Source organism: Megalobrama amblycephala, linkage group LG23 (genome assembly GCF_018812025.1).
Source record: "Megalobrama amblycephala isolate DHTTF-2021 linkage group LG23, ASM1881202v1, whole genome shotgun sequence".
NCBI lineage: Eukaryota > Metazoa > Chordata > Actinopteri > Cypriniformes > Xenocyprididae > Megalobrama > Megalobrama amblycephala.
The window spans coordinates 15,678,897-15,823,075 of NC_063066.1; the positions used below are offsets into that span (position 1 = coordinate 15,678,897).

At 37.7% G+C, this 144,179-nt stretch overlaps 1 protein-coding gene and 1 long non-coding RNA gene across 3 annotated transcripts; one reads left to right on the forward strand and one right to left on the reverse strand.

Annotated features, from left to right (window-relative positions):
* Positions 1 to 14,555: 14,555 nt before the first annotated feature.
* Positions 14,556 to 69,165, reverse strand: LOC125259163. Its single transcript, XR_007182737.1, has 4 exons — positions 69,039 to 69,165; positions 66,512 to 66,628; positions 60,121 to 60,157; positions 14,556 to 15,205 (listed from the first exon to the last, which is right to left on the reverse strand). It is a non-coding gene; the product is annotated as an uncharacterized LOC125259163 (long non-coding RNA).
* Positions 63,407 to 69,980, forward strand: pcdh18b (protocadherin 18b). Of its 2 annotated transcripts, none has more exons than XM_048176593.1 (4): positions 63,407 to 66,636; positions 66,961 to 67,049; positions 67,371 to 67,531; positions 68,637 to 69,980. In XM_048176593.1, the coding sequence occupies exons 1-4, from the start codon at positions 64,144 to 64,146 to the stop codon at positions 69,377 to 69,379; spliced, it is 3,486 nt and encodes a 1,161-aa protein (XP_048032550.1). In that variant the 5' UTR covers positions 63,407 to 64,143; the 3' UTR covers positions 69,380 to 69,980. The 2 variants fall into 2 exon arrangements, with proteins under 2 accessions (XP_048032550.1, XP_048032551.1); XM_048176594.1 differs by having other exon boundaries at positions 66,994 to 67,049.
* The last annotated feature ends 74,199 nt before the right edge of the window (positions 69,981 to 144,179 follow it).

Sequence of the window (144,179 nt, forward strand, 5' to 3'; positions counted from 1 at the left end):
TTTTGGAATAGTCGACTTGTGCCAGATCAGAGGGTTAGAGCAAGTTCATAATCATTAAAGACCACATGCATGCCCAAGAATATCCGCACACAGAGCATGGTTATTAAGGCCCTTTTTCTACAACAGCGGTAAAAATTTTTCTTCCCTTTATCTCTCCAAACACTTCATACCCTCATGGGACGCAACAGCACAGTTGCCTGTCTCACACTTTTCTCTGACCTTTAAAATGTCCTTCAGGCTCTGTAAATACTCTTTTCCTTTATATCCTTCATTCATAACACACTGAAAACTTACTTTCCCTACAGACCCATTTTTTAGTTTTAGATCCCAGACTTTGATAGATCTAAGAGCTAGACCTAATTCGAAATGCTAGCTTGTCATTTTCTATATTGCTATTTCTCAATTTTTCTTCTCACGTGCCCAAAGCCCCATCAGTATGCTCAAGTACCACTTTATCTGCACCAAAGCATAAATGTTTTCATTCAACTTGTTGCAGAAATCAAAATTTACCCAGCATCTTTATAGTCTCTATATGCACATATATTACACTATGAGAGTCATTCACACAAACACAACAACCCACATTGTTTTGTTTTCTTTCCGGAACTGAAAGAATAAGAAATTAAGGTTATTTTTGATGATTTTAATTTATTGAGTATTTTATATAATATTGATAAATACATATGAATAATTATTACAATTATTTATACATTATGTTAATATTACTAAATAATAACATTACCATTTATATTGACATTATTATAGAAATGTAGAATATTTACATATGTTAAAATTTAAGTATACGTTTCATGGTGATAACCTGTATCTAGGTCAAATTCTTTTAAAATAAATCATTAAAAGATCAGCAATTCAAATGGCTCTTTTTTTTTGCAAGGGAATTTCAGAGAAGGTTCTTGTAGAGTTCAAACTGACAAGCTTCAAGTAAATGTGACAGCAGGAAAATATTCCACTGGCAGCACTTTGTGGTTATAGCATCCCCCACTAATGTCTCAAATGTGCAATTATATCTTTCAGGAAAATCATTGAAGTATGCAAGACTTAGACCCCCTTACATTAGAGGTTAATGGCCCATGCAAGAAGGCGAGGGTAGGTGTGCATGGGAGTATGTATTTTAATTGGAATATAAAGTGACAGTTGCAGCAGAAACGTAAAGCCACCTTACACTGCTCTGGAGTGACTGAAGGTGCATCTCTCCGTTTAAAAGCAAAATAGAGTAAATACAGAGTGACAGAGAGCCTGAAGCCTGAGACCCTCTCATTAATTGGTGCATGAAATCAGAAACCTCTCTCATGAAAGGGAAAGTGTCAGTTCATAACATAACAAGAGACAGGTGGACAGGTCTGTCAATGAAGCATTGTATTTGCCTTTTCCTTTCCATTTGATTTATTTTATTTTTTCTTTTAACTTTCCATTTACTATTTCATGTTCCTTTCCTTGTCTGTTTTTAATTTCTCTTTTCCTCACCTCTCCCTTTTCCCATTTCCTCTTCCATTTTCACTTTCCTTTCCTTTTGCAGTTTAATTTGCTTTTCCAATTTCCTCTCAGTTTTCACATTTTCTCTTCTGTTTCCTTATTCTGTTCTCTTCATTTTTACATTTTCACTTCCTTTCCCCCTTTTCATATTTCCTTTTCCCTATTCAACTGGTGTGTTCAAGTCCTCAGGGAAGTTCATATTTACGAGTTGGGAAGTTGTGTTAATGTAACGTTTTGTTGGAGCAAGATGGCGGTGTACAATATAGCAAGGCTGTATATACACTACACTGTAAGAAATTGTTGATTTAACTTAAAAAAAAAAGTAAGTTATCTGGCTGCCTTAAAAGTTTGAGTTCATTAAAATTAAAAATTTGAATTAATACAACAAAGCCGATTACAGAAAAATATTATGTTATCTGAACCACATTCATTTTTGAAGTTGATTTGACAAAGGAAAAAAAAAGTTAAATAAATCATGAAAATAATTTTTTACAGTGTACTTCTAGAAAATGAGGAACAAAGAATGTGCATCAGGTATGTTTTATTTTATGAAGCCTCTATAATCTTTATCATTTATTATTATATTGTTATATTACAATTCTATTATATTTTTTTGCAGGAAATTAGCTTATTTTGTAGTAAGTAAAAAAAAAAGACTGACAATGTCACTTCTAAATACCTAAAAGTGGCATTACTGACACACCCTCAAATCGTTTTGTTTTTTTGTTTTTAAGGTACATTTACATAACAACGATAACAACGGAAAAGTTTTTCCTTTGCATTTTTTTTTTTTTGTGTACAGACGACAACATTTTAAAAACAATCCTCATTCACACGGATTTGCAAAAACAATTAAAAACGCTGTATTATGCATACCAAGCCAGTAGTTGGCGATGTCGCTTTATAAAGAAACACTACGCACCTTTAAGACTGAACACGTAATGCGCGTGCGCATTATATCACTGTTTTCGCGTTTTTGTAGTTTACACAGAGACAATAATGGTATAGTTTTCAAAAGCTTGCACTTGGAATTCCATTTTCAAAAGTTAGCAATTTAGGTCCCAAAAACGCAGTTGTCCTGCAAATGAACGCCAAAACGTATAACACCGTTTTCTGTTATTAACTGAAAATAATGTATTATAAACAGCCACCAAGTTCACGTTCTTTGGGAAAGTTTACATGACAACGATGTGCTAAAAACGGAAAAGTTTGTTCTTTGTACAGATGACAGCATTATCAAAACTATCCCTGTTCACACGGATCTGCAAAAATGACTTAAAATGTTGAATTACGCATGTCAGACAAGTAGTTGGCGATGTCACTTGATAAAGAAAGACTACGCACCTGCACATACGCATTCTTTCGAAGAGCACTCGCGGCAAACGCGCATGCCTATCCACCTTATTTTTACAGTTCACTGCACTTTGATATTCTTCTTGTTATTTCCCTATACATCTCACACATTCACAGCATGTGGAAATTTAAGGTGGACAGACTAAACATGTAATATGCATGTGCATGACGTCACCGTTTTGAGATGACACCGTTATCGTTTTCAAAAACTTGCACTTTGAAACACGTTTTCAAAAGTTTGTGTTTTCAGGCCACCAAAACGCTGTTGTAGTGTAAATTAATGGCCAAAACACTTAAGTTTTCTAGATGAAAACGGTCTTGTGTAAACAGCCCCTTATTTTGTTTCTAATTGAGTTACACACCTGTTCCTGTTCTGTTGATGATCATCCCCTGTGTATTTAAGCCATTAGTTTTACCCAGTTGGTGGATAACTAAACAAAAAACAAAAAAAAACAAACAACAATACCTTTGCTGGTCTGTATGCATGTAGCTTTCTGGGTCAGATTCATACAGAGCCAAATCTGTTCAGAGCTGCACAACATTTGCTTAATCCTGGAAACTCACATTATAGCTTGTTGTAGTTCACCCGTAATCTTCCTCTGTTCCCTACTTCCTTCTTCTTTGCCCTCACAATAGGGAATACAGCATGTTTGTAATGCTAATTTGTTGAAAATAAATATGCAAGAAAAATTCACAAAAGTGAAAAGATCTGCTAAAGCAGGAGGGAACAAATGAGCTTTAGAGATATTTGTGGAACAGTCCAACTTTAGTCACAGCATGAGTGTAGAATAGGAAAAACACCAACGACACCACACACAAAGCTAAGCCGCCCGTGTGGTCAACTTCACAGCAACAAGAACACAGCCAAGGTCAGAAACAAGCCATTATGGAATATTCATTGACTAGACAGTTATTATGTTGCCATATACAATGCCAGGGCTAAATCTGAAGGGACTGTGAATACATTAATTACATATATGATGAATTATTGAATCTTTGTACGTTTGCCTGACGCATCCCTGTAGGGCTGGATGCATGAGCTCGAGCGAAATCCAATAAAAACTGAAAAGCATCCCACAGGCTCTGGTCTTCTCCCTCAGCTAATGGCTCCAAGGCAGAGCTGTTCGTCTCTGACCCTCTGAAGGAACCACAGAGCAGATGACAAATGTGCTTCAACTCGAAAAGGCGGCAAAACCAACGAGTCTGAAATCTAATAAGTAAGCCAGATCTGAGGAGTGATGGAGTAGGTAGAGGCATGCTGCTATCATTCAGGGAAAGAAAGTGTGGGAAGAGGAAGGGGAGAGCTAGAGAGAAAGAGAGAGAGAAGGAAAGAGAGGGCAGGTTAAAGGAGCTTCCAAAAACTTGGCCCCATTAATGTTTAACAAAACGCAGTAATGAGGATAGAGCAGACCTCAAAGGCACACAGAGACATGAAGATGAAATATTTACTGAAGCCAGTGCAGTGTTTTCACTGCACTTTGAGTGATTGTCGGCCATGTTTTATTCATGTGCCATTGTTTATGTGGCTGTGACTGAGACTTCAGCAGAGAGGAAGATCACCACTCACAAACCGACAGCTAATTATCCTCACATCTCTCTCCCTCTCTCTCGAACACTCTCTCTCACTGGTGCACGCTGAGAGTGAGAGCAGTGTGCACATAAGTGGCAAGTGAGCTGCTTGTTGTGATTTGGAGATTTTTTATTATTATTTTGATCTTATTTATTTATTTGCATTAATTCATTCTAGTTTCTTTTCCTACACTAAAGCATTATTCAGACATTATCTGCTTTATAAAATAAAATTAAAAAAAGTACTGATTCGGAAGGGGATGTTTAGGATGTTTGTATTACCGTTGTTAGCATTACTGAAGATCATAGGCTCTGGAGCTATGTGAGTCCAAATCTGCTAAGGGGTAATTAAATGTAACAAATCATGTAAAAAACATTTTATCAAACTTTGATTATTTGCTTTAATCTTTTAAACAACTGAGAAGATAGTAAATCACCTGTCAAGTTTATAATATATATTACATCGGCATATGAGAGTCAAATTGGACGACTAGGGACTCATATCAAGATCACTCATTTAACAGTTCATGTACTACCAAAATTATGAAAAACTGATCAGTCAAGAATATAATAAATTACTAAAAATATTCAAATCAGGAATATTCAGAATCAGAATGCATAGTTCATGCATAAAACATGTCTGTCAAACCAATTCATTGAACGATGTTCACTAACCCAGCAAAGTTTATTCTCTTTAGCATGCAATGTGTTTCACTCAGTTCCTTGATTATCCTGGTTTAATTTCAGTGAGTGAAGAACAAATTTATATTATGTATGTTACCATCTCTGACAGACAGCATGTTGAAGCCCCTCAGACTGCCATTTTCTCCCTCTTCTCGGAAAGCGATGACGCATTCAAAACAAGCGCTAGTGTGAAATTTCAAAGTTTTCAAAGAAATGTGTGTACTTGCTGGACCTCTGCTTGTCATAATTACTATACCGTGCATTGTGCACATTATTTTTTGACAGACATAGATGTGGATTTGATAAAGATGGATCATAACATAATAATTATTTATTTCTTAGCTGGTAAGTATTCAGTGAATTAATTGATGCCAATGAGTGTGTTATGTTCACCCCTTATTTGCATAAAGGGTGAGCTATGTTTGATTTTTGGTACATTTTAAAATGTGCTGGAGACATTCAAAGTGCTTTTTGCATAGTTCATTATACTTATTTTACGGAATGAAGTTTATTTTGTGGCTTAAATAAATTACATGTTATGTAACCATGGTAACAAAGGAGTGGCAGGAAAGTCAAACAAAGGAACACATGAGAATAAATGAAAACAAACTAAAAGTCCATAAAAACTATGACAAACCGTGACTGTGACAGACATAAACAAGACTTGCAATATAAATATATAGGTCAATATGATTTTTTTAATGATTTTGAAAGACGTATCTTATGCTCACCAAAACCAAGACTGCATTTATTTGATCAAAAATATATATATATATATTTTTTTTTTGTCATTTTGTGAAATATTATTAAATGACAAAAAAGTGTCCTATTTTAATATATCTTAATATGTAATTTAGTCATTTGATGGCAAAGCTGTATTTTCAGCATCATTACTCCAGTCTTCAGTGTCAATAATCCATCAGAAATCATTATAACATACTGATTGGCAGCTCAAGAAACATTTCTTATTATCATCAATGTAGAAAACGGTGTGCTGTTTAAAGGAGCCCTCGAATTAAAAATTCAATTTATCTTGGCATAGTTAAATAACAAGAGTTCAGTACATGGAAATGACATACAGTGAGTCTCAAACTCCATTGATTCCTCCTTCTTATATAAATCTCATTTGTTTAAAAGACCTCCGAAGAACAGGCGAATCTCAACATAACACTGACTGTTACGTAACAGTCGGGGTGTACGCCCCCAATATTTGCATATGCCAGCCCATGTTCCCAACGTTATGAAAGGCATTAGACAAGGGCAGGCATTAACGTCTGGAGCAGCACAGCCGAATCATCAGACTAGGTAAGCAAGCAAGAACAATAGCGAAAAATGGCAGATGAAGCGATAATAACTGACACGATTCATGATATCATGATATTTTTAGTGATATTTGTAAACCGTCTTTCTAAATGTTTCGTTAGCATGTTGCTAGTGTACTGTTAAATGTGGTTAAAGTTACCATTGTTTCGTACTGTATTCACGGAGACAAGAGCCGTCGCTATTTTCATTTTTAAACACTTGCAGTCTGTATAATTCATAAACACAACTTTATAAATCTCTCCAACAGTGTAGCATTAGCCATTAGCCACGGAGCACAGCCTCAAATTCATTCAGAATCAAATGTAAACAATATAACAGTATACAATACTCACATAATCCGACGCATGCATGCCGCATGCATGACGAACACTTTGTAAAGATCCATTTGAGGGTTATATTAGCTGTGTAAACTTTGTTTATGCACTGTTTAAGGCAAGAGCGAGCTCTGTGGGCGGAGAGCATGAGAATTAAAGGGGCAGCAGCATAAATCGGCTCATATTTAATGATGCCCCAAAATAGGCAGTTAAAAAAATTAATTAAAAAAAATCTATGGGGTATTTTGAGCTGAAACTTCACAGACACATTCAGGGGACACCTTAGACTTATATTACATCTTGTAAAAAAACGTTCGATGGTGAAAACCATGATACATTTTCCCAGGATTCTTTAAATTACTTGAAAGAACATCCTTTATTTAAGTCTTTACTGTCACTTTTGCCCTATATGTAATGTGTCCTTGCTAAGTATAAGTTTTAAAGGGATAGTTCACCCAAAAATTAAAATCCTGTCATCATTTGCTCACCCCCAAGTAGTTCCAAACCTGTACAAATTAATTTGTTCTGCTGAAAACAAAGGAAGATATTTGGAAGAATGTCAGTAACCAGTAACAGATATTGCCCCTCCCCATCAGTATTTATTTTTCCTACTATGGTAGTAAATGGGGGGGCGAGATCTGTTTGGTTACTGATTTTATTCCAAATATCTTTCTTTGTGTTCAGCAGAACAAATTAATTTATACAGGTTTGGAACTACTTGAGGGTGAATAAATGATGACAAAATTTTCATTTTTGGGTGAACTATCCCTTCAATTATTTTAAATAAAAAAAAAAAATCTTACTGACTCCAAACTTACACATACAATTAAATATGTAATTTACTCATCCTCATGTTGTTTCAAAACTGTATGACTTTATTTCTGTGGAGTACAAAAGATATTTTAGGAAATGTGTTTTGTCCATCCATCCATCCAGGTTTGAGGACTGTGTATGCTTTTGTGAACATTTTATCATCCAAAGTTTATAAGTTCTGAACAGAACTCCAAGCCAAGTAAGTGCATTAAAGTAATGTATTTGTGTTCCATCTCTTGGCAACATCTGCTGCCATATTTTAGGCTACAGAGAAACATCATTACTAGAAGATGCTTGGGTGCTCAGCATTCATGCAGCCTCCAGAAAGACAAGGAAAACGAGGAGAGGAAATGAAAATGTTGCAAATTTTAATCCAAGTCTCCTTGATCCTCGCTAACCAGATCGACCTCACTGAAAATCGATTGGAGTACCACTAATAGGCTCTTAGAGATGCCCTGATATATCCTAATACATTAACATTTACACACGCAGGCGCTCTTGTGCGCACATACACCTGTCGGTACTCTTTTTGCCTCTCTCTGAGCTGTCTAATGTGCCTTTAATTGATTGAATAAATCTGACTGGATAATAAATCATAAACTTAAAGAAAGCTCTGCGTCTCTGACATCCGTTAGTGCACTAGAATATTGCTCCAACACTGTTAGCATTGATTTGACCTGTTTTAAATTGGCGGTAAAGCTCATCATGACATAGCTTTAATAACCCTGCACTCATATTCGCATCAGGCGACTGCTCCTCTCTAAAATGATTGCCTCTCAAATCAAATCAAGACAGAGATTTGTTCATACCTTTCCGGAATGTTTCGAGACAGGGGAGTCTCTCCCCTTACGCTCAGCTTTCATCATTAATCATTTGAAGATGCCTGTGCATATAATTATGTGTTTGATGATGCCGGTTGGTGTAGACAGAGCTTCGTAACCAGTGCTGTTCCACATGAGGGTCACGCAGTATCAGATCAGTGGTTTTTTAGCATGTTTAATCAAAAGGCCAGACAAGCTGCTTTTCCTAATGCAGTGTGAAGACTTCAGCACACATATACACAGAAGGTAAGTGTGTTGGATGGTGTGAGATGAGCTGAAGATAATGAGAGCAGATTCCATAGATGTGGAACATTAGAGGCAGAACATCAGAAATCTGCTGCTCACATGAACATCAAAGAAGAGTAATTGAAAATTACATGACTCCCTCTCTCCCTTTGCATTCTTCTTGAGCGTGAAGAAAGAAGATACTATACATGTATCTGTGTCTGTCGGGCCCCTGGGCCAGAAACTAAGCATGTCCACAGAGAGCTTTTAAAAAGCAGTGTGACTAAGTGTATGCGTGTGAGCCCTGCAGTGCTGTGTATGTTCCCAGTAGCAATACAGAGTGGGATGGGCATTTGAATGCAGGTGTGTGTAACAGCAGTCCCCTAGGTGTTCTCCCTGTGTTCTTAAAGTAAGGAGGGTTGGGTACTTAATAATTGCACCATAAAATATCACAATTTGAAAGGCTGTGCTCTTCTGTCGTCCTTTTCTCTCTCTCTCTCGCTCGCTTTTATCTCTAGTATGTGGAAAATAGTATTGGGGAAACGACTTTGAAACTTTACCTCACCAAGCTACAAGCAACTAGTAACTAAAGTAGTTATACTACAGTCAGGCAACTCCATTATATTTGCATTTCTCATACTTATACAACACCATTTTTTTTTTTTTTAATTAAAGTTAAATTAATTAAAACAAAAACAAAGATAAATGAAAAACATTTAAGTAATGTTAAAAATAAGTTTTTTAATTATTTTGAAGAGTAGCTAGCTTGCAGCGCTTACTAACGTACATGCAACTACATTAAAAAGGTACTTAAGGGGTGAAATCTTTTTAAATATACTGTTTTAACTATTGTATGATTTATAATTTAAAGGGTTAGTTCACCCAAAAAATTACTCACCCTCATGTCGTTCCACACTTGTAAGACCTTCGTTTATCTTTGGAACACAAATTAAGATATTTTTGATGAAATCCGAGAGGTATATGACTCGTCCATAGACAGCAATTTAACCGACACTTTTAAGGTCCAGAAAGGTACTAAAGACAGCGTTTAAATAGTCGACGTGACTGCAGTGGTTCAACATTAATTTTATAAAGTGATGAGAATACTTTTTGTGAACAAAAATAACTACTTTGTTCAACAATCTCTTCTCTTCCCTGTCATTATCCTTATGTAGTTGCCGCAGTAAGCACAGGGCTTACGTCAGAATGCCGGCTCAGTATTGGCCAAAGCTGATCACATGAGCAGCACGACACATGCGTGTGATGCTGACGCAAAAGCCGGCCAATAATGAGTCGCCGTTCTGATGTAGAACCTGGACGCGCTGGACGTAAACAATGTATGAGAATGACACAGAAGAGAAGATACTGTTTAATAAAGACATTATTTTTGTTTTGTTTTTGCTTCATACAATTAAGGTTGAACCACTGCAATCACGTCAACTGTTTTAACAATGTCTTTAGTACCTTTCTGGACCTTGAAAGTGTCGGTTAAATTGCTGTCTATGGACGAGTCATATATCTCTCGAATTTCATCAAAAATATCTTAATATGTGTTTCGAAGATGAATGGGTGTGGAACGACAAGAGGGTGAGTAATTAATGATAGAATTTTCATTTCTGGGTGAACTAACCCTTTACTTAAAGACACTTTTTTTTTTTTGTATTTGTAGAAACTTCCTTTAGAAAATTAATGTATTAATTGAAAGCTTAAAACAAACAATAATAGAGCCTTTTTTATACATCTGATTCGAATAACTTAATACAGCAATAGAAGAGCAGAATTGAACTCATCTTCATTTATCAGTGAAGACCTAAAAAGCCATGCAGACTTTCTGCATATGAGAAAGAGCGAGGGCGTTCAGAAGAGTGTTAGATGATTGCCTCAGCTCACTCAGACTGAGTGTGCAATACATTGTGGCATTAAAACAGCAATGTTTTGGTCACACAACAAAGGCACTTGTTGGAAACAGTAGCTTGGTACTGAACAAGCTACATTATTTTAAAAACATCTTAACTACCGTCACACTACTTTGTATACTTGAGTCTCACTGTAGGAATTTCATTGTATTACATAAAATATCAAACCAAGTGCAAATAAATGATGCAAGAACTTTTTCAACTGTGCTTCTTTGGGGCATTTTTGTTAGCAAATTGTATTTTGTCTTTTTTTTTTTTAACAATATATTTATTGCTAAACCTACCAAACTATTTGTTGTGAAATACTTCATTTGAAAAGTGTACCTCTAATAAATGTCACTTTTTATGTAACAATACCATTCACACATTTGTATGTGTGGATTAGAGTCCATATACTTTTTGGAGCCAGTATAATTCCATGGTGCACTTCTTTCCTTCACTTTCTTTTCACTCAGCGTCTTCATTCCTCTACCAGTGACCCCAATTATTCGAGGTGCAAAAACTGAACGTTTGGAGGTCTTTGAAGCAGCCCCTCTGCTCATTGAAGGCAAACAGCACAATGTACGAGCAAATGATGAGGTGGCATCACTGTAGTTTAAAAGCAGCCAGAAGCGGCCCGCTCAGAGTATACCAGCATAAGATGAGCATTACAATAGCCTGGAGACGACAGGCTTTGCATTATTCAACAGTACAGGAAATACGCTTCAGGTTTACAGCAACAGCAAGAGACACTGATAATACAAAAACACACACACAAACAGATTCACACGAGGATCTCTAAAACAATGAAGTCTGATGGCTGTAAGTCTAGACGCTTGGAGTATAATGGATGGTAAAACACAGTCCTTGAACAGAAACCTTGAAAATGGACAAGGCCTCAGGCTCCGAGCGTTTGCACAGAACTCCCCCCTTCCTTTAGCATAATGTTGTTTCGATGGGACGGCATACATTTTGAAATCTGACCTCTCTCAGTGACTTTCACTCACCCAGAGAGAGAATGAACAATGATAGACCTGTGGGCGCCCATGTGATCTCTTTATAAAGCCTTCAATTCATCCTTTAACCCTGTATGTGAGCACTCAAGGTGAAAGAGAGAGGTCCTAGCACTAAGATCGGCCCTTTCATGTAACCCTTGTGATCATTTCGGTAATGATAAAAGAGTTCTTCCTCCAAGCGATCTTTCAACTTATCATTGTATACACATAAGCATCCCCCTGAGAACAGCGAGAATGAGTGAGAAATAGACACAGAGCGGTAAAGATCAAACAGAAAAATAGCACTGCTTTAATGTCTAGCCTTTAATGGATGAACCAAGATGCACTACTAAAATCACCAGCAAGATTCTATATGAACATTGTGGAGGGAATTCACTAAGAATGGGTGGAACCATTTACTACTTGCATGCTCTTTCTTACTGCCAGGTACACTAAAGGAATTATGCAAATCAAATCACCCTCAAATGTGCCGACAAAATATGGGCTGGATGCAATGCTTATTTTACAAGGACTGTACAGCATGAATCAGCTCTTTAAAATGCAGAAAGTCTACACTGGATATATGCTCTTCAGTTATAACGCTCTTCTTTACAAACACTTAATGAATAACTGATCTCATGATTGATTTAAAAAGTACACAGCCCCTCCTGGAATGCAATTTCAACTGAGGAGGGCCCACAGCAACAACCTGCACCGGGGCCCCGGATACCCTAGCTATGGCAAAATTTGCATGTGTATTTTGAAAAGTGAATATTTAGGAAAGTGCTGCGGCAATTTTTTGTGCTATCTAGTGGTTTAGAGAAAAATAAAATCAAAGGCACCTTTTTCCCTGCGGCGTCTTTAGCCCCACTGTACACTACAGTATATACAATGGCATGCGAAAGTTTGGGAACCCCTTGCAGAATCTGTGAAAATGTGAATAATTCTATCAAAATAAGAGAGATCATACAAAACGCATGTGTTTTTTTATTTAGTACTGTCCTGAGTAAGATATTTAACAAAAAATATGATTATATATAGTCCACAAGACAAAAAAAAAAAATATTGAATTTATTAAAATGACCCCGTTCAAAAGTTTGGGAACCATTGGTTCTTAATACTGTGTGTGGTTACCTGGATGATCTACGACTGCTTTTTTGTTTTGTGATGGTTCTTCATGAGTCTCTTGTTTGTCCTGAGCAGTTAAACTGAGCTCTGTTCTTCAGAAAAATCCTCCGGGTTCACCAGATTCGTCAGATTTCCAGCATCTTTTGCATATTTGAACCCTTTCCAGCAGTGACTGTATGATTTTGAGATCCATCTTTTCACACTTAAGACAACTGAGGGACTCAAACACAACTATTAAAAAAGGTTCAAACATTCACTGAAGCTACAGAAAGAAACACGATGCATTAAGATCCGGGGGGTGAAAACTTTTGAACAAGATAAAGATGTCCAATATTTTCTTATTTTGTTAAAAAAAACAAAAAACAAAAAACAAACAAACAACCCCCCCCCCCCCCCCCAAAAAAATAAAAAAAATAAATAAATAAATTATAAATTAAATATATATATATATATATATATTTTTTTTTTTTTTCCCCTCATTTAGTACTGCCCTTCAGAAGCAACATAAGACACTTAAATGTTTGCCAGAAGACAAATTAAGTACAATTTACTTTGATCTTCAAATTCAAAAAGTTTTCACCCCCCGGCTCTTAATGCATCGTGTTTCCTTTTGGAGCATCAGTGAATGTTTGAACCTTTTTTAATAGTTGTGTTTGAGTCCCTCAGTTGTCTTAAGTGAGAAAAGATGAATCTCAAAATCATTCAGTCACTGCTGGAAAGGGTTCAAATACGCAAAAGATGCTAAAAAACTGAAGAATCTGCAGGACCTGGAGGATTTTTCTGAAGAACATATATACATATGATACATATGATATATCACAGACACGCCAGGCTCTTCACTCAACCAATCACATCGCACTCCCTCTCCTGAGTATTAACCAGCAACACCTGACACTCATCATCACTCATAACCACCGCAGCAATAAAGACACTTCAGAGCACTGAGTCACTGTCCAGTCTCGTTAAGACATACTTCCTGTTATGCTTACCGTAAAGACTACTTACCTGTCTCCATTTTCTTCCAAGATCCCTCGTGTTCTCTGTGTCTTCAGTGAGTTGTCTCCGTGTGTCATCTACAAATCCTGGAGAGAAGATCAAGACAAGTATCACCGCCTTGATAGCCATCTGCTAAGAACTTTATCTGCATTCACTTACCTACACTCTGCTATAACTCTCTGGTTGTTCAATAAACATCATATACGTTTTACCTGTGTCTCCGTCCCCTTCTGTGTGTAACAATATATTATATATATATACACACATACACTGAAGGTGAAGGTTTGCCACTGTAGTATTGAGGCATTAGGGCTGCTGTAACTATGGAAACGCATTAGGAGATCATTTAATGTGAGCGAGACAAGCCAAACAGGCCAAGGAAATTGAAAACAGATGAACTGTTGTCATGAGCAAAATTCCTCCATGCAAACATCACACAAACGTGCACTCTGACACACTTAGCACATAGCCTCACATGTGCATTTTCCTCTAATGAGGAAGTTCATACAGAACTTACACATGGAGTATTTCGGCATATTGCACATGCTCTGCTTTCCTTTCTCATGCGGCTATTGTCTGTCTGGACTACAGTGACCATTTTGAATTATGGATGGTATCTCACTTTTAGTGACAGTGACAAAAACAACCATTCCACTCTGCTTTTACATCTCCCTCAAGCGTATAATACGTCTTTCCCTTGGCTTATTGTTGTCCCACTTTCCCTCCTGCTCTCTCTCTCTCTCTTTTTCCTTCACTTACCTTGTCTACCTGATTCAGTGTAAGAGCACCATAATATATAAAAAGAAACACTTAACATGACCTTAAAGAAGAGTTCACTTCTGAAATGAAAATTCTTTCATCAGTTTTGAATTCTGTGAAACACCAAAGGCATGAATGGATAATGTTATGGACACTATTTTTCCACATATAATGAATGGGGATTTGGGATGTCAAGCTACAAAACAACACCATAAAATATAACTGGTTAATATGAAAAGTAACATAATGAAATTCAGGCAGGTTTTTTTTTTTTTTTAAACTTGTGTTTAATTAAATAATGGCATATTTTTATTTTTGGGGTAAAATATCCCTTTAATAAACTAACCTCTACACAAAAATGGGAGCAAATGTCATAATATATTTAATGTCGCTCAGACTTTAACTATTTATTTTTAATATTTTATAATTTGTATTTGTAAACAAAACAGCATTAATCTTAAATTACCTCAAAATTTCCTTCTAGTTAAAAACAAGCTGCCATTATTGTGTGACTGTTTTTGTTGCAGATATTACCCGAACAAAGCTGCTTTACAAGCTCATTGTTTAGCCTGTAACTTCAGTATGCTAACAGACATTTTATGCACTGCAACCTGTTTTGTTTTTGTTCGCCTTTCCTCCTGTTTTCCTTTTTGGAGAGCTCAAAATTAGGAACTTCCACACACACAAACATAATGTAGGCACATTTGTGTGCAATTAAGCCTTGCTTTGTCTTTGTGAAAGTTTAGACACAAGAGCAGATCAGGCTTTTGTCTTCAGCACTGTCCAGGCGAACTCCAACAGGGACAAACTGCCTTTTGTTGCGCTTTGACATTCAGCTGGAGAGAGACAGAGAGACAAAAGAAGCTTGGAGTGGGCTGTACCCCTCCTTCACGCAAACACACACACACACTTATACATGGATGACTTAAAGAAGAATTCACATTTATTTGTATAGCGCTTTTCACAATACATATTGTTTCAAAGCAGCTTTACAGAAAATGCATATTTCTACATTATGTCTATCTATCTATGTAAATGATGACAGATTTTTCATTTTGGGGTGAACTATCCCTTTAAATGCAAATATAATACATTTAAACCACATTTCACAGCCGTCAGTTTGTAACGGGCATGCGAGCAAATATTTGGCGTATACTGTAATGGCACGTCTGGCTAGTAAAGCTACCTAAATGGGTGGAATGTAGCGCTGGACAACATAACAGCCATATCATGAGGCCTAAAGAAGCTCTTCACAGTGCTGTTGTAAAATAAGAACAGTTTCAGTCAAGTGCCGGCCCATTGCATTAAATTCATGTCATGAAATCAGGGTCGGCATTGCCTGGTCATTTATAGTACTTACTCTTTGTGCTTGTCTTGGTGTGAATTCATGAGCGCAGGCACTCAAGCAAGCGTACTCGCTTGTGTTTGTGTGTGTGTTTGTGTGTGAGTGTCAGGCCTGCGAGGCTGAGTGTGACAGAGTTGTCAAGTAACAGAAGAGAGGGTGGCAAAGCTGCTCTCAGCAACGCTAGAAGAGCAAAGAACAGCATGTCATTTCATCTTTTCATTTTTTCTCTCCTTCTTTCATTTCAACCCTTGTTTTTCTCCACTTGTGTGGCTGTTAGGCAGAAAAATGCGCCCGCTGAAGGCTTTAGGAAGTGATTGTGTGTGCCAGTGTGGAGTGTGGGTTGGTGCAGATGTATATACTTATGAGAAGAAATGAAATATTTGCCTGGAGTTTCTCGCTAATCACCATTCTTATAACCCTGACACCCCCACCATCATTATCATCTTCAGCGGCGCCACAACCATTAGCGACCGAACTTAGGATATCAACTTTAATTTATCAAGAACAAACAAATATCTGGCCTCTGGTATTGTTTGTGGTTTTCTACCCCTTTTCACCCTTCAGACATGTTAATACATCCAACATGTGATAACCCCTCCCTCATCGAGTCTTTTTGCGAGATAAGCATCATGTGGCTGGGAGGGAAACATTGCATCTCTGTTCAACTCATTGTCCTTTTTTTTTTTTTTTTTTTTTTTTGTATTCTAATGAGCGACTGTATCTTAACGCAGATATGGGCCGACGAAGACGCCGAGTGCAAACCGAAGCTTGCGCTACAAGAGGCAAAACAAAAGCTGGAACGGAAATGTAGGGCAGCCCTCAGTCGAACCACACCACGCCGCGTCTGACCCTGGACTCTGAGGCTCCTTACTGCAAGCAAATTTTACACAGTCCAATCAACCCTTTAGCCCTATGCATACATTAGCATTTCAACGAGGCTCGTCTGTCCTTCCCTCCTTTAAGGAAATGACTAACCTCTACACGCTTTCATTAAGATGAAACTCTGTGCTTGACTTTTTTTCTTTTCATAATGCAGTTTGGAAATTCCTTATTTAGGAGACAATACAACAAATCCTTTGCAATGCAAATATCTGTAAAATTTTAGCATACAGTCTTTTTTCATGTAACATTAACTCAATATTATATGTATACTTCTGTATGTGTGTGTGTGTGTGTGTGTGTGTGTCCTCATAAACCAAATGGCTTAAAAAACATACTAAACAGTGTTTTATATACACTTTTAAAGTATAAAAAGTATGAAATTGTATTACTTATAATAAGTCAAGGCTGCATTTATTTGATCAAAAATACAGTAAAAAAAAAAAAAAAAAAAAAACAGTAATACTGTTACATTTTATGACAATTTGAAAGTGCATTTAAACATTTTAAATTTTACAATGTAATTTATTCCTGTGATGGCAAAGCTGAATTTTCAGCAGCCAGTCTTCAGTGTCACATGTCTTCAGTGTCACATGATCCTTCAGAAATATAAATTTAATATGCTAATTTGATGCTCAAGAAACATTTCTTATTATAATCATTATCATCAATGTTGAATAAAGTTGTGCTGGCTAACATTTTTTAGGATTCTTTGATGAATAGGAAAGTCAAAACAACAGCATTTATTTGAAATATAATTTTTGTAACAATGGAAATGTCACGTTTGATCATTTTAATGCATCCTTGCTAAATAAAAGAAAAAAAAGGGGGAAAAAATCTTACTGACCCCAACTTTTGAACGGTAGTATATATATATATATATATATATATATATATATATATATATATATATATATATATATACATACACACATATAAACACAAGACTGCTATATATGTTCTGATGATAGTATGTCTAAATGCTTCATATGTTGCATATGGCAGATTTATAAGGCATCCAAAACTTCATAAACCCTTCAGGAAAAGTCTTTTAACAGTTGCTTATAATTTTACCTGACATTCCACAAGGACATCGGCCAGACATTGTCAATTCTTAATATATTCACCATGTCCGAGAAGGCTGTAAATCAGTGAGAGTCTTCCCTAAAGCATAATAACACTCACCAGAGTGATTTACACATTTGCCTGACTATATGCATTATCAACACATACTAAAACAGCCATGCCAATGGCATCAATACTCCGAGCTCTACGGTGAGTGACATATAGTATAAATAAATCTAAAAATAGTGTAGTAGAAAATAAAAGGAAAGTAAATACAAACTTCTTGAGGTCCATAACTCAGGGAGATTGATTAGTGTGTCATGCTAGGCAGTTTTCCAACTTCACTGATCCGGCCAAAGTCAACAGAGACCAGGACTGACCCACACACACACACTGATCGCTTCACACCGTGCTTACCTTACATGCACTGTATACTGGGTCACAAACATCCATACCTAAGCTGGATTTGAAACTCAGCTGGCCAAGTACAACAAATTCAGCTCCAGACTGACCCCAAAACCTAAAACCCACACGTGCACCATGAGCTCACCTCAGAAAACACATCTACATGCTCTGAAAGCCAAACATAACACAATTTAATCACACACACACACACACTGTGGGGGTCTCAAAACTAAATAAAAACAATTTGTATGATATATGAACTACATATGAACAAACATTTACTGTAGATATGAAATAAACATATTTGATATGATTAAAATTATATTCTGGAAACTCTTGGAAAATCAATAATGTATTAAAGCACTTTTTGGATAAGAGTGTCTGCTAAAAGCCTTAAATGCAAAAGTAATAAATTGAAACCACATTTCACAGTTGTCAGTTTGTAATGAATAACTCTAGAGAGTTAAATGTGAGCTGGGTATCTGAGCAAATATTATATTTGCCATTTAAATGGAACGTCTGGCTAGGAAAGGTACCTGAATGGGTAAAGTGCAGGTCAACAGCCATATCATAAAGTCTAAAGTAGCTCTTCATAGTTATGCAGTAAAATAAGAACAACATTGCATTACATACTGCATATGGTATGCCATTGCCTGGTCATTTATAGTCCTTCACATGTTTCACACATCCTCTCATTGTGATATTTTTTGTGAGATACAAAGCAGAGACAAAAAAGACAAAGCTCAAAATGTACTATATTATTTCAAAAACACAATGTTTTCAACTTAATGTATATTAGCATAGGGCTGGGCGATATATCGCATTCGACTGTCACGCGCATTTCGTCAGTAAAGCCGGTTCCCCGATTACCGCAAAATCGCCATCACCTGCTTTTAAATGGAGCGGCATTTAATAGACAGAGCCGTAGATCACTGACAAGCCACGCAATATCGCGTTCATATCGCAGATGAATAGCTTATATTCATAGCTTATCAGTGAACTACGGCTCTGTTTATTAAATGCCGCTCCATTTGAAAGCAGGTGATGGCGATTTATATTAGCATACTTAAAAAAAGGTAAATTTACCAGAGAAGAACTTGTTTTCAGCACTGTAAACCCGAGTAAGTTGGGCTTACTCAAAAAATTTGAGGTAATCAGTTACATCAATTTTTTGGAGTTATGATGCTTCCAATTCCCTTGATGGCAGAACCATCAAGTTTGTAGTACTCATGCATGTTAATTTCTCCTAACTTGAAGTACTGAGTTAGCTAACTCATACATTTTGATAGCAATTAACATAAAATATTTAGTTTACTTTTTTTATTTTGAGTTCTTGCAAATCAAACGAGTTATTTACTTTACTATAAACCCTAAAAAAATACAGAAAATGCCAACTTGTTAATCTGCTAACATGTTAACAACAGCATGGTATAGCACTTACTAAATAAGTACAGCATCTTAAAACATGTAACTTACCTGCTCTCAAACAAAGCCACATGCGCAACTTGTTACCATGATGGTAACTCTCTAAAAACCCACATTAACAGAAACTCTTCTAAATTAGCATAATAAAACATTAATCACTACTAAATCTCCCTTACCATTAATCGTGCACAAAAAACATTATATAGCACTTAATTTGAGCATTTATTCTCACTTTCGAGTGCCAGGGGCAAAGCATGCTGGGAAATAGAAATCTCAGCCCAGTTTCAGTTAAACTTAAGTTAGTCTAAATTAAAAGAAATGAGTTCATACAACTCAAAACAATGAAACAGTTCCGTTTATTAAAATATGTCTGTGCTGTGAACTCAAAAGAAAAAGAAAGTTCTAAATACTCATAGCAGTTAATTTAACTGAACTAATTTGTTCAATTTAAGTTTGTCCTACTCAAACCAATTAAGTATTTTCATATATCAACATATTTACTAAAAACATCTGCATATATCTTATACAGTTTTGCCTCTCTGATTCATTTACCTCCTCTTAGGAACCTTTTTACAAGTTCATGTCCATATGGAGCAACAACACTCAATTTTAAAAGACAAAAATACAGATTATGAATAATTTGCAGTGATGTAGCTTTAAACAATCAGAGCTTGCATTTCAATGCCACAGACAGACATCAGAACATTAAAAACAAAACTCAGCTACACCCACAGCAAAGAAAAATCTCAAATAAGATCTCTTCAATGTCTCAAATGTTTTTAGACAGCAGTGCTTCCCAAGGAAACTCACATGTGTCCTGTACAGTTTTGAAAGAAATGTCACAAACTGTGCTTAGGGGACACCAATGTCATCAAAGATTTCAGTAAGGACTCAAGATATTTCTGTTCAGTTAAATTCACATTTATTTCACTATTCTCTTACTGCATGCCAAAAAATGGTCTCAAATGTATTTCTCTTGTAGAAGAAATATATGAGAAAAAAGTTGATACTTGAATAAGTCCTAACTGAGAACTCCATTAAGTCTCCAGAGCGATGACAGGGCATCCTCTGAGCTAAAAAAAAAGGTCCTTAGCACAACCTTGTTTGCTTGACCAGTGTCTCTTGCCATTTTTTGTTAAGAAACAAGGCCAAAAACTCCTGAAGTTTATCTTCCGTGGGCTGGTGATTCCAACATTCTCTGCTTGCCTGAAGCTTTTGTTCGATTTCTTAATTTCCTTAATGTAAGGAACGCTGATGCAATTACAAGAAAGCATCTTCATTTTCTTATCCCCTGTGTGCAATGTCTGACCAATCAGCAAGCACGACATGGGTGAGAAGGATGATGGGACACTAGCCTGTGGTCGTTAGGCAGAATTCCCTTTGAAACAGTTTAAAAACAGACCTCTATTATTCATGGACCAAAAGATTTCAAAGACTTATAGTTTATTGTTCTTACAGCCCCAAATAATGCATTTAAATAAGTGACATTCATATTCTCACTTGCTTCATTTTGCTTCTCTCTCCTCCCTTTTTTCGGAACGCATGATAAAATTCTGTTTGTTTATTTTGCTCTGTTGAGGAATTGCCTATGCTCAAAGACTGTAGGCATGTTTAATCAGCCCACACACTTCTTGGATTAAGATATACATAATTATTCAGATCATACATATGCATGAGGCAGTGCTGTTGCATTCAAACTGGGAGTCTGAATGCATGGTGTCTATAATGTCATTGTGGTTCATTAACAATGGGGGGAGAGAGAGAGAGCGAGAAAGTGAGCAATATAAGTAGGCAATAAAGAATTGGATGGAGGAATGGAGATATATAAAGAGAATTGTGACCCCTGCCCGAGGCATTGCTTCCTTTACAGTAATCCAACAGGCAGATAATTAGAGAGAAAAACTTGTTAAAAGGGCTGAGAGAACACACACATACGGACACACACTTGTTCAGCCCTAACCAGCCCAACCAGCTGTCTGTTTCTATGTCTTCCAACACTGGAAGGCAAGCCATATGGGACCAGACAAAAAAATAAAAAAATAAATCTGTTTATTAAAGCAATATCACACCAGAAAAACTGCTGTGTGAAAACTGCAATACAACAACAGTTTAAAGGACAAGTATGTACATAATTAAGGAAAATGTCCCAAAGATCCTCTGTGTGAAAATACTTTTTAAGGCTGGAATACACTGCACAAATGTTGCCCAGATTTTATTTTAATAGACGCTAACTGGCAAAAGTTAATCTTTGGGAAGTCACAGTGACAGATTTTACAGAAAAATCGCATAATGTATGGTAGTATGAGACTTTCTTTTCTTTTCTTTTTTTTTTAGCTCCAGACTATGATTCCATCCAGTCGGACATATAAAAATGTTAGACATTGAGCCGATTTTCAAACATTTTTGAGCTGATTTTTGAGTTTTCATTTGTTGCACGTCTAGCAATGAGGCACGTTTCTGCATGAGTGTGTTGTGTTCAAAATGATTTGTAATTTAGTATATGATGTCCAATTTTTCTCTATTACCATTAACAAAGTTTGCAATCGTATGATGCCTAGTGTTTCAGATTTTACAAGTCGTGTCTTGTATTCCAGCTTTAAACACCACAGATTCATGATCTGTTGCTAGATTGTATACATGTGTCCAAACAATAATTCGAAAAGGTTAAGTTAGAACTAGCAACAAAGGTAGCATTATTGAATGATGTAGCTTTTATGCAATTGTTTAATAAACAAGAAGTTAATACTGAGTAACTCACATTTCTGACACAATATTGCCAGTTATCCTTGGATTCACAAGGAATCCATAGAAATCAATATTATACTTTTCTGACAAACTGTTCAAAAGTTATTTCACATTTTTTAGATCTCATGACCGATTGCTCAAAGTTTGGCCGAGATGCAGCCTCTGAACCAATATTGGGTCCACTTCGTTAAGTTTGCGACATCACAACTTTTTTGTTCACCAATAGGTCATAAAATTCTGTTCGGTCATTTCTGTTCGTCTCAGTCCAAAGATTATCTTTGCCAATTTTCGTAAGAATTGGCCAGTTACGTTGTTATTGCCAGTTACGTTGTCATACTCCGCTAACACAAATAGTTCCAACTTCCAATTGACGTCAAAGCAGAACCGTCACTTATCTGAGAAACACACAATAATGGTGTTTTGTTCATGAACGATTCAGGTGTTTTTGAAAAAAAATCGGTTAAGTAAATTATTCAATGACTCATTCATAAAGAGTCAACTTGATTTGTTCCTGAATGAATCAGTTGAGTGAATGAACAAATGATTTAATGGTTCACTTGTCGCCACCTACTGGCGTAATCATGTAAACTGTGGAAAGACTCCAAACCTTCACCACTAATACACAAACTGACAATGTGTTTGTATCACACAAACACAGACAAGATGTGATACAAGACTGATACAAACAGGGATTTTTTTTTTTTTTTTGCTTTATTAAAAAAACAAAACAAAACAAAAAAACAATTCAGACAAAATTAGAAACTTTCTACAGTGTCATAAAACTTCATGATAACCTTCACAGTATTTTCCGAGGCGCATATGTTCAGCTGAATTGCACATATATCTGAGTTTAACAAGACTCTAACACACAGCACAAGCAATGACAGGAAATGACACATCATTAACCGAGTGCCTGAGCTGAAAGTTGTAAGAAATAGAGTAGGAGAGAGAGAAAGAGAGATATAGAGAGGGAGGCCAAGATGGTTAGAATGGCCCGGCTGGAGCTCCAATAAAAACATGGCAGCCATAGCTAATGTGATTCCTCTAGCATGAGTCAGTGGTGTATAAATATCCAGGAAGGACCCCACTCTCTCTCTTACACACACACACACACACACACACACACACACACACACACACACACACACACACACACACACACACACACACACACACACACTCTCTCTCTTTTTCTGTTTTCCCTCTCAGTCTTTTGGGTATCGCAGATTCACCAGATTCACAAATCACCAAAAGGGCTTGTGTTCGAATTTTATGGATATTTATTTGACGCTTTCATTTCCTCAGATTTGCCGGCAAAGAGATGGAAGAGAGTATGTGATGTACACTGGGAAAATTCCTCACCGGCTTTATTGAGTCCAAATAAATTGTGTGAGTGCATTTCCCAAAGCACTACATTTTCAAAGGGACTCCCCAGAGGCTATGCAGAGTTGTTGATAGCCTGCAGATCTCTTCTCTGTTAACAGCCCTTTCTCTCACACTCACAAGTATGCACACCATGCAGCCTACACAAGCTACTAGTAAGTGCATTTGAATAGGAATAGTTCACCTAGAAATGAAAATGTAATTTTTATTTCTCCTCAAGAGTTTGTTTCTTTCTTTTTTCTTTCTTTCTTTCTTTCTTTCTTTCTTTCTTTCTTTCTTTCTTTCTTTCTTTCTTTCTTTGATGGTCTTTTCCATGCAGGTACATTGCATAGCGGATCTCTTAAATATGATATATTGTGTATACGTTAAAGGTACTTTTTTATGGTGCTTTTATGCATTTTTTGAGGTTTAAAAGCCTCAGTGCTAATTCATTGTAACTACATGGAAAAATAGCAACTAGTACAGTTCTTCAAAAATATCTCCCTTTATGTTCCATGGAAGAAAGTCTTACTGGTTTGGAACAACATGAGGGGAGTAAATGATGACAGAATTCTCATTTTTGGATGATTTATTCCTTTAACAGCCTTCTCTTTCTGTATTTCTCTCTCTCTCTATTTAATGCATTCAAGCACACAAACTACTGGTGAGGGTGTTTGTTAAAGATGCAGCAACATGATCGTGCTTTGTTTTCAAATGGTCCTCTCTCTTCTGCTGTTGCAGCAAGTCGTTCTACAGTTTCCTCATGCCAAGCCATTATTTCTTCTCTCCCCTGTGTTTTACTGACCTTCAGACCGACTCACCAAAGTTTCCCCCCTCCTCTCTGATCAGACAGCTGCCAGCACTCACAGCTCTGAGCCTAAGCTTATACTACACTCATGCATAGCCTGTGTTTGTTAAGCACTCATACTTTTAGCCTTGTTTTATTGAAGTTTCTTTATATCCTTTTTGCAGAAATTTACGAATGACTGTACTGCCTCAAACTTTCTTGGACACACGTTTCTTTGGCTCTGTTCTGTCTCTCGGTTCCTTGGACGGCCGGATTGAATTTAGTCCAGAGGCCAGTTGAAGGATCTTCAAGTCTTTCTTATTCAACACAGAGCTCTCCGCACCCTCAAACACACACACACACGCACGCACACACACACACACACTCCTTCATCTCCATCCTTACTTCAAACAAAGAGCTGCCTCATCACATTCTGTTGCTTTCAAACCACACACACTCGCCTAACCGCACATACACACAGAAACGCACAGCCTTGGTGTGCCTCCAAAGAAAGATGGAAACATGGAAAGCAAGAGGTGGGGCAATGGAGGAAAGCCAGAGGTTAAAAGAGAATGTGTTTTTCTTTTAAGTCATGCTTTTCAGAAAACTTGGATAGGCATTCTTTATATATTTTTCCTTCTGTTTTTCTTTTTCCTTTTACCAATCCACCCGCTCTGGCTTAGGCTCTAGATGTGCTGCCCATGGTTTGATCTTTGTGTGTGTGTGTGTGTGTGTGTGTGTGTGTGTGTGTGAGTGTGAGAGAGAGAGAGAGAGAGAGAGAGAGAGAGAGAGAGAGAGAGAGAGAGAGTGCAAAATTTAGCAATTGTATTTTTTTTTTCCCTTTTGCAAACCATTCTATGGGGGATTCACTAAGAATGTATTTGCTTTTATAAACAGTACAATAAAGAAAGAAGTTAATTGTTTTGAGTAGGCCTAACTTACCTTTTAAGCCTAACTTACTTTTTCTAATTTTGCTAATGAAACGCAAGTAGTTCTGTTGAATCAAATTCAAATTCAAATTCAAATTCAATTTGCTTTATTGGCATGACATATTTAGGTACATATTGCCAAAGCATTGCATAAAGCAAAACAAAATCAAACAATCAAACAAACATACAAACAAGAACATATATAAAATGCATTCATATATATATATATATATATATATATATATATACACATATATATACATATATATCTATACACATATTGATAGTAGTATAATATGGATGTGTTCACTCAGTACCTCTTAGTTTGTGGCAATTATAAATATGGTGTGCTACTAAAGCGGAAGAAGGTCCTTCACCAAGTAATATTTTCAGTTTGTCAGTTTCGTGGAGTGACTGGAACTCTGGGATAATATTCTGTATTTGACAGTACAGTGACTCTCTCTTAAGGTTGTGTATTTATCACAGTGGATGAGGAAGTGTGCCTCCGTCTCAACTGCCCCAGATCTACATTCATTACAGACTCGATCTTCTTTGGGTAACCATGTCTTCTTGTGTCGCCCTCTTTCTATGGCCAGCTGGTGGTCACTAAGTCTGTACTTGGTTAACAAATTCCTGTGTGTTGTATTTCTGACAGAGGTGAGATATTCAGCCAGACTGTACTCTCTGTTTAGATTAAGGTAACACTGGAGACGACTTTGCTCTTTCGTTTGCTCTTTCTTTGAATCTATGATACAGTCAATCACTCATAAAGATCGTCACTTGATTCATTCCTGATTGAATCTGTTTTTGAATGAATTGTTTAAATAAATGATTCATTGACTCACTCATAAAGAGAGTGGCTCTATTCGAAATTGCATATTTCCATACTACATAGTAGCCAAAAAACACTATGGGAAAAGAGAAGTATGTCTGAATGTACAGTTGGCGAAAAGTACGGCATGGATGACTTACGACTTCTTGCACAATACTGAAGTGAAGCATTTGATAGACATTTTACTATCCCATGAAGCCACAGGAGAGGATTTGTGAATGGCAGTGAATTGGCAAAAATTATGCTGGTAGGTCACATGATAATGACAACATGTACTACACATTATGTACAGTACTATGTATGTTATATAGTACACACATTTATACTATATAGAACACAGGCACAAGGTTACTCTCAAAAGAAGTACCTACTCAGAGAGCATGTAATTTCGGACACAGCCGGTCACTTGATTTGGTCTTGAATGAATTAGTGTTTTTAAAAGAATTAGTTGAATAAACATTTCCCTGACTTACTCATAAACAGACACTCGATTTGTTTGTGAATGAATCAGCATTTTTGAGAGAATTGGTTGATTCAGTGACTCACTCATTAAGTCTACTGACATAACAATGTAACCTGCAGAGAGAAAAAAATCTCCAACTCTAATGCACAAACTTAATTAAAAAAACATCAATTGCACCAATTAAATAGTACTGGATTTTGTGAAAAAATTCATGTTTTTTCACTGAAAAGAATTACAATGACAAAATTAAAATACTCTGTGCATTTAGCACCTGGATAGTGGCAAATAAGACGCTGATTTTTGTGTTTAAATACCACACTCAAAAGTGCCACAACTGTTTGATGAATCCACCCCAGTGTGATTAATTTGCTTTTCTGTGTGTGTGCACAGCTGACAGACTGAAGCTTTTACAGACAGAGGATTCTCAGAAGCTTGTCAGTCCCTGACATTGCTTCTAGGGATAAACATGACAAGAGCAGATGTACATTCATGAACTGGCTTCTGCGCTTTATCTCTTCCATGTTCTCCGTTTCTCTCTTTCGTCTTCATGTCCCTTTCGTGCATTCCTTCTACAATTCTTTATTTCCATCCAAATGAATATAAGTCTCTGTACAGCCCATGTCAGAGTCTGTTAACACACTTGGCCCTGGATCTGTATGACTGACTGTCTTGTTTATCTCTATACCTGTCTCTTTGTCTGTTTCTCTTTCTCTCTTGGGTGGCAAGGCCATGCTGACTCTGTCCAGTCCAGGCATTAGAAACACAGTCTAACAGCTGCTTTCAATTAATTTTCTTTCCCCTGATCCGGCAGCCCTGACCAGCTCTCCTCTCTCCCACGTTCAGCCCTCACTCTAACACTCACAGCTAATCTAATCACTGCTGGACAATACCGCTCATCTTCTGTATCCTCCACGTCAACTACTACATATTCTCTCTCTGTCTGATCTGACTAAAACTAAAGGCAATTGTAAAGAATTTAACAGTTCCTATTCCTCTTAACGATTTTGGTTCTTTAATGGATCTAATAAATAATTGCAAAAAAACAATTTAATCTCTAAATGACAATGATGCGATCATTTCAAACAATAACAAAGATTTTTAATATCAACATAAAATATATATTCTCTTGAGACTCCCTGCTTCAGAGCAGTCATAGTTAATGATATGCTAAAGTACGTTGACGTGATTGGTTACAAGGTAGTTTGTGACGTCACAAACATCAGCGATTTCAAAACACGTCTTTAGATCACTGCAGTTTTAAACAGAAAATACTCAACAATGGTGTTTGACTTATGAATTTGCATATGGTTTGTCTTAAAGCATATTAAAAACAGTCATATAAACAACATTAAAAACTTGATTTTCACCACAGGGAGTCTTTAAAACATTAACTAACATTAACAAATTAACCTTATTGTAAAGTTTTACTCAATTATTTCGTGTTTACACAGACATTTCAATTACGTTTTCACAATATTTTCTGAGAAAATAATTGGTCTATCTATATTAAAAAAGAGGCTACTACAATGATTATTAGACAACCGGATCATAAGAGTCATTTATTCAGGAGTCAGAATAGCTTGGTTGCACTGTATGCATGTTGCATTGGTAGTACTGGGAACTATGAGTATTTTATTACAGGATTCCGTACTAAAATACGCGCATCAAATAAGAATGCACATGCGAGAACCATTAATGAAACTGACCATCATTACACTCTGGTCTTATTTAATGGAACTAGTTCTGAATAACAGTTCAGTGCAATCCCATAGAAATACAAACCAAATGACTGACAAAGGTTACGTTCACACTGTCAATTTTTGGGATTGACAACCGCATTTACTTACAGCTGTGAGTCTTCAAATTTCCTGATCACACAGCAACTTACAGCAGCATCTCGAATACTCTCTGTATGAACGTGCAACGAGAGTCAAACCCGTATTCTCTTACCAGTAACCATAGCGACAGTGACCAAAGTAATATCAAAGATGGCGACATCCATAAAACAGAAAAGTCTTATCACTTTTGACAGAGTCCATTTGAGCAGCGAGTTCATCCATCAAATCTTCACTAACCGTCAGCGGCTTCAATGTAAACATGCGCTAGCCAGATAGCTTTAAAGTGGAACTCAGTAAGATTTGCGAAGCTCCCCCTACAGGTTCCTTCAGTGAATCACACTGTCGTAAATACTCCAAGCGCAGCTCTGGACTACAACAACTACAACGCTCACAGGCAGTAGTTTTGCAAATACAGTACAAGAAATCTCGATGGAGGTGGGTAATTTTCGAAAATTGTCTCATAAAGTCATAATATATACATTGTTTTTGAATTACCGTAAAGCATTTTGTCACTCTCACGTGAACATGAACATGAGGCGAGATTGTGTCGGGTCGGCGCAGCTCAACTTGCAAGTGTTGTTTTTTGGCGTAGACGTGCCAGAGGGGGTTAGTGCACGCCTCAAACACACCACTACAAGTCAATTAACCATCGTAAGGACTTAGAAAACTATTTATAAAGGTAAAAAAAAGTTACTTAGTTCTGCTTTAACTGTTGCACTTATCAACAAAAAACAAAAAAACAAAAACAAACAAAACAAAACAAAAAATTACAGGTGTGAGTTTGGTTAAAGATTTGGTTATATTATTTGGTTGTCACTCCCGTAAATAACCGCACTGTGTGTGGACGTAACCGTATACAGGATTGACAACCATATTCTGCTGCTGTGTGAACGTGGCCAAAATGTCCTGTTGTTCATTTAACCCTCTCTTCCTCTCTTCCTTTCCTTACTTTCCTAATTTAGACCATTAAAGCACCAAAACATGTCTTTCCTATTTTATCTCATGGTGTTGGCATGTCTTTCCTGTTAATATTGTAATTCTAATGTTCTGTCAGTGAATACAAGTTAAACTGGTTATTATCAGCCTCAAGAAGAAATTATTGTGAAAGCTCTGCATATTTGAAACAACCATCCATTCTTTATACATACATGTTTGTTTATTGAATATTTTGGCTTATAACACGTACGCATACTAGTGCTGGGCGGTATACCGGTTCATACCGAATACCGGCATTTATTTTTGTTATGATATGAATTTTGATGATACTGCAATACCGGTATGTGTCGCTTAACCAACGTTCGGAACGCGGCGCAGCGTCACTGTTTGAGAGGGTCCCGTTTCACTGTTGCACTGCTGTTGCAGCCTATGGTAAGTCTGAAATCAACCCCTAAAGCCTCATTCACTATTCCCTACCTTATCCACTTATATTGTTCACTTGAAAGAGTGAATGAAAACGAGTGAGTGAATTCGGACAGCCGTTGTGTGTGCATCGGCTGTACACTCGTTATTGTGGTGCAATGTGAGATTGAATGAGTGCACTCAATAACGTCCACTATGGTTTCGGACACCACTACAAATGGCTGTCGCCTCAAATAATGCCCTATTTGAGGTTATAGGGGGCGATTTCGGATTCAGCCCTTGATTACAGCGGAGAATTCAAACTACACGCGGCGCGTGAGAGAGCGGTTTCTGCGCGGAGCGCCGTGATGAGGTTAACAACTTTCTCCACATGGATCACATTATATAGACCGGAGCGAGTGTGTTTAAGTTTTTTATGGGACCTATTTCATATACTCTAGTGCTCTAAACATGAACCAGCAGCGTGTATGCGCACATATTTCATCACGTCTTCTTCAAAATTAAATGTAACGTTATGCAAAGGACACCGAACTGTACGTCTGATCACGACCGCGATGACATGATGGGTTATTCTGCTACACAGAAGACGATGTAAGTTAATAAATAGACTGACAATTCAAAGAAGAATGGGCAAAAATGTAACTGCTTGATTCTTTCTGTGTTAAACTTACATATGTCGTATGTTCAGAGACTGTAGAGCTCTTAAATGTACTGAAAATATCCTTAGACAGTTTAAATGTTCTTCCGCGTTTCTCCCTCGTTTTGGCAGTTTGTTGTTATATAGGGTTAGATTTTTAAAATGCTTAAGGTGCCCTCAACTCTTTTTTTATTAAGAGTGTTGCAGGTCTGTGTTTTAATGGAAAAAAAAAACCCCGTCATATACTGTGAAACCGATATAATTTTGAAAAATACCGTGATATAAATTTTTGATCATACCGCCCAGCACTAACGCATACTATATACTTCCACAGATTTCCATTCAAGATCAGCAGAGATTCCCTCTGGGTCTGGTCACCCATGCAGTGTCAGTTTTGAGATTTCATATTCAACCAAATACATCAAGCAGCTATGTGTAGTGTTAAATGATTAACCTGCAGAATAATAAAGTTTGGTTCCTCCAATAGCGTGATTTACACAATGGAATACTTTCTCGATGGTCTGGAAACCTGGTAAACCACAGAGCTTTGGCAGATGAAGAGATACAAGACAGTCTCTCAATAATTCAACATTGTGAAGGTCATCAGTGATTGTGCAGTAGAGGTGAAAATGCATAGCAGTCCAACGACAAAAATCAAGACCTATTCTATATGTGTATCTCCAAACTCATACTGGCAGTTTACAACAAACAAGCACAGCTCCTCATGTTTGTTGTAAGTGTTTCAAAACTGTGTGGAGCCTTTTGGCTTAAACTGTATTTTTTGTAGTGGAAATACTCAATCTCTGGCACCAGCAGCAGTCAGTCGGTGGAAAACTGGCTTGAGTTTAAGGCCATTCATCCCAAGGACAATAACTATAATGATAATGATGAAAATATAGTTCTTAAAATAGTTCTAAATATTAGAGTATAGCAGAGTTCACACCACAACTATAATGATAATGGCAAAGAGAATTTATATTGTTGGAATCACGTTCAGAATCATTTTTTTTTTCCAGCTGATGTAATATAAAAACATTGACAGCCAATCAGAATCCATTCTGCTTTGAAGAGCTCGAACATGTGAAGTGGCAGATAACAGACCTGCAGCGCTCGCTTAGAACAAACAGAATATTTTCGTTCATTAGTGTGGATGCTAGTTATTGTTATGGTTATCTTTATAGTTATCGTTCTTGGAGTGAACAGGCCTTTAATTTGGTTTTCTGATTTTGGCTTGTACTTATACAAAGGGTACACACCACGTCTAATGAATAAGGAAATCCAGACAAATGCATATCATTCAAATTCATACAAATTTACTTTGATAGGTCACTATAGAAATATTACCAATGCTAGTTCATCAGGGAATCCTTTACTTGCATTTTGTTGATTTTCTTTAAGCCAAAATATCACCCAACCCTCATAAAAAAGGGCTCACATAACAAAGTTTTTTTTGTAGCACTTTGGTACAGTGCTCTACATGAAAGCATAACTTTCTGCAATCCACACACTTCTACTTTTGGTTTTAATCAAGTTCTGAGAGGATACATGGTGCTCTGGGGGTCGTCTTCCATCTACAAAGAGATTTTGATGCACAGGCCTAAATCCCCCTCCCACAATCACCCTCGGTTTCTCTGACCACCTTTCCTCTCCACATTCCTCTACCGCCTACATTCTGCCTCTTTTCGCTCCAGTTGCACATTATCTTCAGGTCATTAAAAAGCAGCTATCAATTATTCAGATCCTGCCTCTTAAACATGAAAAAAATATCAAACATATTAGCAGGATGTTCTTTTGGCTAGCTAAAGGCATTTGAATATTTCAGTGCCAAGGAGTTTTTAATATCTATATTTTAGCTCGAGCTCAAAAAGGTATCTCTGTGAGGAAACTTTGCGGGAGCTCATGCAAGCTTTTCTCTTGTAACGCCGCATAACTTCTAAGATTTCTGCAGGCAAAATATGGGTTTAAACTCTCCAAGTGCAAATCTGTTTTTCTCTCACAAATATACCTCATTATTTCTCTCATTTTTGTGAAGATGGTGTATAGTGAGTCAACATGATGACAGTGAATGTAGAATTGATTCTTGAAGAGGAATAATCCACACGCTCACCCTTTCAAGACAAAGTGTGGAGGGAAAAAAGGAGGAAGAAAAAAAAAAAAAATCAACTACCAGGTGAAACTAAATCTAGTTTCCATTTTGAAAAAGAGAACATTTTGGTCCAAAACTTGGGGAGAATTTAAGCTGACCTTGCACAAGTCATTTTTTTTTTCTTTTCCGACTGTAAAAATGTGCACACCGACGGTTCTCAATCGCACTGGTGTGGAAATGTGCTGTAACTGTGTACAGATGTGCTTGGAAGCATCACATGCCCTTAGTTAGATGTGATCGGCCCCTGGGTAGTGCTTTCCGAGCATGGACGTGCACAATCATGTGTGTGTAGTCTCTGAATTTAGTGCCGTTTCTAATACAATACTTGGCTGCAGTCTCTGCCACGGTAATTAGCCACATTATCTATGCTAGTGGTATTAATATTCCATCTTTCCATCTATCTCTCTCTGTCTCTCTCATTCATGCTGGAAGCAGTTTTTCTCATCTTTCCAAGACCATTTGAGCAAAAGCTGCATCTCATATGGTTGAATTCATTAATCAAAAGAGAGAAACACAGCACAAAGCAATGCTTTGTTTAACTGTGCTTTTAATTTAACATTTGGTTTTGCCCGACACAACTCTGAGTTAGATTAAAAGACGAGAACCAATACTTGTCATTTCAGTAAGTTTTTCGCTATTTTACATTGATTGGTTACAAATACTTTGCCATTATTTGCATGTTAAGCTACTCATGTGTTGATCTCTTGAGAAAAGAGAGGAGACAAAGGTATGGAGAGGCGATCAATGTGCACGTGTTGTTGTAAGAGAGACACGGGAAAGCAATAACACATGTTCCTCAGCTTGGCTTCCTGTGGTGGTTGAATGAGAAACAGACATGTAAATAGGCCCAGCTGAATTGCTCTCTGTATAAGTGAATGATTTGATACAGCACATTTACACTGAACTTTTCCTTTAGGATCTCTAATGTATGTAAATAAATCAGTCAATCAGCAATTATTCATCCCTTCATTCTTTTTTGTATGTTCATTCTATCTTTTATTCACACACAACATAATAAATAAATAAACTGATATGCTACAGCTTATCATGGTACTATTTGTTGTATTGTTTTGATGAATCTAATGATTCAGAATCAGCACTGAGGAAGAAACTAACATGAAAATGTGTAACAGTAATGAGAATTGGGAGGGGAATGCACTTTTCTATTTAAAACATGTCAAATATTCATAAAAAAACTTATTTATGCATTATATTTGTGTGAGGTTCATCTACACACACAATCACATTTACCAAACATAACCTGCACAATGACACAACCACCATCATGAGTCTGATAAATTCCTAACAATAGTCATGAAAAAATATCTATGCTTACTTAAACTTGTTGGCTGGAGAACTGTTACTGTATGCCCACCAAGTATAGTTATATTGAATTAAGCCTAAAGGGTTAGTTCACCCAAAAATGAAAATTCTGTCATTAATTACTCACTCTCATTTGTTCATCTTTGGAACACAAATTAAGATATTTTTGATGAAATCCAAGAGCTCTCTGACTCCTCAATAGACAGCAATTTAACCACCACAGTCAAGGTCCAGAAAGGTACTAAAGACATTGTTAAAATAGTCCACGTGACTACAATGGTTCAACCTTAATTTTATGAAGCGAGTTCAAGTGATGAGAAAACTTTGTGCGCAAAAATAAAACAAAAATAACGAATAATTGTTGAATAATCTCTTCTCTTCCATGTCAGTCTCCTACGCAGTTGGTGCAGTAAGCACCATTTCATAAAATTAAGGTTGAACCACTAAAGTCACATGGATTTTAACGATGGCTTTAGTAGACCTTCACAGTGGTAGTTAAATTGCTGTCTTTTGAGGAGTCAGAGAGCTCTTGGATTTCATCAAAAATATCTTAATTTGTGTTCTTACGGGTCTTATGGGTGCGGAACGACATGACAGTTGAGGGTGAGTAATCAATGACAGAATTTTCATTTTTGGGTGAACTAACCTCTTAAAGTAACTTATCTTAAAGCCCAAAAGAATGTAGATTATCAAAAGTTGAGTAGAACGGAGTAGCCTGTTAGACTGCACTGGTAGATTAGCATGAGCTACGAGTTATGGCTGTTCCTCTGAGAAATTTGTGTTTGTTGGAACGCATGTCCTAATTAAACAATTGAATCAGATGGCTAATGCTGAGTTGTGTTTTGCTTGTTTGTTTGCTACCCTCAAGCCAATTACGCTTGGGCTGTGTTACTTGAACATGATGTTAGCCAGGCGGACTAATTAAATTGGTGAGCTGGTGTCCCTGCGAGCACAGTGGTGTTAAGAGTAATGCAAGTATGCAACCATTTCTTTAGTCACTGCATCTGGGCAGTGTATGAACATAAATAACAAAACAGACAGAGTGTTTGATCTGCTTTTAGTTTATACTTTGCTTGCAAAAGAAAAAAAAAAAATAAAAAAGGAAAAAAAAAAAGTTACTTTATCAGTTTCAAGCTATTCTGATTTTTGGACCCAGATGGTTACTTACAGCATCTACCAGCAGGGTTTTGAAGAGAGGGTGAGTTGTTGAAGTTAGCAAAATGGCTTTCTTAATTTCAAAGAGGCAAAATTAGAAAAGTGTTATTCACATCTATTCCAAGATCATTATATTATTTTTCTAGATGTTCTAGCTCATTGTACTTGAGACCTCTAAAGTGTGAACAAACAAGCTATGTGCAAAAATTCTTAATTATTAATTAGCGAGTCTTGTTGCTGTGGAACAATCTTGTACAAAAGTTTAATTGCCATCTGTGACATCTGAGCTCTGTATATCATTGCACACAAACAAAAAGATAGGTCACGCAGAAATACAAGAACAGATGACAGCAGTGTGCCTGAAATAGTTTATCGCGGAATTTAATGTGATCTTAATTGAATTAATAGATTTTTCCTTTCATCTCTATTTTTGTAGAGTCTGTTCAATAAACATGTTATCTTTTGAAAAAAAAAAAAACTACTTGAAAACAAAGGATATTTTGTGATTTGAAGCTAAAAAACATAGGCCTTCATCTTTGAAATGTGACCTTTTTTTTGATTATCAAATGTGAAATGTTTATCACTGCATAATGCATACTTTCACATTTTATTTTTTTATAAAATAGTAAGCAGATAAGGATAGTTCACACACACAAAAAAATAAACTCACTCTTGTTGTTCCAAATGCAGATTTTAGTTAATCTTTGAAACACAAATTAAGATATTTTTAACGAAATCTGAGAGATTTCTGTCCCTCCATTGAAAGTCTGTTCATCCAAATCTCTGACGATCCAAAATGTTCAGAGATTGTAAAATAAATATGAATGAAGTGGTTTATTCAGATTCTTCTTTAGAGACACAATTGCTTTATATAACCTTGTACTCCAGTTATATCAAATCAAATGTACATGATTATCTTTTGCTTGAAATGTTATGAACAGTTGCTACACTAATTATTCTCCATTTGCTTTTCTGTTTCTAACTCAGGAAGCTCAACAGTGTTGGCGTGATGTGAGAATGAACCTCACTGGTTTTTGTGCGTCAAGCAATTCTTGAGTGTATGTTTACCAAATTTGACTGCTCTACTTGCTGACAGCATTGGGTAAGTTACTTCAAAAAAGTAATTAATTACTAATTAAATCATCAATATTGTATTTAAAATACTTTTCTAATTTCCCTGTCTGAAAAGTAATTTAATTACTCAATAAGTAATTTAACTCATTGCTAATTAATTCTTAAAATCCCTATAAACCTTAACCAGATAGACAATAGAAAGGAAACTCTTTTAATAATTTAAATATGAGTCAAACATTTTAGCTTTAGACATACTATAATACTTTATTTTTTAGTAACAAATAGGGATGTCACAATACCAAAAATCTAATAGTCAGCACCGATACCACCAAAAGTGCACAATACTCGATACCAAAGTCAATACCACGGTAAAAATATTTAAAGATACAAATAAAACAATGCTGTAGGCCTACATTTTTTCAGATAGGTCTAATAGTAGTAAGTAAAAATACCACAGAAATTGAATAATCAAATATAAAATAAATCTGCATAGTCAGATTAGATTAATCCTTATTAAAGCTTTTCTTTTGTTGTTTGATTATCATTTATAATACAGACAGCCAATAGTAGACAGTAGCATGTTTTAAAGACTGCTGTCACTAGGACCTAATGGACGGAGACAATATGCTGTTACACATGCTGTTCACATTCACATAACCAACTCGAATATACGCCAAGACTGGCATTTTGACATAACTGTGTGTGTATTTGAACGTTTACGTGTTATAAACCGAAAATCTGACAATATGACACTCGCAAAAGGCGGCTATGTTCGTGCGCTTTGGTCGAGAGCACACTTACCCCCTTTCCACCAGCACGAACCAGGTGCTAGTTCTGAGCTAGTGCTAGTGCCAGTTCAGAGTTGGTTCAACTGACGAGCCTTCTAAGAACCAGTTTGCCTTTACACAGGCTAGAGAGCCACCACAGAGCCAGGTCTTGCGTCACTGCAGCGCCAAACACAAATACACCAAGCTTGTTCGAGATGCATCGGCTTCTCGCAAAGCGATCGGCGCATGACATCAAAGCTCCGCGAGAACGATCCGAAAGCACAAGGAGTCGTATGCTCTAGTCTACAAACGCTCCCGCGGATCCGCGGCACCCGCCGAATCGGTCCGCGCTGCTCCGTTGCATCTCGAACGATTCTTCTATCAACATTCACGGATGTTTCACTACTGTTGATGCTCATGGCTTTGCGACCCTACATCGGCATACGAACACGGCTCACCGTAATTTGTATATAGAGAATACGATTCTGACGTCACGCCGCGTTGAGTTCTGGGTAACTTCTTTGTTTATACGCCATCTTGACAGGATCGTGCAGCCTTTCCGTCATTGAGTTTAGTTCAGTAATTTGTTTTCTGTCATTATTGTGAAAAATTTCACCATTGTATGTCATTAATGCTGCATCGATAATGGCGATAGTAACTCTGATAATCGTTCTGAGAGAGAACTGGACAAAGAGCAACGTTTTTTGCCTTTTCTACGTGTAAAAACAGCAAGGGAAGCAGGTCGAGGAGATGACGAGAAGACGCCGGATGGCAAATCTTTTAGTAATGGCACTGATTAAACCCACTGCATATCACTCAATAAAAGAATCACATTGCTGAGTGTTTTTTGAAATTTTTGGTTTAATAATTAACATTACCTTTTGCGAGTCTGACTCTCACTCCGCTCGTGAATTAGTAGAACTTGAACGGGGACATACAAACACTTAATGCACCGAGACAAACACAAAATTCTGTACATATCTGTTAAAGCATACTGTGTGGAGAACGCGTTGCGTTCATATTCAGGGCTCGTCTGCACATCTTTTAATATAATGTCATCATAATACACTAAGCCAGCATTTTTAAAAGGTGCCCTTGCAAGGACTCACTACTAAACTGTTGACAAGCTCCTAGGGTTTTGATTTTGTTTGTCATCTGTTGAAATAAATATAAAAATACAGTGTGTTCGTGTCCGTCTGTCTGCTGACTGACCCATAATCTCTGATTCTCTGGGATCGTGGAAAGGAATATTTACAATGACAACAGTTGTAGGCCTACTCAATATACTCGTTTAAGCATCATTTAAACGTTTCCAACAAATAAATGAATCGATTTTTCTCAGCGTGTTGAACACATACTTTTATTTGGATATCCATATGATGGCTGAAGCAGCAGCGAGCGTCCAGTGTGCGACACGGTAAACAGATGAACATTGTAAACGAAATTCTACAAAACTTCAGTGAAAAAATAAATAAAATGATCATGCGATGCTATAAAATAGCTTCTGTTCCCTGCAAACGATAACGTTACCCTTAAAAATGTGAATGTTCCACTTAATGGCAGAAACAAAACAAAAGGTAAGCAAGTATCTGTATTCATTTCAGTGCACGTAGTAGGGGGCGATCCTGTCAAAATGGCGGCGCCGCCCCGGCATGCAACACAGCATGACGTCGGTTCGTATTCTCTATAGACGGGGATTACAAGGGAGCTGCTATTAGCTCGATTAGCTGCTATTTCAAAAATGGCGGTCACAAGTTTCTTGTTGGTCACGGTAACCCCGCCCCCAGCCCCTGACGCAAGCAGTTCTTACTTCTAGCCCAGCAACGTTTTGGTGCTACTTACAAACCACTTTTCATGGTTCGGAGCTGGTGCTTTGTGTGTCGAAAGACAAAGAACTGATTTGAAACTAGGCTTTGGCTCCGAACCAGCACTCAAACTGCCTAGGTGGAAAAGGGGTAACAGAGCGCGTGCACAGTTTTTTCTCCCTAGGACATATATAGCTTACATTTTTTTACCGTAATGTTCTTGCCTACCTGTGTCAAAAAGTGAAGTGATTGGAATATTTCCATTCTGAAAACAGCCATTCGCTTCTACCGAACTCTTCAGACAGAGACTACGCAGCCAACTGGTGCGAAGTTGAGAACTCACGCGCTACTGCACTACAGCTAACGATTTTAAAGAGGCAGTGTTCACTTTTACCTTTAGACGACAAATTTAGATTTTAAATTCAATATTGATTTATACAGAACTGTTGAACTAATTTACAGTATGTAACACAAGTACATTATAAGTAACTGTAATTAAATTACCTAAAAATGAACAGTAATCCCTTACTTTACTTTTTCAGTGGATAAGTAATTTAATTACAGTAACGCGTTACACCCAACACTGCTTGCTGCTCAATGTTTTTATGTGAATAAAAGCCTAAATCAAATCTGTTCATCATATACAGTTATCATGTCTCCTCAGAAGACTTGGATTAAAGGTGGTACAGAGGATGTTTTGTTTTATACATTTTTGCAATATTACTTGAAACTGTCTTTACTAACTGATGAAAGGCTATTTATTAGGTGCACTGAAAGTAAAAATATTAATATACATCATCTGTGCACGAGGTAGGGCCTTAAAAACATCAGCCATCATCGCGTAAACGATTGGCCCTCTGGCTTGTCAATCACTGCCATTGTGAGAGACGTGCGCGGATTGGCCCTCTGGCTTGTCAATCACTGCCGTGACGTTCCTTGTGAGAGACGCGCGGCTGCGCGCTCTAGTAACTTTCCACACTCCGCATGCAATGTTTTTGTCAGGAGACAGGAGTAACAACTGCAGATTATGAGTCACCTGCGGTGAGTCCGACATAATGAATCCACGGCTTTAGGTCGCGCACACACTTAACGATTGTAAGGCCGATTATGAATGTAAATTGATACTTATGACTGATCGCGCTCAAACGCGTCCAGTCAGAGCCAGTTGCGTTCAGTCTGCGATTACAGTCGGTGTTCAAATTCCTTGTGAAAGTCTATAAATCTGCTTCAGGAGCAGGAAACAATCGCTGTATGTTGAGCATAGTCAGAATGTTTTAGCTAGTCGTTAAATGTGTGCCCGGCTTAATAACACAGCGAATGCCAGTGGTAAACAAACACTGAAGGAGGGGGGTTGTTCTTCCGCATGCGCTCATTTCAAAAACGCAGTCGACAAAACATCCCCTGTACCACCTTTAAGTGTAAACTTCACAGTATGAAGTAAGCAGCAATATGCATAGTTTATGTATAGGCATATGGCTTTCTGTATCAGTTGGTCGTTTATTTCTGTTTCTTTCATTTGTTGTCTTGTACCTCGTTCTTTCTCCTTTTTCGTTCCTCCCTTTCATGTGTCTTGCAGATGTCCTGTAGTGTGACACTCTTTGAACAAAGCTTCATAAACCCGGGTGAGATGTTGCTGGGGAAAGTGACACACTGCAAGACTCCACTCAGTGGAGAGCACAGGTACATTTGACAGCAGCAGATTTTCCCAGTCTTTTTCTCTCATTTCATTCTGCACAGCAAAAGCGAGACAGGCTGAGAGGCAGAAAGAGACAGAAATGACTCATTGACAGAACTGGAACTTTTAACCACAGACTCTACAATGTGTGCGCACGCACACAAACACTCACTCACTCACTCACTCACTCACACACTCACACACACACACACACACACACACACACACACACACACACGCACGCACGCACGCGCACACACACACACACACACAGGTTTGTTTTGCTATCAAAGTGAGGACATTCCATAGGCATAATGGTTTTTATACTGTACAAATTGTACATTCTATCCCCCTATACTAACCCTACCCCTAAACCTACCCATCACAGAAAACATTCTGAATTTTTACATTTTTAATAAAACATTGTTTAGTATGTTTTTGAAGCTATTTTAAATATAAGGACTCATGAAATGTCATCATATTTCATGTTTACGTTGTAATACCAGTGTAATGTGTCCTCATAAATCACAAAAACGCACACCATACACACACAGAGAGAGAGAGAGAGAGAGAGAGAGAGGTTTTTCAGCTTTGGGCACTTTTGGCTTTGTGGACCTTTAGAATATAAACTCATTTAAAACACTTTTAGTGTTTCAGCACTTTAAATAATTTAATTTATACACTAACAGTGTCCAACAAGAATATATATGTATCACTGGAAAATTATGATGTCGGCTGTCATTTTTTATTTTATTTTATTTATTTATTTTTTTTTTTTTGAAATTCATGAACATTTCCAGCAGTGTCATTTTCACCTCATTAAAAATCACAATTTATTCTGTGGTGGAAATGACAATGAAATTTTTAGAATAAAAACTCTTGTTAAAGCTAACAGTTTTAGTTGGCTCATAGTTAGTATTTTATATATCCTAAATACACACAGTTAGATAATATTTCCACACTTTCTGCATTGACAAAATATATATTGATTGGAAATGACACAAAATAAAAAAAAAAAAAATCTGTTTACAAGTGATGTTTACCTTGATTTTACTTTGCTTTCTTTACACATCATATTTAATTTGAAGCATGCTCTACAATGGCACTGTTGTCTCTGTGGCAACCACTTTTGATAAAACTTTATTAGAGGAAAAATGTGGTCATTGTGTAAATGACGCAAAACTAAATAAGGAACATTGGCAATTTGAGTAAAAAATAAAATAAAATAAATAAATAATATAATATAATAAATGTTGAAATGATGATTAATGCATCTGTTCAGATTATCAGTTTTTGCTAACATTTTTATTTATGATGGATTTGCAATAGTTTAGATTAAAAGATTGCTTGGGTCTAAAACAAGGTTAAATAATAAAGGCCATTTGAAAAGTAATAATAATGGATGAAGGCACGGTTAAAAAGTTTAGTTGGTTAAAAAGTAAGGATAGTTCACCTAATAATGAAAATTCTATCATCATTACTCGCTCTCATGTTGATCCAATTAAATAAGATTTTAGTTCATCTTTGAAACACAAATGAAGATATTTTTAATGAAATCTGAGAGATTTCGGTCCCTCCATTGAAAATCTGTTCACCCAAAAACTCTGACAGTTCAAAATGTTCAGAGATTGTAAAATAAATTTATATGAATAAAGCCGTTTAATCCAAAGTCTTCTGAAGAGACATGATTGCTTTATATAACCTATAACCTTGTGCTTCTTCATGATGTATTTTCAATAGTTCAGATTAAAAGATTACAAGGGTAAATAATAATGGGCATTTGAAAAGTAATAATAAAGGATGAAGGCATGGTTAAAAAGTTTCGTACAGTTTTATTGTGACCTTCACATAGATAACTCAGTTTGGTTTCATTAAAAATCAACATCTGACACATAAAACATTAAAGAAACACCCACAAAAGTAGCTGACTTCAGACAAGAACTTGCTCTGCTGTATGTTTAGATTGTGGTTGGAAGGTTAGCGCTGTGGTTAAGAGTCAAGTTATGTTAATAAGAGACTAATGCTCCAGCGGACAACATCTGAACAACATATAAACAAAGAGAGCTCTTTTTAGTCAAAACAATTCCACTGTAACAGATCTAAGAACATGATATTCCAGTCACGAGGTCTTTCGCATGCAATTTAATATCTGTGTGATGAAGAAACATACAGTCTCACAGATTCATGATTATTGTTATTGCATCCACAGTAGAGCAGCAGATGTGTATTTCTGCTCAGACAGGCAAAGGCAATGGCAGAGAGGTATTTTTAGATGGCATGTTATAATAGCCACTACTGGTAAAAAATGACATTTCCTGACCACTCCACTGCCATGGTACAGAGTGTTCCACACACACACACATACACGTACACATACACACACTGGGTTTCCATGTTTTATGGGGACATCATGATTTTTATATTGTACAAACTGTATATTCTATCCCCTCATCCTCCATCACAGGAAACTTGCTGCATTTTTATATTTTCAAAAAATATCATTCTGTATGGTTTATAAGCATTTTTCCGATGGGGACCAAAAATTTGGCACACACATACATACTTGTATATGTGGTTTACAGGGAAGTGTCCTCATAAACCATGTTTACGTTGTAATACCCATGTCATTATACACGTGTGTCCTCATAAACCATGTATACATGAACACACACACAGGTTTGTTTTGTTGTCAAAGTGAGGACATTCCATAGACGTAATGGTTTTTATACTGTACAAACTATACATTCTATCCCCCTATACTACTCCTACCCATCACAGAAAACATTTTTACATTTTTAATAAAACGTTGTTTAGTAAACGTTTTTAAAGCTATTTTAAATATCATGAAATGTCCTAATATTTCACGTTTAAGTCGTAATACCAGTGTCATACCCATGACATTATACAAATTTGTGTCTTCATAAATTACAAAAATGCCACACCCACACAGCCTTGTAAGGAGTATCTAACTAAAAATGTATGTATGCAAGTAAGTAAGTAAAAAATAAAATAAAAGGACTATAAGTGATTAATTCGGAACTCTCTACACAGGCAGCAATTGCACTCCTGCAATATGCAATCTCAAAACGCCTGTCAGCAATAAAAATAAAAACCTATTATGAATCTAATATTTGAAAACTGCCCCATAATAGCAAAATTACAGAAATAACACTCTTTTGTGAATTAACTCCAAAGACAATTTTGTTTTTGAAATGAAACTAATTTAACCCAATTTAATAAATGAAGGCTGGCAGCAAAAATATCTTTGGTAATTATATAAGATTAACTCCATTAAGTGCTAAGGAAAGTTGCTATATTATTTAATTAAAGCAGGTTTTGTATCGAGTTCATTTCCCATGTGAATGATGAGAAATAATTTTGTTTTTTTGAGCATAATCAATTAACAATTACCCTCGCACACCTGCAAGTAATGGATAGATGAGTAGGAAAAACCAGAATAAAGTAAGTCCAAAAACAGAAAAACTCAAAAATCCTGCACACTCTCAGACTTGCAAAAGAATCAAAAACTTTATTAACAACGTTTCGGTCCTGAGACCTTACAAACCTTACAGACCCTACAGACCTTACACATATTATGAAGGTCTCAGGTCCGAAATGTTGTTAATAAAGTTTTTGATTCTTTTGCAAGTCTAATATTGTGTGCGATTTTTGAGGTTTTATCCGTTTTTTTGTTTTTTAGCATGAAAGTAAAAGATGCCTCGTGACTTTCTAGTAATGCACAATAAATATCATTAGCTGACTTTCAAAAGAAACCATTAACCTGAAAATCTCTTAGTCTATTAAATTTCATTTAAAAAAAAATCAATAATAATCCATTTTTTATATTCACTGTCACAACAAACATTTGCAACAAATACACGCTGGACACGAATGGTTCTTTATTCTTCGCTATCGCTCTCTCATATGTACACATGCCCTTTAATATTCCCGCTTTTTATTTTAGTCATGAGACAACCACATAAAATGCAGCCAATAGCCTCCAGTGGACTCGAAACACAAATCAGTAAGATTCAGATTGATGATAAATGCTTCCTGAACTCCCCTCCACTACCAGATCAGTGATTTGCGATCCCTCAGTCGCCCCACAGATCCTGTGATCTCCCGAAGAGGAATAACTTCCCTCTTGGCGTCCATTTGGCCAGTTCCCCCCTCCCACTCCAACCATCATGTGCTCGGGATGCCTGACCCATCTTGCTCCTGACAGAGAGGAGGCAGGGGAAAAAATCCCTAATTAAAAGATTAAGGGAGTACATCCCTTCTACCATGCGGCCAATGGTCCACCTCTCACATGCTTTGCATTTTTGTCATTGGCAGTAAAGTTTTACTGTGCCCTTCTACTGCACTTTTACAAGATGTGTAAAGATTAGAAAACTGTTTGTATTCCTTGATTCATTCAGCCAAGTTTTTGTTAAGAAAAAAGGAAGACAAGGAATTTTCCACTGAGCTATTTTGATGCCAATGCAAGTCTTATGTTATGGCCTTATGCTGTTAAATAGTCGTGCTTATATTAAATTTAACCCAAACATCATTAACTACTCAGTCCTCAAGTGGAACTAATCAAATTTTATTAAGGCCCGAGGAATGCATTCCGTTGCTGAACCAAAACAGAAACCAAGTGGTGCAATGAGACCACAAAAATCATCCTAAAACCCCTGCAAACGTTATTTAAAGAAGATAAGCTGTGGTACCATGTCAGTACAAAAATATAACTGCACTAAAGCACAACAGCTGGCTTTGTTTGGACATATGCTCTTGGGTGCTCTACAAGAGCAAGCGATGGTCGCTCTGGAAAATAGGAATGTAGTGGCTGGTTGCTGGCTGTCAGAGCTGTGTCTCCCAGAAGTGTAGACGGATGGTATCACCATTCAGAATCCACAGATGTGCCATCAATTACTTTTGTTTGCTATTTCTTTCCCTCTATCTTTCATTGTATACACGCACAAGCACATGACCTCACGCACACACTGGCCCGCAGAAAGTAAACCTCTTTTTGTTGAGTTCAGCAGAAAAACCACAATATCCTTGTGGGCCCCTAACACAAGCCATTGAAAACCATGAGACAGAAAGTGAGAGAGAAAAAACGAGGGCATAATAAGCTTCACGCTTATTCAAGTTGCACATACACTGATTTTTGAGTCAAGAGATTTTTTTTTTATTGCAACCAAAATCATCATCATCATCATCATAATCACTATCATCATCTTTTGGAAATAGTTGCAAAATGATATTGTTGGTACATAGATACCCAACCAAGTCTTCTAGGGATAGATATTGTTAAAAGAAATAACAAGAAATAAATAAAAGAGAAATACAATTCTATTTCAATAAGAAAATGTAAAAAAACTTTGCAAAATGTGTTTATTTAACAACAATAATAAACAATGTGGTAAATTTTTTATTTATATTTTGTTTTATTTTAAAAAAATCATTCAAAAAGAACTTAAAAAGTCTGTTTTGCACTATAGATTCTATAGATTTTTTTTAAAACTCTAGTCTTCAGTCATGGTCCATGAGGGAATATTTGGGGAAAACCGATTTTGATTTTTATATATTTGTTGACTTATTATGATTATATATATATATATATATATATATATATATATATATATATATATATGAAAAGGACCTATTAATTGCCATTAGAATGAAATTACTGACCCTAAACATACAAGCTTGATAAAAATGCTATATATATATATATATATATACAGTGTCCTCCACAAATATTGGCACCCTTAGTAAATATGAGCAAAGGTGGCTGTGAAAACAAATCTGCATTGTTTATCTTTTTGATCTTTCATTCAAAAAATTCACAAAATTCTAACCTTTCATTTAAGTAAAACAATTGAAAATGGGTGGAAAAGCTCATTATGAAATAAATGTTTTTCTCTAGTTCATGTTGGCCACAATTATTGGCACCCAATTATTGCAATATCCTTTTCCCAAGATAACAGCTCTGAGTCTTCTTCTATAATGCCTGATGAGTTTGGAGAACACCTGAGGAGAGATCAGAGACCATTCCTCCATACAGAATCTCTCCAGATCCTTCAGATTCCCAGCTCCATGTCGGTGCTTCTTCTCTTCAGTTCACTCCACTCATTTTCTTTAGGTTTCAGGTCAGGGAACTGGGATGGCCATGGCAGAAGCTTCATTTTGTGCTCAGTGACACATTTTTGAGTTGGTTTTTATGTTTGTTTTGGATCACTGTCCTGATGGACGATCCAACCACAGCCCATTATTATTATTACAGGTTTTGATTTTTTATCTGTTAGTATTTGATAGAATCCATGATGCCATTTATCTGAACAAGATGTCTAGGACCTCCAGCAGAAAAATAGGCTCACAGCATTAAAGATCCAGCAGCATATTTAACCGTGGGCATGGGATACTTTTTATCCATGTGTGCACCAAACCCATCTGGTGGGTTTGCTGCCAGAAAGCTATTTTTTAAGTTTCATCTTACCACAGAAGCCGGTCCCATTTGAAGTTCCAGTCGTGTCTGACAACTGAATATGCTGGAGTTTGTTTTTGGATGAGCAAAGAAGGATTTTTCTTGAAACCCTCCCGAACAACTTGTGGTGATGTAGGTGCTGTTTGGTAATTTTTTTTAGGCTTTCTGAGACTCAAGACTCAACTAATCTCTGCAATTCTCCAGCTGTGATCCTTGAAGAGTCTTTGGCCACTCAAACTTTCCTCCTCACCGTGCATTAGGACGATTTAGACACACGTCCTCTTCCAGGCAGATTTGTAACATCTTTAGTTGATTGAAACTTCTTATTTATTTCCCTGATGGTGGAAATGGGGATTTTCAATGCGTTAGCTTTTTTCTTATACCCATTTTCTATTTTGTGAAGCTCAACGATCTTTTACTGCACATCAGAACTATATTATTTGTTTTTTTCTCATTGTGATGAATGATTAAGGGGATTTGGCCTTTGTGTTTACACATATTTGTTTGTGGAACAGGAAGTCATGGCTGCACAATTTCATGCTCCTAGTCACCCTGGTATGCTAAAAAAATGTAAATGTGAATGGGAATATACTTCAGAGATATTTTACTCAGAAGAATTTCTAGGGATGCCAATAATTGTGGCAAACGTGTATAGGAGAAAAACATTTATTTCATAATGAGCTTTTTCCACCATTTTCAATTCTTTTCCTTCAATGAAATGTTAGAATTTTGTGAATTTTTTGAATGAAAGATCAAAAAGATAAACAATGCAGATTTTTTTTCACAGCCACCTTTGCTCATATTTACTAAGGGTGCCAATATTTGTGGAGGGCACTGTACATATATATATATACCTACCTAATAGTAGATCAGCAACACTTTATAATGTCTCCGATAACAACGCTTGTCAATATAGGCCTAGTAATTGAAAGGGACGTATATTGCAGCGTCGTATACTATGAGCATCATAAACATTTATACATTAATGAAGAGCCCCATTCCATCTAACATCTACTCAACTGTCTGTAAAGAAACTCCATCCGTCATTCATTCATTATGGCAGATTTATATGATGATTAGCAAGTCACTAGTTTTTAAGCATATTGGCTTGAATCGTTACCGTCAGAGGATTTGTGAAATATGCGAAAAGAGGCAAATTTCATTTAAGACTTTTAGAATGAATTTTGGATTAAAGAATGATTATCATTTGCATATTCATTCTGATTGGTAAGTTAAGCCCCAGTTATACTTAATTTTGACAGCACAGTTGAGTGCGCGAGCCTTTCAAAGTATACTCCTTTGGCCATAAGCATGGAAAGACACATTCTAGTGGATTTTGTTTTTAAGCGTTCAAGTCAAGTATACTTCACTTTTTACATGTACGTGAGGGTCAGCGAACAGTGTGTGCAACGCGAATTCCGTCATCAGAAGAGTATGCGCATACTGTACGCGCACCACCAGATTGTTGTAACCAGACCTTCATTTTCAGGTTGCACAAGCGCATTTAATTTTGTTTGCAGTAATTATTTTATCCACAAGGTGGCAACCATGCCCTGGGGGCATCTACCTTTGTCACAAGGTAGACAAAGAAAACCTGCATAAACAGAACAGACCACAACGCATGCAAGCTACTGTGACAATCAAGGCCTATATAGACGACAGATTGTGCAAAGAGGTTAGAAAGTACCCTCATTTGTACAACTCTAGCATGAAAGAATACAAGTATATTTACATGGGTTGTAACTCGTGGCAAGAGATTGCTAAAAACTGCGCATCCATCGAACGCCTGTGTACACGTACGAGTCAAGTGAAGTATACTTTGCAAGGCTGTGCGTTCAACTGTGCTGTGTAAAAAAAAAAAAAAAAAAACAAAGTATACCCAGGGCTTAACTTGCACATGCTCTGTTCTATATTCACCATCCGCGCAGTCTCAAAACTTGGGATCCATTTGGATGGGGTGTGTGGACGTCCGCGGATCCTTCTGATAACAAAAATTATGTCATGTGTACGGTGCGCGGACGAGGAAGGCCGAAGAATACTTTGGGCTTTAGGGCCTGGGTATACTTCCATATCCGCATCTGGACACATCTCGAGCGCAGTCATGTCCACACAGCTTTCAAAGAATACTCAAATGCGGATGAGCGTGGATGGCCGAGTTCTACACATGCGCAGTACTATAGTTGTGACTCTTCTGTCTTTCTTGTGCATGTGCTGTTGTACGAGCACCGTCCATGCAGTCTCAAAAATTGGGCTGCAATCAGACGGGGTGTGCGGACGTCCGAAGTATACTTTGGGCTTAATGCTGTCAGCCTCCTCTAACATTTGTGCAGTGTCTGGGCTACCATTATAGAATGAAAATAAAAAAAAACAAAAAAAAAAACAAAATAGCCTATATAGGTCTATTATTCTATAGGCTATACTGTTTTATACTCACATAAAGAACTATATATATATATATATAAACTACTGAGTTTTTCATGCCTTGTGTGGCCTGGTTCACCAAGAGTGCCTGACACCCCTGTATGGATGAGTCTGTTTTGGTTTATAGACATCATAAAGTTTGAGTTTTTTCACCCTGTTTAGTTATCACCAATAACTCCGCCTTGAGCATAGCATCATCACCATCTTAATTACTAACAGAGCCCTTTAAAAACATTCACCAGCTATTCTTTCTTTTATTGTGACAAACACAGAAATACACAGCTTTGTTTCATTACAGCAGTCACAGCAGCCACATCAGCAAAAGCAAAGAGCAGATAAACACACACAGAAAGGAATGTAGGACAAAAAATAAGCACTTGAACATGAACTTAATGAAAGGGTGGCTTCTATTATTCGACAATAAACAGAGAAATCACATCTCTGGATTCTGGTTCTCTTAATCCAATATAAATTCATGTTCCAGTTGCATCTGAAGTTTCAAAAAGTTAAAGGAATATGGAACACATTTTTGTACACTAGAGACTATAAACACACAAATACTATATTATTTTTTAATATAATTTATATTAACATCCTATTTATTTTAAATGTCACATCTAAGCCTGTTTTAAATACTTCAAAAAGAAACAGATGAATAAGCCAAAAAGACAATGAAAAAAGAAATTGTATTAAACAGAAAGAGAGTTGAAATGATAAAGATAATATTAATATCTTAATATTAAAATCCTCTGGGGGTGGGGTATAATTTCAGCTCATTTTGTTTCAGATTTGATCAAAAGAATTGTATCTTCCATGTGTTTTGCGAACCAGTAATGAACATGATAGGCATGGGTATTCAGCCAATCGCAGTTATATTGAGGCACTGCCTCCTCTCACATATATTTTGCATGCATTTTGCCATTACCTCCATCCCACACCCCCACTTCATGCCACACTTTGGTATCTCAACGAGAACACAATGAGTTCAAGGGAGACAAAAGAGACCCTGCCTTCTTCCCTTGACAAAAAAAAAAATAAAAAATTGCCCTTTGTATTATTTATGTTCTAGCAATTATTTTCTCATTTACTCTTCCAATAAAACACACCTGGTAGAACTGAATGTTTATAGGAACAAATTAAGTGATGAGAAGGAAGAAAAGAGGAAAGGAGTGAAAGAGTTCATTGTTCTCCATCAAATGGAGGAGAGCTTGGATTTGTTTAGAGTAGAGTGGAATGGTCCGCTCATGGTTTAAGGAAAAGATGGTGGGGAATACTGGCAGATGAGATACAGCTTCCAGAAAATGTTCATCTTCAAACACTCCTATGAAAATATCCCCCTCTGACCCACCACTACCCCACTATGCATCCAGATGTGAGCAAGAAAGAAAAACAACGAATGGCAGAGAAATGTAAACCGCTGGAGAGAGTGAGAGGCAAGAAAAAGAGCCAAGATGCCGTCTGAAGACATTTGGGTTTGCAGTTTCCAGCTGAGCGTTCAGACAGCAGATTCTCTGGGTGTTCTTTATATGTGTTCAGAGAGACCTCACTATGGATGCCCTGAGACTGGAATGGAGGAGAGTAGAGAGTTGTAATTATGCCTCCCCCTAAACAGCTTGTAGGCTGCGAGCCAGAGTGCCTTCTGTGAATTGCAATTGTGTGTGTGTGTGTGTGTGTGTGTGTGTGTGTGTGTGTGAGAAAGTGTGTATACCAGTGGGTCCGCCAGCTGGACAGATGATTCAAGGGCTTTTAATATCCTGTGGAGACCCTGTTAACACATAAGCACGTGTGCTCACATTCAGACACAGACATATGTGTGTGTACTCCAATAACTGCAACCGGTGCAAATCCTGTTACAAAAAAATCATCCTTTTTTTTTCATGATAAATCGAGTGCAGAAAAAATGGAGACGTTTGAGACAAACTAAGGAACTTAAAGTAATATTCTGAGTTCAATAAAACTTAAGCTCAATTAATTTTGTCTTGTCCCACTCTTTTCTTTTTTCCCTAAAAACAACAACAACAACAACAAAGACTGGGTTACATTGGGGCACTTTCAATGTAAGTGAATAGGGCCAATCTGTAAATGCTAAAATACTCAGTGTTTCAATAGTACAGCCACTTCTTTGAAAAGTTACATCCTTTTTTACAACTTTCTGCCATGGCAGCAATGCCTAAAACCCTAAAATTGATGTAAAAAGGATGAGAATAACTTTACAGCCTAAATAATACAAATATTTTAACCAAGGAACTGAGTGCTTTCATAAAAACGTATGCTTCAATCCCCCCCAAAAAAACTGGTCCAACCACTTCCATTGTAAGTGAAAATGAGGGATGAGTCAAAATTATCGGTTATTCTTTTTCAATGGTCCAGTTTAGACATTAAGTATAAGTAACTTTGCAATTACACGTCAACTAACAATCATTAGAGTATTAACAGACTCTTAGACACAAATGCGAACAAAGAGCCTCCCAGCATAGTAACAAATACAACAAAAACAAGCGATGAACTTCAAAATAACACCTCTAAGACTGTAGTGATCCAGATTGTTGAGCATTTGTTAGCCGGTTTGTGTGAGCCTGTGGGTGTGTATATACATATATATGTATTCATAGACCTACTTTGTTAGCCACAGAAATCTGGAACTGTGCAACCCTCTCTCAGTTTTCCACCATATGGCAAGCATGGGACTTTGGTGCATTGCAAGGGCCACAGGAGACAAGAAGAGGGAGACAGAGAGAGATTGGTAGAGTTTACTTTGTGCAGTGTGTGTGTCTGTGTGTGATTGTGTGCCTGAGTGAGTGATTGAGTGAGCTGGAGACAAGGAGGGCGTTCTGGAATTGATTTATCACCGCTTGGAACGGGAGGGGTGTGTGTGCGTGAATGTGTGAAGGGACTGGGCTTTTCTGAACTTACGGCATGCCAGACTGACAGGATACTTACTATGCTGTACACTAGAGAAAGAAAGAGATAAAATGTAAAACAAGCCTTTAGATATGCACACAACTAAAATGATGCAACTCCATTCAGAGCATTATTCCTGCAGTATACATTACTAATATACTATATTTCACTAACCTAGATTCCAAGCCTGTATGCCTGTGGAACACAAAAGAAGGTATTTCAAACCTAAAGGGGTCCAAACAACCGTGGACCCAATTGACATAAATAAAACGCTTCACCTTTTTTTTTTTTTTTTTTTTTTTAGATTTTAGATAGATTTTTCAAAATATCTTCTTTTGGGTTCCATAGAAGGAGGTTTGGAATATAATGAAAGCAAGTAAATGATTCCATGTCTTCTTCTATTTTAATTTCTGGGTGAACTATTTATTTAATATTGAGTAACATTTATTTGCATTTACAGTTCCTGAAAGTTACCACTGCAACACGGATCAAACATGCAATAGTGTTTTGAACAAATCAGCTGATTTGCTAACATATTAGGTGAGCATTGTATTACAATTACAAGTGGTTTAAATATCCAATCTGAGTGAAAATGTGGCATGTTAACAATTTATGTAAATTTAAATTGGTTTGAGAGGAGTGGGATAAACTTTTCTAATCCGTAAACGCTTGATCGTATTGAAAACTGAAACTGGATACTGTATATATATAATTATTTCAAGTTAATCTTCTAAACGACTTGTATTCACTAAATAAATCAGTTATATAATTATAATATTATATATATATATATATATATATATATATATATATATATATATATATATATATATATATTTTTTTTTTTTTTTTTTTTTTTTTTTAATAAATCAACTGAATAAATGATTTGTTTTGTTGTTGAATCAATGAGTGTTTTTGGTGTATCTACATAACCAGCAGAAAGAGTCACTAAAAAATCCCACTACACTGTAAAAAAATAATTGTTGGTTTAACTTAAAAAAGTTAGTTACCTGGTTGCCTTAAAATTTTGAGTTCAATGAAATTAAAACTTTGAGTTAATGCAACAAAGGCGATTGGTTTAATCAACAGAAACTCAAAATATTTTGTTATCTGAGACACATTAATTAATAATAATAATAATAGTAATATATCATTAATGAACATAATTTTTTACAGTGTACTAATGCACAGACTGTAGAATGTGCAAACACGGACAAGTACAGTGCAACAAACAGTAAAAAAAAAAAAAGAAAAAAAAAAAAAAAAAGAAATGTCATTTATGCCCTTAGCACAAATGGTGCGGAACGAGTTACATGTCACAAGTTAAATAACAGTACCACAATTAATTGCTAAATAGCCCACTGATGCACGCTTTATGTCCTGTTTGCCCTACATGTCCGAGTTTACACTACATAGGTTTATGAAAGTGGATATATCTCAGCCCACACTACCATAATCTTCAATCTCTTCAACCTCAAGAGAGGTTACAAAGAGCCTCCCACTGCTCCCTCTCACATCATTACTGCGCTTTGAAAATAGAGAATCTAGAAAAAGCGTTTAATTCCAGACAAACTGATACATCATTGCACTTCTGTAGGCCACAAGGGCTCCATTGATCGGCTTGTTTTCAAGGCAGGGAAGGAAAAGTGAAAACTGAGCCACTCTGGGTTTTTTTTCTTGTTCCTTTTTCAGAATTCCTTTCATCTTCTTTAATCAACACTCTCCGATTTTGCTGAGCAATAACTGCAAATATTCATATTCTATTTTCTGTTATATCTCATTTATCATGCTTCATGTGCAATAGCTGTAAGTACTTTGAATGCTTTAGCAATTTTGTACATTTTCACAGCTTTTCCAATAAAGCTTGCCTCAGACATAGAAAGAGAGAGACGAAGCACATTATGCTGCACTATTTTTGGTTTTTCAGTATGTTCTCTGTATGCCACTCAAATCCAGCAATGCACATGCACGATTATTAGTCATGCCAATAAAGCGCATTAAAACTGATACAGATACGAATGGAGAGATTACAAAATGTCATCTTCTCATATTTATGAAGAGAAGCTTTTGTCCTTGTAATTCCACTACAACAAGTCAACCTCTAAAAATACGCTCATTAATTATTGAAAACTATAAAACTATTTGAGTAACATGACTAACGATGAGGGTAGAATTCTATTGATTTTCAAAGATGATGTTTCAGCATTGAGACTGCTAATTACGATCACCCATTTGACGAACAAAGACATGTAACATCCCTAACTTGGTATTTAAAAGTGCACAAGCTCATTAGTGGTGAACATTCAACCCCAAAAGCAGCAAAGAAATGAGATCTAGTAGCTCTCGCAGTTCAATTTAAACTGTACTCCTTGTTTTCTCCCTTACACTCACTGAGGAGAATAACAAAGGATAACAAGCTGTTTCAAAATCCTTCATGTTAACGACTAGAATTTCTCCCAGACAAAAAGCTAGCTTGACAAAAGAGATAGCGACCACGATGATGAAAAATCTCGTCAGAGCTGCGGTTCGTGTGCGTTTGCGATAAAGTGAATCAGCAGCTTTTGTTCCTCGCTCTTTCAGCCTGCTGTCCCCTCACTCTCAGGGTGTCTGATTGGCGGCTGAGTGGGAAGTCAAAGGTCATGTGAAGTCTGACAAAGGGCCCAGGCCAATACAAAAGTTACTAAGTGTGTCAGATTGGGAGGGGGTCCTGAAGGAGACCTCCTGCCTGGTGCCCTAACAAAGAACCATCAGCATGTGAACAGCCACGAGTGTCAGCACTCCGGTCCGGTGCTCCATCCCCCCACAGAGGGCCTCTCTCATGGCATGCCCTCTGTCGCTGCAGGGGGAGCTCGCTGGATAAGCGTTAAATCACTGGCTGGCATAAGGGATCATGTGTGTTTGGGCTGGGGGGTTGCTAAATGTGATGGCCGCTCTGCAACAAAGAACAAACCAAAGTGTGCCTCTTGTTTTCTTTTAAAAATACAAAAAAGAACTGGGGAGGGATGGGGAATGCAACACGAAATGTACAAGAGCACAGGGAATGCGAGTCAGTTAATTTGGCACTCAGATGGGAAGCCAGTGGAACGTTTCCAGCAAAGTTACAAATAAGGCTACTTAGCTGTGCTCCTCCATAAAAACATGTCTCGGACTATGAAAACTATGTTCCCTAGGCTGGTCATTGGTGGCCTTAAGTCACACTGTATTGAGAGCGGCCTTGTGCTGACCAGGGACAGAATGAATGAATGCCCTGAAGCCATTTAGTCTCTTAACAAATTTAGCACTTAAACAATGCCATCCCAGCCCATCAATCTTAAACTTGGCGTACAGAATTAACGACCTTGCTTAATGACTGATAGCCAGAGCCTACACGGCCCACTTATTAGCGCCACTGTTCACATCTTAAAGTATTCAAACAAAGAGACTCGACTTCTTTCTCTATTCTCTCATGTGTTTCCCCAGCTTCTTTAGTTACAGTGATGAGACTCGGGGGTTGTTTGGGTTTGAGTTGAACGTCAACAAAGCCTTAAAACTACAGAAACTGGAGATCATTAGCTGCCTTTCTGGAGATGTTCTTAATTATCAAGCCCACACTCTGATTCAAGCTAATTGCCCATTAGCCAAGCAATTAGCTATCATGCTAACACTGACTAGCGCTAAAAGGATTGTAAAGACCCCACATTCCACAGTAGGCTAATGTGATGTTCAGTTTCTTTTTCTCTTTGGGCAATTATTTTGGCTTATGAATGGGAAGTATACAGCAATCATAAATGAGATAAGGCTCTTAGGGTTTTAAGACTGTAATAAGCACTGAAATGCCTTGAAAGTGAATGCTGTTATACTGACACATTACACTAAAGCACTTCTGGATCTTTAGTACTGTGGACATTCATAAAAACCACATACTCAGTGCTGTTATTGTTAAATACATCTATTGAAATATCTTTGTTAAAGGTGCCCTAGATTCAACATTTGAATTTACCTTGGCATAGTTGAATAACAAGAGTTCAGTACATGGAAAAGACATACACTGAGTTTCAAACTCCATTGCTTTCTCTTTCTTATGTAAATCTCATTTGTTTAAAAGACTTCCGGAAAACACGCGGATCTCAACATAACACTGACTGTTACGTAACAGTCGGGGTGTACGCCCCAATATTTGCATATGCCAGCCCATGTTCCCAACATTATGAAAGGCATTAGACAAGGGCAGCCAGTAACGTCTGGATCTGCACAGGTGAATCAACAGACTAGGTAAGCAAGAACAACTGCGAAAATGGCAGATGGAGCAATAACAAACTGACATGATCCATGATAGCATGATATTTTTAGTGATATTTGTAAATTGTCTATGTTTCGTTAGCATGTTGCTAATGTACTGTTAAATGTGGTTAAAGTTACCATCGTTTCTTACTGTATTCACGGAGACAAGAGCCGTCACTATTTTCATTTTTAAACACTTGCAGTCTTTATAATTCATAAACACAACTTCATTCTTTATAAATCTCTCCAACAGTGTAGCATTAGCCGTTAGCCACAGAGCATAGCCTCAAACTCATAGAGAATCAAATATAAACATCAAAATAAATACTTTACTCACATAATTCGAAGCATGCATACAGCATGCATGACGAACATCTTGTAAAGATCCATTTGAGGGTTATATTAGCTGTGTGAACTTTGTAAATGTGCTGTAATATAATCGAGAGCTCGTGTGGCAGGGAGCACGCGAATTAAAGGGGCGGCGCGCTGAAAAAATCAGTGCATAGTTAATGATGCCCCAAAATAGGCAGTTAAAAAAATGTATTTAAAAAAATCTATGGGGTATTTTGAGCTGAAACTTCACAGACACATTCAGGGGACACCTTAGACTTATATTACATCTTGTGAAAAAGCATTCTTGGGCACCTTTAACTTAAAGATGAAATCAAATATAACTATTATATGAAAATCAAAATGAGAAATTTTTGCCATGCAACAAACTGAAAAATAAGTTGAAGTTGAAGTACTAAAATTACTAAAACACTGAAATAAAAATAAAAGCTAAATATATCTATATATATATAAAAAAATAGAAATCAAAAACTGAAAATATACAGTAAATGTCAAAGCTAATAGTAGTTCACCCAAAAATGAAAATTATCCCATGATTTACTCACCTTCAAGCCATCCTAGGTGTATATGACTGTATATCTTCTTTCAGATGAACACTATCAGAGATATATTTAAAAATATCCTTAGTCCTCCAAGGTTTATAATGGTTGTGAATGGGGGGCTGCATTTTGAAGCCAAAAATAATGCATCCATCCATAAGGTGGGGTTAATAAAGGCCTTCTGAAGCAAAGCAATGTGTTTTTTAAAGAAAAATATCCATATTCACAACTTTATAAATTCAAATAACTAGCTTCTGGTGGACCACCGTACACAGAAAGTCGACTTGCGGCAAGTGAGTAATCCTATGACGCAATGTATGACACAGGATGTTGGAGTATCGTAATCTTAGACGCCTCCTGCGGTTCAAACAAATAGGGCTGTGCAACAAACTCAAGCTCCTCTTCTTTTATATCAAAATCCTCCGACATTTCTCTTTAAAATTTATTGTTTTAGACTTATAATCCGTGACTGGTGATTTGTTTTGCTCTAGTTGTGCGTCAGGTCAAAGGATACTCTTCCGCCGCAAATCGACTTGCACATTCTGCGTATGGTCGTCAACCGGAAGCTAGTTATTTGAATTTATAAAGTTTTATATATGGATATTTTTCTTACAAAAACACATCGCTTCACTTCAGAAGATCTTTATTAACCCCCTGGAGTCATATGGATTACTTTTTTTATGGATGGATGCATTATTTTTGGCTTCAAAACGCGGCCCCCCACATTCACAACCATTATAAACCTTGGAGGACTAAGGATATTTTTAAATATATCTCTGATTGTGTTTGTCTAAAAGAAGTCATATACACCTAGGATGGCTTGAGGGTGAGTAAATCATGGGATGATATTTTTTATTTTTGGGTGAACTATCCCTTTAAATGCTTTGCCAATGATACTTTGAAAAGACTACATAAACACAAAGTGTTTCAAAAATCAAACAAAGAGCATTTGTTCTGGCCTAATACAGTTTCATAGCTGCCTTAAAAAAAACCCTCTAGACTCTAGCAACAGCAGGATCTATATGGTATTCAATGACACATATTTTCCTGGATTTTCAAGCCTTAAAGCAACAGACACTGATTTCCTTCTAAATCCACAGAATGCCTGGACAGATAGATGGAATAATGCATGAATGTTATAAATGGACAGACAGACGATGAAGGAGCGCTGAGGTCGGCACATATGCACTCTTAAGCTGACCCGAAGCCAAAAAGTGTTTGGATTAGACAGAATGGGCAGACGATCACTTCCTCTAGCTATAAAATTATCCTCTTTACCCTCCATTGGAACCAGAAAGATAAACACATTCACTGTTTTTATAGGTGTGTGTGTGTGTCTGGAGTTTTAATTGAACCCATTAGAGGGAGAGATAGAGTTACTTGGCTTAACTCAGAGGGGGTTCTGTCAATCTCTGGCTCTTACCATAAAAAAAAAACTTTTATACAGGAAGCCGTCACAGGCCATAAACTGGGATTTTTTATTTATTTTTATTTTGCAAGGCGTTACTTAAGAGTACATTAGTTTATTTCTTAGTTCGTTAAAGTATATATTTCTCATTCGTATTTGATAATACATTTTCTAAAGACCCATTTAGGGTAGAACAATATGTTCTTTCCCTTGTAAATCACATTTAAACCCGCAGCACAGAAGACATTCATTTGATACAAAGTGTAATCTGAGGGTGCAGATCTGCAGGCGAGAGTCTTAAACTGCTAAAAAATCCAAAAATAACATAAAGGGATTGCGAAGAAGAAACTGGAGAAACCGGAGAGTACGAAAAAGAGAGTCGGAAAGTAGCGGGGAGAGAAAGTGGCTCTGTTTCTTTGTGTAAGGTGATCCTTCGTTCATAAGAGTTTCCACAGAAATCAGGCTGACATTGTGAACACGTGGCGCGCTGCCGTCCCAGGCTCCCCAAAAAAGACCCCCACACATCTGCCAAACCAAGCAGACTGAGCGAAGGGAAGAGAGAAGGAGGGAGGCTTTAAATCTATTGCATACTGAATGAACCCCCTTCAGAAATATGTCACCTTTGAGCCCCCACATGCGCCGAAGTCACCAATGCCCCCAGAAGTGTGCGTCTTTGTGCTCTCCGAGAAAAGAAGTGTGTCGAGAAGAACGAACAATAGGTTGTTTTTCCCCCATCTCCAACACTGTCATGTTTTGTGAAGTCGTTCGCAGAAAAGCCTTTGAACTAAAAAGACAAGTTATTCCTCCATGTTGAACAAAAACACAAGAGGTTCCATTTGTCAATATGCAGCTCTCTGATCAGCTGAAGGAGCAAAAGAGAGTGAATTGTTTCTTCTTGAAATCAGATAACCATTTCAAGCTAACTGGGCTATGATGATCCAAAACAGAAGAGCGGTGTGTTGTGAACTCTAAAATAAAACAGAAAAGCATTTTCTGAAAGTGACATCAGATAGGCGCAGGTTAGTGGCATGCACTGAAGTAAGGTATCATTCGGCTACAAAAACAAGTGATCAGATGACAAAGCAACAGCTGCCAGACGGACTGGAATTGGCCTCTTACACACACTCTGTTGCGCAGACACACTCTTGGTCTGTCTTTTTAGGACAAAAATCTGAAAACAGAACATTCACGTCTTTGTGGCTTGTGAATGTGAGCCGAGTTAGACTGAATTTCAAACAGCTGCTTCTCTAAATGTTGGATTTCTGTGTCTTTTTGGTCAAGTGCCAATGTGAGACTCCTCTTTTCCTTGATTTATACTTTAATTCTGAGATATTAACAAAAAACGTTCACCCAAAACTGAAAATTCTGTCATCATGTACTCACCCCCATGATGTCCCAAATCTGTGTGATTTTCTACCTCCTGTGGAAAACAAAAGAAGATTATTGGTATTTTACACTGCCATCTCATGAGAAAACATAACTATTTGATGAATTAATATGAATTTGTACAATGTCATTCATACGGCAAGCATGAAGGTCCACCCCCAAACCTAACCATCAGTGGTGCGTAAACAGATTGTACCAAAACGTTCGTGTTAGCCACCAATTCACCAAAAACAAATTTACGAATTGCTATGAAAGTGTGTTAAACAAAATGCAAGAATGATGAGAGAGGAAAACTTATACTGCACATTTAAACAGCCAATGATATATAGCGCATTATCTGATGTTTGGTGTCAAGATTATTAATTGTAAGTGCAGATTGTTCCTGACATATCTCTGATGAGTTGATAAACCCATCCACGATTTAGGATTCCCTGACTATGAGATGCTGACAGTACACTTTTCCATAATAATTTCCAGAAATGCCACATATCATAGTGAAGAAAGCAGAGCAAGAGATTTCAAACTCTTTGGAATGCTTTGATTTGCAATCAATTAGATTAAAAGGGAATTGCATCCAACACCCTTTAAAAATAAGTTCAGCAAAGAACTATTTCATATAGTGTTAGTTTACACAATCATGAAAATGTCCAAACTGTATGACTCAGGTCTCAGTGGTTTTGTCTATACAATGAAAATCAGTGTGGTTCAACGTTGTTTTGAATCCCATTGACTTTCATTGCATGGACAAACACAGATAAAATATTTAAAATAGCAAATCACACAGATTTGGAACAACATGGAATATGGAATGATTCTTCCATGCACAAGTACAAAGAACTAGACAATATAAGGTTCCCTTTAAAACATGAGGGCTTTTCTATGACATCTCTTTGGTTTGCATTGAACCTTTTTAAGAGTGAACATGAAGTTTGTGGGAAGGCAGATTTCTCTCCATGACTCATGTGGAAGAAATAAATCTTGCTCAAGTATAAACAGAAATTGCATGATCGAAAACTAAACTATTTCTAAACAAACGCACGTGTGCGTACCTAATGTCTCGAGAATGTGTGTCCTTTTGCGTAAATCTCTAACTCTTCTTCGTACGCAACTCCCAAAATGTAAGACATGCGTTAATAAAGGTTTCATTAAGGGCACATGCCGAATGCTTGTGACCTGCCACGAGCCGAGAGAAAGACAGCGGGCAGAGGAAGTAAAAAAACGGGAGGGACGGTTTGCAGAGCAAAGAAAGAACGGTATGAGAAATAAGGAGGAGGGGAAAGAAGTTGCCACACAGGCGGCAGATGCTCGCGTGCCTTTACAAACACCCACGGTGCCCTCTCGACCCGCGGCGCCGGAGCATTCCGCCGTGATTCCCTCCTCCCTCCGCGCTCGGCTTCCCCGCCGGTTTCCACGGCCCCTCTGCGAATTGCGACGTCCCACCTGCCAGGCTCCATTGTGCGCGTGATCCTTTTTCATTTCAATGACAAAGTTCAGTCCCCCCATACCCCTCCCTCTCTTCCAGCCCGGGGTGACTTTACGACCACAGCTTGAAAATGCATCTCAAATACCCCTGTTCACACACACACACACACACACACACACACACACACACACACAAAGCCATCTGATGAGAACATATGACGCCGCCAGATTTCAACACCCGCTCATATTGTAGGCCATACATGCTTAATTGGGCCGCTGCTGTAAAACTATTTACTTGATTATAGCTTAAATACAGTCGGTCACTTTATGAACAAAGCAACACATGACGACTTTTAAAATGAAAAACGTGAAGACAATTGCTCAGTCAATAGTTTAAAATATGACTGTGTCATTTGGTTCTCATTTATGAGTGCACAGTACTGCAGAAAAATGCACAGAAAGAAAAAGAACATAAAAATAAATAAATATATAAGCCTATTCCTTTTTCAGAGCTAGCTATGCTATCTCATGCACTTAATTCTAGTATGTAAATAGCATGTGTGATTAGCACCACACGTTTCTTATGCGCATCTGCTTGGGCACATGCGCGTCTTCCCCTTTTATGGCGTGTGAATAAAACCACCCACTTGTTTAAAACGCACTGACTTGAAATTCTTTGAGCATGAAATGTGATTAGCAAGAAGTAATGAAATTACATTTCGAGGATGACTTTCAAACTAAAAGTTTCCCGAATGGATAAGAAACAGTAACTTGCATGAGTAAAACGTAACTTTAATTATGAGTGTGACAAACGCCTGCGGTTTAGATGGGAAGAATGTCCTGCGCTTTGGCTCTCTGGGAGCGACACATTCTTGACGACATACTGAAAACTCTAACTACAATATTACATTTGCTTACAAAAATCAGTGATTGATGGGCTGTAGTCAGGGTCACTGCTGTGTTGAGCAGATTCGAAGAGCACAGCTTCAGACTTCAGCTGGCCCACGACAGATGGACAGCCACAGGTCACAGGACCGAATTTCAATGCATTCTCACGGTGCATCTCCATACTGCACACGTCCTGTTTATCAGAACGACTCTAGTATAAACATTAAGTAGTATAGTCATTCAACTCTTACTGAATTTGTTGTAGTGTTTAAACATAGACTACTTTTATGTGCGTTGCAATTGTGCACTACATTTGTGCACTACAAATGCGTGACGCGCAAAGGATCAGATGCCTTATGGATAAAGTTCAAATGGGTTTATTTGATAAAAACATACAGTGAAATGCACAAATTCTCGCCGTGTGTCGTGAAAATGTGCTTTTTGCAAGACTGACTGATATAATTACTGGTTTGTGTTTTCTGGACGTTTGAACCAGATGGCCGTGAAACTGCAAGAAGCTCATGTTTGCTTTTTGTTTGTGGGTGAATGCGCATAATGATGCTAATGCGGCAGAATCAGAGATGGTGAGTCGTAAAGTGGCATTGTGCATGGGGGCCGAGTGTGACCTCTGTGAGAAATCACATTGACTGCGGGTTAAGGGAGGTTGGGGGAATCCCTTTCACAGCGCGCGATTCGCCACGCGCGCAAACTCCTCCAGCGAGACACAATAGCGCGCTGATGTGCTATCTGATATCCTCCAGTTACCCTTCATCCCAGAACTCTGTGGTTTAGAAATTTTATTTACAAAGTTCTCTGGAAACCATGTGTATACATTATAGGCTATAGTATAGATATAATGCACTATTATCATGGATAGCCCTTTTTCTTACTCAAGATTATAATATTGGTGCGATTTTAAATATCAGAACACTGTAAAAGTTTAATTGCTGCCTTTTTAAGTAAAATCAAAATTAAGCCAAAGTGACAAGGTGCAGGGATCAACCACTTGTTTAATTAAAGTTAAATGACAAACTAAACTAAAACTCTGAAGCATAAAATCGAGTAGAAATGACAGAAATGTTAAGTTATATAGATAGAAATAAATATGTTATGATGATGAAAACATTTCTACAGTGGGAAGTAACCCAAAGTGTGCCGGGGTGACTCGAGAAACGTTGTCTTGAATAAATGTGTCCTTTTTTCTATTGTTGTGGCACACTTCTGAAACTCTGTCCTCCTCATGGCGAGATCTGCTTGCCAGTTCCACCTCAATCACTGCTCTTTCTTTCCTTCATTCTGCCTTTTCTTTTCTTTTCTTTTCTTTTCAGGGATGTACAGCCGTGGGGCGAGGAGGGGAGGCTGGAGTTTGGAGAGGGTGGGGGCCACAGTCTGAGGTGGGCTGCAAGGGGCCAGTCAGTGTTCTCAGAGTCACAGACAGAGCACACACACACACAAGGAGCTGCGCCTCCCACACACCCGCGCACCAACTCACACACAGTCAGACGAAGAGGAAAGTGGATGTGTGCAGGAGCAATACCGCGTCTTGATGCTTTCTCCGAGGCGCTGAATACACACTGAGAGGGGAAGTGCTGGTTCCTCGACTCCACATGCATCTGATCTGAGGATTTATCATGCTTTAATTTACACCAAACAACCGAGCAGCCAGTTTTCTCCGTGTGCGGAATAAGTACTTTGCGCACGGCTTCAAAAATGGGAACAACTAAATATCCCAGCGACAGGAATGTACTGTTTTGCAAGATGCTTCTGAAACTTATACTTCTGGCGGTCGTGGCGCACAGTGCTTGGGGGAAGACTTTAAAATACAAAGTTTTGGAGGAGCAGAGAGTTGGCACGGTGATTGCCAGACTGAAAGAGGATGTAGCCAGTATATTATCTAAACTCCCGAGCTCGGTGTCCCCGCGCTTCCGCGCGATGCAGAGAGGCAGCACTCCTCTACTCTCTGTGCGCGAGGAGGACGGAGAGATCAGCATCGCCACCAAAATCGACCGCGAGAAGCTCTGCGAGAAAAACTTAAATTGCACTATCGAGTTCGACGTTATCACGCTTCCCACGGAATACCTCCAGCTGTTTCACATTCAAGTGGAAGTGTTGGACATCAACGACAACGCTCCGCAGTTCTCGCGCGCCATAATCCCCATAGACATATCAGAGAGCGCGTCTGTGGGCACGCGCTTCCCTTTGGATAGCGCGTTGGACCCGGATGTCGGCGAAAACGCGCTACACACCTACTCGCTCACTCGGAATAACTTTTTCAAAATCGATATCAGGACGAGAACGGATGGCGCAAAGTATGCAGACCTTGTTGTGATGAGAGAACTTGACAGGGAAACACAGTCCAGCTACCAACTACAACTCACAGCGTCAGACTCTGGCGTGCCGCCGAAATCTGGCTCAACCCTGCTTAAAATCAGCATATCTGATTCCAACGATAATAGCCCGGTGTTTGACGAGCAGGCTTACGTGGTCAACCTCTTGGAAAATTCATCACTGGGGACGCTACTGGTGGACCTGAATGCCACAGACCCAGATGAAGGCAATAATGGCAAAATAGTGTACTCTTTCAGCAGCCACGTGCCACCCAAAATCCTTGAGACCTTTAAAATTAATCCAGATAATGGCCACATCACTCTAATTAAGAAAGTAGACTACGAAACTACTTCCTCGTACGAAATAGATGTGCAGGCTCAGGATATGGGTCCCAACTCCATTCCAGGCCACTGTAAGATAATCATCAAAGTGGTTGATGTCAACGACAACAAGCCAAAAATCAACATCAACCTTATGACTCAGGGCAAAGAGGAGGTGGCTTACATCTCAGAGGCCTCCCCTGTCGATACCTTCATCGCATTAGTGCGCGTGGATGACAGCGACTCAGGTCTAAATGGTGAGGTTGTGTGCCGTCTTCATGGCCATGGGCATTTTCGCTTGCAGAAGACTTACGAGAACAACTACATGATTCTCACAAATGTGTCTCTGGACCGTGAGAAACGCTCTGAATATAGCCTGACGGTGATCGCTGAAGACCACGGCTCACCAAGCCTGTCCACCATCAAACACTTCACAGTGCAGGTGCAGGATGAAAACGACAACCCCCCTCGCTTCGAAAAGAGCCGGTATGAAATCTTCAAGTCTGAGAACAATTCGCCCGGGGCATACCTGACATCAGTGGTGGCCACTGACCCAGATTTGGGCTCTAACGGTCAGGTGACCTATTCAATTGTAGAGAGCCAGGTCCAAGGTAGCTCTATTTCAACCTATGTGACCATCGACCCATCCAACGGGGCCGTGTATGCTCTCCGAAGCTTTGATCGGGAAGAAGTTGGCCGGCTTTCGTTCACCGTGCAGGCGCGGGATGGCGGAGGCCCAGCTTCTCTGAGCAGCAATGCCACTGTTTTGCTCACTGTACTAGATGAAAATGACAACCCACCCATCATTGTTGCTCCACTACTAATCAACCACACAGCTGAGGTGCCATTATGGCGGCACGCCGAGCCTGGTCATCTGGTGACAATCATCAAGGCTACAGATCGTGATGCAGGGGCCAACAGCGAGTTGACTTGCTCCATAGTTGGTGGTAATGATGAAGGACTCTTTGTTATTGACCCACGCAGATGCGAGTTACGAACCAATGGAAGCGTAGAGGCTTCTGGGCATGAGGGATTTGATCTCACAATCCTGGTACAAGACAGAGGGGCATCAATTCGACTGTCAGCAAGGGCAGTTCTGCACATTAGCCTGCGGGACTATCCAGAAAGCTACTCCCTGAACCCTTCAGACATAAACAACCAATCGACCCTAGACGTGTCTATGATCATCATCATCTCCCTCGGTGCCATCTGTGGCGTACTTCTCATCGTTATGGTGATGTTTGCAACCAGGTGCTCGAGAGAGCAGAAGGACCCAAGACACTCCTATAACTGCAGAGTGGCTGAGTCCACCTACCAAAACCATCCCAAAAAACCTGCCCGGCAGATCCACAAGGGTGATATCACATTGGTCCCCACGGTTAATGGAACCCTGCCTGTGAGGGCCCATCCTCGCTCCCCGTCAGCCTCACCTGCTCCAGAGAGTCGCCAGAGCCACCACAGCCGCCAATCACTCAACAGCCTGGTCACCATCTCCTCCAATCACGTGCCAGAGAATTTCGCCCTAGAGCTTGCTCATGCCACACCACCTGTCGAGGTAAAAAAAAGTGCTCAGTATCTAGTATTTGTGAACTTTTTATTCCTGACTATTGAATTCCCCCTAAACCTGTTACAATATCCAATATGTTTGTTTCATTTATAGCATGTTTATTTGCATATCCATAGATTGTTTCATCATGCTTAAGTATCCATCCAAATCATTCCCTCATTCACCCCACCAACCCCCCCACCCCCATCACTACCATGGTTTGTCTGTATTTGTGTTGGTTTGCTGTCTGGTCTGCCATTATTCATTTTTATTTCCATTTTTTTCCTTTCTTTATTTGTTCCCCGCCCTGTTTCTTTTTCTTTTTGGCTATAGCAAGTCTCACAGCTTCTGTCCATACTTCATCAGGGCCAGTACCAACCCAGACCCAGTTTCCGTGGCAACAAATACACCCGGAGCTACAGGTAACCAATCACACTTCAGCCTGTTGCCACCTTTACAGACCATCCTACAGGGGATTTAAAGTTCTAGTCCGTGAGAGTCTGGACACCCTGGAGTACTTAAGTAACAGATGCTGATGATACACGACAGCCTAATCAAGTCAACTGCCCTTTTTTAAAGCCTTTTTTCCCCTTTATGCATAAACTGCTCCCTCCTTAAGAGGCTCATTCCATTTTTTACACAACCAATAAGTTAAAAAGTAAAACAAAATATGTATGATAATGAATATACAGCAACAAAGTCAAAGCTATTGTAATATCTAATTGTTTGTTCTTTGTCTCTAGGTATGCTTTGAATGAGATGGATAAGTTCAGCCTGAAGGACAGTGGACGAGGGGATAGTGAGGCAGGAGACAGTGATTGTGAGATGGGGAGGGAGTCTCCTCTACTTGGAGAAGGCTTCAGTGAGCTCTTCACTCCTGATGGACACCACAGACTGCATCCAAGTAAGCAAGAGAGTAGATGCTGATGAGGAGTCCTTTTTAGACCACATGAGGCTGTAGATACCAGGCCTTGATTTCACAACATTTGGACATAGCTTTAAAAAGTCATAAATTGAAACTAAAGCCTAAAGTATAGTCAAACTCACAGCCTTGCAAAGTATACTTAATTTGACTCATACGCACACACAGGCGTGCGACGCAAGCGCAGTTTTGTGTAATCTTTCGCTACGAGTTACAACCCATGTAAACATCTTTGTATTCTTTCATGCTAGAGTTGTACAAATAAGGGTACTTTCTAACCTTTTCGCACAATCTCTCGTCTATGTAGGCCTCCATTGTCGCTTTAGCTTTAATGTGTTCCGGTCTGTACTGTTTATGCAGTTTTTCTTCAACTACCTAATGAATCGATGCCCCCAAAGCATGGTTGCCACCTTGTGGATAAATGTATTACTACAAAAAAAATTAAATGCGCAAGTACGCGGTTACAAAAATCCAGCAGTGTGCGTACTCTTCTGATGACGAAATTCGGGTCACGTGCACTGTATGCTGACCTTCGCGTACATGTAAAAAGTTAAGTATACTTTGGGCTTAAGAAAGTTAATTATATATATATATATATATATATATATATGCATACTTGATCTATAATACAATCATTATTGTGATTAGAACAAGAATTGGGTTGTGTACGGGGATGGGCCATTGATTTCTGTAAATCAGCATGTTTAATCATTCATTCTCTGCATGAGTGAGAGAGTGTGCTAAATGAGGGCCTGTTTTGCAAATGCACCAGATTGGGCTTTTATTTACTCTAAGATGTATTATAAATGGCCTTTCAAAATTAATGGCGCTATAATCAGCCCCTAGAACATAAATGAGTAATACCGAACATGTTCAATAAGTGCTATAACTTGGCATATTTGATTTGTTTTGCATAGTTTCTAGAAAACAAATCTGGTTGGATGGAACTGGAAAGATTTGTTTAGTCGTTTGGCTTCCAATTGATGTATTTGACTAGTTAAGGGTGTATGCAGTTTTGCATGTTGTGCCAGAAAACAGCAATCATTAGCTAACCTCTTCTATCAATGCTTTTGTTTTGTTTCTATAGCGATGAAGCTGTGCACTGAAGAGTGTCGTGTCCTCGGTCACTCTGACCAGTGCTGGATGCCTCCATTGCCTTCCCCTGCCTCCTCTGATTACCGCAGCAACCTCTACATCCCTGGAGAAGATCCCCAGCAGAAAGCCACCCCTGAAGCACCACAATCTGGTGAGTCAACACTGAGGAAAAAGAGTTTCTCCACATTCGGAAAGGAGAGCGAGGATGGAGAGGGGGAGGCAGGTGATGGGGAAGACCTTTGCGGAACAACTTCTCTGCTGTCTGAAATGAACAGCGTGTTCCAGAGGCTCCTCCCCTCCTCGTTGGATAATTACACAGAGACTAATGAAACTGAAAAGGCAACAGCCTGTGCTGCAGGGGTAGGATCGTTGGAAAGAAGGAAGGGCCACTTACCTGGTAAGCCAAGCCCTGCCACTTATCAGCAGAATGTGGCTGTTTGGGCCGCTAATACACACTTCCAAAATCCTGGACATGGCCACGCCCCTGCTAGTCACATGACAGCCCTGGTGGCTCCCCTCCCCGCCCCTCTGCCAGCTCCCATGGCAACATCAGCGTCCTCTTCAAAATGGCTCCCTGCAATGGAAGAAATTCCTGAGAATCATGAGGAAGACGAGTTAGAGTCTGTGCTCGGTCATTTGCACGGAAAGCGCTGCGATAGTCGCAGCGAAATTATGGACGCCAGCGAGCTGGTTGCCGAAATCAACAAACTCCTTCAAGATGTGAGGCAAAGCTAAAGACTAAACACTGTCTCTCGCTCTCTACAATAAAATAAAACATGTTTTTTATATGAGAAGGAAAAAAAAAAAAGAAGAGAAAAACACAGAGACCTGCAATTGTCGTTAAAGTTGCATTTCTGGATGTAATGTGTTTTGTGAATGCTAATTATCCAAATAACGTTTGTATTTTCTGGTTTTTGGCCACAGTGTACACAATGTGAGTGTATTTATCTTTGTATTTTAAAAATACAATTTGTAGTCTTTATATTTATATATGTGTATATACCTAAGTTAAAAATGTATATAAAGCTATCAGATTTCTATTTTTATATATGCATGTTGAAAAAATAATCAAGATCAACATGCCTTGGTGTAAATATTCTTATTTATTAAAAAAAGTTTTCTTTTCTTTCTTTTTTCAGTGGTATTGTTATATATGAGCATAATATAAGTACATGAATATTATTGAGTATGTGTTATTTGGTGGGGTGGGAAAGGTACTGAAAGCATGTTTTAGGGGTGGGAGTGGTATTTATAATGGTGTATACTTTGTGCCAACTTCTGTTTTACATTAAACAAATGACAAAATAAAGAGATATGAAGATATGTCACACATTCACATCTGTTTTTACTTTTTTTTTTTGATGTATTCTTGTTCAAATTAGTAGATTTGTGGGCATAAAAAAAGTTTTCCAGTAAATTACATAATGTGCTACTCCATTTAGTTTTTATGTTCCTCAAAATATCCAGTAAAATGGGAGTGTGCAGTTGTGTTCCTCCTCTTCACAGACAGATCTGGAGAGCAGCCTTGCAGGGAAAAATACCTTTTTTAGTCGCTCTCATCTACTCTGCACTCGTTATGAGCGCCCCCTACTGACTGAAAGAGCCTGTATATTTCATTAATGATTGAAAGGATGGACGTAGTATGAATAATGAGCACAGATGTGAGATAGAAAAGAGACAGTGAAAAAGAAAAAAAACTTGCTTGTTTTTGTACTCAATTTACGATTGTAAGAGACAAAAAATGTAAAGTTAAGGTGAATAATAGGCAAATTAAGCAAAAGGAAGTACATTGTGATCACTAAAGGAGAAATTAGATTTATTGTTCTAACTAGAGCCCCCTAGAGGCGGGATAGCAGAACAGCAGGCACCCAATATCTCGTGCATTCTCTGTGTTCCTGCATATTCCACGAATGCGGTGCAGTGGTATCATATGACTTTTGTTGTTGTTGTTGATGAGAACAAATAGCTCAAATAAAGTATTATCTAAAAATAGTTACTTAAAAATCAAATCTGAAACTCAGCTGCACCTAATAATAAAAATCAAACATTGTCACAATTTGTCATAATTCAGTTGAGTTGATATTTAATTCATTGTCACAGGTACCACATTATTCTCCCCATTTAACACACACACACACACACACACACACACACACACACACACACACACACACACACACACACACACACACACACACACACACACAGGTTTGTTTTGCTATCTGATTGAGGACATTCCATAGGCGTCATGGTTTTTATACTGTACAAATTGTATATTCTATCCCCCTATACTAACCCTACCCCTAAACCTACCCATCACAGAAAACATTCTGCATTTTTACATTTTTAATAAAACTAAAAATGTATGTTTTTAAAGCTATTTTAAATATGAGGACTCATGAAATGTCCTCATATTTCATGTTTATGTTGTAATAGCAGTGTAATACCCATGTCATTATACAAATTTGTGTCCTCATAAATCACAAACACACACACACACACACACAGCCATTTATCACAGGACATTGTAAAAAAAAATGATAAAGTTTTCAAAAAATACTTTTCAGAATATATAGCACACATTTGAGAGTGATTTAAAGATGCAAAATCTTTTTGTGTTACAATAACCCAAGAAATAGCTGATAAACAGTTTGGAGTCATAATTTAGCTTGACCTTTTTCATGCAATTTCTCAATAACCAGGTTTACTTTCCTATTAACTTAACAAGTGTTGAAATTATGCAAAACTAAATGCATAGCGATGACATTTAAAGACGGGAATGACTGAATGCGAGGTGTTATTTTGTAAGCTAAGAATTTCCAAACTCAAAAAAAAAAAAAAAAGTATTGCCCCTCCTATTTAAGTAGTTCAAGGAAGAAAATAACAACTCTGAAAGCTCAATTTGACATACATAAATTGGCCTTGACTTTCAGTTTAAAATAAAGAAAAAGAGAGGGAAAAAAAGCATGCAACTTTCCATCTCCCTCTCTCTGAGAGACTCTCTTTATTCACTCTTACATACATGCATAATCCTGTAACTTCTTTATTTGTATGAGAAAACAGTGTGCAGTAGCCCTAAGGACACTGAGCGGACCTAATCTGCCTAATTTTGCAATCTTTTGTGCATTGTAATTCAATTCTAGAGTAAACTTTTATTACTTTAAATGAATAATTCATCCTGTTTCCCCTTTCCGTCTATCTTTTGCTCTGCCTTTTTTGCATCTGGGTAAATGTGCCAAGTTACAACACACACATCGTATACAAAGTCATGTCACTCTCGAGAGTTCTTGTCACCAAGCAGGTTGGTAAATTGACATAATTACTGAGGTGAGTTTCTGATTAGCTTGCGGTGGAGTTGAGAGTGTAAATTCATGTCTTCCTCTTCATCTCTCACGTCTCTATCGCTAAAAATACACCTGTCTCCTTCTTCCATCATTTCAAGTCCTGAGGATAAGCCTGCCAACAGTCTCTTATCATTATCACTGTGTGTGTGTGTGTGTGTGTGTGTGTGTGTGATCTAGGAGCAGCAATAACTGTAGGTGATTGTGAGTCTTTTAAAGACTGAAATAGGTTTAGTCTTATTTGCTTCCTAGAAAAGTACAAAATTACACAAAGACATCTTTTTGTTTTCGCTACATTTTACCATTCTCGTTCTCCCCTCGTATCTCTCAGGTGGAACATATTTTATGACCAAATGCTTCCTCCCATGATGCATTATGAAAACACCAAAACATCTGTGGCTCTTCAGTGCAGCTGTTGGCCAGAGTGCCGCCGTATGTGTGTTTTTGTGCGCTTTGTCTGTATAAATGACACTTTTGGTAGCCAGCCAGCTTTCCAGTAAAGCATGGCAAATTACAAGAATGGCATGAGCTGGTATGTTTAATGGTCTGGAAGTGCCAGTGACTGACTTGTGTCTCTTTCAAGATGTATATCCAAGCATGACAACCTCAATCAATGGACTTTCTTTCTTCTGTGGAACACAAAATTATATATTTAGAAAAAAATGTTGATGTTTTTATACAGTGAAAGTCAAAGTCTTTATTCATTAGAGCATCCATTTATTTCTAAATACAGCCATTTTTGTTCTCCGTCAAATGAACAAGAGCAGACTTGGCATTTTAAATTGGCTCATTAATTCTTGTCTAATATGTGTGCATATTAATATAGAGCTCTTGAGCCAGAAAGGTTGCGGCATCTTCCATTCCAGCCTTTTTGGGGTCATATCTGTTTAAAGATCTTTTAAGATGAACAGATGGATGAATTGTTTGGTTACATACTCATTTCTGACCTCTGTTCCTGAACATTAATGTTATGATCATTAATTTAATGAGAACTTGTATTATAATTATCACTGTGATACGTTTCTGCACAATATTGTTGGACTTTAGAGCTTCATTCATCTTTTGACAAATTACAGCTAGTTATATTTGGTAATAGTAGTGATTACTGCCAGGTACACTCTCTCTCCCTTTCTCTCTCAAAAAATTTACCTTTAGCTTGTCACTAGTTAAGTACACTTAATAGAGGGTCATCTTTGTGTCTCATTTACCCTCATTTACCCTTAAAAGGTGCCCAATGCCATTAGGGTACATATTACTATGCACATTTCATGTGTAGATATCATACAAAGTTGCATCAATAAAGGCAAACTGTTTTCTGACAGTATAATAGTATTTGCCAGTGTGAGAGGCCAAAATGTTGAGCACTATGACCATGCAGCGATTCCTAAAATCACTTCTATGAGGAAAGTCTCTTCCATATGATTATGTGCTTAGAAAGCAGTAACACACATAATGTATGTATGTATGTATGTATCGGCATTTAATTGAGCACACAGCTGTACGACCTGAGACCTCGTGAGACAAACATTATTGTTCGCCATCCATTATGTATGTGCCATTAAACGCTGGCATATGTGCTGACACCAGTGTGTTTGACTGACATAGGTGTGTGTGTGTGTGGTGTGTATGTCTGATATCACTGGGTCTCATTTTAACCACTAGATGGCATTATTTCTACAGATGCCCTCACTTTCCTGTGCCTGACATTGCATTAATATGCACATCCAGTCAGTCATTACCATTGGCTGAGTTACTTATCAGTTCATTAAAAAATATAAAGCTGCCCTGCAGACCAACCGCATGGAGATCTATGGGATCCCTGCTAGCCGAATAGCAAAATCAATGTGGTCATTCTATCAAAGGCATTATTGATATGATATGCATTTATTAATAAAAAAGCAATTCTGTCGATATTAAAAGGTATGGTTTATGTCTCTCGTTGTCAGTAAAATTGACATTATATTAATCTGAACTGTAGCCTATAGGCAGACAGCTGTTAATCTTTGATGTCGAGGAGGATGACAGGTGATATTCCACAAAGTTATCTAGTCTAATGAGAGACAAGCTAATGCTTTTCAGTCTTCCACAGTCTAAAAAGGCACGTAGTGTAACAGTGTAAACAAACCTCAAAGATATATGTGCATATCATACGCAAGCAACACACAAACATTGTAAACAAACCTCAAAGACACAGATGTGCGTGCGCTCACACACATATCACGTCATTTTGAAAATTCTCTTTATCAAAGAATGCTAAAAAACAGGTTTCCACAAAAAAAAGAAAAAAAAAAAAAGAAAAAAAGGAATGGCTGCTAAAAAAATTCAGCTTTGCCACCACAGGAATAAATTACATAAAAAAAATTCATATAGAAAACAGTTGTAATAATATTTCACTATATTACTGTTTTTACTGTATTACTGATCAAATAAATACAAGTGTATATGCCTCTATATAGGTAGAAATAAACAAAAAAGAGAGAATGAGAGAACATTTAGGCTTTAATGAGCCACTTATTTCCAGCCATCTCTTTTTATGCAAGTTGCCATATTGAAAAACAAAGAGACTAAAACCATAAGAGGTGGAAAAGTCAACCTTAAAGGGGACCTATTATTCCCCTTTTTACAAGATGTAATATACTGTAAGTCTCTGGTAGCCGCAGAATTTGTCTGTGAAGTTTCAGCTCAAAATACCCCAAAGATTATTTATTATGGCATGTCCAATTTGCCCCTATTTGGGTGAGAGCAAAAACACAGCATTTTCGTGTTGGTACCTTCAAATGCAAATGAGCTGCTGCTCCCCTCCCCATTTCCAGAAGAGGACGGAGTCTTTACAGCTTTACAGCAACAACAAAACTGGAGAATCTCACGAAGCCAAAGTGTAAGAAATCGTCAGTAGCTGTGTTCAGCTGGTATTTGAACCAGAGTTGACACAGATGAAGAGATTCAGGAAGAACTTACAACTTTTAGAATGCATCCGGACGTTTCTAAATGGTCAGCTGATGAATTTATATAGTTGTGGAGTTAACTTTATTCAAATTTTCGATTATATGTTCCGCCATGATCATCTATAAATTGTTATTGTTATTGAATTGTTATTGAAATTCATCCACTGTGTCCTCAGATGCCGGGAGTCTATGGAGACTCTTATATTCATTGGTGCATCCAAAACAGAATTTTTAATGTTTATGTGGTGCAGACATTACATCAATAGGTGCTATAGCGAAGATATATACATGGCGGACAATGTGCAGCTCTCTCAGGACGGGATCTATGCTAATAGGTCAGATCGTCACCAGTCATGGACGGGGCTTGTCCCTACTGCGACATCACAGAGGGAAATCTGCACTGTAAAAGGCTAGCAACATGTTAGGTTTCACGACAACCACCAAACACTTTGGTGCTGAGAGTCACGTGATGAATCAAAGCTCATCACAAGCAGCTTTTCCAAAAGCTGAGAAGGACAATACTAATATATAGAAGATGCACACAATGTCATTCACACAAACACTAAACACCATCATGGTAACATGCATGAAATTTTAAAAATGCAATAAACATTAATTTAACAACATTAGATGTAACATAAAACCCTAATGTACATAACTGATTAGAAAGTGTCACGCAGGGAATTGTGGGATTTTTTTCACTGTAAATTACGACGTTATTTCCACTTCCAAAAACTGTAAATTTAACAGTATTTTACTGTAAAATTACATTAAATATACCGTTAGATCTATTACACTTATTCACCGTATATAGTATGGAAATATTCTGTAAACCAATTAACTGTTATTTCACTTTTACACTATAAAAAAAAGAGTGGGTGGATTTTTACCAATATAGGCTGGTTGTTTACACAAACTGTAGACACACATCAGTGTTCAAACACCATGTAAAAATTAATTTTGCATAATAGGTTTAAATCAAATCTAATACTAATTAGTGTTAAACACCACACACTTCCTCTCCAATAACAGAACATTAAGATTATAAAGTCACATGTCTAATGTGCTTGTTCAGGCAATGAATAAACTCCACCGAATGCGAAATCTCTTCTCAGTTCCCTGAAATTAAGATTTATCCACACTATGTCACTCTTGATTAAACACACTGTTAATAGACATAGACTTATTTAAGGTCATTAAAATGATTCATTTTGTCACAACGTTTGGCAGTGAAGAGTTAAAGGGTCAAACTTTAGCCGTTCTCCTCAATTGTAATGTAACGCACATCACGTTCTAGTCTAGCGCAGAATTAACAAATCTGCTGACCGCAGTGACCCTGATCAGCAATGGCGATCGATGTGCCACAACAGCCATTCACGAGTCAGTGGCCCCTGTGCGACCTGGCAAAAGCAGAAGCATTGAGGGAAATGAATTAGCACTCGTATCCTGTACAGCAAAGCTCTTCACATGGCTGACTGCAGAGTGCATGCAGATAGATAGACAGGCAGATAGAAAAATAGAGAGAGACATAGTTCATTGATCCCTAAAGTGAAATTCAGCATGTATAAATCTCAGAATTGTAACCGCATCAAAGGTAATCTGACTGGGAGCTCAAATGTGCTGAGGTGGGCTTTGTAAGTCTGCGTGTGTGTATTTGTGCACCTTCATGCATCGCCTCAGTCAAATAACTGGGAGGAGGGCGAATGAGAAATGACAGGAAAAAAGGATGTTTCCCATCAGTCCTAGTGATTGGTTATCGGCAGTTCATTTGAACATCAGCAATTTAATGCAGAACAATTAGACATGGCAAGATGAGTTAAGATCACAAGTTGAAAAATCATGCTCAGAACAACGTAGAGGATTTAGCATTCAAAACATCTCTATTATCACTCTCTCGTTCTCAAACATGCTGCAGTATAACACTTTGTTTAAATTTATATGCAAAATGCAGTGCGTTGCAAAGTGCCATGAGATTGAATATACATTTAAATTTTTAACACCTTGCTGTAAATGTTCTCTTGGTTTTAAATGAAGACCTTTTGCATCAAATTTCACATTTTCAGGAGTATTTTAGGTGAGAATAAACCTTTTTCTTTTAACTGCAATAATTGAGGTATTTATCGTAGAATGCATTTCTGTTAAATATTTATGCTACAAAACAAAGAAACTGGCAAAATGGAGGCAGATTTAGAACCACCACATGTGTTAAGATATAGCATCATTCTCCCTCCTGCTTCTGCCGCCATTTATAATAACTTTGTATAAATATGTTTATTTATACCCCACATGCATGCGGTAACTCAATATTTATGCTGCGTGGGTGTGGGTAAACATTTATTGAGAAATGACACACAACTCAAACAATGAGTCTCTTTGTGAGCTTTCTCTTTCTCATTTTAAACAATATTCGCTGCAAACTGCCACAGCAAATTTTTATTACTCCAGATGGACGGCAAATGAAGGTTGTGGAGGCCTCGCAGGACCCTGCTCTTTGTTCACTCGTGTTTACCTTTTCTCCTCACGTCGCATTTACAAGCCAACAGATTCAGCTGCTTCATATCTGTCTTAACAAATGAATTAGGGTCCCCGGGCATTCTGTTGCTACCCAGAGTTCTTTTTTGAAGCAAAAATGAACACTTATCTTTGATGACAGCAACGGTCCTGTTTGCAAGCGTGTCCATTACCGATTCCTTTGATTTTCTTTGAGGTAAACACATCCCAGAACCAGCAAGGCCCTTCTGAACCCCTCACCGCTGATGACCTAGAAAAATACAGTGTGATCAATAGAGCTAAAAACAAAAAGATTATGTAACACTACTCACCTTGCAACTGATATTTCATTTCCTCGGGTATCTGTTTATCAGTAAAATTGATGCTCTGCAGAACATTCGCTTCATAATGACGGTAGCATTATTAAAACGGGTCCTGAAACTGCCCATTCACGCTACACGGATCGTCCGTTATTTAGTCGAGGCGGTGACTCATCATAATGAGACAATAAAAATTCAGCGTCTGTATTTACTGTGATAATTCTGCTCAGGGAGCGTCTCCATGGAGCCGTTAGCCTACGGCAGACTACAAGGTTTTCAGAGTCTGAACGCAGATGTGCTTTAACCTGCGGATAACAACAGAGCAATCGAACGACACATTTAACACACTTTTAACCCGAGCCAGGAGTAGTTACCGTTAATCACAGCCTAGTGGAAAGGACATAGCCTACAGTGTTTATGGGAACGAAAACGCAGTTAAACCCCAAAACACCTCTGTTTCAGATGTATATCCTACCTCTTCTCTCAGACCAGACAGTTAATGCTAGCTGCCCAATATGACAGCCATGTCTCTCTCCATGGACATGGACTGCATATTTTTGGCACATTCACATTTATTTATTCAGAGTTTTTGGCACACAGGATAAACCGACCCCCTCAAGAGGCTACATCACATTTTCTAGAAGGGCTTAGAGAATTGCTAGTATCCGGTACCTGGTATAACAATTACTGAGGGAATCCAGATTCAGACCCTGAGGAGAATATTAGGCTTTTGTGGGGATCTACATGTGCAAGGTTTAATTTTAGTCATCTGTATTCATGAAAATGACATTTGGCTTAGTGATAGTGTCTCGAAATGCTATATGGAAAAAAAAAAGAAAAAAAAAAATCACTGAGCAAGTTGGCAAGGTAATATTGTTCAGATTGCTTTGATTTGGCTGTACAAATGTATATTCAAATATAATACAAATATTCAAATGTTTCTACATGTTAATTATGTATGGATTATGGAACTGTGTGTTCTCACTTTCTCTCTTTCTCTTCATTGTTGAATGTGTCAGTCTGGCGTGTGGTCTAGTTATGTCAAAATGAATGACTTATCTGTCACCTAATATTCAACTACACAGGAATGACAAAGAACAAAGTTTCTAAAACAAACACACTTGCCGCAAAGCTATCAGTTAGATTTATTTGTTATTTCCTGTAATAATCAAATTATTCAATTGATCATCAATAAAGTTTTCATGTTTTGAGAGGAATTAATATTCATTTTCAGTCTTTGGCAAATGATGTTTTAAGTCTACATGGCATACTGTATGTTCAATATATTTTTAAGGCAAAACCTACATTTTTGATTTATGGCGTGATAAAAAAGAGAGATATCCAAAATTCCCGGTGTAAAAAACGTAACTATGTCAGCAAAATAAAACAATCATTTTTGAACCTGACTTCATCCAATATTCATATTCCCTTTCTGGAAAATTTATGCAAAATAGTGCATATTTAATTGGATAATACCTCACTTGCATATTTAAACATAATATTCCAGAAAACTTGTAATACAAAGCAAATGTCTTAATGTACTGTGATTAATCAACTGGGGAATGTATGATGATATTTATTAATTATTCACCATATATCATCTTGCATTCAAAGTTGCATTCAATCTATTTTCCTTCATTTACACTTAAAGACATATTGTTTAAATATAATATGAGATGAAGATTCCTGTCATTTCTTTTCTCTTTCTTTCTCATTACTTTTTATGTGGATCGGATCACCTCATTGCTTGACAAAATCACATGACCAGTAAATATACCTCATGAGTGTGAAAATGGCATGGGTAACACTTTAGTATAGGGAACACATATAAACTACTAACTATGATTTTTCCCCAATAAACTTCTAATTTACTGCTTATTAATAGTTAGTAAAATAGCTGTTAAGTTTAGGTATTGGGAAGAATTAAGAAAGGCATTAATATGTGCTTAATACTAATAAGTACTAATAAATAGCCAATATTCTAGTAACATGCATGCTAATAAACAACCCTGCAACTAACAACGTTTGATTTTGTGTGGTGCTGCATCCTTGCTGCTAAGTCTCAGTATGAGTTCAAGCCATATTGACCGGTGCAACAAATAAAAAAATACTATGTGGACCTCTAATTGGAGCAAAATACAAAATGTCTTGGAAATTATTTTTAATAGTTTTAGTCCCTCATGTTATTCCAAACATGATTTTCTTTCATTGTGATGCGGATTTGAAGTATTTTGAACTACATTTTATTCATATACAAATCATCAATTGCAAATAAGTTTCAAAATGTGCAAATCGAACAAATAATATAAAATTTTCTCATATTTTGTCAAATGAATGGCTACTACAATAAATCATTCTTGCCATCTGACAGGGTACAATAAGTGACCTCCGTGGAGCCTGATCTTTGCTTTCAGAGGGCAGAAAGTCCCACAGGCCTCCATTTTGAGAGGTGACCTAATAAATGAGTATCCTCTTAATCTTAAATTCATACAATTTCAGATAACCTGAAGAACTAATTAAACTAGAAGCCTTATTGGAAGGAGTCACACTGTCTGCATTTAATAGCATGAGGCAAAGGGGGTTACAAATGAACTGTCACCATTGTGTTGTGCATGATGTTCCCACAATGCGTTCCCCCTCTCAGAGAAGCCATATTTCTGAATGTATGGCACCATGAACACTGGACAAATTAAAGTGGCTCTCACAGTGTAACAGCTATAAGTCATCAGAAAAGGAGGGAGGGAGAAAAAAGAGAGAGCGAGGTAGAGAAAGAAAGAGAGAGAGAATAGAAGGAAAACTAAGCAGAGAGAGGTTCATCTCCCTAAGGCAAACCTATTTAATATTAAAGTTCATTCATATGGTTTTATATGAAGGCCGGGAGATGACACATTAATCTTGCATGCTTTCAGTAATGTGAGAGATGATTTCTGAGGTTGTGTAGACACAGGGGGTAATGGGTAATGTGTGGTATTGCATTTGACTGAATGTGTAAGACACACTGTGAAAAACACAAGGTGGGAAAGAGAGGTCACTGTCTTTTCCCATGGTTCAACCACGACTTATAACACATGCTTACCATGGCAGCCTGGTACAAGGACACTTTCCGAAACCTTCACACTCACTATTCCTTTGTGGCGGAACTAACCCACCCAACCTTCACCCGAACAATCATTGCAATCTTCAAAAAAAGACTTAAGACACACCTCTTCCAGCAGCCCTATTTTCACCTCAAAGAAAAAAATAATAAAGCTAATTGTGAGACAAAGTGTAAAATAAAGTCACATATAAAGTCACATTGTAGAGGTAAAGTCAAAACTGTGAGATACAAAGTCACATTGTAAGATATAAAGTTGGCATTAGTGAGAGAAACTAAGTAATAACTGAAAGATATTAAGTCACATTGTGAGATATACAGTTGCAGTTGGGAGACATTGTGAGAAACAAAGTCACATTTATAAGATATACAGTCTAAATTATAAGATATATAGTTACAATTTGGAGAAACAAAGTCACATTGTGAGATGCAAATCACAATTATGAGAACAAAAGTCTCTGTTGCGAGCTTTATCATCCCAATTGTGAAATTCAAGTGTACTTCAATTTCACAATTGGGATGTTAAAGCTCGCAACTGAGAAAAAATATTTTCATGATTTGCTATCAGAACATTTTTTCTTTTGTCAAATCAACTTAGATAATTAATGTGGTTTAAATAACATAATATTTTGAGTTTCTGATGATTAAACTAATCGCCTTCATTGCATTAACTCAAATTTTTCTTCAAATTCTTTTTTACAGTGTATGGAAACAGGCTTCCATACCTGTTTGACCAAATAGCCTTTTTGCATTTTCCATTTGCAAATTGTTTAGGATAAAAGCATTTGCTAAGGATCATGGTGAGGTTTCTCTTTAGACTGCATTCATGAGATACATTTAGTGATGGAAATATGCTTTTACATTCACCTGCACATGTCAATCTAATGTTCTGCCTATTCAGACTAGATGAGATGGTGATTGAACACCTCTGCTCTTTCGTCTGTAGATCATCATATCTTCATATCATCCTCCTTTATATTCCTTTATCTGTTTCTCTTTTCATCTTTGTCCACTCCATGAAAGGTTGTCTATGACATGGAAGGGTGAGAAAAGAATCAAAGAGAGTATATGTCAATGTGCTGTGAGGAACACTTTATGTGGTTGGGTAAAAAAGAGAGAAGAGAAAAGCGTGATGAGAGGCGCTCTCTCTCTCATTCCTTATTAATTTAGTCATGCACTGCTCTGCCTCCCTTCCTTCAATTTTTTTACTCTTTTGCTTGTCGTTTTGACCTCTGTGGACTTATGCTGCCCTCCTTACACATTTCACAATGATTGAGGGAACATTGAGAAAGAAGAGAATAAAGGAGTCCCTTTGCTATCTTTCTTTCTAAACTGTCAGGATCGTGGTCTTCAAGAAGTTCAGGTCAAAATTTAAATTTCCCAGAGCAAGCTGAGGAATATGTGGTCATTGTACTCTGACAAATAAAAATTGGTTTCTTTGATAATCATGTCAAACACACAGCTAATGCAAGAAATTATTAAACAAACCAGTTAAATGCATGCACCTCTTTAAATTGTAAATGTTATTATTCCTTCAGAAAGCTAAAATCTAAGCTGAATCCACTCAAAAGTTTAAACAAAAGAGTAAGATTTACTGTTCGATTTGAAAATTTACTGTTTATTTGTTTGAACATCCTGACCCTCCCAATATAGCAACAGTAGTTCAATCAGTGGTGTAAGTTTGGGGGCGTGTCCGCCTGTTTATCTGACCAAGAGTAAATGGGAAGTGAGTTTGGGGAAACTTGTTTGACAACAATTCCTTTTTATGTTTGGAAATCCCTTTATTAAGGCAAAAATTACACAGTTCTTTCAAGACACTTTATCATTCCATTAGAAAAAAAATATCTTCAATCTGTTTTTAAGGGTGTAATGATACACTCATGTCACGATTCGATACAAATCACAATACTGCGCTCACAATACGATACTATTGTGATATTTTATGTTTGCACTTTCATGTTGAGAAGTGCCATTCTGGCAGCGTGTATGCGCTTCAGATGATCAAGCCTGTTTCAAAATTACTATTCACAAACTGTAAATGGATAGTCATTGTGTCTCTTCAGAAGACTTGGATTTGGATTAGAGCATTTGATGTATTATTTTTACGGTGCCTTTATAACATTTTTTAAAATCTTTTTAGTTCTAGAGGAATGGACTTTAAATGGAGGGACAGATATCTCTCAGGTTTCAGGTTTATTAGTGTTTGGAAGTTGAACGAAGATCTTATAGGTTTGAAACGACATGAGGGTGAGTACATGATGACAGAATTTACATTTTTGGGGGAATTATACCTTATAAATACAGTAAGTTGAGCCTTGGATAAAACTAACTCTATATCACGAATCATATCATTTATATCAACGATACATATCATCACATTTTTTTTTATTGTGATATCTCGATATAATGATGTATCGTTACACCCCTATCTATTTGTATTAAAGTGAACCATTTACTTAAAAAAAATAAAATAAATAAATCTGTTAGGTAACATATCCAAGTGCCCATGTCTGTCATAATCCTTTTGGGAATAACAGCTGCCCCTAAGCAGACACTCCACTCTGATATAGATTACCTCGGTCTACCCATCTGCCCTCAGGAAACCCAATCTCCGCAACAGAGATGACAGGTTTAAGAAAACAACAGATAGGACCAAACAAAATGCTCAGCATGAAAGAAGCAGAAAATGAGCTAGTATAATTATGCCTGACTGGGGCCCTGCTGTTATTCTAGTGAGTGTGTCTGAAATCGATGAGGAACATTTGCTCTGGACCCCTCTTTTCTCCTGACCCTGACCACCAACAGAAAGTCCATAAATGCACGGTATTGATAAGTCACTTCTGTGGCTCCTATCTGCTGGTTTCAGGGCATGGCCCTCTGTCTTCTAAGCCTGGGGCTCATTTGGCTCAAAGACCTACGAGAGTGTGGCACTGCTACATTTAGTGATTCTCCAATCCGAAATGCACATTGATTTCCAGACCGGGGTGAGAGGGGGTAGAATCGCTCGTTCGGTTTCTCTATTCTTGTTTGTTTGTCGCTTTCTCGCTCTCTCGGGTACTTTTTCTAATCTTGCGCTACTAATCTCTCCACCTGTCCCCCATACCTGTCATCTTTCCCTCCTGCCCTCCAGCCTTCTCTCTCTCTCTCTCTCTGAACAGTACTAAATCTTTTCCTGGCGACTGTAATGGTCTGAGAATGAAAGGAAGGTCAGGATGTGAAGCTGCTGAGATCTGTAAGTGCCGGATCAATACGCCAATTGGATTTGCCCACTCGCATTAAGCAGTGCATCTAATAGCCTCTCCTGGCCATCGATGCAGCCAGCCATCATTTAATTACACTCACTGTGTTACAACCGCCTCAGTTCAGGCCAGTCATTTCAATCTGGGGGCACCCGGCTGTGATCACTTAAATTTTTTTACTGGGAATGTAAAATATATCTGTGACCTGTGTGGCGAGATGGCAAATAACGGAAAATGACTGACTGTTGAGGAGAAACTCAGCTACAGATGTCTCTTTAATTTTTTTCTGGTTTATAATTGCAGATTCTTTTTCTTATTATTTAAATTTAGTCAACATTTAGTTAATGTCTTATTAATTTTGGTCAGTTTTACTTTGGCTAAAATGGCATCTATAGTTTCAGTAGACAAGAAAGTGCAAAATTGTTCAAAATATCGAAACATTTTTTTATGCGTTATTTAATCATCATCCAAGTTTTGGTTTATATTTTAGTCCACCTAATGTTTTAACTAAAATCATTCATGATGTGCATTTTTGTCCCTAAAACCAGTGTTATAGACTGTAAAAAAAAAAAATGGACGACGCACCTTCACTCTCTTCCATTGTAGTAACTGAAGCCACCAGTCTGCCAATATGGAGCTGACATCTCGAGTCTCGAGTCTGAACATATTTAACTTGGAGCCAGAGTCGCAGTAGTGAGCGCAAAGTGGAGCTGCGATATCAAGGTCCCGCCCAAACTCAGAACAACTCATTATGTCGGTGTGAAACAAACAGTTATGGAAATGTAGAAATTAAAGTTAAAGCTCAAATCTTCTTGCGAAGATCCAGAAAAAAATAATAAAAACTGATAAAACGTGATAAAATCTGGCTAAAAAGACAGAAACCATCTTTAGAAAAATGTGAAAAAATGTTTCAAATGTAAATTGATTGTATAGTTTGTCTCGCGTCCCATTAAATTTCGTGGAGAGGGCGGGGTTTATGACCTATACTGCTTCCGGCCACCTGGGGGCGATTGAGACGCTTTGGCTTCATTTTTCAGGACTTGGGGAAACCGGTGGTCATCAATGTTACAGGGAAGCCCCATTCTGGAAGCAATATTTAATGACTAAATCATCCCTCTAAGAATTGTACTTACATCAAAAACATTGCTGTATCCTGAGATTGCAGAACTAAAAGATTCATTATAATGCCATTAATAGAATTCCTGTTCTTGAGTGCTGCATCGTTGACTCACATCAGACTGTAATAATAAAAATCAGTTTCATCGTCTCCCTTCTTGGGTGCTTTGTTTCACTTTAGGAAACTGGCAACGGGACACAAAGCATTTCTTCGACTGTCGAGTCTTTTGATTATGCGCTCGAATCTGCGAGACAGAAGAAGAAGAGCAGAGACTCAAGGGAGGTAAAGACAGCTGGCGGGGCAAACATTTGTTTCAATTTTTTAATTAAAATGAAAACAGGCCATTGATTCCCCCTAAGTGAGAGCAGTGCAGCCTAAAGAGGCATCCATCTCTTTTGAACATGTGACAAGGGGTATTGGGGTGGATGTGTGATCTGCGCAAGGCAATTAATAAACTGGTTTCTTTAGAAGACTAACATTAAAGCCTCGTTATGAAGAACCGATCCCCTGTCCTCCTGCTTTGAGTCTGTCCCATTACCGAGAACATGAGCGATTGGTTAATCTATTGCTTCATTGATTAGTTGATTGAATGATGCTGTCATTAAATTGTGATTTAGGCTGCAAGTGTGATGTCTAGATGACTGCGAAAACAGGACATTCAAAACTAAGAATAAAGTGACTGTTGTAAATGTGTGTGCTTTCACACTGTATAACTGACTTTTTCATAATTAATGATTGAACACATGTAGAACATTAAATGAACTATAGGCATATCTTTTCTGAGGTTCAACAAGCCATTGCAAACACCACAATGACAACTTTTAGAAATGATTATAATGTATTTGCATTGCAAATTTTGCAGCCCAATTCAAACACTAAATATATTTTGGAATTTGGGGCAATGTAGTCTATATTAAAACTACTCCCATCTGTCTAGAAGCTCTTGGATCTCCTGTCAGACTGGTTACATTATTGATACCAGACTCAAAACTGAGTTCTTAATCCAGATTTTCAAAAGCAGGCTGCTCTTAAAGCTTGCCTTCATGAAATCAAGCATAGATGCTTACCAGTGGCAGTTGGTGTTTCTCTAGAGTGGGGAAGCAGAGATGTCATTTTTCAATGGCAAAATGTGTTCTCAGATCTATTTCAGATCTGCAGTGTTGCTCCTAAAAGCAGCTTCTCAAACTACTAAACAGAGAAATGTTGATGGAAATGGCAACAGGCACGAAACACGATTATGAATGCTGCACTAAATGTTACATCAGACTTCAGATAAATGAATCTCAGAACTGTTAATGTATTCATACATTGTAAAATTTTTCCTGCCATGTAAAGCTTGTCCAATCATCACATAGAAGTCATCTATAATGTAGTGTGTGTGTGTGTGGAGGGGGGGGGGGGGTTATGCATTCTAATGTTCTGTACTGTGAAAGTGTATCTTGTAGATTCTCCTGTATTGAAGTGCATTGTTTGACTGTGTTCTTTTGGACCAACGCCATGGGACATCTTGGAGCAGGGCCCATAGAAAGGTTGCATCCAGCTGCAGCTGAGAGACAGGAACTAGACTATAACCTCAGCCTCTGATCATACTATACAAAACACTTTGCCCTGCCATCTCCCATTTATCTATAACTCTATCAGACTTCAGGGTGTGCACATACACACACACACACCTTAAAGAAAGGGGAAGACTTCATTATACTTATGAGAAAGAGCAAGGCAGCAAATCTAATTCGCTTCTGAAGGAACGCAGTGTTATTGCTTTTCTATATTCACTCTCTTTCAGTTCTCTGTCGCTTGTGCACATTATTTGAGCGCTCACCTAGGGAGTCATTTGAAGCGGACGAAAATAAATCCCTGATATAGTTAAGCATTATGAGAGTTTAATGTTCTAACATGTCTGGGCACTAATAGAATAGGTTCCTCACTTTCATTGATGGAAGCCATTTTATTTTGGGACTGAAAATAGAACACAGGGGATAAAGAGAACGATTGTAAGATACACTTACATTTGTTCAGTTGTTTTTTGCTTCAGGCAAAAGTAAGCAACTTTGGACCGAAACGGCGGGTACAGTGAAATCTGGTGCAGATGGCAAAAGTCACACACTGTTATAGAGCTGAGTAGAAAGCACAGAGCTAATTAGACTAGTTATTTAAATAGTAACCTCAACTGAATGCTTAGTGCAAAGAAAATACAGTAATAGATGCCATGGATGTGCATCTGAGAGCTATGAAAGCAATGCAATTTAAAGAAATGCAGTAGAGCAATGCAACAGTTATATATTGAATTATACACTCTGAAAATCTAGTCAGTCATATGTTGTGTTTTGGATGCTGGTATGCTGGTGTCCCTACCAGGATACTTGAAATAAACAAGCTAAAAATCCTACTAAAAATGCAAGAATACCTTGTTTGACAAGCAAGACCTTGCTGGTTGAAAAACCAGCTGAGTTTTGCTTGAAAACAGCATCACCAAATAAGAGGCATTTGAAAGGAATATAAATTTCATGCTAGTCTAAGCAGGGGATTTTGTATTACTAATGTTAGTCAAAATGAGCTAAATCAGAGGTTCTCGGCTGTTTTGCTTAATTACACAGATTGTATATTGTACATCAAGTGGTGACCAACACAGTATATGTTTCTCTTTGTTTTTGTCGGGGTCATATTCTCTTAGGTGGTATAGTTGCAGTTTTTTATTAGCTATTATTTAGCATTAGAAAATGTTTTTAAAAAAGCTCATAACAAAATGACTTGAATTTACTAACTTTGCACTGCATATGAGCGTATGACACCACTTCCTAAGCCCAAAGTATAGTTCAATTTTTACGCGTATGTGAGGGTCAGCGTACAGTGCGAATGACGCGAATGTCGTCATCAGAAAAGTACGTGTGTACTATACGCGCACCGCCGGATTTTTGCAACAATGAGTACTTGTACGCGCAGGTCACACATTCGTATTTTTTTTTTCCAGTAATAAGTTTATCCACAAGGTGGCAACCATGCCCTGGGGGCATCAATTCACAAGGTAGTCAAACAAAAACTGCATAAACAGAACAGACAGGAACAATGGAGGCCTACATAGACGAGAGATTGTGCGAAGAGGTTAGAAAGTACCCTAACACGAGCATGAAAGAATACAAAGATGTTTACATGGGTTGTAACTCGTGGCAAGAAATTGCTCAAAACTGTGCATGCGTCGAACGTACACTAGCGTACACATAAAAAGTATACCCAGGGCTTTACTCTACAGAAGCTGATGATTGACAGCTCACCTCAACATACACGTGCAGTGAGGGATTGATCTGGCCTTGATCTTATTACCTGCAGGCCTCCTCTCTTTGACCTAACCCCTCCTCCTTCACTTCACTCAGCACGTGAGTGGACAGCTACCCTGTCAATCAATCACACGCCAGGCTGACAGGAAGTCTAATGATTCCCGAGCCTTAAACAGACACTGACCCTCACATCTCCCTGGGCTTTACAATGCCAGCACTCTAACATCAGAGAGGGATCTTCTATTTTTGACTTTAATCCAACCCACTTCTATCAGCATGCAGACACTGTAGTTCCTCAAATCACAGACTACAAAAGTGTGGGCAGTTGTAATGAGCCCAGGATTCTAATAAGCATAGCACGGCTCCCAGGCAATTCCTGCTCCGAATGTCTTATCTCTACTCTTCTCTCATTCCCTCTGTTTGCTTTTCTCCATTGTTTGTGACGCTGCAACCGTTAGGCAAGTGTTTCTCCACAGATTAAGGATAAATCATGTGGCCAGTATGTGATTACAGCCTCTCTTTCACTGAGAACAGCAAAACAGCAAAGTAAGGACACAAATACGAATGATTCCATAACATCATACTATTTTACTCTATTCTGTTGCAGAATGATGAAAGAGAACTCATGTTCAGAGAGAGAGAAAGAAAGAGAGAGAGAGAGAAAGAGAGAGGGAGAGAGAGAATACTTCTGTCTACAAGGTTAGAGCAATCATGTTGAGAAACAGCACATTTATAAGCAAGACATGCTGGTAAGAACTAAAGCAAAATGTTAGTGACTTTAACCTGAATGAAGTGTGCCAAAGTAGTTTTGGTTTGTTAAGAAAAAAACATAATAAAATATATGTTTGTAGCCTGAACATTAAAAAAGTAATAAATAAATAAATAAATAAATAAACATTACATATAATCATAAATCCAATCCAAGCCATATCCATATGTAGCCTAGTAGAATCCTTTTTTTTTTTTTTTTTTTTTTTGAGCAGTCAGTAGGGCAGCATGATTAATTAAATAAAATCACATAACAAACAAAACAAACAAACAAACATAAATAAATAAATGAATAAATGTGTTTCAGAGTAAAGTGAAAAAAAGAAAAGAAATTAAGACCATACATTTTAGTTTTGTTTTCCATTCAATTTTACAGTCAATGTTGCAAGATTTCTTATTGTTTAATGTTTCTATAATAATAATAATAATAATAATAATAATAATAATAATAATAATGTTATTTTATAGTCATATTGATACATGATTTTTGGCCAAAAAGTGCAGCCCTACAAGCACGCACAGCAAACCTGGAAACCTTTTATTTTATTTTATTTTATTTTATTTTATTTTATTTTATTTTATTTTATTTTATTTTATTTTATTTTATTTTATTTTATTTTATTTTATTTTATTTTATTTTATTTTATTTTATTTTATGGAGTGTCTATTTACACTAAGTGCAAATAGCGTCTCTTTTTTACACTAGCTCCGCCCACCAATGTCTGGTTAGGCCACTCAAGTTTTAAAAAAGACACATGGTGATCTTCAGTGGAACAGCAGTAGCAAGTAGGGCTTGCAGACTTGACTTGTAATGCAATCGATGTGGGTTCGAATCTGCCTTTTGCAGAGCTCACATTTATTTTCAATAAAAATGAAAATAATGTTCTAAATGTGGAAATAAATTGCAAATGTTTAATAATATTAAAAGTGTTTATTGGGTAGGGTTAGGGTAAGGTGCAGGGAGGGTCTACCAATAAGGCAGCATCCATTTAATAATTTTAATATATATAATCATTTACACAATGATATTATTGCATCCTGTTAATGTACAAAAATATTGAGGTGCAAATAGTATCTGCCAATATAAAGTATAGATAGCATCAAATTACTATTTACTCTTATTGCAAAACACTGATACTTTTACATGGTGTAAATAGAATCTATTGCTATTTTCACTTAGTGTAAATAGCATATCACTAAGAAAATGGTGCTATTGTCACAGTGTAAATGGAATATATTGCTATTTTCACTTAGTGTAAATAGCATCTATTGCTAAGGAAATGTTATTTTCGCTTAGTGTAAATAGCATCTATTGCTATTTGCACTTAGTGCCTTTATTTTATTATTATTATTATTTTTTTTTTTTTTATTTTAAATGCCATTTTATATCTGAAAAAATCACAGCTAGATTTTGGTCATGGGTTAGATTCCCAGATAAATGAACTGATGAAATATATTAAATAATTCAATGCAATGTATAGTAATGTATTTTAATGCAATGTACAGTAAGTCACTTTGGATAAAGGTTTCTACCAAATACATAAAGGTAAAATTTTGGTGGTAATTCGGGATGTGATGTGTATTAAATGCACTATATTGACTGCAACTTGTATTAATTTACAAAATTATAGACTAGTTTAATATACACCATTTTCACTTAATCTGTTCACACACAGCATGTATGTGCCATTTATTATATACTGAAGCCATCTAAGCAATAGGAATAGTGATCCTTGCCTTACACAATCAGTAATAGCATATAACATCACATGAATCTCATCAGCCAAATCTAAAGAAACTCAGCTGAAGTTTGGGACAAGATAACTTGTATCTAACCTCAGGGAAGATGAAAATAAACTTCTCAAAATAAAGTTTTGTAAGAGATTACAAAGCTACATGCGAGGGCTCATAGACTGCAGGCAATGTAATATCTCATCACCAAAGCCAGACTGCAAACAACCACTGTCATTACTGATCCGAAATGGAATTATAAGGCAAAGCTTGACAGTCAGTTGAGTGTTATGAGAGGGTGATCTGTTGTTATGTGTGTACGTGTTTGCGCACGTGGACACGCATGTGTGAAGTTCCATCTGCACGGATTTGGTTTCGCCTAAGAATTGATGCTTCTCTGATAACGCACACATGGGGACGTGGGATGTTGGCGACAGGATGGTGGCGCCGTATCGACCCTGCAGTCTCATCTCTCACAATGTCCACACAACCTTAGGAAAACCCTCAAGCAGCGTTTGCTTCTGATAATAATCAGACGACGGTAAAGAATTGCTTTCCAGTACATCGGAAAATGGATTTCATATCTGCAAGTCATCAGAATATTGGAAAATACCACTGCGGCATAAAGTCCTCCTCATTCTTTCACTCACTCCATCCTGTCTTCCTGTGTCTCAGCACTCGGAATGCTATATGCGCAGAGGCCTTTCCTCAAAAAACTGGATGACAAAATAATCCATAGTACAATTTTTTTTTTTTTTTTTCTAAAGAGATGCTATCCAACAGTGACACCAGTGTTTAAAATTGTGGCAGGAAGCAGCATCTCTCTTGCCTCCCCTAAGCCCATTGAGTTTTAACAGACCCCCTAAAATGTGCTGTGGTTGGGGAATAATTGAGAATGAATTGAGAAGTGTCTGTCTGCATGCTGCAGTACTACAAACCACACCGCTAAAAGTTACGCCTACTACTACAAGTTACACTTTCCTCAAAGAACTAAGCATGGATGTCATTGAATTTCATCTTTGATTGGATGTCATCTTTTCAAGTACATTTATTTTGTTTTATGTATGAAATGTTTGTAAGGCTAACTGATTGCTTTCGAATCTTATGAAGTATGAAATAACAGATATTAGTAAAACATAAAAGAAATTATACAATCAAATACAGACCTATGGTATAGCAAAAACCTACCCCCAACCCTAAAAATTACCCCTTCAATAAAATTAATAATAAAGTTAAATTAATTCAATAAAATTAAAATTACGCCCCTTCAATAAAATTAAAATTTACTGTACAGTTTCATAATGAAAATACTTTAACAACAAAGGAAAAACAATCAAGATGCCTTACAGTTTCTGCTGATCAATGTATAATGATCTGTATGCCTTATCACTAGGTGGCGATAGTGAAGCTTAAAAAAAAAAAAAAAGGAAAGTGAAGTTGAAAAAGAGCAGTACTAGGGACGACATCAGCGGTTCTAGAAAGAGGTGCTAATTTTCATTTTTATTTTTTAAGTTTCATTATAAGGAGGTGTAACTGTAGTAAGGGGCGTTCTTTGTAGGGACATGCTTGTAGTACTGCGGGACGCAGTCGAACACATTTGTAGACATTTTGACAATTCACGCGAAAGGTGATCGGCTATTGACAATCGTGCTATGATTGGCTATTGCGCTGAAAACTGTAGGCGATATATTCCGCCTCTCATTTTCGTGCACATTCTGCATGCTTAAATTGTTCTAAATTAAAGGTGATAAAGAGGATGTTTTGTTTTATACATTTTTGCATTATTACTTGAAACCGTCTTTACTAACTGATAAAAGACTATTTATTAGGTGCACTGAAAGGAATAATATTAATATACATCATCTGTGCACGAGGTAGGGCCTTAAAAACATCAGCCAATCGTTTACGCGATCATTGCGCAAACGATTGGCCCTCTGGCTTGTCAATCACTGCCATGACGTTCCTTGTGAAAGACGTGCGCGGATTGGCCCTCTGGATTGTCAATCACTGCCATGACGTTCCTTGTGCGAGACGTGCGCGGCTGCGCGCTCCAGTAACTTTCCCCACTCTACAGGCGCCGCATGCAATGTTTTTGTCAGGAGACAGGAGTAACAACTGCAGATTATGAGTTACCTGCGGTGAGTCCGACATAATGAATCCACTAACACGACACAGCGAATGCCGGTGGTAAACACTCGTGTTCCAATACTCGTGCACGAGTTTTGGGAGGCGTTCCCTCGAAAAGAGCTGTGAAGGAGGGGGGTTGTTCTTACGCATGCGCTCATTTCAAAAGCTCACTAACAGTCTTTGGTTTATCAGTCGACGAAAAGATCCTCTTTAGCACCTTTAATAAATAATGGTATTAATGGGAAGACTAATTAAAATGTAAATAGGGATGTAAATAGACATCACCTAGCGCTTTGAATGAATATTGTGACTGTTCTTATAGTTATTTTGGGAAAAAAAAAAATATTTATTTATATATATATATATATATATATAGCTATGCTTATGCTTTCAGCTAGCTCTCCCTACCCTACCTTTAATCTGGAATTGGTTTGCAAAGTGAATTATGCATAGGAAAAACCTTAAAGACACTGTTCTAACTGTAAACTTTAAACTATGCAAATTACTCTGACACATGAGGGGGCCATACTGTTGCTACCACTGACAACAACAGCCAATCACAACGCTGGATCAGAAATGCTCCAATTTGCAAATGCTTCTCAAAAATGATTACACAGTTTTCTTTCAGACAAATAAGTAGTAACTTCAGTAGTAATTAGACGTAAGATGTTGACGTAAGATTTTAATTACATTAAATATATTTTATTTATTTATTTAAAAGTATATAATACCAGGTGTAAACAGTACCTTAGTTACTCCATACCAGAACAAACATGTTATACAAACAGACTGTTCATGTACATTATTTAAAGTTCTAACAATTTATGTATTATAATATATAATGTATGCTCTTTCCTTTCTCAGCATTAAAGGTGCCCTAGATTATGTTTTTAAAAGATGTAATATAAGTCTAAGGTGTCCCCTGAATGTGTCTGTGAAGTTTCAGCTCAAAATACCCCATAGATTTTTTTTTATTAATTTTTTTAATTGCCTATTTTGGGGCATCATTATAAACGCGACGATTTATGCTGCGGCCCCTTTAAATCCCGTGCTCTCCGCCCACAGAGCTTGCGCTTGCCTTAAACAGTGCCTTAACAAAGTTTACACAGCTAATATAACCCTCAAAATCGATCTTTACAAAGTGTTCGTCATGCATGCGGCATGCATGCGTCGGATTATGTGAGTATTGTATACTGTTATATTGTTTACTTCTGATTTTGAATGAGTTTGATAGTGCTCCGTGGCTAACGGCTAATGCTACACTGTTGGAGAGATTTATAAAGAATGGAGTTGTGTTTTATGCATTATACAGACTGCAAGTGTTTAAAAATGAAAATAGCGACGGCTCTCTTGTCTCCGTGAATACAGTAATAACCGATGGTAACTTTAACCACATTTAACAGTACATTAGCAACATGTTAACAAAACATTTAGAAAGACAGTTTACAAATATCACTAAAAATATCATGTTATCATGGATCATGTCAGTTATTATTGCTCCATCTGCCATTTTTCGCTATTGTTCTTGCTTGCTTACCTAGTCTGATGATTTGGTTGTGCACATCCAGACGTTAATACTGGCTGCCCTTGTCTAATGCCTTTTATAATGTTGGAAACGTGGGCTGGCATATGCAAATATTAGGGGCGTACACCCCGACTGTTACGTAACAGTCGGTGTTATGTTGAGATTCGCCTGTTCTTCGGAGGTCTTTTAAACAAATGAGATTTATATAAGAAGGAGGAAACAATGGAGTTTGAGACTCACTGTATGTCTTTTCCATGTACTGAACTCTTGTTATTTAACTATGCCAAGATAAATTCAATTTTTCATTCGAGGGCACCTTTAAAAACCAAAGATATCTAGGGGCAAAGCACAATAGTTACATCCACTTCATCATCCTTTTTTTTGTGTGCTTTGAGCAGTAAATGCAGAACAGATACAGTAACTAAAGAAAGCAAATCAAGATTTAAAAAAAAAAAAAAAATGTAATCCTGATACCTGAACCGATCCATTCGATTAGTGTCCTGGCAACGAGTTGTATAAATACGTGTTTACAGTGAAACAGTGTCTCTAATGGCTGCTGTTCACATTGATCTTTCAATTCTAGAAGCATACACAGGCAAAATGCCTTTTAGCTTTTTTCTTAGAGCTGTTTTTTTTTGATGCACTAAAATGGCAGTAGAAAGGAAAGTGAATTACAGTGATTCTCCAAAGAAGAGAGAGAGAGAGAGAGAGAGAGAGAGAGGAGCCTTGTGCTTGTGCACCGCTGTTTTAAATGTAGCAAGCTTGTGGTTTAAACACATGAATGAATAATGTGTTAGTTGGACAGTGTGCCCCCTTGTTTGCGTTCATTTAAATTAGGGATACACCGATACCGATACCGATACCAGTATAAGTATCGGGCCCGATACTCATGTACTCATGAGATCATGTACTCATACCTATTAATATGCTTCAATACCAAAACCGATACAACGCAGCATGTGTACAGTGTTTGTGTCTAGACAAAGAAAAAGTATCTTTGCATCTAAAAGTATTGGAATCAGACTCATTCTGGAAAAAGTGGCATCAGTGTATCCCTAATTTGAACAGAAGACTGAAGCAGGATACTTACTCACTCACTCCCTACGCTCCTGTTTTCCTCTTTCCTTGGCTCTCTTTCGCTTTCCATCTCACGAAAATGAACCGTATCTCACTCAAACACACAGCGGACAGCCACAGACGAGGTGTGATTGTTTGCTTTGTCAGAAAGCATGAAAGACCTGGACCCTCGTCCCCTTCTGCCCTCAATCCCATCTGAGCTCTATTGTAGTTTGTGTTTTGGAAGTCTAAAAGAGAGAGGGAGAGGAAAAAATGCACTAGATTATTTGTGACAGCAATGGTGATGATGATGGGGTGAAAGGGACAAGGAAGATGGCATCAATATCAATGCATCAGCCCCTCAGTCTATGTGAAACACAGAAATGTATGTAAGATACTGTTCATGCACACCATGACACTGAAATGACTTTCCTCTGCTGGACTAAAAGGACTATTTACTTTAAATGAAGGAACTCCATTATCACCTGTTCTAGAGCTGTTATAAGGATAATGAAGTTAAGCATCACATACTAAATGGTCTAATCACATAACACTCGCCAATGGCCGTATTCAAAAACATCCTCATGTCTGTAATAATCTCTCTTTTGTCTTCAGACTCTGTTTTGTTGCGTTTTATTTCAATGGAAAGGTATTAACAGTCTTTAAGATGTTATTTTTTATGTTTAACATAACTGCTTGGCTTAATGCATACTTAACGAGTAGTTTTCAAATATCCATCTTATTTGAAATGCTTCTCAGGAATCTGTTTCTGACTCTGAATTATATGAGTTTTGTGGTGGTGACTACTAATTTGCTAAATAAAATGTTCAGATGTTAGATTAAGCAATCAAACAAGTTCAGAGTAATGGTCTGTCACATCAGAGAAATTTCACAGGCAAAAAGCCCCATTGTCTATTGTCAATAGTAGTGATGCATGAAACCAAGCAGCAAATTCCCGTGTTTAACTTCAACATGAGCCAAGACTGTGTGGGGAACTTTGCCCTCACAAGAAACTCCCAATGCATAGATTCCTAATGGAATGACTGAATACATGTAATGGTAAATGTGACCACTCCTTAAGTTGGTCATTGACCATTATGGGATTTTTCAGATTAAGGAACAGTTTTTTTCTGTCTAAATAGTTTTTCTGTTCTAAATTCTGTCATGATTTATTTAATTTGTTTCAAAGTTGTACAAATGACTTTCTTCAGCTAACCACAAAAGAAAATATTGTTAGGAATGTTGTGGGGCTAAACAACATTGGACGCTATTGACTTTCATTGTATTTCTGTAATGACAACTCTCTGAAAGATTGGCATGGTAATAAAGATTGGCATGGTAATGGGTATGCAATGTTCATGTATTTGGTCTTGATGGAATAGATTTGCGATAGTGCTGCTGCAGAGCAAGTACAGAGACTTGCTAAAGCCAGTACATTCACAGACATTGTTGTGAGCATGTAAGACATGCTGCTAGACATGTAACATACATGAAATAACCCCCATAGCAGATCTGTACAGAGCTGGGGAAGGTGGAGGGTTTCTGAAAGCATGCTGCAGACTGCTACAGCAATCTACCAGTATTTGAATGTTGAGCCGCAGCTCAATGGCCGCTGATGTTGATAATGATGTTATTGCTACCAAATGAGTTAGGACCTATCAGTCTGCAGTGCACCATCTAGAGTTTCATGCAGAAACTAGGTATGCATGAAAACCCTAACAGACAATTATGTCAGCCAGACAGGTTTGGAATGAGATGAAAGTAAGTAAATAGTTTTTTTTTTTTTTTTGGTCAACTATCCCTTTAAGATGAAGCTACACTACATTTTGTGCTTCATTCCCTACAATTCATAAATGTGCTCAAGAAAGCAGAAATGCAAGCTCCTGCAAAGCAATTAAGTGAACTCTGTCATTTGAATTTTCATAGTCAATGGACATTCAAGCAGATGATAAAAGCATCACAGATTGACTTCTTGGCAAAATACTTAAAGTATATAAACTTCAATACTGCATGGTGTGCAGTGTTGCAGGAAAGTAACTTTTTTTTTCTTCTTCTTCAAAATTAACAAAATTCAGTCAATTCATCAGCAGTCCTCTTCCAAAATGTTTTTGGCTTTTCCTCATTCAATATGGCCCATTGTGTTTATATTTTAGACCTAGTGGGATGGTTTTCGTGGAAATTGCATATGTACATCACTCACCCATACGTGTCTCGTCATATCCGTAAATAGAGAAAAGTTGCTCCGGCAACTTTGACATGTTTATGGTATGGGAGTGGCATAGGTTAGTCTTCACAACAAGCAAGCAAGGTTTAAATGGAGCAGCTAAATCTCTTGAGCCTAGCAGTGAATGTTTTATGAGCAGTAAGATAATCTCTCTCTATCTCTCTCTTTAGTTATGAGAAAGAACCATATTCATCCGCACAGACACACAGAGCCGAAGCACAACTCGCCCTATAAGGATACCGTTGTAATCAGTAACGGAGCAGGAGGGCAACAGCAACAAATCATGTCAGTGTTGTCAAACTTGTCAAAAGCAAAAGAAGCAAAATCGTGTTCATGCACGACAAACTAACAACTGCTTATGAAGCTGAATGTGATAACTTGAATGATCCGCTTCAACAGTTTTCTGTTTCCATATATTGGCTCCCCTGTGAAAGTTCAAAATGACTGACAGGCGGAAAGCGTCTGACTGGCTAAACAAAGAATCTTGTTTTTGTTTTTTTTGTTTTGTTTTTTGCAGTTTACAGAGCCTAAGGCTGTCACAGAAACAAATGTGATAATCTTAGGACAAATAATTAATTTAGATCTGTGCCATAATATGGAGTCCCATTCCATTCCATAAAATAAAATAAAGCAATAAACCCCAAAAAGCTGTGGTTTACAGTACATTTATAACAGCTAAAGGCCATTGTTAGGCACGACGCGGAGCGTCACTCCCTTAGCTGTTATAAATTCACTCTAAACCACAGCTTCACGGGGCTTATTGCTTTTATAAAATGGTTAACACACAATAAAAATATTAACGGCAAAACTTTCATGAAGTATAATCATTAAAAGGCTTCCTTCCGCTGGAAATAAATAGTCCCTGACCATGAACAGCAACAGAAGTTACATTATTACGCCATTAGATGGCGGCAAAGATTGTCTTTATAAGCGAGTCACGCAGTCGCAAAGACTTTTATATTGAAACTTGTTGTGAACATGGAACAAGACGCAAATGACAAGTGCTTTGACTAGTGCTGTTAGTGTCAGCAGGGCACGGAGAATCCCATTAAGTGTTAAAAGGACAAGATCGCAGCGGACATTCAAACAGATTTTTATTATGAACTGACCTGAATGAAAATGTTAAATTTGAATGCAGGTAATACACTATATCTCTCTCTCTCAACATAATGCAGCTTCAATAAACAAAATCAATAGAGAATAAACATATGTTTAAGTTGCTAAGACTGACACAGCAACATACACATTCAGTGGTGCAGCGATACTTATGTAATGTGGTCAGCTGTATGTTTTCAGGAATTTTACAATGGCTTTGAATGCGGCTTAACCAATCAGAATCAAGGGCCGGAACTATCCGTTTTATAATAAATAAAATAAAACACCTAAATGCATGTTTAAGATGCCTATTTTAATAAAAACTGTTTCTAAAAATAAATAAATAAATAAATAAAACTCAAGTCACTCCCACATATATATAATTGTTTTTCTAGTTATAAGATCATAAATATGTTTGCTATGACAAAAGACTGTATGTACAGCATGTAGCTACTGGGAAAATCAAATTCTTCATCTGAAAAGTATATCTTCTGAGCACTAGAGTCAGTAATGGATGATTCATGGAACAAGCAGCTGAAATCAGAGGACTAAAGCTGACCTTTCACACTTCATCACATGTGACTGATATTACAGACAAAGGTACAGAAAACAAGATGCCCTTCTAAAGCAGAACCCAACATAGTCATGGATGAATAAAGGGACTCTTCCAATGGGAGGTATAGAAAGATACTGGTGTTTGTGAGGCAGGGGGAATTTAAAGTAAGACAGAGCCACAGCAGAGTGAAGTTCAAAAGCAGGTATGCAGCTTGTCGCTCGGTAACGACAGTCCGTATGGAATCAGGGATTGGCTTGTGGATCAGCTTTGAATTTTCCTTCTGTGACCTCATCAAAAGGGCAGGTGTCAAAGTTACATCCACACTCATACACACACAGTCAGAAAGCAATGCACTTGTGAGCGTGTGGTGTATGCTGTGTCTATGAATGGTGTTTGATGTATGTGGGAGTGTGTACATGTGGGTGTGTTTGAGTAACACTTACTGGTTGATATGCAGCTCACATTCAGGGTTCCTCTCCCAGCCCAGCCAAGCAAATGACTTAGAAGAGCCACTCCAGCGCAGGGCTAAAAGCATAGTGAATTTGTGCATGTGAACGTCTCAGTCCTGTTGAAAAGACCAGCTTAGATCAGGTTTTTGTTTTTTTTAAACATACATTTATCAGAATATTATGAAGTTCATGCTTAAACAGATAATGCAAAAAGCAAATTCAGATTTACTCAAAATCTGAGCTACTTTATTATAAAAACAGACACAGCTATGACATAATAAGCCTACTAATATGCTAATATTAATGCTGATATTCTTCGGTTGATTATTAAATTCTACGAATTGGAATTTTTAAATAGTCACAACGCATAATGTGTTCATAACACATAAACATACAAACATCTGTCCCACGGATGTGCTAAGCTCTAAATAGCTGTGAAATGGCTTGCTGTTTGGGGAGCTCCACTTAGCAATTATGCTGAGTGCCAGTCATCCGACAGTTCTTTAATGTGAAGACTTTGTTACCATACTAACACACAAATGTCATGGGTGCTACAGTGGTGTTCCAAAGCAATGAAGGATAATGCATTTTTCTATTTAAGATTGAAAAGTTTTAAGATTTAAAAAGAAATCTCTAAATCTTGAGTCTTCTGACTAATGAATAGCTGAGTTCAACAGCATTCAATTCATATTGTTGAATTAATAACTGCCTTCATTTCATATTGAATTTTCCTTTATTTTAACAGAGCAGAGAGAAAAGTGCATTTATTGAAATGGGCATATGACTATGCCTCTTCAGAAGCCATGAATTTGCATATTCACAGCTCGTTTCAAAAGCTACAGTCTCTTCGTCGCATTTAAAGCACTATTCTGACAGTATTAGTTTTCTAAATGACATTTTAGTTACAATTATTAACGTTGTAATTTCACTGATTAGGATGGGATTGGAAAGATGAGAGGTTTTTATTTGAGACTACTTAAAGGGTTAGTTCACCCAAAAATGAAAATGATGTAATTAATTACTCGTCCTCATGTCGTTCCACACCTGTAAGACATTCATTCATCTTTGGAACACAAGTTAAGATGTTTTTGATAAAATCCGATGAGGCCTCCATTGACAGAAAGTTAATTTACACTTTCAATGCCCTGAAAGGTATAGACATATTTAAAACAGCTCATGTGACTACAGTGATTCAACCTTAATGTTATGAAGCGACAAAAATACTTTTTGTGCGTGAAAAAACCCAACAAAACAAAATAATGACTTTATTCAACAGTTTCTAGTGTTGGGCGATTTCAAAACACTGAAACTTTATAAATCTTTCGTTTTGAATCCGTGGTTTGGAGGGTGTATCAAACTGCCAAAGTCACATGATTTCAGTAAACGAGGCTTCGTTACGTCATAAGTGTTTTTTCGAAACGTTTCAAATTTCAATGGTTCACCATATTTTCATTTTTGGATGAACTAACCCTTAAATGTTACATATTTATACCAGTAGAGGGCGACAAGTGATTGTCTTTATTAATGAGTCATGATTCATTAATTCAACAGATTAATTCAAAAATACTTCATGAAGTAATTGGTTGGACACATATAATGGTTCATTAGCTTTGGTTTTGTTTGGCGGAGTAAAAATGAACAAGGTAACTAGCGATATTTGTAAATTACTCAATAAAGCGATATTCAGAACAGCATTATTATGCATGTGATACTCATATTGCTTAATTATACATCAGATGGGACGCCAGCACAGAGGACCACCAAACTAATGTAATTTGTTTATGCTTCATTCAGATGAGAATTATACACAGCTGTGTCTTTAATAGGGCTGCCCTCGACTAAAGATTTTTCTAGTCGACTAGTAGTCATTCATTTTAGCAATTAGTTGACTAATCATATGTTTATATTAATAAACACTATAAATCATAATAATGATCCTTTAATCAACTATATATTACATAGCCTAATCTAAAACGCACACATAAAGTTTGCTGCAGCACACCGACAAATGTAATGATTATGAATCTGGTGTGACAAAACAGAAGGAGACTGTCTGAACATTTTAATAATTTATTGAAAAACTAGTGTTTTGTGTGTTTTCGGCTGCAGAGATGAAGTCAACGATTTTGACTCTTCATCTACGCAGTAGTGGACAATCTTACATGCCCGTTTCATACGGATGACATAATCCAAAAATACTTGTTTTAGATTTGAATTGGTTCATTTAAAATTAGAAATTTCAAGCTGTTGTTATTGTGAGTTTACAGAAATAAAAGCAAACCATTTACAGTTTTTGAATGTTGGATTATTCTTATCTGTATGACCAAAAAATTACAGAGTATTTTAAAGCTGCATTCCATAACCTTTTTGGGTTAACCCTTAAATGCATACCTCGGGTCTTTAGTGACCCGGGACATCATTCACTACTGTCCTCCTCGTTCATTTTTTAAAGTTAGACATCAACCTTCTTGGTATTCCTCAATCAATTCATTATAAAGGATACAACAAGAAAAAAAATCATAAAATTATAAAAGAATGCCTATTTTTTTATTCATTTTTTGTAAAAAATTGTATAGGGTCGCAAACGACCCGAGGTGTGTATGAGTGTACGTATATTTTTTCTGCACAACAATAATTGAATCTTAGATGACGGAATAAGTGCAGTTCACCTTTATTCCACAAGGTGGAAATGTCTGATACACAATGCTGAAGTGATGACTCATTCAGACAGAAAATGAAATAATAAGAAAAAACATGAAATGGCTCAGCGATTTACTGCAGAGCAAGTACTGAACGTAATCAAATATGACTGTAACTGTTACAGGATGAATCTGGTGAAGCTGTTAGCGATCGAAATATTGATTTTGAAGATGTTGAAAATTATATAGTTTTGAGAATACGTTTGAGATCGCGAATGGGCTCATATTCGTGACCTCAAACATAAAACTAGCCTATTTGCTGAATTTACTGGGAAATGAGCTCTGACGAGGACAGTGGTGATGGCATAAAACATCTGATCAAACGGAGCCCTTTCAAGCTCCAGAAGGTAACAAAATATGCTTTATTTTATTCTTCTGTAATTGTTACTCTAATATCAGAGGAGGTTTATATTATCGCGACAGGTAGAGATCCTTACGTGTTAGATATTGATCCGGGTCGATAAAGACCCGAATATGTAAGAATGATTGGCGAAACAGTCATGCGTTTAAGGGTTAAAAATGATTCAAAATCAATTTTTAAATTTTACTTACAAGACGTAGAATCTGTGATTCCGAAGTATAGTATTTACACCAATGTGGTGACAGAAAGCAAACATTAGATTTATCCACGCTTAGGAGCCGTGTTGATGCACAAACAACGTAAAGATAATAATTCCACAAATAACTGCAATTGCAGGTATCAAACAGAGATGGCGATAAAGAGGCAAAACCTACAGACTGCAGCTTTAAGTTAAATGCAATTGATTGCACTGCCGCCATGTCATGCAGTAAACGTGCTTTCTACACAAATACTATTGCGCCAAATAACAGCGCACATTCATCTACTGTAGGTTAACATTAGAGCGAGGGGACTTGTAATGTTGCTACTGCTTACATGTTTCAAGTGATAAGCCATATTTGAGGTCGATGAATGATGAATGATAGGCAAACGTTTGGATTTCCTGCCTTTAACGATCTGTCCGTCACAGACTGTGTGACTTTTTCGCCATTTCCTGTGGAGTTTTTTTTTTTTTTGCGACTAACACTAATGACAAATTTGATCAACTAAGCCTCTTCTCGCCTACTAACGGTTAGTCGACTATTAGGGGGTAGCCCTAGTCTTTAACTAACTTTTTCAGGGCAAACTAGTCTCACCATTCCTTGTAGTACTGCATCTTTATTTTCTTGGTCTCATATTTCAGACACAATATTAAATATAGATGAGCCAAAACATTATGACCACCTGCCTAATATGCTATTGGTCCTCCGTATGCTGCCGAAACAGTGCGGACCTTCAGAGGCATGGACTCTACAAGCACCCTGAAGGTGTCCTGTAGTATCTGGCACCAAAACATAGGCAGTCGATCCTTCAAGTCCTGTAGGTTGTGAGATAGAGCTGCCGTGGATCGAATTTGTTGGTCTAGCACATTCCATACCTTCTGTTGGCTCGGACCAGATGGTATAGCCTTCATTGTCCCCATGCATCGATGAGCCTTAGGCGCCCAACACCATGGTTCGTAGTTCATGAGCCATAACAATTTGGTCCTTGTCAAAGTCTCTCAGATCTTTATTCCTTTCCATTTCTCCTGCATCCAACATGTTGAGCTGCTTACCATCTAATCTACCTTAATTAAGACCTTAATATGTGGCCTTGTTAGGAGATGATCAACAATATTTGCTGTGACTGGTTATAATATTTTGGCTCATCAGCATCTTTCAGCATTAGTGTGTTGTTGATACTTCTGCATTCCTGCCATTTTCAGTGTGCAGTTAATGTACACAAGGGCTGAGCTACACTGTAATGCACATTTCATTTGCAACACAATTATCTTTGACATCTTAATATGTGGTGTTTACATGTGTGAATGCATACTGAGTAGCTGAGAGGGTGTTTCCATGCTCACGCTGCATGGTTGCCGTTTTTCGTCTGTGAATGTCCAGGAAGACGCGTATTTTTAGAGTCTCATTTCGTGCATGAGTCACAGCGAGTGATGTGCTTGTGCACGTGTGCTACTGCGTAAATTCTACAGCCCAGCTACACTCGTAGTCGTCTTGTGATAATTGCTCGTCCTGTCCTCTCTATTGTTGAGTCTGCGCAGCAAGCTCACCCGAGGAGAGAGGCTCATGCAGTCTCTGGCTAATTCATCTCATTATGGCCTAATCAGAGAGGCGCACGTGGCATTTAGCCTGATTTCTGCAGATCAAAGACACCACTGTGTGTTCATGGGAGTCTTTCATTAAGCCACGTTCACTCTCTTGGCAACTGGACTGTGCAGTTCCAGGAACGTTAACAACACAATTGTAAAGAAAACAGGGAAGAAAGAGGAAAGGTTGCACTTGAGGGGAATTGAAATTCAGTGTCTGGTCTAACATCAGTTCTTAGAAACGACTCATGTCTCTTTTTAGAGCATGGGATTTGTACATAGCCTATACATACCTATACATACAGCCATACTCAGTATATCAGTACCTTTGTCTTTTTTTCCAGTAAAAATATGTATAAAAAAAAAATAAAATAAATAAATTTACCCGAGAAGCAAAAAAGTACACAAGGAAAATAATAATAATAATAATAATAATAATAATAATTAATTTCCATTTAAGATAATAGTCTTTAAACATAAAATAAATGACTGGGATTCAATAGGGTCATTATTATTCTTTTTATTTATTTATTTATTTATTAAATGTGCACTGCCTCATGGGATGAGTACTTCATTCTCTCATAAAATAATTTAAGTATACAGTCTTGTACATTTGTTTGATTTTTATTTTTTGCTCAAAACTCTGCTTAGGACTCTTTAGCAAAGAATTTCTTTCAAAAAAATGGGAAAAGAAAGAAAGAAAGCATAAATGAATGAATGTGAGGGGTAATTGCAGAACTAAAGCTGCTATTTTTTCCCCTGGTATTTCCGAATGTGATATTGGACTTTTATATTTGTATAGTTGAGTGTGTGTCAATCAATCAATCAATCAATCAATCAATCAATCAATCAATCAATCAATCAATCAATCAATCAATCAATCAATCAATCAATCAATCAATCAATCAATCAATCAATCAATCAATCAATCAAAGTGGGCAGTCACATATTGCATAATATAAATAGCCATTTTTTATTGTTTTTTAATAAATTAGTACTTTTATTCAGTAAGGGCACATTAAATTGATCAAAAGTGTCAGTAAAGGCATTTATAATGTCACATAAGGTTTCTTTTTTTTTTTTTTCTTTTTTTCTTTTTTAAGTTCTGGTATTGAAATATCCTAAAAATATATATATATAATTTTCCAAAAATATTAAGCAGAACAACTGCTTTCAGTATTAATTATAAAATTTAAATTGTTACTTGAGCATATAATAATGAAATGTTACTTAAGTTACTTAAATCAGCATAGAATTGTTTCTTGGAAGGATCATGTGACACTGAAGACTGGAATAATGATACTGAAAATTCAGCTTTGTCATCACAGGAATAATTTGTTACAATATTTCACAAAATTTCTCCATTTGTGATCAAATAAATGCAGCCTTGGTAAGCATTAAAGACTTTTATCAAAAACATTAAAAAATCTCATAAACCCTAAAGCACAGTAATGTAAGTGTTTGTTCTAGTTCAATTGCCAACACATTTCTCTTGTTTGAAGCTTAAACATCACTAAATCAATTCATAAATGCAGCATACATACAATTACATGAATAAATAACCACATAGTATAGTGGCTGTATGAATGACCATTGAAACACCTGCTTTCTCTTTCTCTCTCCATAGTTAGCAAAGTGTTAATATGTGTGGAGCAGAGCACAGTAGGGAGTGAGCTTCCTGAAGAGCTGTTGACTGCTATGTCAATGAGAGGATCATTACTGAATGCTGACAGCTCTGATCACTGGGAGAAGGGCTAAATCAGACTAAATTGCATTATAGCCACCTCCACCTTCCATGCTCCAGCCTGTCCCACACTCCCTCCATTCTCTGGAAGGAAACCAAGAGCATTAATTGCAGACCTTGAGGGACGCGACGAGGGGAGGAGAACAAGACGAAGAAGAAAGTCATGGGAGGAGGGAGAGAAAATCATTTGTGTTTTGGCTACATTGATATCTCCTAACCATCTCACCCAGGAATCCCATGATCCCACTGTCTCTTCCTCTCCATCCCACAAAGCACCTTCTACATCCTTCCTGAAACATTTCCTGATTCAATATCAAAGTGGCTTTTCTTTTTTCCTTATTGACCGCCGGGGTTTAAACTACAGAATTAGCTTTGAAAATTAACCACATAAATTAGAGTGAATAGCAGTGTTATTCCAGATAGCCTGTGAGGTAAAATCCACAAAACACACTGACAGACTTGTTACAATAAAAGCAAATGTGTGACAGAGCCTGCTTGAGAACAAGCTGGAGATTTGTTGGAAGAGCGTGTGGAAAACAATCAAGTTGAGCAGAAATCTTTTCCACATCCACATTTTCCATTTGAGTGAGAAATAGCTGTTTGGGCGTAATGGTATATTGGAAAAGCAACAAATGACCCTGTTAGGGGAGGTGATGGTGTCATTACACACACACACACACACACGTGCGCATACACATACGCCTGCAGTTCTAACCGGCTTTAAATGAAAAAATATGAGAGAGATTTCCAAAGCAAAAAACGGTGGTGTACCGAGAACGGGAGGGAGAGAGAGAGATAAACCAGAAAAGACAAAGAGCGATAACTTCATGCTATCTCATAAAATACTCCATGATTTCAAAGAGTTCATAATTGCATCTCATAACCCACACATGAATATGAAGGGAAGATGTGAGAGTGCACACAGAGAATTAGATTCACGCTCTGTGGATGCTCCGTCTCCACCTCCAGTCTGGTGCTAATGTGCCCAGAGGTTGACTCCTGATAAACCATGAGCGATTGGACTGAACCAGAGAAAAGCAGCCCCTTAGCACTGCGCATTTCAATTTGCTGCAGTCCCCCACATCCGGCAAGCAGAAACACAGATAACGGAGCAATTTTCCCACAGACATCATCTGCACATCACAGACCGCCATTATGCCATTTATAAGTACAGCTCGGAAATGTTTTTTACCTGACAAAAGGATGTTTTTATTTTGGGCATAACGCGGAGCTTCTGCGCATCCTTGGAATAAAATCAATTTCATTTCGCTGCAAATTGGTATTTTTCATTTATAAAGAGGCATAAAGTTATTTTCAGTGCAGACACATTTGCCAGAATTGAATCATTCAGATGGGGGAATAGACTCGTAAGTACAATTTTGTTTCTTGGAATATATTCACAATGAACCGGGCAGCTAGGAGGGATAGCATGATGATACACACAGGCACTGCTCATTCATATTTAGCCTGCACTGACCCGTGGCTTCCTGGTTGTATTTCCATATTTCCTATTAGTCTGTTTTAGCTTTTCCTGGAATATCACAGGACTGTTGGATATCGGGTCAAATGAAACCAAACTGTGTTTAAAGGGTTAGTTCACCCAAAAATGAAAATTCTGTCATTAATTACTCACCTTCATGTCGTTCCACACCTGTAAGACCTTCGTTCATCTTCGGAACACAAATTAAGATATTTTTGATAAAATCCGATGGCTCAGATGCCCTGAAAAGTACTACAGACATTTTTAAAACAGTTCATGTGACTACAGTGGTTCAACTGTATGTTATGAAGCGACGAGAATACTTTTTGTGCACCAAAAAAAAACCCAAAATAACAGCTTTATTCAACAAAATCAAGTGATGGGCGATTTCAAAACACTGCTTCGTGAAGCTTCGAAGCTTTACGGATCTTTTGATTTGAATCAGTGGTTCGGAGCGTGTATCAAACTGCAAATTGAAATCGCCCATTATTAGATATTGTTGAATAAAGTCATTATTTTGTTTTTTTTGTTTTTTGGCGCACAAAAAGTATTCTCGTCATAATGTCATAACATTAAGGTTGAACCACTGTAGTCACATGAACTGTTTTAAATGTCTTTTGTAGCTTTCTAGGCATCTGAAACTCTTATTTATCTTATAATTACCGAGCCATCGGATTTGATCAAAAATATCTTAATTTGTGTTCCGAAGATGAACGAAGGTGGAACGACATGAGGGTGAGTAATTAATGACAGAATTTTCATTTTTGGGTGAAGTAACCCTTTAACTGACGTAAAACCCAAAAAACTACAAATCAATCAATGACTGGGCAATTAGGAGTGTTTTTTGATGGCTAGTCGAACAGTTTCAGGCTTACAAATTCTAAAAGAGAGAGTTAAAGTGCAAAAGAGGGAAGCTTCTGAAGGTTCATTCTCTCTCTGTTTCCTACTCAGGAATACACTATATCACTACGGCAACCTGCTAAGAGGTTACTATAGTTACAGTGCGGCGTTCCACAGTGGAGTGGTGCATTGATAAACAGTGAAGAGGAAGAAACAGAGGAGAGAATGGAGGGTGAGAGAGCACTGTGTTGACAGTGATTCGTAATTTGCTCTCTCTCTTATAAAGGCAGCAAGTCAGAGATGACAATGAAGAAATGAAGAGGAAGATGAGAGCGATGACCCGGCTTCAAACGCTGAACGCGTTCTTTTAATCAGATGCACAATGAACGCAGTTGCCCGAAAGGTTAATTAACAAATTTCCCTCTTTTGTTTTTTGTTTTTTTAATGAAGCTCGTCTAGAATGGCTAACAAAAGACAGCTTGAGGACTTGTCTGTACGGATCGCTGTGACTGAAACATTTAGCCTGTTCTCAATACCCGTGATTGTTATATAAGCTCATGGAATGAAAGATCTAGGTAATCGGAACACGTCTGCTCTCCATGAGTTTCAGAGCCTCTATGAGGTTGCATTGGCTCAGCTAGACGCGCCCACATCAATAATCTTATCTTGGTTGAACAGAGGACTGGAACACTGCCTTTCAATATCATTTAAGCCCCAAAAATAGATGAAAAAGAGGGAAAGAGAGATGAAAGGAGAGTTCCAGGAAGGGGCAGGAAACCCAAGCCCAGAGTCAGCGATTTGTCTCCGAGAGATCAGCGTAATCGGGTAGAGCTCATGGGGAATGAGAGGGGGCTTACAGGAAGATGTTTGCTTACAAGTTTGGAACTTGTAAAATGCAGAGGCAAAATTGCAAAGGGCAAAGGAGGCCACTAATTGATTTTTACTTTGAAATATGCATACTCATGAATGCCAGAGCAGGGCCGCAATGGCAGTGAAACGCTTCCAGTTCCTGGTGTTTGCCATCCTGCTTGCTTCTAGCAAGTTGTGAAACATCTAATTGGGCTGTTTTTAGATTTTAGTGACATTTAAGAATCTTGTGAATTGCTTGACAAATTGCCTTTTGACATGTATTCCTAAGATGGCAATCCTTCCAGTTTCTATACTGATTTGGTGCTGAAAGATCATTATCATTATCAATGCTGAAAACAATTATGCTGCTTAATATTTCTGTGGAAACTATGATGCATTTTTTAAGGATTCTTGGATGAATAGAACATTTATTTGAAAATATAAATTTATTTGAAATATACATTTCTTTACTGTCCTTTTTGATCTGTTGTATGCATCCAATAAAAGTATGATTTAAAAAAAAAAACACTTTAAAGACTTTACAATGCATTACAAAGCGTTTTAATGCAATAATTCTGTATGCTAAAGCACATTATAATGCGTTGTATGATCTCATGAATAACAGTCTGTAACCACAATTATAATACATTATAATTATTATCTATTCATTGTTACACCTTACAAATCAGAACAAAGAAATGTATACAGGTTTGGAACAACTTGAGGGTAAGTGAATGACAGAATTTTCATTTTTGGGTGAACAATCCCTTTAAAACACATGACAATCAACCAATTTCAGATGTAGAAAGGAAAATGCGACAGGCCCTTCCATCTCAACTTCCTGTTATATAGAGAGATATAAGATGTCAAATTCAAATAACAGATCATACTGTTTAAAAGTAAAGTCAAGAAGTACTGTAAGTTATTCATCTTATGCAACTTACATTTTCCTGCAATATCTGTTAGTTTAATCAACTTTTAAGAGTACTCCAACACATAGATAACCTGAAAGCTATACAAGACATGGACTAAATCCACAATACTCAACCTATTTTAAGAGACCACATTAAACTCAGTGTCAAATGTGGCTGTGGATTATTCATAAAGTGAAAACAGAGATATATAAAGTCAAGGACCCATAGAGGACTCATTGTTTGAACTCTGTGCTCTGGTTAAGGGCTCCAGCCTGGACTGTGCTGATGCTTCATAAACCCCCGTCTAACAGATGAGGAAAGGAGACAGACTCTACTAGGGAAATGATGTATTGGTTTACTGGAGCGGGCAGCGTGTGTGAGCGTAAGAGAGGGAGATGGAGAGGGTAGAATTATGATGTGTGAGATGTACTCATTTCCCAGCCAAGAGTGCATATGTGTGTGCGAAGAGAGAGAAGGAGAAAGAATAAGTTCAGGGTACCGTAATATCACAGAGATGCTGACTCCTATGATTGCTGGCCCATTACTTTTACAGGTTGTTTTTACATGCGTTTGGTAAAAGCCCACACTACAGTAATTTTATAGCCACAATGGGAGTCCTTGGCTAACCTTCATGTTAGTGAGCTTCTGTGAGTTACGAAATAAAGAAGCTATGTGCATTAATTTGATTCATATGAGCCACTGTTCTTTCAACCCTCAATTTTTCTTCCTTTTTTTACCTCTTTTAACATTTCCTATTCATATGGCAGATGTATTGGATTTGCAGCATAGCCCATAATCCATAACCATTTCTCATCTTCTGCCTTTTATCACACACAGATGCACACACATGCAAAGCATAACCACACACTTATCTGCCTCTTTCAGTTTCACGTGGCCATTAGGTGGCAGTGTTGCTCTGCAATGCAGTTCAAGAACCAATCCCCTTAACCGGAACCTTAACCAGGCTCCAAATGAAACATCATATTTACTTAACATGACACACATGCACCTACTCATACCCAAATTTTTCAAATTCTCTTTAAATTGAAGTCACATAAATATAAATTTAAATAAAATGCAATAAATGCTATCAAATAAGCAGTCTGTAAAATGGAAGACTGGTTGAATGCTTGGTTGAATGGCTAATTATGTGGCATACATCTACAAACAGGATGTGACTAATAAGAAGGAACAATTCAAATACATTTCCCTGGCAACACACATTGGACATGTGATGGCATTACATGTCGTGACTTTAAAGGGATATTTCACCCCAAAATGAAATTCTGCCATTATTTATGGCTTTCAAAAAGTCTTTTGTGGAACATAATTTGGAATTGACTGCTCTTTTATACAATTAAAGTGAATGGTGACCATTGCTGAGAAGCAAGATTATAAGTAAATAATCTTGTCCTCAAACAAATTCTTTTGTAGGGGATCAGAAGACTTGAAATATGAGGCATGAAGTACATTTAGAGTGTTTTTAGTTCTTTTTGGAGCTTCATAGCCCTCGTCTTCTTTCACTGTACATAAGAAAGCAGTTCTTATTTGGTGTTGAATGGGGGGAAAGAATGTCAAGCAGGTTTGGAATGATTTGAGGATGAGTAAATGATGGCAAAATGTTCATATTTCAGCGAAACATACTTTCAAACCCTTCAACGGTAATACAAATCGAATGCGAGATGGGTATAATGACACACTTTTTAGAGATCATCTCAGCAGTAAAAGGATATTGATAGGAGACACACTAATTGCCTATAATTTTATTTTAGATCGACCTTGTGTGGCATTTTCTCTTCATTTCATTCTCTTTCTGTCTTGCTAACTCTCCCACTCTGGTCTTTTCTCATACTAGCTGTACCAATCTGTTCACTTTGCATTCTCTTTCTCTTCTGCATCGCAGTAACCCTTGTATCTTGTTATTTTTCTCTCCTGTGACAGGGGGCAGACGAGTGGTGTGGTCAGTGTAAAACCGGCCTTGGAGATTTCCTGATACAAAACAACCAGAAGCCCCAAACTATGGAGATAGGAGAACAGAAGTATATATATAAAATACCTCCAGCTGTACTCTCTCACTACCTCTTGGTAATTTGGGCTGGTAAGAGGCTCTGCTCTAATAAACCAATTGGATCCTCCGAGCTGGGCAGACCACAGCCATTAAAATCTGACCCTTTTTCATTCTTTTCCAAGGGCTGAGTAATTCTGTCCACCCCTTTCCTCATTCTCTCCTTCTCGTCTGTCTGCGATTCCAGTCTTCAGCTGACCCAGAGGACCAGCTATGAAAGAGAATACTAGACATTTTGAAGCGATGGTAAGAGGCTTGTTAGACAAGAGACGAAAGCCTTTCTTTATTAACCATTTAGTGATCAGCCCTAATGGGTGACAGGAGCTCTTATCCCTAATAAGTGCAACATGGAACAGACGTCCATTAGCAAAGCTCTCAGCTCTAATATTTACTATTAAACTAAATATGTTAGAGTGACAAAGTGAGAAGAGGAGAGAGAGAAAGGGAAATAATAACACAAGCAGGGGTCAGAGAGATCATGGAGCCTACCATATTGATCTGGTTGGTTAACCAGCATCTCTCTGTAGGTCTGTGGCAAAGCACACTGCTTCCTGCTGCTCCTGCTGCACGGGTGGCTGGGTTTGCCCCGGCTCCATGCGGGAAAAGCTTTAGGGAGACAAGCTGCAGGGGCAAGATTAGCCAGGGATGATCCACATACAAGCTCCGGTAATGGTTACCTCAGAAGATTGACCTCCCAGAGTCTGGCTTGGGAAGTCCCCACGTATCAACCAGCAGGGCTCAGGAACAGAGGAGTTAGCTGACTCAGAAAGCATTATCCTCCACACAGGACGGCAACTTTTTTTGGAAAGGCCTATAGACTAGGATCAATGGTTCTCAAATGGTTCTACCACAAATTCAACAAAGTGTCAAAGTAGTTTCATGTACAAAACTAAACAAAAATGTCTGAAAAAGCAAACAATGAAATTGTTTAATAATAATAAAAGGTAATAATACAAATAAAGGTTGGTTCAAAGCACTTAATTAATGACATTTTCAGAGTTTCTGTGACCTTATCTAAAGTGAGAACTATTTACATAGTTCTGGCAAGAAACTCTTACAATACAGGCTGATGGGTCTTTAACTAATTTGGTAGTGACCACATTATTATCTACACAGAACAGCTGTTTGGTTGCTGTTGCATCAGTGGCCAATGAGCTTTCAGCTCAAACATTCAAATATATGGCATCGATGGCTGTTAGCAGTCTGGAGTGTGCTTTCAGAACCCTCCTCCTTCCCCAGCTCCACCTGTGTAGATCTGCTACAGGAGTTAATTCATGTATGTTACATGTACAGCAGCATGTCTTACATGCTCACAGCAGTGTCTGTGAATGTACTGCTAGTAGCAAGTCTCGGTAATTGCTCTGCAGCTGCAGCAACGTAGCAGATCTATTCCGCCAATGTAACACACGTAGACTAGTAAGAGCTGTGCGTGTAATCCTCACTCCCTTGAACTCAAGAGGTGCTCTAGCAAATGACGCTAGAGACTGTGGTCTTTATCCTCCTTGTTAGAGCGCCCACCTCCCATGCGGACGGGCCCGGGTTTGCGTCCCGCTTGGAGCGGGCAGGTGCAAACAGGAGGGGTTACATTGATGCCATGACCCAGATGGGAGTGAGGTTTAGGGGGTGAGTGTAACAGACGTAGGCTAGTAAGAGCTATGAGTGTAAACCTCACTTCCCTGATCTCAAGAGGTGCTCTAGCGAATGACGCTAGAGACTGCAGTCTTTATCCTCCTTGTTGAGCGCCTACCTCCCATGCGGACGGGCCCAGGTTCGCGTCCCGCTTGGAGAACAGAACAGGAGGGGCTACACCAAGAACAAATACATTAACATTGCCATATACATTACCATGCCAATCTCAATTACCATACCAATATCCCGAGAGTTGTCTTGACAGAATTATGGTTAATAAGCTGTTAACAAAGCATAACTCTTTATATATGAGCTAATTAAACAATAACACTTTATTAATTACAGTGAAAATGAATGAAGAACTATTTGTACATAGTTTATTAAGCTATTAACTATAAAATATTAGTTTCTAATTTCTAAGTACTTTGTTACTGTATTCTTATTATAAAGTGTTACCAAAAAAAAAAAAAAAAATCCATATTAATTTTGATCTTAAATTTAAAAATAGAGGAACTGAGTATTCACAATGAAATATCCAGTGTTCCAAATATCCGTCAAGAATGATTTTAAACCCACGTTCATGACTGTTTCAGGAAGCACGGAGGGGAGGGGGAGGAGGAGGGAGGGTCTAGCTAGCCTCTGTTTTGTTTGACAACACTTCGAACGTCAACAGGAAGTTACTCCACCCAGGATCGCTTAGAGCACCTTTAACTCAAAACACCTGCAAAGGCCTTTAAATGGTCTCTCAGTCTAGTTCTGTAGGCTACACAATCATGAGGAAGACTGCTGACTTGACAGTTGTCCAAAAGACGACCATTGACACTTTGCACAAGGAGGGCAAGACACAAAAGGTCATTGCAAAAGAGGCTGGCTGTTTACAAAGATTCACAAAGAGTGGACTGCAGCTGGAGTCAGTGCTTCAAGAACCACTATTCACAGACGTATGCAAGACATGGGCTTCAGCTGTCGCATTCCTTGTGTCAAGCCACTCTTGAACAACAGACAGCGTCAGAAGCATCTCGCCTAGGCTAAAGACAAAAAGGGCTGGACTGCTGCTGAGTGGTCCAAAGTTATGTTCTCTGATGAAAGTAAATTTTGCATTTCCTTTGGAAGTTTTAGAGCACTTCATGCTTCCGGCTGCTGACCAACTTTATGGAGATGCAGATTTCATTTTCCAACAGGACTTGGCACCTGCACACAGTGCCAAAGCTACCAGTACCTGGTTTAAGGACCATGGTATCCCTGTTCTTAATTGGCCAGCAAACTCGCCTGACCTTAACCCCATAGAAAATCTATGGGGTATTGTGAAGAGGAAGATACGATATGCCAGACCCAACAATGCAGAAGAGCTGAAGGCCACTATCCGAGCAACCTGGGCTCTCATAACACCTGAGCAGTGCCACAAACTGATTTACTCCATGCCACGCCGCATTGCTGCAGTAATTCAGGCAAAAGGAGCCCCAACTAAGTATTGAGTGCTGTATATGCTCATACTTTTCATGTTCATACTTTTCAGTTGGCCAAGATTTCTAAAAATCCTTTCTTTCTATTGGTCTTAAGTAATATTCTAATTTTCTGAAATACTGAATTTGGGATTTTCCTTAGTTGTCAGTTATAATCATCAAAATTAAAAGAAATAAACATTTGAAATATATCAGTCTGTGTGTAATGAATGAACATAATATACAAGTTTCACTTTTTGAATGGAATTAGTGAAATAAATCAACTTTTTGATGATATTCTAATTATATGACCAGCACCTGTATAATGCAACATATATGGTGATATAAATGTACATTATTAAAAAAAGAAGAAAAAAAAATGCATCATCACAGTCTTTGAAAGGGATCCATAAACTGTTTCCTCCACCATTGTTGACATTCAATTCATTGACAAGCCATTACTGCATTTGTCAAGGCTTTGTGTGAAATGTATAGTGCTTGTTAATAGAGAATCTGTAAGTACCTGTAGATATATCAATAAGACATCAATGTGTGTACAAGCTCACTGAGATGTTCTGAACCTTGAAAAAGCACAGGGTCAATAAGGAAGCTCCACTTCTCATGTCAGTGCATACTCACAAACATCAATACACATACAGGCCGAACTGTTTTATTTACACTGCCCGTGTTATGTCAAAGTTGCCGTAATGTTCCCAGCTTTTAATTTGGATTTCAGAGAGCATGTAATTCCCCGTCTGTGTGATATATGATGTGAGAGCTCTCTTAATGCCTGCTAATGATTTAATGACTCTGGCTTTGCTGTACACAGGCAGTTTTGAGTCAGATTGCAATTGAGTTACTCCATTAGTTTGTGTTCAGGCTGAATTTTCCACAATAAGTCAAAAAAAAATAAGAGCAAGCTACGGCTAATTCCCCAACAAACTTCCTGCACAGCCTGTTGATTAAATCACCAGCAATTTTTATATCATTTGAAGTGCTCCACTTGCAGCGAGCAGTTTTGCAGAGGGCTTGTAATGTTTGTAAAATATATGCTCAGTGCATTTAAGTATATGTGTACTCATGTTTTAATCATAGCGGGTTAACGGCCCAGTAAAAGGGGTGGTAGGCCAATGTCTACGGCTCCCACATAAAAGCTGTAATCCCCAAATTTACAGCAATAATCTTTAAAAATGAAAAGCAACTTCATGCGGCTAATCAGCATTGATTTTCCGCAGCCTGCTCCATCCGATCACGCACGTGTGAATGCTCATTTGGCTGTGTAATTCTAATCTTTACAATTATAAGTAAGAGAATACAATAACATGACAGCTGGTTTGTTTGCTAGCCTTGTGCACAAGATAAATTCTATAGGTCAACAACTAATTTTGACTGTCACATTGAAGCTGCTTTAGAAGTAAACCCTGACAGATATTCTTGGGGGATTATGCAGTAAATTTGACAGGTATACAGAGGGCCTTTTAATAAGTAGTTTTGGCAGGTAATCTGGAGAGATGCCGGAGGTGGGTTAGTCAGTCAGGTGTACCCGAACTGTACTGGAGATATTATTAGACATTGCAGGCTGGAATAAAAGAACACAGAAGGCTAAGTGAATGCTGAAACCATAGGAGGTTTAATCAGAGGCACTGTGCTGTACTAATTAAACCCTAACAAGCACTAACGATTCCTAACGAGCAGTTGATTGGTTCTCTCATAACAGTCTCAGCCCATGCCATATCTCGCAGATTACAGAAAGTTAACGTGAAGTATTTTGTGTTTTGCAGCCTTCAGTCATATGGTTACTTTTTTTCAGCAAGGATGCATAAAATTGATAAAAAATTAAAGACATTTGTTACAAAATAGTTCCATCTCAAATTAATGCTGTTTTTCAAACTGTTCATGTATCACATTTTCCACAAAAATATTATAAACAGCACAACTGTTTTCAACATTGATAATAATAAGAAATGTTTCTTGAGTACCAAATCAGCTTATTGGAATGATTTCTGTAGGATCGTGTGACACTGAAGACTGGAATAATGGCTGCTGAGAATTTAGCTTTGTCATCACAGGAACAAATTGTAAAATATATTAAAAACAGTTATTTTAAATTGTAATAGTGTTTCATGATATTAATGTTTTAAGGTGTTTGATCAAATGCTGATGCAGCCTTTATGGTGAGCATAAGCGACCACTTTTAAAAACATTTAAAAATCTTACCGACGTTTTTTTAGTGATAAAACAAAAAATAGCCTACTACTAATAGAGTCCTGCAGGGTTGACATCAAAACCCAAAGATTATTGGCACATTTACATGAAACAACATACTAAAAACTGAAAAGTTTTTCCTTTGCATTTTCATGTACAGATGACAACATTTTCAAAAAGATTCCCATTTACACAAATTTGTGAAAACTATTAAAAACACTGTATTATACATGCAAGGCCAGTAGGTGGCGATGTCACTTTGTAAAGAAACACCATGCGCCTATAGACTGAACACGTAATGCGTTGGCTCTAGTGGCCATGGAGCTTGGCACATGGTACATGGTTTCCAGCAAGTCCAGTTTTGATAGTCACTTGTCCAACATGACCGCTGCACCAGAGCCATCATCTAACATAGCCGCCACACCAGAGCCTTTAGTCAACATGGCCGCCATGCCAGAGCATTCAGTCAACATGGCCACCCCACCAGAGCCTTTAGTCAACATTGCCACCCTACCAGAGCCTTCAGTCAACATGGCTGCCACACCAGAGCCTTCAGTCAACATGGCCGCCACGCCAGAGTCTCCAGCCATCATGGACGCCACTCTAAAGTCTTCAGCCTTCACAGGTACCACGTCAGTGTTTCCGCTTATCATGAACAACGCATCTGAAGCTAGCAAGGTGATTTCTAGGCTACACTAGTCACCAGCTAGTCCCCAGACTATTGCCACTCTGTCGTGGACTACATTACCCATAATCCTTTGCCAGGGCTCATTAACACATCACATTCAGCTGTTACCCATTACCTTGTTTAAACCCCTATATAAGCCTGGTTCTGTCTCTCATTCACTACGATTACATATGCACCAGTAATGAGAAATTTCTCATAATCAGAGTAAGGTCTTAATCACAGTAAAATGTTTACATGACACGAGCAGAACTATTCACTCCAGTTTACGTGCAATTTTCTTTACTCTGATTATTCACTAACAAGTATGGTTAAACCACACTCCGATAGGCATACAGTATGCATATTACCGGCCATTGTTTTAATGTACTCGGATCAAATTCAAAATACATTTTTATGGATGTACTGGATATTAGTCGGCGCCATAATTAACATAGCAATACCGGGTTTGCCTATGCTGCCACTATGTTCTTCGTGCTGTCTAGATGAAGATACGGAGCAGAGACTGTGCAGCGAGTTGTGCTGACTGAGTTTAGCCATTTGCAGAAGAGAAAACTTCATAATGTCATGAGGTTCATTGATGAAGCTGTGAGAACAACACACAGCATCCGTGTACATCCGAGCACATGCACATTTTGATAATTCGATTAAACCTTAAATGGATGAATGTTTCACCAATCATTCTTACATATTCGGGTCTTTAGCCACCCGGATATATATCTCACACAAATGGATCTCTACCTGTCGTGATAATATAAAACTCCCCTTATATTAGAGTAACAATTACAGAAGAATAAAATAAAGCATATTTCGTAACCTTTTGGAGCTTGGAAAGGTTCAGTTTGAGCAGATGTTTTATGTCATCATCACTGTCCTCGTCAGGGCTCATTTCCCAGAAAAATGGAGGAATGATAGTTTTTCAGAATATGTTTGAGAACTCAAACATATTCTCAAAACTATCATTTTCAACATCTTCAAAATCAATATTTTGATCACTGACAGCTTCACCAGATCTATCATCAAGTGACAGTGACACTCATATTTGATTGCGTTCCTTACTTGCCCTGCAGTAAATTGCTGAGCAATTTCAAGTTTTGCTGATGATACTTCCTATTCTTTCATTTTCTGTCTGAATGAAACATCACTTCATCACTTTGTATCAGACATTGCCACCTTGTGGAATAAAGGTGAATTGCACTTATTCCATCATCAAAGATTAAATTATTGTTGTGCAGAAAAATATATATGTACACTGACACACACCTTGGGTCGCTAGCGACCCTATACAATTTTGACAAAAAATGAGCAGGCATTCTTTTATAATTTTATGGTGTTACATGCCTTTTTATTGTGATTAAAATCTGCGTACACAAAGTATTGCATTTACATGAGGTAAAGTTTAATCACAATATAGCCAAAATTCAATTTTAATCGCATTATGAGGGTGCATGTACAGGTAAACACACTCATTCGGTAGTCTTGTTTCATGTTACTCTGCTATTCTGAGCATTCTGCCATTTGTTTTCATGTGTCATGGTTTTTTGTTCTTCTGAATGTTCCCCTGGATTTCCTCATTTGCCTTGGACTGTTTTTACTTGGATTGTTTGCCCTCTTGTTTTGATCCTCTGCCTGTTTTTGGATTACGTCTGTGGATTACACCAATTAAGCTGCATTTGGATCTTCAACCTGTGTGTAAATTACATTGAACAAAAAGCCAAAGTATCTTCAAGATGTAAGTTCCAACTACATTTCCTAGCAGTCTATGTGGCAGCATGGAATGTATAAAATAGGTAAAGCATCAACACAGGCCCAATGTGCAGTCCGTGCACTCTATATTTTGTTGTGAAGCACTAAAACCTCTTGTGTTGGTCAGTAAGTAAAAACTATTTTCCAAAGTTTCCAGCACTTTAATTTCTCACAGACTAAAATGACTTGAAAGCACATCACACTGTTATTACAACTCGCAAGCTCTTAAGTAAAAACTTCCCAGAAGCCACATTAGTTTTTTGTTATATTACATCAGAGTTGTGTGTTTTTGCCATTTCATGTGCATTTATGCAATTCAAAAGCCACAAAAACATGGACATATATTTATAACATGTCCTAAATTTGTATGCAGACAAGGAAGGGACAGAACGAGTGAACAAATGACAAGTTTGGAGTGGGGATAAAAAGAAGGGAAAGGAAATGATTGGAAGAGGGGAAACAAATGTGAGAGCCATCGTGCATGAAATTAAAAAGATACCTCAAAATAGTCCTGCCAGGCAAAGTACTTTATGGCCTCCCCCCACCCCCCAAACACACACGCACACACACGCGCACACACACACACACACACACACACACACACACACACACACACACACACACACACACACACACACACACACACACACACACACACACACACACACACACACACTCTTTACCTGCTCTCTTTTCTCCTCTCACACACTCTCTTTGACATCCCCTTGCACCCAGAAACTCACAGTCTCATGTTTTCCCTGGTGTATTTTCTATTATATTGAGGGTGAACCATCTTTGCTCTCAACATAGTCCCCAAGAATCCTCTTACAAAAGCACCTCCTACCCACCTCTTTCTCTTCTTTGCCCCTGGGTAGAGGTGGGGAGGAGGGGAAATAATACATAGCACTGTAACCTTTACACAGCGTCCATTCAGATCAGTCTCTTTTCCCTCTCTGTCCCTCCTCAGGAGTCTGCATTCATGCCTTTATGTTGTGTTACAAGAGGTTGGCAGTAGTCAACAGGAGACAGATCAATATCAAGCCCCAACTCCACATTCTCTCCTAAAATTGGTTTTGCAGTCTGTCACAGCGAGACTTATCACCAATTTGAGATTTATATGATGAGTGAATTCAAAATGAAAGCCTGGTTGGGTTTTATTCAATTTCTAATTCGATGGATATGTTTCAGTAAACAGTGGGAACATTGTAACAAGTTTTATTTTGATTTTTTTTTTTTATTATTATTATTTTAAAAATCTTTAATCATGTTATTATGTTTTTGCTGGATTCTGCAGGATTGATTAGTGAAAGTTGATGTAGATAAACTGCTCATGGCTGTCTAGATCGTTTAGGTTCGTCCACCATTGAAGTATGAATCTCAGTGACAGTGTGGATATACTATATATACATGCTCAGCCTGGTTTCATTGTTAATACGTAGCTCTTAATACATAACTTTCAAAGACACAAAACATACTTTTTGTATGCTTGGATAGATGCTGAAACGTAAAATGTGGATGTATTGGCAACATTTAATCAGTACTACTATTTCATTTGTACAGCTACAAAACATTAAATATTTACGAATCTTTCATAACATAAAGATATCTGTATAATTTCCCTAGATAAATGTAAGATCCCATAACCCTACACCCAAACCAAAACATACCCATTTTATACAGAATAAAAAAAAGAATAAAAGGTAATGGACAGATACTGTATGTGTAGCAAAATTATAATTTTAGTAACAATACAGCACTAAAAAGATATTTAGAACCGTTAATCCTACTTCTACCCCAAACCTACCCATAACTATTTCTTAAAACTACGTACAGTTATGAAGAAAAACAGTAATTCGAATGACAATGTGTTACTCGCTGACGTCATATAATAGTTCTGTATGAAGTACAGACCAGAATTTAAGTTAAATACATGAAAGTTTAAGTTAAATCCATGAAAATATTAATCCGGCTTCACTCCGTGAAGGTGCACATTTCCCAATTTCAAATGTACTTAACACTCTGGGGTCGGCGGTCACGCTGGCGTGATCACCGCGTTTTTTTTCTAACCAGTGTGAAAGAGACTCAAAATAATCCGTCAATGTTGCACATACAATTAAGAGCTATACACCATTTTAATCTGTGGAATATCTTCTTTTATTTGTGTACACTCAGAGTAAAAACAAAATGTTGTGCTTTTTGTAAAATAAAGAAAACTAACATGATGCGTGATCTCTCGTCTCCCTCTGAACGAACTCCAATCTGATAGTTCTCAGAAAATGAACTGTAACTTAGTGAATACTAATCAAATAAATTAGACTTCTGTCTAAAAAAACGTTGAAATGTCAGGTTTTAAATCGTGTAAGTCAAATCGAAAACAAACATTCTGTGTTTATGTAATCTGTATGAAAAGAGAGCCATGTCAGAAATCCGTGATTCAGCTCATTATCCGCTAATGCGGCCACGCCCATGGAGCGACCGCTATTCAGAGGCTAATTCAGAGGCAATACATGCATACATCGTCTCAATCGTGTATTTATTGTCTTGAAAAGTGTTTTGAATAGCCATAGTTAGCGATCTCTGTCCTCTGTTTGGTTAGTTGCTGGATTGCCTATTCTTCTTTAGTGCTCAGGCATTTGTGGACTAAAGGTGTACAGAGCGCCCTCTGGCTACAAGTATGAATTGAAAACACAGTATCCAGCACTCATAGTAATGACAATAAATCCTGAATAAATATTACTCTTCTGTATAGAAAATTGACAAACATATGAGAATCCATCAATATTTATCCAAATGTGCATGCTTTTAAGCTAAAAGATTAATAATATTTCACAGTATTGCTGTTTTTTCTGTATGTTTGATATACACCATCACAGAGGGTTTTTTCACAGCCTACCTGACTGAAAGGCCTCATTAATATGCAAGTCATTTCAGGTCATTATTATGTGATTCTTTTGTCTTCTCAGGTGAGAATCACCCATTATACATGAGGATTCACGCCTCCAGGCATACTGTGTTTCTTGACCAATGATGTTTTCGAAAATTTAAATCTCTCTATTGTTTTATATGAACAAGCAGGCAGCATGATTTTTACCTCATTTTGAAGAAAAAACTCTAGTCTACAACCTCAAATACCCAGAAGTCTTGTGAACAAAGATTTATTATATATTTTTTGGCTTTATTTCAGTGACTTAAGTTTTTTGTTTTTTCAATAACCACGCATAAACGTTATTCCTTCAAAAACACAAACATGTACATACATGTTCCTCACATATTATTATAGCCTAGTTTGTGCTGAATACAGTGTAATGACACTTTTTCCATTAATATGTTTATGAACAACTGAAAAAAGCACAAATGTCAGGGCATGTCAAAACTTCTCCAGGGTCCCAAAAATCCTCAGACCCCTGAGGGTTAAACTGAAACACGGCATGTCACAATCTGTGATGAAGCACGAGAGAGCCAATGAGTGTTTGATATCGCTGCCGTAAAACATGTCTTAACGCTTCTTGAGGGCGCAATTTTTGAATTTGAATTCATCATAAAGAGATTTGACGGTTACGGTGCTGAGAATGGAAATAAAGATCGTTGGATAAAGGGATGAATTGGATCTCTTGTGTTTTGGGGTATTTTATCATTCTATTGTCTGTCGCTGTATGGGAAAATGCCTTTTGTGTCTCACAGCAAACAAAATAAATATTACAAAATGGTTAAACGATGAAATGTTATTCATTTTAAAGTGGTGGTTCATTGCGATTGCACTTTTTTAACTTTAGTTAGTGTGTAATGTTGCTGTTTGAGCATTAACAAATCTGCAAAGTTACGACACTCAAAGTTCAATGCAAAGGGAGATATTTTCTTTTAAAGAATTCTCTACAATGAGTACAATGAGCTTCTTCCCGGGTTGGTGACATCACTAACCCTAAAATTTACATAAACCCTGCCCCTGAGAACACACAACAAAGGGATGAGGCCATGTTATTGCAATATAGTACGTAACACAAATGCAATAGCATGTTATAAGAGCAAGATGACAACATGACAAATTATAACTGTAACTAAACTAAACTATACCTGTTTTATCTTCATGCAGCATTTCTTTGGCTCTGCAAGCATCTTACAACAGTTCCCACACGAGCAAATTTAACATGCTATAAAAAATTATCCGTGGGGTATTTTGAGCTAAAACTTCACATATACACTCTGTAGACATCAGAGACTTATTTGGCAAAAAGTTGCTTTACACCACCCCTTTAATGTTTTAAAGTGTAGTCTTGTTTAACATTATGTGATCCTCCAAAACGAGTTTGCAGCAGAAGTCACAAACAGAGTGAAATGTTAAATATTTAATATTAAGTAGATAAGTAAACTGTCTTTAATAAATGTGACTGAAAACATTAATATGACAATAGAATACAATAGAATCAATGAATTAAATTCCAATATTTTAATATTCATAAATAGGAATACGTACAAATTTCTATGTCTGTAAAGTTGTTCATACGTAAATAATTTACGTTTTAGTGCTGTCAGTACGTCAATATTGTACGTTTCATTGTGTATGAAAATGTAAGTAAATGTATGTGTGGTAGAACTTCACTTTACGTAAAAATACACACGTATTCTCGTGAGATCACATTGACATGCTTAATGTCAACCGTGTAGGAACCCTAACCTGATATGATATGAAGTTTCCAGGTAATTTATTTTGGTTTACACTACAAGCAAAAACAATGAACATACAGTATTTGTATTCTATGTTTTCAGACTGACTGTTCAAACTACAAGTTTGTGGCCAGATCTGATTCTGTTCAGACTGTATTCACTTTTGCTAGCAAATGTTTTAATGTCTTGCCATTGATTATGTTTTTCATATCTAAATATGAAAATATTCAGCGAAAACAACAGTATAAAAATGGGAAAGGGTCTCAAATGACAAGGTTATATTTAGAATCTTAAAGAGGCTATTCATTATAGAATCATTTACTGGTTCCCATCATGGGATCTTTTTATATATTTAATTTTTTTATTTTAATTTTAATACAATTTTATGAATTAAACAGCTTGTAAACATACTTTATCACTAAAAAATGAAATAACCTGTTAAACAAGAGAGTATTATACAATCATTTAAGACATTCTCTTTATATAGAACCTTCTTGGCAAAACGGTTCATTAAAATTAAGTCAAGAACCCCAGAGTTCGATTTAGAACCTAATTTTTCTAAGTGTGATAATGGAGCATTAACAGAGCAGTGTTTTTCAAACCATGTTGGTATTCTTCCTCTTCAGACAACAACTACAACAAAATAAATAAATAAAATAAAACTCCAAGTTCTAATAAACCAAAGCCCAAGAGATCATCAAAAAGTCTTATGGTTATGGCTGGTTATGATTGATGAAGAGAAAAAGACTCTCTCACGGGTTAGGCAGTTCCCCAACCCCCCCAGCGTATAGGATGGACAGCCAGGGTGACGTCCATCTTGGGCAGGGCTCTTGATAGACTATTGGGAGGAGAATGTTGGGATGAGCAATGGACCTCCGCCTTGATGAAGCCTGTCGGCATCTGATAAAGTATGCATACATCACATCTTACATAATATATTATCCAGTTTCAGACTGCACTGGCATGAGAGACCTAACCAAGTAGCCGGCATACATTGCATTGATAAGTGACTGGCAGCTATGTGAACTGGAGTGGATGGAAAATGCTAAGAGTAATGTGTGAATGTAAAGGTCAGCTAGGCATTTTGTACAACTGAATGGAGGAAATGAGGGATGCGGCATTTTCCCCTCGGGGCTAGGAGGTTAACGTGACATTGATGTGTTTCCAAAGAATGGTAATATGTTAGGGGGCTAGTGTTCTTAATGTGAATGTGTCCAAGGTTAAACGAGACAGCTGTAGCTATTCAGAACAGCTAAAAATCACTGAATTAACAACTAACTTAAAGGCATAGTTCACCAAAAAATGAAAAATATGTGACTATTTAAGCACCCCCATGTCCCAAACCTGTAAAACTGTATCATTTTCTTTATGAACGCAAAAGAAGATATGTTGAACGATGTTTCAAATGTTTTTATTTATTTAGTGTTAAAAGAATCCAAAACAACACTGAACCTCATTCACTTTCATTGTACGAATGCAGAAATGCACACATATCTTCTTTTGTGTTCCGCAGAAAATAGAAAGTCATACAAGTTTAGACCGTCATGAAGATGAGTTGATAGAATTTTGATTTTTAGGTGAACTATTCCTTTAGCACCATTATAGCCCAAAATGAACACTTCATTGTGTCTGTGAGTTTTGGACTATTCAAGGCCACTTCAGTAGTTATAAAAAGTTATTCACAGATGTTTGATGGTAGAACTCTACTTCACTCTATTCACTAAACTCTGCTGTTATGTGCAGACTATTTGTAGGTTTCAAATGTTAAATTTCTTTTGAATATCAACATTATAAGACTGTCAAAAATGAAAGAAAATAGTTTGTTTTATGTCGACTGCTTTTCAGGGAACATGAGAGCATTGGAGTCGAATCAAAGCTCCATCTGAGGAAGATCAAAGCCGTATTGATTCTCCCGTTATTATATGCAGAACACCTGATGAGAAATGTTTGTATTCTATCTTCAATAGCAGCCATCCTTGCTGTTTATGGTTTATCTGATAATTCAGCATCCTTGTGGGTCCGTTTTGATGGTTCCCTTTAGACATTCTTTTGACTATAAGGAACACTGCACCTACATGTCAACTAATTCTCATTAGAGTATTAGTTGACTATCTACTTAAAGGTGCCATCGAACGTTTTTTTTACAAGATGTAATATAAGTCTAAGGTGTCCCCTGAATGTGTCTGTGAAGTTGCAGCTCAAAATACCCCATAGATTTTTTTTTTATTAATTTTTTTAACTGCCTATTTTGAGGCATAATTAGAAATGCGCCGATTCAGGCTGCGGCCCCTTTAATTGCTCACGCTCTCCGCCCCCTCCCGAGCTCTCGACTCTAACACTGCATAAACAAAGTTCACACAGCTAATATGACCCTCAAAATGGATCTTTACAAAGTGTTCGTCATGCAGCATGTCTAATCGCGTAAGTATGGTATTTATTTGGATGTTTACATTTGATTCTGAATGAGTTTGATAGTTCTCCGTAGCTAACGGCTAATGCTACACTGTTGGAGAGATTTATAAAGAATGAAGTTGTGTTTATGAATTATACAGACTGCAAGTGTTTAATAATGAAAATAGCGACGGCTCTTGTCTCCGTGAATACAGTAAGAAACGATGGTAACTTTAACCACATGTAACAGTACATTAGCAACATACTAACGAAACATTTAGAAAGACAATTTACAAATATCACTAAAAATATCATGTTATCATGGATCATGTCAGTTATTATTGCTCCATCTGCCATTTTTCGCTGTTGTCCTTGCTTGCTTACCTAGTCTGATGATTCAGCTGTGCACAGATCCAGATGTTAATACTGGCTGCCCTTGTGTAATGCCTCGATCATGGGCCGGCATATGCAAATATTGGGGGCGTGTTATGTTGAGATTCGCCTGTTCTTCGGAGGTCTTTTAAACAAATGAGATTTATATAAGAAGGAGGAAACAATGGAGTTTGAGACTCACTGTATGTCATTTCCATGTACTGAACTCTTGTTATTCAGCTATGCCAAGGTAAATTCAATTTTCAATTTGATGGCACCTTTAATATCTGCAAGCACTTTATTTTGATGGTTCCCCAAAAGGCATTCTACCTAGTATAAATAACTTTGTAAGCATGTCAACTTATTATACAAACCCTAACCCTATCACTAACCATATCGTCTACTAATACTCAAATAATACTCTAATGAAAGTTAGTTGACATGTAGGTGCAACGTTACTTATAGTCACAATAATGTCTAAAGTGGACCATCAAAATAAAGTGTTACCCAACTGTGGATAATTTCATACCTCATGACTGGCGGCTTTCGAGAATATAGAGATGTACGTGGACTGTAGTCTTATCTTCGAAGATAGAGATAATGTTGACATTAGCAGCAGTCACCTGTGGCACAGCTGACATATTGCAATGAGATGTGTATGATTGTCTTGACATGTGACTTTAGCAACAGGCTTGAATGTTCATTTGCTCAGTCATCTGTCAGCGATGCCAGGGACGGGCTCTCACTACCGACGTTATTTGACAGTAGCATCTATATGATGGAATTAATAGGTCCTTCCATGCCCTCGACTGCAACTCAGATTATAACAAGGTTAATAATATATCAAAACGTGCATTTTATTCACAGCTGTGAAAGGTGTCATCATAATCCTATAGCACTTATGGTAAGGTAAAAGTATTTCTGAGGTTATTTGTTGCATACACACAGATACACACAGACACATGGACAGTTAATCATCCTTGACTAATGGAGACCCGTAGATGAAGCGGTTAACGCTCGACTGGCTCTTCTATTTCTCTCTCTCTCTCTGTCTGTTTTTTTTTTTTTTTTTTTAATGCCGCTGAAGTACACCAAGCAAAGATAACTTTCATTCACACACCGCCTGTTATGAACTCAGGCCAAGCCTGAAAGCTTTCTCCATCAGGTGTGTGTGTGTGAGTCCAAGCAAAAGTCTAAGGTAATAACTGGCAATTTATCTATTAAAACTGACTTACTGACTTGACTGATGCTATTACCAATATTACAGCTCAGTATGGCACACAATAAACATTGAGTATGATTTTATTAGCATTTTAATCTGTATTAGCTAGCACATTTAGACCTTAAAACAACAACATTTTATTGGTAATAGTTTGCACTTTAGACATGCTACTAACTATAATTAACTTTGCAACTACATGTCAACTAGCAGTCATTAGAGTACTAGTAAACCGTCTGCTTAATATCTGCTAACACTTTATTTTGATGGTCTCCCAACAGACATTCTACTGACTATAAGTAACTTTGCATGTCAACTTATTCTACTAACCCGAATCCTAACACCTAACCCTAACAGTCTACTAATACTCTATTTGATATGTAGATGCAAAGTTACTTATAGTTAGCAGAATATCTAAAGTGGACCATCGAAATAAAGTGCAACCTATAAATATAACAGGGTTTTTTAGTCCTTTTTTGGAGTTTTAGGTCACTATCTGCAGATACAGCTACATAAAAATTCCTTTAAAAGATCAAATTGGTTTTATAACAACATAAGGGTGAATAAATAATAAACTAGTTAGTTTTGTACTTATAGACCTTAAAAATATATGTAAATACAATAAGAGAACAAAAATTGTATTGGTTTGTAAATGACATAGATACAACATTTTATTTAACCTAGACATGAATGTGGGCTCGATAAGAGCTTTTTTTTTTTTTTTTTTTCTTCGATCTTGTGTTCAATGCAAATAAATAACAGCAAATGAGTTTGGAACAACATACAGATGAATAAATAAAAGCAACATTAGCTAGTACTTTTAGACAAAAATACAGCACAGTCTTGGTATCAGTTGCTTGCTTGAATCCCAAGCATTAAATAATGTGTTTCTCATAAGCGAGACAGCAAATGTGCCAATAAAAAAGGCTTGCGGACAGGTAATGGTCTGAGATTTGCTGATAATTTTTCTCAGTATTATTAATGCAATTCTTTCCCATCATAGCAGACCCGACCAATGAGTTTATTGGAAAGCTAACAAGATGATATACTGCAGTCTCAAAAGCCTTTCATATCTCTAAGATTAATGTTTGTATTTGCGTGTTATGGGGTGAAGGCTAGCGACGGTGACAGTGCGACACTTTCAGGACATATTGCAGGAAAATAACTCTTTTATGAGGAGGCGAAATTCTGTTAAGAACGCAAAATGGAGAAGAAAAAAAAGTAGTTTGCCATAAAATGATTCTTGGGAACTAATAAAGCAAAGAGGAAAGGTTATGTTTTGCATTCAATCTTTGTACTTTCCAACACCTTACTTAGTCTTTTTTTCCCTTTTCATTTTAAGTGGACCAGCCTTTGATCAGCGAGCGTCGGGATTTGAATATAAGCTCTAGGCTTTTTAGAAATCTAATAATGAGATGATGAAAAGTAGCTCGTTTTAATAGGTAGACGTTGGGAGCATTCCAAGTTCTGATGACACTCTGAGTAAATCCAAGAGGATAACAACCTCCTAAAACACATCGAGTTAGCAAGGCTAAAAATGTCCATCAAGCCGATGAAAATAACTCTGCAGAAGCTCACAATTGAAAGAAAGGTGGCGTAAGCTAAACTCGAGCGGGTTTAAGGACTGTCAGAGTACGAGAGAGGAATTCTGGAAGAGATGTGAAGAAATGCCTTGCAGGTTTCTGGTGTGCGTGTGGCACTCGTTCCAGAGTAGAAGGTCATGGCTCTCAGTGCCGTGGCCATAATTAAAGCCCTTGTCCACACAAGCAGAAGTCAAGTGTCCTGTCCTTGTGCTGAGGAGAGCAGTCGAAGGCTGGGAGAAAGCGAGCAGTGGAAATGTTCTCTGACATTTAAACTGAATCCCTCAAGACAATGTCTTACATCCTGAAGCACAAACTCTGAGGAGTGCAAAGAGCAAATGAACAATACAAATTTACAATCACTATCAATAAGATCAACCTTTTTTCCAGTTCTCAAAGCAGTCCAACAATGTCAGTCATTCAGAACTTATCAAGTGTGTGTGGTCTGCGAGTGTCCTCACACTCAAATGTCCTCGCTAAAACCCACCGGGGGCTTCCGTCATTAGATAAAGCACTGGATAAAGAAAGAGTCATCCATAAATACATGAGTGAGGAATATATGAGCTGGATCTCTCAGCCCCACTCACTGACCTACAGCAAGAAAGACTTTCAATCTCCTAAGAGAGTGGCGCTTTCTATATCTCAGGTGCCGTTCCTGGATCAGCCCTGGGCTTTCAATACTTTCTCATCATCACATGCTTGAAGAGGAACCAGGAAGGGAATTAAACACTGAAGGCCCCGAAGGCCCTTTCACACTAAATGTGGAACAAAAAAAGTGCAAAATTACATGTTCACAAAAAGAGCAAAATTAATATTGGAAGGGCTGAGCGTAAAACACATTTACTCCAGTACAATAGATGGTGCTGTTCACATTTTAGCTGGCCTGCCATCCAGCTATCACAGAGGAGAAGACTTTAGCTGAACTGCCATATAGCGAATGAGAGGTTGTGGCTAGAAGGGATACAGCTACGGCCGGAAGTGAGGCAAAATCTCAGAATAAATAAGAGTAAATTAAATTTGCTACTTATCAAATTGTGTTTTATTAACATCTACACCTACCCCAACCCTAAACCTACCCTTAAAATACTGCAAATACAGTTATTAAATAAATTAAATATTAAACGACGCAATATTGATGTGTGCATGTCCAGTGGCCATAGCTGTATACCTTCTAGTCTTTACCCTACCTAGATTATATAAACTAAATGTATATTGTCACAAATGTATAAAACGAACAGGTCAATATATAAATACTCCAAGTTTAATGAATGCAATCCAGATTGACAGACAGGCTGGAACAACACAACGTAATGGTGATCGGACAAAGACTGAGTGAATAGGAGGAACTTAACATAACATAACAAGGGTAATTAATAGGACACAGCTGATACAAATGAACTAATGATGAGGAGCGGGAAAACATAAAGGAACACATAAAGAGTATGACAAACTAAAAGTCCAAAATAATGAAACTAAACAGAACATAACTGTGACATAACGGCCACTGCGGCAAGGCTCAACCTTGCACCGTAACAGGACGAAGACAGGGCAGCTGACGGAGGACCAGAGGAGGCTTTGGAGGAGGACAATGTGAAGGTGAGGAACAGGTGAGAGATTGAGGTGACGTGACTGTGGTGTTAGGACGACGATCCCCTGGCAGTGATAGAAGAAATGGGCCGCTGGCACAGACCCTAAGCTCACCAGTGTCAATAGCCCTAGGGGGACGACCGACATAGGCGTGGCCGATGGATCCGCAGGCACAGACGGAGAGCCGATGGGAACGAGCGACATCGCTGGTACTGAAGACCAAGGCGATGCCACGGTGAAGACGGTCGAAAGCGGAGCCAGAGTACCCGAGGGCTGAGGTGGAGCTGGTGTGATCGAGGACAGAGGTGATGCCGAGGGGAAGGAGGAACCCGCAGCAGTCGTCGGGGTGGAGGGACAGAGTGCAGCGGACAGACCGTGAGTCCGTGATGGAAGTGGGGTGATGACTGACCAAGGGTGAGCCGGCAGGACGTGGGAACCCAGAGGAACCACAAGTCCGAGGGTCTCTGGTGGAGCCGAAGGTGGGAGGAGCCAAAACGGAGCAGACAGGTCAACAGGCCAAGATGGAGCGAAGAGTTCAGAGGCCGGAGCCACAGGATCCTCTCGCAATGGCACTGCCTGTGGTAACACGACCAGGTGGCTCGACGTCAGAGCAGGGCTCCCACGGAGACGGCACAGGGCTGTGGACAACCGGCAGCGTAGTGGTTGGAGGACTGGCTGAGCTCTGGGGTGATGAAGGGGGCGAGGATCTCGAAAACGTGACGGTGAGTAACACACAGTCCATACAGCCATTAGTACTGTTCAGAAACAGTGATGATGATGATGATACCGGGTGGGAAAGGGTGGGAGATGGTAATTCCTCACTGAAGTTGATCAGCCAGTCCTCATTCTCCGTCATCGTGACTACCTCTTCCGCTGATGTCGCTGGCTCACACCCCTGGTCAGACTTGCGATGGAGCTGCACTTCCGGGGTGAGGGTCAGCCCTGTCCTCTTCTCCTCGGGCTCTGGCTGACGCATCGTGGCGGGTGGTAGCTCTCAGCCTGCGGGGGACACATACTAGTTCTCCGTGGTCGGTGTTGATACGGGCTCTGGGTCTGGCTGTGTTCCAGATCGGGACGCGACACGACACACCTAATGAGTTTTTCTCCAGTTCATTCCAGTGGTGTCTGGGAGGTCGAGATGTTGGTGGAATGTTGCCCCGATCCGGAACAGGGTCTTTAGGGTCTCATCGTCCAAGGAGCTGGTGACGGCCAAACAAATAAAGTTCTGAACAAAAGAAAAAAGGTTATGGCTCTCCTGAGCCAGGACGATTATTCTAGCCCTATCGTCCATTTCAGGTGGTCTGATCATCTGTCACGGTGTGTTAAGGCAGGAAGACAAAGACGAACAGGTCAATATAAAAATACTCCAAGTTTAATTAATCTAAACGGGCAGACAGGCAGGAACAACACAATGTAATGGTGATCGGACAAAAACTGAGTGAACGGGAGGAACTTAAGTAGCAAACATAACAAGGGTAATTAATTAAAAGTCCATAATAAACAGAACATAACTGTGACATATACAGTTTGGGGTTAGTAAAAATTTGTTTTTGAAAGAAATTACAATAATGCTTTTATTAAGGATACATTAAATTGATGAAAACTGACAGTAAAAACAATGATACAAATGATTTCTACGTCCAGTAAATCCTATTTTCTTTTTAAAATTTTATTTCTATTCGGCAAAGAATCCAGAAAATTTACAAAAATATTAAGCAGCACATCTGTTTTTAACATTGATAATAATATGTATTGTTTTAAATCAGCATATTAATAAAGGTTCTTTATTGGCATCAATGGTTCCATAAAGAACCTTTAACATCCATGGAACCTTTCCTTTACACAAAAGGTTCTTTATGGTGACAAAAGGTTCTTTAGATTATTAAAATGTTCTTTACACTAAGGAAAAAAAAAAAAAAAAAGGTTCACATAAGAACTGATCACTTGGGGAACCAAAAATGGTTCTTCTATGGCATTGCTGCAAAACCCCCCTTTTGGAACCTTTAATTTTAAGGGTGTAGAATGATTTCTGTAGGATCATACGACAATGAATACTGGAGTAATTCAGTAATTCAGGCTGCTGAAAATTAAACTTTACCATATACAGTAATATGGTAATAAACTGTTGCAATATGAAATTGGTTTTACTTTTTTTTTTTTTTTTTTTTTTTTTTAGCAAATGCAGCCTTGGTGAGCTTTCATGACTTCTTTAGAAAGCAATAAAGAAAAATTCTACTGACCCCAAACATTTGAATTTTATATATATTCAAAGCTTCTAGTCAGTAGCTGCATAATGATTCTTCAAAAAAAAAAATCATTCATTTATTACTTACAATGAAAAAAAGTAAATAACAGCATACTGGTTTGGAATGTCAATAAGTGAATTTTAATTTTGACTTTGAATACATATGCACACAACATTCTGTACAAGCGTGTACTTGCATGTCAACTAGATAAAGAGAGAGAAAGCGAGAGCATAATACTCAGACTTCAGTAGCATAAGTCAATGGCTTATTTAGTGCCATATGGTGGATATTTAGTGAATTTTTGACTCTTGCATAGGTGTGTGTGTGTGTATTGTTGCCATCAGGTGCCCATCTGTGCCATCTCTACTTCAAAGAAGTAGTTGTTGCGCACTACCTTGCAGACAGATTAATTATTTACACTGCTTTTTAACACAGACAAGCGTTTTGTTCGTAGAGGAAATACAAAACCCTGTTGGAAATCAGCGGGTACACAATCCCATCTGGATCAATGATTAAGAGTGTCACTGCAAGTTGTTTTCAAACTCCTGCTTGCGAATTCACACGAGGCAGGTTAAGTCTACAGCTAACCTCAGCGGTGAAGGCGGAATAATTTGGTTGATTGTCATTGAAGTGTGAACGCGCATGCCTGCAGATTCACGTCGGCGGCCAATCGGAGCTGCTTTAGAGATAAGCCTGCCCTCTTTCAGCTTGCAGTGTTAATTAAAACTCTTGCACTTCCTAAAAAACACACGCACACAAAGATAACAGGGAAGACAACTTCCCAGCGGTGCTAAGTCTCCATCTCCTTCACTCTTTCTTGTTCAATCCCATCTTTTTCCTCTCGTTCTGACTCTATAACAATCTCTCAATCTTTATTTAAATGGCTCGCCCATAAGTCAAGCTCAAAGCCGTCTCTGCTGGCCCCATGAGAGAGGAATTAAAATCAGCCCTGTCACCCTGTCTCTCCTCATCTAAGAAAAAGAGAGAGGGGGGGATAAAGCATCTTAGTGCCAGACTTACGAGCAGTCCGTGCTACATCAGGCCTGACAGAGGCTGCAGTTATGAGGCCTGGCTGAGAGATTTATACTCACTTCTTCTGTGGCCTGCTGGGAGACATGCGCATATAGAGATGCTTATGACCCCTCTATATTTATCTGCATTTTTGCTGCTGCATTTACCCCCAATGGAAATTTCTCATGACACTGATTCCCTCAGAGACTAGCAGCCAGGGTCAGGAGATAAGATAAAATAAAATCTAAAATAAAAAATATTACTAAACCCAGACTGGCATTTTGTTCACGAAAAGTGTTTTCAAGTGTAATCCTTGCAATTAAGAGCACACCCAGCTTTATGTTCACAAAATAGAAGATATATATGAAGAGGTCAGATGCAAAACCCTCTAAATCCATCAGACTTCTTTTCTTTAAAATGAACATAATTAAAGGTAATGATAAGGTTATTAGCTAGTGAATAAAATAACTTTTTTTTCAAAAATGTCACTCTAGACAATTTATTGGTTTTTAACAAGTTGGATTTTCTTTTGCGACAAAACCAGCTAAATCCACTTGTGCTTTTTTTTTGCAAAAACCTCTAAATCCACCTATTTGGGACAAGACATGGTAAATAGTTGAAAAATCACTAAAGATGCAACTAAAAACCCTGAAAAAAATGAGAGCACTTATCACTTAAAAACGAAACAGTAGACAAACCTCTTTACACAGGGATCTAACACGTCTCTTCTATTCAGCCTCCACTTTTTGCACCCTCTGTTTATATGGCACAGCTTCCATATGAGACAGAAGAATAGCATCTTGTTTGACTTTGTCTTTGGTGAAATAGAGCTGTTGTTTGATGTATAATAAATCCGATTCCTTCAAAGTAACGGCACTGCACGAAGAACTGTTATGAGTGCATGATACAATTGCGACCAAGCCATTTCCACTGTAGGCTATTTTGCCTTATGACAGGCGGAGTTTTGAGGTAAATAAGGTTTTTTTTTTCTGCCATTCAATATTAGTAGGACAGGCTGATCCATTTCATCGTACTCCATCTTTTATTTTAAAAATCTCAATCTGAATCTGACTCTAAAAAAATCTCCTCAACGCACCGGTATATTGAAACCGCTCGAAATCATATGATCCGATTCGCGCCTTCTGATTGGTTCTCGGAATATAGCGGCTTTTGCTGCCAAAGGGAAGTGGCGTCTAGAGGCTTTTGCCAACAAACCGATATTTCTGAATGGGATGAGGCTGCAATTTAGAGGATTTGAAGCACGTGATTTGTTGAACGTGTACTACGTGCCGTAAGCATTCGTTCAATGTCATTATCTAATTTTTGACAGAGATGGCGTTTAGCTTTTGCATCTGAACTCTTCATATGATTCTTTTGGCTGCTACAGCTAAACTAGCTAATACAACACAGCATGTTGAGTCATTTACATAAGGCAAACACTTACTTGAGTTGAGTGCTTTTCTGGCCAACAAGTAAACATGAGGAGTTGTGCAGGCCCCACCTCAAGCACCAACGTGTACAATGTTCGGCCAGAGAGAGGGTTTGTGGGTGGACATCGAGGGCTGTGTGTGCCTGTGGGGTAGGGGTGATCGTCCTTGACGTCAAACGTGGAAAGTAATGAGCTCTCAGGTGGGATTTATGGCATGCTGTAACTCTTGAACTCCAGACAGAATGGATGAGAAGAGCAGGCAGAGGCAGCTATTGGCACGAGGCCTGAGATATGTAAAGAGCCAGTCATCTCCTGAGTGATGGAGCCGCCCGCTGCCGCTCTCCCTGCCCAGCCGTCAGAGGCACTGATGTGGTTATGACTTCCTTTCCACCCTAAATCTATCAGAGCTACTATTCTTCAAACAAATCACCTGCGAAGGAATTCATTTGGGATACTTTCAAACTCCAACGCTTGGGAAGAGAAAGAGAGTGAGAGTGAGAGAGGGAGGACACTCTTCACTTCATGATTTTGTAATCAAAACACTGGTTTCTGTTTCACCAGGGGATACAAACAGAAGAAAGTACATAAGGTAAATTGTCTTAGTCAATGAACCGTGAATGTCACATATTGCTATAAGAAATCATGCTGTTTTTTAGTCGCTACAAACAGGCATTTTTTATTTTCTTTCGAATACAGAACTAGAATTTCATGTCTGGTTTAGCAGCCCACAGGGCCATGGGGGTGCTCTTTTACAAAAGACTTTTACAATAAACTCTGCTCCTACCTCAACCCTGAGCATGTGGTTAGGGTATATATATATATATCTTTTCAGAGGTTGAATTCTCCCTGTAACCTTCCCCTTCAGTTCCCTCTCTAAAGTCCTTTCTTAGCTGAGCCAGGCTTCCCCAAGGATCACCATACAACCTTGCCTGAAATTGTTCCCAGCCACTCCCTGGTGTGTATGCGTGTGTGTGTTCAAGCATCAGTTTTAGGCCTTTTAATTGCCTGTGACTGTTCCCTCTTACACACACACTGTGTAGCATGGTGCGAAATGTCAAGATGGTTGCGAGACGGTTTTAGCCATGCGCATAACTTGTGTACGTACACACACAGTTTGTGTATTTGTGAAGATCTTCAATAAATTAATAACACTGTGTAGAGTGATTTCTCTTATTGCCACAGTTTACTTGGCTGTAAAGCAGCATTAAATTATGACAATAGGAACTTTGGAAGGTAAGAGTTTTATTTCTACTTACTGGGAAAAGCTTGTTACTGTTTAGCTGAACAATGTCATTCTATCTATTGAAAAAAAAAAAAAAAAAAAAAAAAATACTTGTGTAGTGTGACATTTACTTGCATGCTACCCAACAGATTTAGACTATGTTCAGAATATTTTATTATGATGTTCAGTATATAAATCCAGTGTCGACTGCATGAGAGAGAGAGAATAATGCTCATGTGTCTCTCCAGGGTCCTTTACTAATAATAAATCACTAAGGCCATAATTTAACTCACTCAAACTAAAAGCAATTAAATATCTTCGACACCTTCCAGAAACAAAAGAATGTAGAGATTTTTTCTCCCATTATTTTATGTAATGAAGAAATGTTGCTACTAATATCTCTTACAATTCTCATTTGCAATCTGTCCCTTTGAATAGAATGCACAACTGACAAGGCCGCATCATACATGTGCCTAGAATGAATGCCAAAAAAGAAAAAACTGAACTAATTTGAACCCAGGTATTTAACTTGAAGACATGTTTTCTTCCCTTAAAATGTCAGTAATTGCTGAGTGGGTGTAACGTCGATCTCTCTCTTTCTACAGCAACCTCCACCCCACTCCTTCAGCCCAACCACACGTCTTACTCTTTTTCCTACTGGCAATCGTGAAAGAGAGGCAAAAAAAAAAAAAAAAAAAAAAAAAAAACACTTCAGTGATGAATCTTTTTCATTTCTTTTTAATATAAAAGCCATCAGAAGTTCAGCTTAATTTTACATCCGCCTTTAAGAGCATCTCAGCTCAACTGAGTGGCACCTTCTCAAGAGGCTTTTCAGTGAATGCTCAGTAAAGATTTTCTCTTTTCCTCAAGGCTCCAGTGTAGGACTGAAAAGAATCTGAGGTGGAGCAGCAGGAGTCTGTAACTCATGGTTCTGAAAGGTAAAATGTGAAATAAAGGAGTAAGGAAATAGAGAGAAGGAAGGAAGGAAGGAAGGAAGATAATACAAAAGAAGGAAAGAAGAAAGAAGAAAAGGAAAGTAAGGAAGGAAGGAAGGAAGGAATAAAAAGAAAAAAGGAGGAAAGAAGAAATGAAAAAGGGCAATGAAGGAAGGAAGAAAGGAAAGAAGGAATAAAAAAGGAGGAAAAAGACAGGAAAAAGGAAAGGAAGGAAGCAATAAAAAGAAAAAAGGAGGAAAGAAGAAATGAAATAGGGTAAGTAAGGAAGTAAGAAAGGAAGGAAGTGAATAACAGGTAGGAAAAAGAAAAGGAAGAATAGGATAGAATAAAGGGAAAGAGAAAGAAAGAAAGAAAGAAAGAAAGAAAGAGAAAAAGAAAGAAAGAAAAGGAAGAATATGAAAGAAAGAAAGAAAGAAAGAAAGAAAGAAAGAAAGAAAAAGAAAGAAAGAGAGAAAGAAAGAGAGAAAGAAAGAAAGGAAAATTAGGGGAAAAAAGGGAGGCAAGGAGACATGGGAAAGGAAAAAGGGGGAAATTAAGAAAGGAATGAATGGAAAAGAAAAAGGAAAGAAATGGAGGAAAGTATTAGGAAAGTTACATTATGGAAATCAAAAAGGATGTATGAAACAAAAAAGCAAGGAACTGGAAAAAAGGAAAATAAAGAAAATATAGAGAGGAAAGAAAAGAAAGAAAGAAAGAAAGAAAGAAAGAAAGAAAGAAAGAAAGAAAGAAAGAAAGAAAGAAAGAAAGAAAGAAAGAAAGAAAGAAAGAAAGAAAGAAAGAAAGAAAGAAAGAAAGAAAGAAAGAAAGAAAGAAAGAAAAATTAGGGGGAAAAAAGGGAGGCAAGGAGACATGGGAAAGGGAAAAGGGGGAAATTAAGAAAGGAATGAATGGAAAAGAAAAAGGAAAGAAATTGAGGAAAGTATTAGGAAAGTTAAATTATGGAAATCAAAAAGGATGTATGAAACAAAAAAGCAAGGAACTGGAAAAAAGGAAAATAAGGAAAATATAGAGAAGAAAGAAAGAAAGAAAGAAAGAAAGAAAGAAAGAAAGAAAGAAAGAAAGAAAGAAAGAGAAAGAAAGAAAGAAAATTATTTTGAGTCTTTGTTTACTCCCATTTTAAGTTATTCATTGCTTTGTGGCTAAATCCCTGTTAGATAGCTCATGCTGTGCTGATGCATGCTGGGATTGAAACAGAAAGAACCACCGGAACAATCACTGTACAGCCACCGTGACAAATGGAAACTAAGCTTTCTAATTCAATCGGCACATACTAGAATACCTAAAATGCACAACGCACAAGGCCTGACATTATACAGTACCAAACACCACGCGTGCCTAAGAAACGTATTATGCACACAGAAACTATTCCCACGGTATATATTAATTTTAAATAATTTAGCTTATAACAAGTATTAATGCAATTCAGAGCATAAATGCTCACATCAGTTCAAAAATCTGCAAGCATAGAGTGATCCGTACGCTTGCACCCAAGCCTGAAGTACACTAAACAATCTCCATAACGAATACAGTAGGCGACTGGACTCGGCGGTGTTAAAGTCGAGTTCAGAATTGGTTGTAGTTAGTGCGTGGGGTGTTTTTTATGCATAAAGAGGCTTTTCAGCCTCACTGCATTAGCTCACTGGGCACTTTCTCTACCACGCTGCCATTTATCTTGTCTCAAAGATGTATGCCACCATGGAAATATATCCCATTTTACCAGCCTTTCATAAAACATATTCTTTGGTAATGGTCTTCTGTCGAGGCCTTATGTATTATTGAACAGGTCTCATTTTCATTCAAACAACCTGTAAGTCCTTCATAGCGGAGAGGGAGGAGGAAAAAATATAATAAAAAAAACTTAATAACTTTTCTCACGAAAATTAGTCACCTTGTCCTTTGCAGGCAATTTTCTTTTGGTCGGCGTGGTATTTATCAAACAGGGGATATGCAGGTGAAAGTACGCCTCTGACGCAGTTTTATTGGCTTCTATTTACTCGGGCTCTGACCGGCGCGTGCACACACACGCGCTGCCTCACACACGTGTGCGCTCGCACGCAGCCAGGGTTCCGTGTGATTACATGCAGAATTCCATTTCCAATTTGACATGAGCTGTGGGTGGTTTATTAATCTTGTGGCTTTAAAGACATGCCACGTTTTCTTGACTTTCCCTCATCTCCCGAGGCAGAGAATCTGTGGATTCGAGACGGAAAAGGTGGTCCAACTGGCAAGATGCTTGGGGGTTGACGTCTTTTCTTTGTAACGGTCTCTGAACATGTGTTTTAGTGTGTGTGTGTGTGTGATGATCAAAACAGTTTCAACTGTTTTATGAATGCATAGTGTGTGTATTTGTATGTTTGAGCAGGCCTGTGTCTCTCATAGAAAACTGTTGTCCTTGTGCTGATGGAACTCTCGCCTGATTATTGCCAATATGAAATATGCAATGCTTTGCATTTCTAATTATGCAGGATGCGATATCGACATTGCTTGTAATTGAATACAAATGCAATTCATGAGTAACGTGATGGACTGAACAAGTTCTCACGCACCAGGACGACGATCCTCATCATTTCTATGTTTGTGAAGCAGCAGAACCCTGATGGATCCATTTCAGATGGGTTGTTCATGTTCAATGAATCTGATGCACATTTTTGCAATATTACATAATGGAGTACTGCATAAACTAATGACATGGATCACAATTTTTTGTTAATAGACCATATTACAGACAGATGGTCTAAAGCCCTACTCGGACGGGACTTGCTTTCCCTAAGAAAATATATTTGTACTTTATAGACATACTTTGTGATTTTAATCCTGTCCGAATAAAAATAATAAAAATTAATTTTTTTCTTACACAGCATCCAATGAGATCCTACGTATAAAATGGCTCCAAAAATGTAGACACTTAAGTCAATTAAAAATGTATACATTTCTTTCCATTATATATACAAAATGAAGTTTGTTAGGACACAAATTATGAAACAGATTTCTTAAAGTAAAGACAAACAGTCTTGGACATTTTGGTTGTCAAGGTGGAAGATGTTTACAGTTATTATAATAAACTATAATAACTCAGTCTTCAAACAGAGATGGCGACAAAGAGGCAAAACTTACGGACTGCAACTTTAAGTATTCTTTAGTGTCTAATAGTATCCAAATATTCTTTTTGATAACACTTTATTACGATAGTCCACTTTCTATTAACTATAAGTAACTTTGCAGCTACATATCAGCTAATTCTCGTTAGTTAGTATGGTCCTCCAACAGACATTTGACAGATTATTGTCAAACTTGGCTGAACATATACATGCTACATTTATAAGTGCAACTACATGTCAACATATTCTACTAACCCTAACCTTGTCCTATGAGTCTACGAACAGTCTACTAATACTCTAATAAGATTTAGTTGACATGTAGTTGGACAAATGATGAAGAAAAACAAGAAAGAATACTACTTAAGAAGTGCACTTGTGTTCTGGAAAAAAGACAAACATGTGAGTCATAACTTTGCAGGCTGATGTATGGTTCCATTGCAGAAATTATCAGCGCTATCTAAGAAGAGAGCAATGGCACTCTGCTATCTTGAAATGCCATTGCTGCTTGTTATACCACATGTCTTTCATAATAGATTCTCTTATCTACAATATATGCAAGTCTGTCCTGTGTAATAGGACTCATATGCACTCACTCAAAAAGTCAGTCTTATTATGTAGGAACACTTTACACATGTCCTTCTACTTTTTCATGTGGTACAAATGGGATTGCTGCAGGAGGTAATTATATTTTGTGGGGCAGCAAAAACGGTGTCCACGTGGAAATCCTTTGGGAATCTTAAATGATATCCATGTTGAAATCCTCCAGGGAGTTTGTGGCAATGTTCTCTCTGAGACAGACTGTTTTTCTCAGAGATTTTGTTTTCTGCGATGTAATGAAGTCCAGTTTGCCGTAAAGACATTTTTTGCCACGAGTGGGTTGGAAGACATATTGTCTCATAAGTCCAATTCTCGTTTTGTGGCAGGGTTTGTGTGGAAGTGCATGCTTTAGTGGACTGTCTTGTTCTGCAATGAGGACTGTTCCAAATCTACACTGAAGCTCTGTTCTAGTCTGGGAGATGAGTGAGTGAATGAGTCCAAAGCTTTGTGATAAAATTGCTTTGGTCGTAAATAAGTTTGGACTGTCTGTTTTTTGCCCCTTGATCTCAGGACCATCTGTGCTGAGCTGTTCTATCAACACAAACTTCATTCCCTCAATCCACCTCCACATTATTGCAGGGATAACATAAGGATGAAAAGAAAAACAGTACAGCAGTGTTGTTTCTAAAAAAAAAAAAAAAAAAAAAAAAAAAGAAAAAAGTTAAATCACAAAAAGTGCTTTTGTGGGATTGAAGGTGTTTGGTTTGATTCTGACCATTTTTCTATTATTTCAAAAAAAAAAAAGTAATATTTATTCACCCCATGCCATTCCAAACCCATATGTTTTTTTGTTTGTTTGTTTTGTTTTGTTTTGTTTTTTACTAATGAATACCCCTATTAATTTTTCTTCATAAAAACACATTCCGTATGGGCTACGGGCTGTCAAGCTCCAAAAAAGCACTATAGAAGTACTATAACAGTGGTATATTAACTCCAAAATCCTTGCACTCTACATTGTGGGTTTTCTGAAGACATTCGATACCTTTCAGAGAAATTTAGGCCATTATTCACTGACAATTTTCTGCTGTGGCAAACAAATCAAATATGGTGCCTGTGATGCAGGTTGGACATTAATCACATCAAACATAATTGGTTGTCAAATGTTTCATAACCAAACCTCATGACATCAAACCTGCACCAAATTTGATTTAATAGTTGCAGTGAAGGTGGAGATCATGGCTTAATAATGGCCTTTTAAAAACTTAAACACAAGTTTAATGGACTATACGTTTATGATTTTTTTTTTTTTTTTTTTTTTTGTCCTTGTTGGAGACTGACAGGCTGTGGTCACTATGAAATGTTTACTATATGAAATAAACGCATGCCGATTTAAAACAACATGATAAGTAAGCAATGAAAGAATGTCTATTT

Excerpts from the sequence above, each read along its gene's own strand:
- pcdh18b (XM_048176593.1), top strand. The coding sequence starts at position 64,144 with ATGGGAACAACTAAATATCCCAGCGACAGGAATGTACTGTTTTGCAAG. Across the intron at positions 66,637-66,960 it reads ATGCCACACCACCTGTCGAG|CAAGTCTCACAGCTTCTGTC; the intron begins GTAAAAAAAAGT and ends TTTTGGCTATAG. Across the intron at positions 67,532-68,636 it reads ACACCACAGACTGCATCCAA|CGATGAAGCTGTGCACTGAA; the intron begins GTAAGCAAGAGA and ends TTGTTTCTATAG.